The 144179-nt window shown below is 40.3% G+C and overlaps 4 protein-coding genes across 4 annotated transcripts; all 4 read right to left on the bottom strand.

Annotated features, from left to right (window-relative positions):
• Positions 1-12164: 12164 nt before the first annotated feature.
• On the bottom strand, positions 12165-15223 carry LOC137914319 (histamine N-methyltransferase-like). Its single transcript, XM_068757924.1, has 7 exons — positions 15178-15223; positions 14788-14928; positions 14276-14328; positions 13708-13815; positions 12919-13049; positions 12733-12826; positions 12165-12582 (listed from the first exon to the last, which is right to left on the bottom strand). The coding sequence occupies exons 2-7, from the start codon at positions 14913-14915 to the stop codon at positions 12230-12232; spliced, it is 867 nt and encodes a 288-aa protein (XP_068614025.1). The 5' UTR covers positions 14916-14928; positions 15178-15223; the 3' UTR covers positions 12165-12229.
• Positions 15224-17119: 1896 nt separating this feature from the next.
• Positions 17120-20686, bottom strand: LOC137914311 (histamine N-methyltransferase-like). The gene is made up of 6 exons (XM_068757915.1): positions 20553-20686; positions 19199-19251; positions 18146-18253; positions 17915-18045; positions 17648-17741; positions 17120-17481 (listed from the first exon to the last, which is right to left on the bottom strand). The coding sequence occupies exons 1-6, from the start codon at positions 20684-20686 to the stop codon at positions 17120-17122; spliced, it is 882 nt and encodes a 293-aa protein (XP_068614016.1).
• Positions 20687-36619: 15933 nt separating this feature from the next.
• On the bottom strand, positions 36620-39428 carry LOC137914313 (histamine N-methyltransferase-like). Its single transcript, XM_068757918.1, has 6 exons — positions 39295-39428; positions 37972-38024; positions 37754-37861; positions 37347-37477; positions 37080-37173; positions 36620-36969 (listed from the first exon to the last, which is right to left on the bottom strand). Exons 1-6 carry the CDS (start codon positions 39426-39428, stop codon positions 36620-36622), a joined length of 870 nt encoding a protein of 289 aa, XP_068614019.1.
• A 4329-nt stretch (positions 39429-43757) lies between these two features.
• thsd7ba (thrombospondin, type I, domain containing 7Ba) lies at positions 43758-140829 on the bottom strand. Its single transcript, XM_068757916.1, has 28 exons — positions 140665-140829; positions 116207-117069; positions 114297-114545; positions 113304-113473; positions 111098-111250; positions 106054-106254; positions 95331-95522; positions 94297-94528; positions 88324-88439; positions 87107-87239; positions 86571-86674; positions 78678-78869; positions 72944-73210; positions 72042-72220; positions 63022-63027; positions 61081-61214; positions 59930-60086; positions 55503-55647; positions 55098-55213; positions 54501-54618; positions 52807-52952; positions 51286-51454; positions 47711-47884; positions 46672-46767; positions 45569-45651; positions 44476-44671; positions 44149-44236; positions 43758-43839 (listed from the first exon to the last, which is right to left on the bottom strand). Exons 1-28 carry the CDS (start codon positions 140827-140829, stop codon positions 43758-43760), a joined length of 4926 nt encoding a protein of 1641 aa, XP_068614017.1.
• Positions 140830-144179: the final 3350 nt, after the last annotated feature.

Genomic DNA, 144179 nt, shown 5'->3' with positions numbered 1-144179 from the left:
CAATTAGTTTAGAAAAGTGTTCTCAACCCAAAAATGGGAATGTCTTTCTCAATCAGATATATGTTTTTAAAAACTTTCTTTCAGGTCACAAATATATACTATTTAATACTTCGCCATCTGACCACCTTTGCATCCGTTAGCATACTAACTTTATTAACTTTACATCTAAAATCATAACAATGATTACAACAATAAGACATTTCTGTGCGTAACATCCTTTAAAAAGGAGCCATTATCAAAAGCAGTAAAACAAATGTGACAGCCCAGAGAGCCCCCCCCCCCCCCCCCCCGGAACCCTCGTAAACTCCCCGCAGGAATGGTGTGATGAACGACTCAAGGCCAGCTCTGGCCCAGGGATGCTCCACTGAACCATGCTTTTGATCTATCTTCCGGCCTTCCCATATTAATGATGAGGTCACCGCGTTGAGGGTCACGGCATTGCTGATAAAAGCGCAAGGCCCGCTATTTGTTACGAGCCCAACCTGACTGATCATAACTCTTTTGATGAAAGGGGACATGATTTTATACTGGGTGCTGTCACACATAAGACGTGGCAGCTTTGCTCCTAATATAATGTCGTTTGAGGTTCACAGTGGATGAGCCCCATTATGGCCAATGTAAAAGAGGCTGTTGTCACTTATAGGACGATGATAATGGTCTTCCAGGGGCCGTTTGGGACGCCGGGCCAGCTCAAATAGCACATGGTGTACCTGGTGTAGGCGGGTGTCAGTTTGTATGGTTGTGATATTTGTTTAAGTTGTAAGCACAGAGATATTTGACTGATAGAACAGAAATGGATACTAAAATATATTCGCACTGTTTCAACTTTAATTCATGAGTTTATTCCTCCAGCAAGAGGGTGAGCATTTTGTTTCTGTTGGTTTGCCTGTCTGTCTCTTTGCATGATTATTGCAAATTGCTGTGAATACATTAGGATAGAGAGATATAATTATGGCCGAGAGACAAACAGCCGGTCATGTTAGCATTCATTCTTTAATTTAGAGTAACTGAGTTATTGACGTCTTTGGACTCTGGGACGAGACCGGCGTAGATACAGGGATATGGGAAGACACACACACAAGTTCTGGGATGGAAGCACACAACATTTTTTTTATTAACATTTATATCCTTCTTTCTTTCTTTTTAAAGTAGAAGCAGAAATGTTTGCTTTTTTTAAATGACACAATCTATCAGGAGACATTGAAGCACTTGGTTAAACTAAATGTTGTGCTGCGTTCCAGACCTCGTCCATCCTTCACCTCACTTCCTGTATCGATGATACAGTCGGCCAGGAATGCTGGTGTTACTTATTATGCTAATGAAAGGATGAATGCAGCGAGCGCTCTAATGGCTTGTTGTGAATGTCAGTACGGACAATAAATTAAGCTGTGGCACTGCAGCCAGACGGGCGCGCTTTGCAATCAAGTAAAAGTCATCCAGCAGGATCCTTGCAATTTGTACACATTACCTCATTGATATTCGGTATATCCGAATATCAACGTTACGGCGGGGTCTTGAGGAATGGCTAAACTCTTTGCTCCTTGCAAACGCACACCTTCCGTGGAGCTGCTTGGCGAGAGTCCATTATCAGCGGCGTACGCGTTTGTGCATGCAAGCTTTGGTAAATTCACACAACACGGTTGATTGAATCATCTGAGACAGTTTTAAAACGCTTCCTCCACTATGTTGTTAAAGTTTCTATTACTCCTAACATCCTTTCCACTTTCGAAAAACCCGAATATGAACTTTTGACGTGCCATAAAACATGTTCATGTCGACTTTAAACTCCACTGGAAGTTGCTTCTTCACCGCCTATGTGTATTTCCTTTCTTAATGCATAATCTGAACCCATATATTGAACCTTGTGTATTAGATTTAGCACAAAACACAACTTCTTCTCTCCCCCTGAGGGATCTGTTGAGGTTCACTGAAGGACTCTCAAAACATCAGGGCAATCACTGCCTGCGCTGAATGGCATTCTCTCCACACTCTCACTCCAGCAGCCGTGCTACGCTTCATTTGAGCCGACATCCGGCCGGAGAGTGATCTGAGAAGCCGGAGAAGTCTTCCCAGCCATTTTGTGGGCGTCTGAACGTCCCGCGTTCCTCTGTATTCATTAGCAGGCTGGTCACAGCGATGCGATGGAGCGCATCCTCTCAGGGGGCTGCAGGGACTGTCAGAGTGACGGAGACAGATCGCAGGCGGACCAGCGAAAGGACCTGCCATAGATTAACTCGTCTGCCAGCAGGGGGGGGGGGTACTCCGTGGTACCATTTGTTTTCAGCTCAATAGATAATTTTTCTAATTAACCTTTAAATGCATTGCAATGTGTCACATTTACAGTGACGACTGTTGAGCATCTTGAGAACTTTTCCTTTGGTCCTATCGGCAATGTCTTCCTAAATGTAGGAGACGTATTTAGTCTGCATGGGCTGTATGTCTTGGTCAATGTGTGTCAAGCTTCTATATATATAAACCTTTTTTATGTGCAAATTGCAATATGTCATCTTGGCGTTATCCCCAGGGGAAACAATGCAGTATTGATCTAGAGTACATGGGACTCATAGAGGTCACAAACTCTGATTGTATTTGTTATTGAGGAGAGTGAGAGCGATCGACAGTGGCAGTATATCTGTCAGTCCGCAGGCATCAGTGTAGCTTTGCTCATTAGATCATTAAAGGCCATCTGAAAACCTCACATGGAAATAAATTAGTGCGTCTGTCGCCATTATGTATACGTACACGCATTCTGATGCATATCTACAACACGAGTGTGGTTCATCAGCGTGCAAGCAATCCAATGCACCAAAAATGTGTTTATATGTCAAATGAACAGAACAGTTTGGGAGTTAGACTTATCTCTGAGTACAGCCGAGTGGACATTCAATGTCAAACCTCATATTTACCACCAAATGTTGCCCCTGGGGCAAGAGAATTTCTCTTCTGCAAATAAATCCAAAAGGGCTATCACAGGGAGATTTGCACAAGCCCAGAGTGGTTCTTGCTTTAGATTAAAAAAAAAGTGTAATTCCACAGACATCTGGTTCAAGAAAAGGAATTTAAGAGCTGCGTGGGTGCCAGCACCGATGCGACATCTTGGAATGGGCTATTGCTTTAAAATGGCTCCGGGCTGTGTACCCTTCCCTGTATTTGTGCCATATTATGAGCTTGTCTTGTGTCTGCTCTCCCCTCTTCCCAAAGTTTAAAACCTAATCTTCTTCTTGGCGCATGGCTGTTTTTTTGATAAGGAATCTAAACTGGGTCAAGGACTCGACGAGTAAAGTCACTGAGCGGTAATTAAAGCACTCGCCAACGCTACAGTTCAAACTGTCTCTGGTGTGAGCTTTGAGATAAAAATCCATTCAAGGATTCTGAGAGCCATTGTTTCCCTTTCCTCATGTGTAAAATCATGCTCTTGCTCTTTTTTTTCCGAGAGTCTGTAATTAAGAAAGCCAAGCTATTATCAAACCACTGAAGGGACTGGAGCGGCGCTGCCTGTTCACCTATTCATTCAAATACGTAGCAGGAGGCAATGTGATTTCTACACAACTGGGATTCTGTAATTTATCCTTGACAATTTCTCCCTGTCCAAAATAGAGAGTATAAAGACAGTTATATAGTGTTTAATTTTGTCTGATGTATTTCTTTTCTTTTCTTTTTTATTTTGCTAGTATATGACTTATAAATATATCAGGGGGAAGGCAAACAAACATTTTCATTTACAGCAACATAATAATCTTACATTTTGTTATTTGTTCATGTAAATCCGAAATATATAGTAAATCATAAAGGATTTATGGTGGCCAACAATTTAAATATTTCAAAAATACCCAACTGAATGGAATCACCCTGCTAAGGTAAAGAAAGCACTAAACAGAAGTGTGGATCTGGGGAACAACAATGGGTCAACCATTCCCTTGTGAAATTCATAATCCTGTCTGTAAGAAGACGATATTGGGCTGCTACCTCAATCTACATTTTGCCTGTGGTCTTTTTGTTTCTTTAGGAGAGCCTCCGGCTGAGCATTACAAGTTTTTAATCTGCCATTTCAGAGACTAAAGTCACCTTTCACTGTCCCTCGTTCGCTCTCTTTTTTTTTTTTTTCTTTCTCTTGCTGAGTTCCTCACTAAGCAACCTCACTATTTCACACACTATTAAAAGAAATCCGCTAATGCATGGGGGTAGGGTCCTTGACTTGTGGAACGGAAAATGATATCGTTTTCTGAATTCTCTTTTTAAAAAAAGACCCAAGGCATCTCGAGTAGCGTTTATGACCCTGAGATTAGACACTTTTTATGGCTTAATGTACTGCCTTGGGGTATTTCTGCCAGAAACTGATTTTCATATTGATGTGCGACGTTGAGCCTTCTCCCATCCACATATTGGCTCATGCATCACCTGGACACTGCAGCTGCCAAGCCTGGGTGACAGGAAGTGAAGCGGGCAATTCCTCTGTTAATAAATAAACAAGGGATACGCTGCGAGTACACATCATATTCCCACGGCTCCAGGCGTTCAGCTACGCACTGCACATTTCATTACCATTAACATTGCATGATGTTCAGTCTCAGGTTTTCCTTTCACAAAGCAGAGTTATGACATTTTTTTTTATGGATTACCATGCACAATAATCAACAATGCTAATGAGTAAGTGTATATATGCAGACATTCTGGGTTGTATTTATTTGTCCTGGCTTTAGGATAATCATAAAATGTAATTAAAAAACGACAACAACATCTGTATCTAGCATGTGTGCTAAAGTTGCCTGTGCATGGACAATATGTAGACACCAGCAAAGTAGATTGAAACCATTCAATATAAATCATGCGACTGGACTTTTCCCCTCTTGTCAGAGTGATTAAAAAAAAAAAAAACCAGAGCAGTCGTGGAATTACATGGAGCAGAGCTTTGCATGTATTACACAGGGGAAGACTAAGGAGAGATTATCCAAGGCCAGATGTGTCTTCTCTCCAAGAAAAAAAACAAGCAGTCCGCCAAAAAAGCAGGAACTTCCTACTGATGGCAAGCATCAAGCAGCGGGTCGCTCGATTGGAGCATCACGCCGGCTGTCTCTGAATATGCAAGATTTCAGGTTTAGGAATCGGCCGCACTTTGGTGTTGTTGACACCCCATCCGTCATGCTTAAACAAACATTTACCAAGTTCACGGATTGACAGTAATGCAGCTTTAGCCTCAGCCTGCTCTCAGGCAAAAAAAAAAAAGCCCTGCCTGTTTATCCATTTCCAAGAAGAAGAAGAAGAAAAGTGGAGTTTAAAGTTGCCTGTGAAAAAGACCCGTGAAACACAATTTGCAACAAGTAATACATTGTTCGGGATGAAAAGGCGTAGCCTCACTAAAACTAAATAGATAAATATCACTTTTTATACAAGATGTCCTTGCATCCAATTTTTTTTCTGGCTTAATTCTGAGATAAAATGTTCCTCGAGAAGCATTCCAAGGCAACGGCATCCTGTAGTTCATGAGCTATGACTCCAGAGCGCAGGAGCCAGCATGCTCCTCTCAGCGCAGATTGCATTTTATTGAACCAGGACTTGTCAGCATTTTTGGTGAGCTGGTAAAATATAATTGTGCCATCCTTTATAAAGCAGTGTTGGGGTGACAGCGCCCAGAGAAGCTTCATTACTCTGCTTTTTATTGGGGTGTGAAGAAGAAGAAGAGGGGACATTCTCCCGGTGATGAATAACATCTCTCTCTCGTGAAGTCAAGGTAAAACACACTCACAGCGTTCGCGTGCTCCACTGGATGTACATGGATCATTTGAAAGGAAATCAATTTAGCTGAAGAATTAGAGCTGGTTGCCATAATGGTTTTTATCCGACACTCGTCAATATCTGTATTGATTCGCTAGTATAGTATTGAACCTTGTGAAAAAATTAATAAATGCTTTGCAAACAAGTGCGTGAAAATGCATTGTATAATATCCATCATGATTGTCTTCACACTGCTACACAGTGAAGCCCAAATGAAGTGTGGTGAATGTTCTTGTAGTGCTACTGTCCTGGAATATTAAACATCATCTTTTATAATAGCATTACACATACACATACACATATATGTATATATTTCATGTGCTGTAAAAGCATCCACTTGTTTTATGAAACAGGAATTATCCTGCTGATTCCAGCCAATACAATAAAATAGCATTTGCGGCTTGTACTGATTCTCCAAAGTAGCTAGCGTTACACCTGGAACTGACCCAATGGCTATTAGAAGTGCGTTAACTCCAGAGTGACTCACAGCTCCTGAGAGAGATAGCAAACTCCCCCATTCACCTGCACCGTGAGTCCTCAGGTTAAGCAGCCATCTTTATTGTGAGGTGATCCTCAGCAGCGTTGTAAACACCTCCTTATTAATGGGACGCAGAGCTTGTTTGACAATCTAGCAGGACAGTTCATTAGAATGGGATTATCTGTGAACACCGGCAAAGCGAAATACAATGCGAGGGCCGAGGGATCGCGATGGTGAGTTATGAAGACAGAAGGGCCACTCCAGGGACCTGCACTTTAAATAGAGCGCCAACAATTCCGACTTCATTTCCTATGCACAATCAAGCCCACACCCATGAGAGGGAGCATATTTAAGATCCAAGGAATGGATGTGAACCAGAAATGGCATTTAATAAAAGTGAAAGACGAGATACTAGTTGATTAATGCGCCGAAGAATAATAAAGTCATCGCCGATCTTCAGGGAAATGTAAGGTCTAAATTCTCTTTTGTTCCTGACAGAGATTAAGTACAAATATCCTCACTGCTGGTATTAACTTGTGGCAGGACTGGTCCACGCCACGATTGGTTTTTAATTCAAGTCCTGTATTTGGTCACTAACGTAGCTGCAGGAGAGGCGCGGAGGCATCTTCAGTAATGACGGTGATAAAACACAGCAGATAGCATCTGCACGGTCTGACTGATAAGGACTTACGGTAAGAGGCTTCTGCTGACACGTCAGATTGCCACCATAGTTCTGTTTAATACTTTTAATTTGATCATTTCAGCATTTACTAAAGATTTCCACGCTTATCCGCTGCAACAAACACCATCACCAACTGCTAAATATTGACTTATTTATTTTCCTTTGCATCCCGGACTAATTAAATCCTTGTTGCGCAAGCGATTGACCAAATCGCCAAAGCAGTGATAAAATTACACACAAGATCAAATGAAATTGGTGTACAATTATACAAGGATTCAGTATTTTCTTTATTTTATTGCATTTTTATTTATCAGAAATAATAAAATTATATATACTGCATATATATGTATTTATTTATATTGGAGGAAGCTAAAATATATGATAGGTAAGAATAATCTAAAAGACCTGTTCTATTGCTGAAAACCAATATATCAATCAAACCTCAGTTTTCTCAGCATGAGGAAAACAACAACTGGCATTGTCTGATCCGCCCCCACAGCAGTCGGTGACGAGCAGATCCTCAAACGCTGCACCACGTGAGGGGAATTGGGGGTGTTTAGTGTGTAAACGTCACCCTCACTGTAATTAAGGAAGGATCTCGCCCTCAGGAACTCTCAGTGGACAAAGTGAACTGTCACTTTTAGAAAATGAGTAAATATGGGCTTAAAGAGCATGGCTTCGAGTCAGAATGAAGTTGTTTCTCAAAATTGTTATCGCCATTTGTCAGACACTCTGAAATTTCTTTAGAAGTAGCCTAGTTTTATTTTTATTTTTTTCCCGCTTGAGCTTTTCCTCTCGTCGGGTGAAGTTTCACAGCTGCAGCAGAAAAAAACAAAAGGCATAAACTTGGATATATAATTTATAAATCTACGAAATGTGCTCTCTTATCTGTAATTGATCAAAATTGGAACAGAAGGGGCCAATTAGTGGCTTTTTTTGGCCTGGTTTATCTCGCACTGCTCGTGCAATATGTGGCACGCAGAATAAATATGATGCCATTTCTTATCTGTGGCAATCCTCCATATTCGTACCCACAGGAACGGTCCGGAAAATCTGACTATGAGGGCCTCAAATTACTAGATTAATGAGACAGACAAAGGCAAACTTGATTGGAGCAGCACCCTTTCTGATTTGTGGATAATCTGCCAGGATTGATTGAAGCCTTTAGGAGAACTTCCACGCAGCACAATTCATGTAGAGACTCGGGTGAAAACATTTTCCTCAATGAGGAATCAATAAAGAAAAAATAAATCTGAGAATCATCAATCAAATTGTCTTATTCTGTTGGACTCCACCGTTTGCAGACAGCAGGTGAGAAGCAGGAAAGATTTTCCAGAATGAAATACAACGCAGGCATCAGCACTTTACAGGGCTGGGATCAGCGCTACAGTTCAAGGCCCGGACGCAGTCGCTGCCCATTAAAGAGCGTGATATATTTTAGGGTCACTGAATGTCCTGCACAGGTCTCAGCGAGGTCTGCACGCTGACATGACGGCTGACTGAAGATGGGGGGGGGGGGGGGGGGGGGGGGTCAGAATGCTTCTCCACACAGAGCGGACCACATTAAAGAGGTCAGACATCTGAAGAATCAATCTGACCAAACAGGGTTTTCTACTTAAAAATTTCAACTTTCCTTTTTTGTCATATTCAGGTCATCAATACTCGTAACATGCTGCAGTATTAATCATCGATTCTCATTCGCTGTGAATTTGCCAGTGTGCAAATGTTGTTTGTTTCATGACATTTCTTCCAGGTGAATTAGGGCAGCGTAAGCTTACCTGAAGTCGAGTATTATCTCTGTGCTAAACCTCCGCACTGACAGGCAAGGAGTCGACTTCATGCAAAGCCTTATCTCGCCAACCGCTCTCAGAAAGCCATACATCATAAACCAAACGCTTTATTCGGGCATGCAAACACCTGACATATTGCACATTCAATACACGTGGGGACAGCTTATTGTTACTGAATAATAAAATGAAGAATGTAGCATGTGATCTCAGCTCTATAAACATAATCACAGTAACAATAATTACACTTTTCAACATGGCCTCGTTGCACTCGAGACGAGGGAGCGAAGCCCGATGAGCGCCGCGGCGCCTGGAGGTTCGGCTCTGACAGCTGGCCACATGGACCGGAGGATTTTCTTTACCTCGATGCTTCGCCGCAACCGTGTCAGCAATTTTTGCAAAAGCTGCAATGTCTGATCTGTGCACAGTGCCAAAGAAGTGTTTATGGATTTAGGGTTTCATCCTCAGTCCACTGTTTTTTATGGCATTGCCTGCAGGATACATGCAGTAGGTGAGGTTTATATCGAAATGTACATCAAACACTCAAGAGAGATATACCGGTATATATATATCAAGCATTATTCCATTAACTACGGTGGAATAAAAATAAAAACAGTATGCAGCTAACAACGTAACACTATCCAGTTGTAAAGCACTTCTGAGTGTGATCAATCATCGCGGAAACAAGGCGATCTGAGAGCATTTATCCAGCAGAGAACTTCCTCTATGATAAGACACCAACTGGCATGCGAAGTAAATAGTTCTTGAAGAGCATTAGCGGCAAACAGTGTCTTGAGGTTGATTATCTCAGTGACTAATGCTCTGTCACTCTGTGGGATAGGAGGGGGGGCCCAGCGAGGACCCCCGGTAATGGAGCCCGAGCAGGTGCTGAAAGCCCACTGACATCAGCAGGGAGTGCACTGACAAGAATTTCTGATGAATTTCAATTACCGATCAATTAAAGCTAATGAGGTAAATGAGCAGCCAGAATCCATTTGCGCGATAGCTCGAGACAAGACCTTGGCGGTTTGACGTGACGTTGGGCATTTTCCACTGTTTGAAATGTTTCGCATTAGACCTCTAGGAGGATGCATTCCTCATTATATTTCACACATTACAGATTGTTTTAGGATGTCTGTTAAAAGTTGATGCTCTCCCGGCTGTCTTGTTATGTCCACATGTAAGATTAGTCCGCCCTCTGCTGGAGATGCCGCGCAAATGCATATGAAGAAGACAACTTGTATTTTGTTGCCACCTGCTGGCTCTGAGATGAAAAGCATCATGGGGAAACCAGTGTTTAAAGGAGTCTGTCTGTTTGTCTGTCTGTCTTTCTGTTGGCAACATAGGTCAAAAGGTTCTGGACGGCTCTTGATGAAATTTTCAGGAAATGTCTGGATGTTACCAGGAACAGATGATTCAATTGTGTTGAAGATCCAGAAGAGATCCTGGATTCTGGATTATTTTTTAACTTTTCATTAACATTGCAGTCAATGGAGCTTCATAATTTGTTCCACAATATCTCGGTTCATTATTGACCTTGTATTTATGACACAATCCTGTAGGCTGGGAACCTCTATCTTACACCCAATTGTATCCAGATCGGATCCGAATTGCAGATATTATCGAGATATATATATAAAGAAATGGGTATACACTTGCGTTTCCGCCGACTGTGCATTTAATATTAGAGAGGGAGATTTATAACAAGCGTCGTCATATAGCTGAGTCAATTCCACATCGGAGCATGCGACCAGATTTGCTTAATTACCATTAAGTTAAAATGTGCGCATTGAAATGATGTCTAAGGAGTTTATTGGGGACTGGAACTGGCATCCATCCACGCCTGCAGCATGACAGTCTCTATTTCCAGTGGGTCCAGAGGGCTTAGCATGTGGGACTTATATAAATCTACTAGCTTACACAGAGTAAGAGTTAAATAATTCTGGGGGACCCAAGGACAACATGGAGAGAACATTTAAAGCATCAGAGTCCCAGAGACTGAACACCAAAACCTTCTCATTTCATCATCTCACAACTTACTTTTATAAAAACCATTACTTCATATTTTTAATTATTTGCTCTATGAATATTTGGTCCGGTCTTGCGTACATACATCTTGTGCCCTGATTTCCTGCTTCGTGACAGACAGATGGCTTTAAATGAACATTTAATTAATCATTAAAATGCTGTAATCAAATGTGCTTCTCTGCCTGACCTCAAAATTCCATCAGTCGAGGTTCTGTCTTTATTTCCTGCTCCAGTACCAGCAGAGCGTGAACTCAAGAATGACACAACCTTTTATGTGGACTGTACAAACAGTCGACTACGTGCACATTCAGCAGATCCAGAGCAACATGAGCACTGATCTGAAGTGAATTTGTCTGACATTTGCTCGACGTGAAGCTCATTTTAGCCTCCTGCAGCTCCTGAGGGAAATACCTCGCTCTTCAGTAACCAAGGCAGCTGCTCCGCTGCGTTTACCAGCTGCTCAAGAACGCTGCCATTCGGTAATTATGAATGTAATGTATTTATAGAGCTAATTGCTACATCAGTATAGTCACAAAGTGTGGCCATAATATAGGAGACAAAGGAAAAGATTTTAAATATTGACACGATAATGAGAAAATGAAATAGAGATAAATACTTATAAGGTATTGTCTAGACACGTTTGTTTTCAGTTGCTTTTAAATTCTTTTTAAAATGCTATAACCAACCTTGTAATCAAGAAGAACATTGTCTCTATCCAGTGAGTGAAAAAAATCATGCCTGTACTCGTACTAATATCTGCACCACATGAGGTATGGCAGAGAAAGACGGTTGGGTCTGCCATCATAAAATACTCCACCAAATGACTCTGAGCAAATACTACAAATACTACAAACATTACCCAACCTCAGGGAGCAGAGCTCACCTCATGTACCTCATGCATGCAATCACAGCCATCCAGAATCATCAATGGATGGACAGCGAGTAGGCATCATTTCAGCTGCATCATCAAACACCATGTGTGGGACGAGAACAGAACAGGTTCTAATTGGTGCTCATTAGAGTTCCTCAGATCTAGATTTTGCACTCTTTGTATTCTGAACTGTTATCGCGTAGAACTTGTAACCGGCTGGTGCCAAAGATAGTAACAAAGGAACACCTTGTATTTTGACATCAAAAGATCAATTCTGACAATATTGCTATTTGTTGTAGATTGATTGATTGATTTGTTTTTGTTTTTTAGGTGTGCTCATCACCTTTAGGTGAAAATAGTTCGCTTCGGGGACTAAAAAGGATAAGTGAGAGTGCAGTCGTGCTTCAAAGAGCAGAACTTCTGCTTTTCTGTTGAACATGAACATTCTGAGGCATTGATTGTGCTGCAAAATGAATTCTTTTTATCGATCATTACATTACACAGCATCAATAAAAGGAGACAGACTACAGGTACTGAAACGTATAAAATGTGTCGCTCTGGGTTAAATGGTTGCATAAAAGAGAAATGAATTATTCTCTCAGAGCACAAAATCAAGCATGAACGATTATGCAGCTCATATTAGCCTTGAACATCACCCTGCCTCCCTTTTCAGTGCTACACTTAGCCTTGAGGAGGTCTAAGATGCCAGCTCTGGTCTCTGGGGTGGCAAACTGGGAGAAGTCTTCTTTGGCTGTCATGTAATTCAGAAGACGTTGTCCTGTCTCACTGGTCGGCTCGAAGCACTCGGTGATATCGAAGGTGTTGGGAACGTCGTGTTCCTCGTACTCGAGGCCCTGGCTCGTCAGGCACGCGGTGACCTCTGCTGACGAACGGTACTCTGAGATAGAGTCACCACAGAGCTCCTTGTTGTAGGTCTTCCAGAGGGTGTCCCAGCCATCATTAGCTGGGTGGGTGGGGGAAAAGAATATATTAAGAAAAACTATACTCTTGGTTATCTAATCATTATCAGTATTTATTTATTTTTTAATCGAGGACGTTGTTTTTCACAGAAAAAGGTAACATGCAGATTGTAACAATTCTTTGCTCACGCTACCTGTTTCAATAACGATCACAAGCATGCCATTGTCCTTCAGAAGGCTGTGGAAGAACTTGATGGAATTGGCGAGGTTATCCACGTAGTAGAGCATCTGTCAAGGAGCGAACAGCGGCGGCCCTTTAATTAGAACTTTGAAAAGATGCCCACAATGTGCAGTCGCTTGGGAAACAAAAAACTCTGTACCTGGATCATGTGTATGAAGTCAAATTTCCTGACATCCCCCTTTGCTTTGACTCGCTTCTCGTAGTCCTCACTGCTCATCGAATGCCAGTCAAATGGGATCTCCTTAAGGTTGGGGGTCTTTGCTATCAAAGCTGAGTGGGACACAAAATAAAAACAGTAGAGGAAATAACAGCACAGGGCACTATTATCCTAGAAAAAAACATCACGTAATGATTAAACATAAAATCAACAGCTCATTTGCTCAAAATCTGCACCACAAAACCCGGCGAGTTTCAAAGTTACGATCAAACACAAATGCAGACGGACAATAACAAACAGCCACTCATTGTATTCTTGGCATGAGCAGCGGCGGAAATGGAACCCATGAGAAGACACATTTTTGTCCCGTTGTTGAAATCTGATTGCAAATCAAATAATTTTAGTCCCCCCTCCCCCTTTTTTCTGCATAATTAGCATCTATTGTTCAGATGCATTGAATGCGATGCAAAAGAAGAGTGAGAGTTTACAAGGATGGAATATGTTATGATCCAATTCTGTGTATTTCTGCAGTCAGTGAAAACAAAGCAGCAGCTGAACACAGTACGAAATATAATTAACTTATGTCTGGCGCGAGTAAATGTGATTTCTCTGACACGTATTTATCTGTACTAACCTACTTTTCCATACAATTCTGACAATGATTTTGTTTCACAAAAGGTTCAGAAGAACAAATGATGGAAGCAAAAAAGAGAGACAGAGGAAGGAAAATCCAAAGCATTCCCACAGGCGGTGCTTTTGAACGTTCACTACCTTTGAAGTTGTCGGTAAGCTGAGATCTGCCCTCGACAATGTCAGCGGAGATCGGAACAGCGGGGAACGCAGACTGCAGCAGAGTGAGCATGTGGACGTCCACCTCCCCTGGAACAAACAGGCAGCCTCTGTGTGACGCTGCGTCAGCTTCAAAAGCAATGCCCCAAAATAAAGGCTTTGAGAGAATTTGAAACATTCAAATAAGTTCAAGTCAGCGACCTAAAAGTCTTCTCATTTTGGAAAAGAGCAATGAACTTTGACCTTAAAGACTGTGCAATACTTATCTAACCACTGTCCTCATTTGACCCACAGTATATTATTGACTTATCCCAGCAGCCATTGCGGTCTCGCACATCCAACCCTCCCTCCCTCCTGATATGAGCTTTCTCTTCACTGGGCTGTTACTGCTTTTTTGGTCCAGTTCTAAACTATGATCAGATCCCGGTAGAGTGGGTTCACCACTGGTCTTCAAACAAAGCCGGACCATTAAGCACGTGAATCGTTTTCATGCCACAGTTAGAAACCCGTGACGTATTTTTCGATAACCTGCCGTGACGTCGTCACTCACCTCCACCGCTTCCGACGCCGAGGACATCCAGGCTGCTTTTACCGGCTCCAATTCTGCATCAGCACAAGATGGGTGGAAAAACGTTCACACTAGAATGATGAAGAAAGCACTGCTCCACTCATATCTAATAATGATTTTGGTTTTAACTTATGTGTTATATGTACAATACAAGATATCCCTCCATTCTGCCACAATTTAAATCAAAAACCATGAGTGCAGACCGGTAACAAAACGGCTTTCTTTTATGTTCTGCTAAAGGAAATGGGAACAAATGAAAGTTTTCCCAATGGAAAGAAAATAATGTTTTGCCTTACTGTGGTTGTAACTCCAGGAATGTTCCCAATTAAAATAATCAGGCATTTAAATGAATAAATAAAAAAAACACCCCCTAACTTTTGACTGAGAATTCTTGTAAATTCTTGACTTATATTCACATCGTCTACTGGGTCGTGCAGTGAAATTATAATTTCATCTATTATGCAGCCCAGCCTTCGTAGGTTTTCCTCCTGTACCTTTTGAATAGTCCGGGCAGGACGTCCTGGACCCCCCCGACCACAGCTTCTTGCTCCCCTGAATGCTGAAGGTAGAACTCCAGAGTTTGGACAGCGCTGCTGTCAGACGTCTTTGCTTCTGTAGACATGGTTGATTCCTTCCTGCAACGCATGAAACACAGAAGTTTGAAAGTTAAAAAAAACTAACTTTATTAACATAACTCACAGGCCATTACGCAAAACATTCACATCTTCAGAGATCAAAATAGAAGGAACTCTAACAGTGAGGAATACAAAATCACTAATACAATTATATGTGCAAAAGGAAGGAAAGAATGAGAACGAAATAAAATAAACACAAAAATAACCACAAACACAAGAATATGTGCATGCAAATTAAAGTTAAGATACCTATTTATTTGTTACCTTGAAGACGTGGAGAGAAAGAGCCGTCATATGATTGTTGTCCCACGCTTTTATGTCCCTGTTAGTGTCCCCCTCCCGTCCCGGCTGCCGTCCCTCTCACGGGTTTGAATTGCGCAACTTTATTTATTCTGAAGCTTTTTCAAAAATTCTTCTTCTTGTTGTTCATCGGCGGCTGCCCACCTTTACGAAGGGCATTCAATGCCGCTCCCTCCTGAGCCGGGTATGGCTCAGTTAACACTAATGTAGCTGAGCTGTCCTTATTCAGTTTAAACTTATTCTAAATAAGTGTAAAATAAAAAGTCGGACCCAACTTCCGTTCTGTCACGTTCTTTATCCCCTCCACTGACAATACGGAACATTTACTTCGAAGCTATTTTACGACTCAACATGTTTAATAGTTCCACTTGCAATCACTACTACTTACATTTATCGAGCGTCCACTAAATGTTTATTAGACTACTATCCAATTGATCAAATTTAATGTTTTGTTTTCATTGTTTTGGCGGACTATCGGCAAGGTGTTGTAAATAACTTTTATTATTTGTGTACTTGAACGCCCCTCGCTCGCTGCACACTTCACACAGTGAATCCATTCATTGTCGATCTTCCTTTTATTGGCCAAACTATGTTATTTATCTTAAATGACGAAATACGGCTCTGATTGTTCATGTCTTTGAACCTCATCAAACTTAAGAATACACATGATACAGCAAACCACTAAAACGCTTTGCAGCAAGGCCAGGCATTTATTCTAAACAGATTTACAAAGATTTATATCAGCTTTGGTGCACAATAAAAAGGGATTTCACTGTCCAAACCAAAAACTGGCAAGACTAGTAAATCCCATGTCTTTAATACATTATGGAATATGAGGCTACATTAAAATAATAAGACACTCTATACCCCAGATAATATCTATGCAAACCAGTTCAGTTTATACTGTGCCATTCCTTTGTGAATTTCTATTTGTTTGGACTCCACTTTTTTACCTCATGTCATCTGCTATAGGCTCGAGTCCCCTGTGACACAACACAGTATAAACGGTTACAGATGCTCTACAGATACAAATACTGCCCTCAAGATGGTGCCGTTACTCCATATATCAGCATTTCTTATTGCCCGAGCACAAATATTAATACCAGTGGCTATTGTTGCCATGGTTACCTATTAATAAATAAATACCTATATGTATCTAATTGACATTTCCAGTCCTTAGAATACTATCTCAGTTAAAGCAAACCCAGTGCAGAACAATTTCACATTTAGGCCTATAGTAATTTCTCATATATTTTAGTCACGTACAAATGTTTTTATATCCCCTGTAAACAAGATTAAATGTTACAAATTCAAATATGATATTCGGCATGCTAAATAATGTTTTTTTTTGATCTGTGACACCTTTGCTGAAATGTAAGATGCAAAAAAAAATGAACAACAATGCAGTACCCAAATAATCAACCCCAGAATGAATAAAAAAAAACTAACAAAACCAAGATGATAGCTGAACATGAATACAGCCATGGTAAGTCTGTAAATAATACTAGCACAATCAATGATTTGTTTGTGTTTTGAAAACATGAAAATCAGACTGACGATGCGCTCTCCGCTTGCACACACACACACAAATACTGCATGCCAGGAAAAGCTGTTGTTCACAAACTTGTTCTTTTCATCTCACACCCTGTACATATGAAATATTTAACTTCACTGTAAAACCAACTTTACATTGACAGTAATTAACTGCTACTAGAAATCAAGGCACACGTTGTTGTTTTTAAACCCCTTCCATACATTTTGAAACAAAGAACTAGTTGCAGCTCTGTCTGTAAGTTACAGCACGTTTCCTGTAATTAAAGAAGTATACTGTAATAGTTTTACTAATTCATCCAAACTACAAACCACAATATTCTTTATTGGTCGTCTAATTTTAGGTGAGTCGATCTATTACTATCACTTCAATGTTGTTGTTGAACACAACTTTTCCATCGACCTCCGTGCTACACTCTGGCTGGTGAAGTAACTCCATGACCCCAGCCTTTAGCTCAGGGGGGGCCGTCTTACTGAAGTGCAGCACCTCAGTGAGAAAATCAAGCAGCAGCTCTCCCTTCTCGTCTCCCTCGGTGAAGCACTCTGTGATATCCATTTGAGACTGCAGCTCGTAGCTCTGATAGCTCACGCCCTTGGAGTCCAGCATGGATTTGATATGTCCAGTGGTCACATATTGATTGGTTCTTTTGTGACCGAGCTGGCCCATGTAGCTCTGCCACAGCTTTCTCCAACCACTCTTTCCTGAAATGGGTGACATTAAAGCAAGACTATGAGTCTGTATTTATCCAAAGGCTTTATGCTGTTGTGCATAAGTTCGATTTTTAACTTCATGATGGATCAGAAACTTATTTTATGTTAATGAGCATAAGGGGGGGGGGGGGATTTAAGATTAGATTTATTTTATTACCAGACACGAGACAGATGAGAAGCTTCCCATTCTTGTTGAGGAGACTCCTGAAGAAGCTGATTGTGGCTTCAGGATCCTTCACGTAATACAGCACCTGTCGATTTAATCAAAGATAATGAGCTGGCATGTCAAATTAAAGATGTGTTTTTATTAAGGCAAAGCTAGACAAATGTTCCAAATGGGATTAATTGCTGTCAAGCACCTTCAAAATAAACATGATCTAGACGCGTCACAAATATAGCCTGGGATTAGGATGGCAGCACCAACCTGGAACATGTGAATGAAGTCAGCCGTCTTCGTCATCTTTTTCTCTTTCCATTCGTCCTCAAATTCTTCAGAAGTCATCTCGTTCCAATTAAATGTGATATAATCTAAATCTGGAGTTTTTGCCACTAAAGCTGAAGCGACAGACACAAACACAGTGTGGAATGTAACCGCTGCAACAACAGCGTCTTTAATCAACAATGTTACCATGTTTAATATCAGAATCTCTTTTACCTTTGTATTGACGCAGCTGCCCAGGGTTGGGCTCCACCACCTCATTATCCACCGTAGCACCTGGGTGCTTCAGGTGCAGCTCAGACAGCATCTCAAGGTCGATCTCCCCTTCAGGCACCAAAGTAGTAACAAGAAGCTCATCATGGGGGCCACATGAAAGACACACAAACGTGCAACGACACACTCACACCTACGGACAATTTGGTGCGACCAATTCACCTACGCGGCATCTTTCTGGAGAACCCGGGGAGAACTCCACGCAGACACAGACACACAAACGCCGCTAAGAAAGGAATCGAACCTGGAAGCCTTCTTGATGCGAGGCAACCGTGCTACACACTGCGCCACTGTGCCGTATAACAGAACCAAATCAGCACAATTGAAAGAGGAATTACCATTAGTTAACTAGCATATCATCCCTGTTTGCTAGTTCAAATTGTGCAATAGGTGAGCAAGAAATAGCTCACATCACTTGCAGGAAATGCTATGTTACAAAAATGTCAAATAAAAAATTAAGCCAAAAACAGAAAGCTGCTACATATAATGTGTGCCTGTGGCAGCCATTTGAATCTTATTCAGCGACTGGCAATGGTCATTTTTAAGCAGGTTTTGTTTTTAGTGAAGCTGGCAAGTTACACAGACATGTCACTCTCTCTGAAGAGAATAAAAGCTGTTACCAGATTTAGTTACTCACTACTGTCATTTCCACCAGCAGACCCTGGACAGGTGAATGAGACCATTCATACTTAAACTGTAACACACCCCATTAGAAAAAAACATTCAAAAACTGAGGATAAAATCATACGTTATAAAATGTATAAAATAATCATAACTTAAAAAAGGACTGACAAAACCCATCAAAAATCATACTTAAAAAAATATTCTTAATAACAACCGTGCTATTATTAAAACCATCTTAAGAAAATCCATTTCGTAACCTGGAGTGAGTTAATATGGAACTTAGCAGGTGATAAATCTTTCTGATTCGTTTGATTATAAGCAGCTGAAACCAATCAGCACTGAATGTGTCTTATAAATACTGCATGTTCTTACCAGATCCACTTCCAACACCGATGACATTTAGATGGGACGCTCCATTACCAATGCTGAGACACAAAAAAACAAAAATGTTTTCATCTTCAGAACAATCAGAATCTGGAGATTCACAAGCTGCCAAATGTGTGTCGCATTTATGGAATGAGTGAAAGTGACAATTCTTCCTTAAACTCTTTAATCTGAGGCTGAGCGTTAGAGAAATGCAACAGTCATGTGCATGTCCTCATGTAAAACTTGTCTCTCCAGTTTACCTGCATGTATTATATTTAGCTTACCGGTAATATTCAATACAAAAAAAGAGAAGAAAAAATCACTCATTGCTGCCATTTGTGCTCCTGAACATCCAGAGGATTCAGCTGCTGATCCGCTGGATGTTCCAGTTAATGAAGATCCTTTTTATTTTGTGTCCCGGTTTGCTTTCTAATTTATAGAGGAATTTTCTGCCTGGGCCAGATTGTGCAAAGGTGAGTGTCAAAATATTTGTCACTACACTGTGAGTCAGTGTTTGTTGATTTCATAATTTGTTGACCGGAGAAGCTTGCTTGTCTAACACGACGACGCTGCTCCGTTTGTCCAACAATGGTGGAAGAGAGCCTTAACGACTCTCGATTGCATTCTATTCTACTGTATTCTGAAGTAACTTCCACTACAGATGTGTTGAAGCATCCAATCACATCTGTGAAGCTCACTGCTGAGGTCATTATTCTTTTTATACACCATTAGCATTTTTTTTTGTGTCTTTCGTAATACGCTTGTTCTTTTTATTCCACTATTTGGCTCAGGTGTGGGTCTGAAGCGTTATCCATGCAGTGGCTTTTACAAGGAGTCTACTAGTTAATCTTTAGGTTGACAACATATAACGTTATCTCCTGATTGAGGGCTTGATATTATTTGAGTGAACATAATATGTGCAACCTAGGAAACACAATAGACATTTAAACATTGGTAGTACTCGCGTATTCTTGCAATCAGCCGTACTTATCAGAATGATTGAGATACGTGTGTGTACAACTTGGGACATGCTGCTCTAGGCAGTACTAATAAATAACACGTGCCAGCCAAAGAACTGCTTAGCTCAGCACGATGGAAGCACGCAATCACTCGTCAAATATATGCTGTCAATTCTTTGCCTTTTGCCTTTAGTAGTAATGATGAGGACTTTGGTTTATGAGCGCTTTGTATACCGGTATATGGTTTAAATTTTTTATCTCCTCTGAATAGCACCAGATTGGCATTCATCTCCTTCATTCTTGCTGCATTTCTCCTCTTTCGTCTCGCACTGTTGGAGAACAACACTATTTCATTTGACTGGATGGATTTCGCCTGATGACGGGAACGTCGGCAGCTTTACCTCTGCAGGGTCGCTGGGAGCTCAGAGTGGATGAACTTCTGCATGCATTGATGCTCAGAGGAGCGCTGCAGAAAAAGCTCGAAGCTTTTCAGGTACCTGGCATCGTCACTAACCAGGCTCCTCAGTGACGTCATGGTTATGTATCTGATAAAAAATAAAAAAATAAAAAGGAAAGAAAGATTACTTTAACGGTAAAAATAAGTGTAACATAAAAAAAGCGAGTGCACGTGTGACTGTGCTTTTATTCATTTTATTCTCTATCGTGCACACACACACGCGCGCGCGCACTCACGCATATTATACAACAAATTAAAAGCGGTCTTAAACATGTTCGTTTATTATAAATAGCATTCTAATAGCTGCACTCGGTCTCTTCCGTCTAATTATTCTGTTGATGTAATGTCCCGTTACGTTCTGCGCTTCGCTGGAGCGTCCAGCCGATGCAGCTCATTATTATTTTTATACAATAATTACAAAGCGGCGCTTTTATTTAGACAACTGTTGCCAAACGCAACAGAAACAGCCCCCTGAGGACAAATATTCGACGTGATTAGAGCAGATTGGGGCGCGAAAACTAACAATTTAGCGCCACATTATATCCATAACGCAGAGATGAAGATGAACGCTTTGTTTTTTTTTACTTACTCGAAGGAGCAGCAGACGCCGGCAATTCCGCGAGATCTGCAGCCGGGAATAAACAAGCCTTCCCACAGCTTCCTATTAAGGAGGGCCATATATGGTAGGACGACAAATCCAGAAGGACAAATGATCTGACCAATGAGGAGAGCCCATTCTAAAGTTGCAGTAAGGCCCACGCATCAGGTGCGATTGGTTTGACTGAGGGAATATCAGGCTAATTGTATCAAACAATATAAATCAATCAATTATTATCAAGCCACAGTTGTTTTTGAAGTCTGATCATAGGCGGTTTTATTTTGGGGAGAACATTTTTAACTTCCTGAAGATAGAATGATGATGTTTCTATTCCAGAGACATGCTCTAATTAATATCGGATGTCATCGGTATTTATAAGTTGATAAGCATTAGCATTAGTCTTGAGGTTGATTATCTCAGTGACTAATGCTCTGTCACTCTATGGACTGAGAGCCCCCCCCCCTTATGAAGCCTGAGCAGGTGCTGAAAGCCCACTGACATCCGCAGGGAGTGCACTGACAAGACTGTCTGATGAATTTCAATTACTGATCGATTAAAGCTAATGAAGCAAATGAGCATCCAGAATACGTTTGCTGAATAGCTGAAGACCTCGGAGGTTTGACACCAGTCGATCGCCACCGTGTGATCACGCTGCTGTTAGGAATGAGGAGGGAAGCAAATGCAGCAAACAGGAAGAAAACAGCAGATGGAATGCAAATATATTTCGCACAATGTCGATATTTTTGATGGTTATTAAAAGTTGGTGTTTTCATTCTTTGTCATGTCAGATCAGTGCGAACATCTGCTGAACGGCTTATTACAGCAGCAGAACGTACCCTGGTTTGCTGCTCCGGCTTCGATCTCATTCCTACAACTACTTGCACGCCGCGATGTGTGAGTGTGATGAAATAAGTCCTTTGACGGGGCCCTACAGGTGAAGGGGTGGCTAGATTGCTACCATTAAATAGCCACAGAGGTATTTAACTCTAATCCTTAATGCAAATGTAACTTTTTCTTCTTACATTAAATAAAATGCAGTGCATTTGAAAGGCTAGCCACATAGCATACCAGCTCTTAAAATCCTGTTTCATGCTGTTGCTTTATCAAAAAGGTTCTTTGTTCGAATCCAATTCGAATGTTTAACTATTGCCCAATATCAGCTTTGTGAGCTTCAAATTTGTGTCCTTAAAAATAACACATGCACACAATAGCAAAACTCCTTTTAAGTGGTGAAGATGAAAATGCTTCGGTTCTCCTTGGGAGAACCGTCAATACTTTCTTCCAGGTTTATTCTATGAGGAAAAAAATACTGGTAAATGAATGAGGAGGTTAAAATATTCAGATAATAGTACAGACATTCAGTCAACATCTTTAATGATAACTATACTGGTAATTTAAAACTAGTACATTTAGTCTGTATCAGGGACAGTCAACAGAACAATTTAAAAACAATCATCCGAGCAGTGGATTCGGCTGTCGGGCATCTGTCGTCTGTTCACCCGAGACTCCGACTTCAGGTCGTCCTAAAACTTGCTGTCTATGTGGTCGATAACTGGCTGCCAGCAGTTGCTGTTGTCGACAGCATCGCCAAACCCTGGGGTTTCCCTCATTATCTGTTTATTGAACTGCTGGCATTCCTCTGGGGTCAGAGTGTCTGCTTTTGCGATAAGAGGAATGACGTTGACCTTGTCATGCAACCGTTTCATAAACTGAATGTTGAGCGGCTTTAGCCCGTGTCCGGACGGGACGATGAAATGCAGGCAGCAGCGCATTCGGCTGTCGGGCGGGCATCTGTAGTCTGTTCACCCGAGACTCCGACTTCAGGTCGTCCTCAAACTTGCTGTCTATGTGGTCGATAACTGGCTGCCAGCAGTTGCTGTTGTCGACAGCATCGCCAAACCCTGGGGTTTCCCTCATTATCTGTTTATTGAGCCCCCCTCAGCCAGGAGGACCTGAAGATGGTCTGGATGAACCGTGGATTGGATTAGAGACGGACGACGAGGACACTGAACACGTTGGTGAGTGGTTCTAGTCCCAAATACATACAACATAGTCTTGTTGACCTTTTATGCTGATATAAAATGTAACAATAATCAGTGTTGTAAACTTTAATTAATATTAAAACCCCATAAAGTCCCAAAAGGAGAGGAAATAAATTATTTGTTTTACTCATTCTGATCCAAAACCTAAAATGCCAATCACAAATGTTAGAGCCTCCATCCGCTAAAACCTGAAATGTATAATTGTCACACTGAAATCATCGTTATTGTCATGTCATGATTCCAGATCTAATATTGGGCTTCATTATAAATACACAATATTAAATGGGTTATCCTGGGGAAACTAGTTTAGGGTGCCAACAGTGTAAGAAATTAAATATCATGAAACAAGTAACGTTATTATCCCTGCTGTAAAAACAAGGGTTATTACAAAGTCCTAATTCATGAATAATTATTAAACTGTGTGTTTGTGTGTTTTACATTTGTTTGTTCATTTTGCTCAGAGCTTGACCTGCCAGATGGAGAAACCAACAAGTTCCAGCTGAAGGGTGCTCTCACCCTTCAGCTCACCCTGAACGCTGTCCTGAAGGACCCAAATACTGACTCGCTGATATCAAGAGCAAGAAAGCTCATCCACGCTGACAGCAAATCATCAGCAGCAAATAAAGTATTAAGTCTGAGATTGTAGCACGTTAGCAGCTATGCTGCGGACTGCTACGGTTGGTTGTTTAAAATTACTGAATAAATGTTTTATATGTTATCCTTTGTTGAGTTATAGTATTTTATTATATTTCAACCCTGCATCTGACAAATAACTGAAAGTATAAAAAACTAAAACTAAGAAAAACGAACAAATCCACTCTAAAAACTAACTAAAACTAACTGAATTAGAGAAAACAAATTCAAAACTAACTAAAACTAAACTATAATTAAAAATCCAAAACTATTATAACCCTGCCTTGTCGTGCGACCGTTTCATAAACTGAATGTCGAGCGGCTTTAGCCCGTGTCCGGACGGGACGATGAAATGCAGGCAGCAGCGCATTCGGCTGTCGGGCGGGCATCTGTAGTCTGTTCACCCGAGACTCCGACCTCAGGTCGTCCTCAAACTTGCTGTCTATGTGGTCGATAACTGGCTGGCAGCAGTTGCTGTTGTCGACAGCATCGCCAAACCCTGGGGTTTCCCTCATTATCTGTTTATTGAGCCCCCCTCAGCCAGGAGGACCTGGAGATGGTCTGGATGAACCGTGGATTGGATTAGAGACGGACGACGAGGACACTGAACACGTTGGTGAGTGGTTCTAGTCCCAAATACATACAACATAGTCTTGTTGACCTTTTATGCTGATATAAAATGTAACAATAATCAGTGTTGTAAACTTTAATTAATATTAAAACCCCATAAAGTCCCAAAAGGAGAGGAAATAAATTATTTGTTTTACTCATTCTGATCCAAAACCTAAAATGCCAATCACACATGTTAGAGCCTCCATCCGCTAAAACCTGAAATGTATAATTGTCACACTGAAATCATCGTTATTGTCATGTCATGATTTCAGATCTAATATTGGGCTTCATTATAAATATACAATATTAAATGGGTTATCCTGGGGAAACTAGTTTAGGGTGCCAACAGTGTAAGAAATTAAATATCATGAAACAAGTAACGTTATTATCCCTGCTGTAAAAACAAGGGTTATTACAAAGTCCTAATTCATGAATAATTATTAAACTGTGTGTTTGTGTGTTTTACATTTGTTTGTTCATTTTGCTCAGAGCTTGACCTGCCAGATGGAGAAACCAACAAGTTCCAGCTGAAGGGTGCTCTCACCCTTCAGCTCACCCTGAACGCTGTCCTGAAGGACCCAAATACTGACTCGCTGATATCAAGAGCAAGAAAGCTCATCCACGCTGACAGCAAATCATCAGCAGCAAATAAAGTATTAAGTCTGAGATTGTAGCACGTTAGCAGCCATGCTGCGGACTGCTACGGTTGGTTGTTTAAAATTACTGAATAAATGTAAATAAAAACTAACTAAAACTAACTGAATTAGAGAAAACAAATTCAAAACTAACTAAAACTAAACTATAATTAAAAATCCAAAACTATTATAACCCTGCCTTGTCGTGCGACCGTTTCATAAACTGAATGTCGAGCGGCTTTAGCCCGTGTCCGGACGGGACGATGAAATGCAGGCAGCAGCGCATTCGGCTGTCGGGCGGGCATCTGTAGTCTGTTCACCCGAGACTCCGACCTCAGGTCGTCCTCAAACTTGCTGTCTATGTGGTCGATAACTGGCTGCCAGCAGTGGCTGTTGTCGACAGCATCGCCAAACCCTGGGGTTTCCCTCATTATCTGTTTATTGAGCCCCCCTCAGCCAGGAGGACCTGGAGATGGTCTGGATGAACCGTGGATTGGATTAGAGACGGACGACGAGGACACTGAACACATTGGTGAGTGGTTCTAGTCCCAAATACATACAACATAGTCTTGTTGACCTTTTATGCTGATATAAAATGTAACAATAATCAGTGTTGTAAACTTTAATTAATATTAAAACCCCATAAAGTCCCAAAAGGAGAGGAAATAAATTATTTGTTTTACTCATTCTGATCCAAAACCTAAAATGCCAATCACAAATGTTAGAGCCTCCATCCGCTAAAACCTGAAATGTATAATTGTCACACTGAAATCATCGTTATTGTCATGTCATGATTTCAGATCTAATATTGGGCTACATTATAAATACACAATATTAAATGGGTTATCCTGGGGAAACTAGTTTAGGGTGCCAACAGTGTAAGAAATTAAATATCATGAAACAAGTAACGTTATTATCCCTGCTGTAAAAACAAGGGTTATTACAAAGTCCTAATTCATGAATAATTATTAAACTGTGTGTTTGTGTGTTTTACATTTGTTTGTTCATTTTGCTCAGAGCTTGACCTGCCAGATGGAGAAACCAACAAGTTCCAGCTGAAGGGTGCTCTCACCCTTCAGCTCACCCTGAACGCTGTCCTGAAGGACCCAAATACTGACTCGCTGATATCAAGAGCAAGAAAGCTCATCCACGCTGACAGCAAATCATCAGCAGCAAATAAAGTATTAAGTCTGAGATTGTAGCACGTTAGCAGCCATGCTGCGGACTGCTACGGTTGGTTGTTTAAAATTACTGAATAAATGTTTTATATGTTATCCTTTGTTGAGTTATAGTGTTTTATTATATTTCAACCCTGCATCTGACAAATAACTGAAAGTATAAAAAACTAAAACTAAGAAAAACGAACAAATCCAAACGAGGATGACGGCTGGGTTTACTTGAGAGATGAGGAAGCGTATCAAAAGCGTATCAGACATTTTGATGAGCCTGTTGGGTATCGTGGAGACAGGGATCTGACAAATACTGAGCCCATTGATTTCCTCTCTCTATTTTTACATAGTGAATTCTGGAGCCTCATCAACGAAACAAACAGATATGCCCCCCAGTTCTTAGAGAGGGAAGAACTCAAACCATCATCACACCCAGTGGCATCGTTAGGCCTATTTTAGGGGGGCTTCAGCCCCCCTAAAATATTCTTAAGCCCCCCTAAATAATTTTGGGTTTTGTAAAAATATATATATATATTTTTTTTTTGTTCAGTGACCAAAAAATGCGGACACATTCTATTAAAGCCGCCAGAATATATGTTTAAAAACATGTAACCTGTCATTATTTACTTACATCTGATCATGAATCAGTTTCCCCTCACATCATGACGAAAGGTAGAGAACCCGTTCCACCTATTCTCATAGAGAATGCTCGTATCACTGAAACTCCAGTCCACGTTTTCCCTGTGACTGCGCTAATTGTAGGACGTGAGTCCCTGCAGCATGTTTGAAGCTTTAGGAGATTTAGGGATCTGACAAATACTGAGCCCATTCATTTCCTCTCTCTATTTTTACATAGTGAATTCTGGAGCCTCATCAACGAAACAAACAGATATGCCCCCCAGTTCTTAGAGTGGGAAGAACTCAAACCATCATCACACCCCATCTATATCAATAAACAGATAACGAGGTGAACCCCAGGGTTTGGGTCAACACGCCCTAAACCAGCCACCCCCACATTTACACATGCATAGACAGCAAGTTTGAAGACGCTCTGAACTCGGAGTCTCGGGTGAACAGATGCCCGACACACCCTGACCCCAGAGGAATGCCAGCAGTTCAATAAACAGATAATGAGGTGAACCCCAGGGTTTGGGTCAACACGACCTAAACCAGCCACCCCCACCCCCACACACATGCATAGACAGCAAGTTTGAAGACGCCCTGAACTCGGAGTCTCGGGTGAACAGATGCCCGACAGCCGAATCCACTGCTGCCTGTACTCGCTCCCGTCCGGACACGGGCTGAAGCCGCTGGACATCGAGTTCATGAATCGGTTGCACGTGAAGGTCAACGTCATTCCACTCATCGCAAAGCAGACACCCTGACCCCAGAGGAATGCCAGCAGTTCAATAAACAGATAATGACGTGAACCCCAGGGTTTGGGTCAACAAGCCCTAAACCAGCCCCCCCCCCCCCACACACACACACACACATGCATAGACAGCAAGTTTGAAGACGCCCTGAACTCGGAGTCTCGGGTGAACAGATGCCCGACAGCCGAATCCACTGCTGCCTGTACTCGCTCCCGTCCGGACACGGGCTGAAGCCGCTGGACATCGAGTTCATGAATCGGTTGCACGTGAAGGTCAACGTCATTCCACTCATCGCAAAGCAGACACCCTGACCCCAGAGGAATGCCAGCAGTTCAATAAACAGATAATGACGTGAACCCCAGGGTTTGGGTCAACAAGCCCTAAACCAGCCACCCCCACCCCACACACACACACACACACATGCATAGACAGCAAGTTTGAAGACGCCCTGAACTCGGAGTCTCGGGTGAACAGATGCCCGACAGCCAAATCCACTGCTGGCTGTACTTCATCCCCCCTTCCGGACACGGGCTGAAGCCGCTGGACATCGAGTTCATGAATCGGTTGCACGTGAAGGTCAACGTCATTCCACTTATCGCAAAGCAGACACCCTGACCCCAGAGGAATGCCAGCAGTTCAATAAACAGATAATGAGGTGAACCCCAGGGTTTGGGTCAACACGACCTAAACCAGCCACCCCCACCCCCACACACATGCATAGACAGCAAGTTTGAAGACGCCCTGAACTCGGAGTCTCGGGTGAACAGATGCCCGACAGCCGAATCCACTGCTGCCTGTACTCGCTCCCGTCCGGATACGGGCTGAAGCCGCTGGACATCGAGTTCATGAATCGGTTGCACGTGAAGGTCAACGTCATTCCACTCATCGCAAAGCAGACACCCTGACCCCAGAGGAATGCCAGCAGTTCAATAAACAGATAATGAGGTGAACCCCAGGGTTTGGGTCAACAAGCCCTAAACCAGCCCCCCCCCCCCCCACACACACACACACACATGCATAGACAGCAAGTTTGAAGACGCCCTGAACTCGGAGTCTCGGGTGAACAGATGCCCGACAACCAAATCCACTGCTGGCTGTACTTCATCCCCCCTTCCGGACACGGGCTGAAGCCGCTGGACATCGAGTTCATGAATCGGTTGCACGTGAAGGTCAACGTCATTCCACTTATCGCAAAGCAGACACCCTGACCCCAGAGGAATGCCAGCAGTTCAATAAACAGATAATGAGGTGAACCCCAGGGTTTGGGTCAACACGCCCTAAACCAGCCACCCCCACCCCACACACATGCATAGACAGCAAGTTTGAAGACGCCCTGAACTCGGAGTCTCGGGTGAACAGATGCCCGACAGCCGAATCCACTGCTGGCTGTACTTCATCCCCCCTTCCGGACACGGGCTGAAGCCGCTGGACATCGAGTTTATGAATCGGTTGCACGTGAAGGTCAACGTCATTCCACTTATCGCAAAGCAGACACCCTGACCCCAGAGGAATGCCAGCAGTTCAATAAACAGATAATGAGGTGAACCCCAGGGTTTGGGTCAACACGCCCTAAACCAGCCACCCCCACATTTACACATGCATAGACAGCAAGTTTGAAGACGCCCTGAACTCGGAGTCTCGGGTGAACAGATGCCCGACAGCCGAATCCACTGCTGGCTGTACTTCATCCCCCCTTCCGGACACGGGCTGAAGCCGCTGGACATTGAATTTATGAAACAGTTGCACCCCCACATTTACACGCCCCACACCAACATGCCCTCGACCACCACACACACACACACACACACACATGCATAGACAGCAAGTTTGAAGACGCTCTGAACTCGGAGTCTCGGGTGAACAGATGCCCGACACACCCTGACCCCAGAGGAATGCCAGCAGTTCAATAAACAGATAATGAGGTGAACCCCAGGGTTTGGGTCAACACGCCCTAAACCAGCCACCCCCACATTTACACACCCCAGACTAGCCACCCCCACACACACACATGCATAGACAGCAAGTTTGAAGACGCCCTGAACTCGGAGTCTCGGGTGAACAGATGCCCGACAGCCGAATCCACTGCTGGCTGTACTTCATCCCCCCTTCCGGACACGGGCTGAAGCCGCTGGACATTCAATTTATGAAACAGTTGCACCCCCACATTTACACGCCCCAGACCAGCCACTCCCACAACAACATGCCCTCGACCACCACACACACACAGACACACATGCATAGACAGCAAGTTTGAAGACGCCCTGAACTCGGAGTCTCGGGTGAACAGATGCCCGACACACCCTGACCACAGAGGAATGCCAGCAGTTCAATAAACAGATAATGAGGTGAACCCCAGGGTTTGGGTCAACACGCCCTAAACCAGCCACCCCCACATTTACACATGCATAGACAGCAAGTTTGAAGACGCTCTGAACTCGGAGTCTCGGGTGAACAGATGCCCGACAGCCGAATCCACTGCTGGCTGTACTTCATCCCCCCTTCCGGACACGGGCTGAAGCCGCTGGACATTCAATTTATGAAACAGTTGCACCCCCACATTTACACGCCCCAGACCAGCCACTCCCACAACAACATGCCCTCGACCACCACACACACACAGACACACATGCATAGACAGCAAGTTTGAAGACGCCCTGAACTCGGAGTCTCGGGTGAACAGATGCCCGACACACCCTGACCCCAGAGGAATGCCAGCAGTTCAATAAACAGATAATGAGGTGAACCCCAGGGTTTGGGTCAACACGCCCTAAACCAGCCACCCCCACATTTACACATGCATAGACAGCAAGTTTGAAGACGCCCTGAACTCGGAGTCTCGGGTGAACAGATGCCCGACAGCCGAATCCACTGCTGGCTGTACTTCATCCCCCCTTCCGGACACGGGCTGAAGCCGCTGGACATTCAATTTATGAAACAGTTGCACCCCCACATTTACACGCCCCAGACCAGCCACTCCCACAACAACATGCCCTCGACCACCACACACACACAGACACACATGCATAGACAGCAAGTTTGAAGACGCCCTGAACTCGGAGTCTCGGGTGAACAGATGCCCGACACACCCTGACCACAGAGGAATGCCAGCAGTTCAATAAACAGATAATGAGGTGAACCCCAGGGTTTGGGTCAACACGCCCTAAACCAGCCACCCCCACATTTACACATGCATAGACAGCAAGTTTGAAGACGCTCTGAACTCGGAGTCTCGGGTGAACAGATGCCCGACAGCCGAATCCACTGCTGGCTGTACTTCATCCCCCCTTCCGGACACGGGCTGAAGCCGCTGGACATTCAATTTATGAAACAGTTGCACCCCCACATTTACACGCCCCAGACCAGCCACTCCCACAACAACATGCCCTCGACCACCACACACACACAGACACACATGCATAGACAGCAAGTTTGAAGACGCCCTGAACTCGGAGTCTCGGGTGAACAGATGCCCGACACACCCTGACCCCAGAGGAATGCCAGCAGTTCAATAAACAGATAATGAGGTGAACCCCAGGGTTTGGGTCAACACGCCCTAAACCAGCCACCCCCACATTTACACATGCATAGACAGCAAGTTTGAAGACGCCCTGAACTCGGAGTCTCGGGTGAACAGATGCCCGACAGCCGAATCCACTGCTGGCTGTACTTCATCCCCCCTTCCGGACACGGGCTGAAGCCGCTGGACATTCAATTTATGAAACAGTTGCACCCCCACATTTACACGCCCCACACCAACATGCCCTCGACCACCACACACACACACACACACACACATGCATAGACAGCAAGTTTGAAGACGCTCTGAACTCGGAGTCTCGGGTGAACAGATGCCCGACACACCCTGACCCCAGAGGAATGCCAGCAGTTCAATAAACAGATAATGAGGTGAACCCCAGGGTTTGGGTCAACACGCCCTAAACCAGCCACCCCCACATTTACACACCCCAGACTAGCCACCCCCACACACACACATGCATAGACAGCAAGTTTGAAGACGCTCTGAACTCGGAGTCTCGGGTGAACAGATGCCCGACACACCCTGACCCCAGAGGAATGTCAGCAGTTCAATAAACATGTTTAATAGTTCCACTTGCAATCACTACTACTTACATTTATTGAGCGTCCACTAACTTAACTATTGCCCAATATCAGCTTTGCGAGCCTCAAATTTGTGTCCTTAAAAATAACACATGCACACAATAGCAAAACTCCTTTTAAGTGGTGAAGATGAAAATGCTTCGGTTCTCACAAGGAGAACCGTCAACACTTTCTTCCAGTTTTATTCTATGAGGAAAAAATACTGGTAAATTAATGAGGTTATAATATTAAGCAAACTGTACAGAAATTCAGTCAACTTTTAAGAGCCATCTTTAATGAAAAATATACTGGTAATTTAAAACTAGTACATTTAGTCTGTATCGGGGACAGTCAACAGAACAATTTGAAAACAATCATCTACAAATGAAGCAAATTCTGGGCATAGTCAACAAGAGCCATTCTTCATATTGGCAGAGACTTCAGATGAATTGTCTTTTATGTATATATTTATATATATATATATGACAAATGCTGGTTTGCTGAAAATTCTGTGATGATGGTTTGAGTTCTTCCCTCTCTAAGAACTGGGGGGCATATCTGTTTGTTTCGTTGATGAGGCTCCAGAATTCACTATGTAAAAATAGAGAAAGGAAATCAATGGGCTCAGTATTTGTCAGATCCCTGTCTCCACGATACCCAACAGGCTCATCAAAATGTCTGATCCGGTTTTGATACGCTTCCTCATCTCTCAAGTAAACCCAGCCGTCGTCCTTATTATTTACGGGGGGACGGTGAGCGCCACCCCCGCCTGGATTTACGGGAAAACAGCGAGCACCTCGTCCGCCATTAGCGGAATATTTTCTTCCGCGTAACCCGCTATTTCCACCGCTGTTTCCATCCCCGCGACCGGTCGAAACGCTACCGTGAGCGTTTTTATTACCCCTGCCACACCCACGACGTCTCCTCCTGCCACCCTGGACACGGCGAAGCGAAGCCTCGGCCCCACGGTGCCCTGCTTCTGGGCTTTCACGGCGCACGGACGCGCTGCCGCAGCTCGGCTTCGACGCAGCGAACATTTCCGTCTCACTGGACGACTGAACATCTTCATCAGAGGTTGGATATTCCTCGTCTGAATCTGAATCAGCCGCTACTCGACGGAGTATTTCGTCAACGTTCTTCAGACAGCTTGACATGGTTCGTTTTTGTGCAATAATATAATCCGCTCTCTTTCTATCTCGCTATCTAGCTCTCTCCACCAAGCGCTCTCACCAACTGCTTGACCGGCAACGGTTTTCAATCTATTTATACTCCGAGGTTTTGAATAGTGACACACCCACAAATGTGTCTCAAATGTAAGTCTGTGTCTTGCTAGTGATGGGCATTCCGGCTCTTTTCAGAGAGCCGGTTCTTTTGGCTCCCAAGTGGCTCCTCAGATTTGTTGTTGTTGTTTTTGGCAAAATTAATTTAATACCAAATCATGTGCATTGTGTAACATTAGCTACTGATATAAAAGCATGCAATATATCAAATGTTGATTAAATGTCTTTATTTAAATCCTCTTTGCACTGCTAGCTACAAAAAAACATATAATATAATGTAAAATACAAAACCAAGCCAAACACACACCTCACAGAGAACAAGATCAACTAGAATAGGCGCTCGGGCCTAAATATCTGAATGTAAATCTCTAACAACACATCAAGAAAGCATAAATTAAAAAGTGCAAAATATAAAGCAGCATCAGGTCACAGTTCTACTGTTTTACTGAAGAATGGCATCAAAGAAAACCAAAACCATCAGGGCCCTGAATGCCACAGAAAGGAGGTGAGCCTGCCAGTGTACCTGTATGGAACCAGTCTGCTCTGTTTGCACTGTTTTTTTTAATCTCGTACAGTATTTAACACCTTTACAACAATGCTGCTTAAACGACACCTGAACTCTGCTCTGAATGAAGGGTCTGACGCCACTGATTGTCCAGGTACAGCAGCAAAATCAAATCAAATCTCCAGGATGGAGAAGGATTTCATCGACTGCTTCCCAGTAGAACAAACTGTATTATTAAATAACTGAGATCTTTTTGCATCAGAGTCAATTATTTAATGTTTAACATAAATAATGTCTCCCAAGAACATTTGTTAGAACTAGCACCCTTTAACTATTTTGCTTTAAAAGATTATCATAAACAATACCTTGTGTTTGTTTATGACAATCACAAGGTGTGATGTCATCTAGACCATTTTAAAATAATTAATATTATTTCCTTTATTTCCAGAGTGGGACAGTGATATGTCATCTATTCTTGTCCTGCTGCATCTTCTCACACCACAACCGACTGGAAGAAAAGGCCCCATGAAAATCAGCATTGGAGAAGCAACAGATCATCTGGTTAAATTTCAAAAGGTTTGTGAAATGCACTATTTAATTCAAAATACTGCAGTTGAAATTAATTATAATGTGATGTGTTTATTGTGTTTCAGCCATGTCAAAGCTTTGAGGATCATCTGATGACCACTAAAGGGGCCTCTCAGCCGTATCTTCTTGCCACAGGAATTTCAAAAGTGCAGGTTTTCACCTTTTTCATTGTCTTGGACAAAAAACTTGTACCATGTCAGTCATGTACATCCTTGGGGGCTTTTGATGAACTATTTAATCAATCAATCAAATCTTTATTACAGACACAATGGTCCAATAAAAGAAAACACACATTACATTTACAACATTTACAACTTTTACATAGTAAACACAGTAATCCTATAATAACATCAGGTACCAATGACTCCAAATCCCTGAGTGAAACTTCACAGCACTTAGGCATGGCTGAGTCAGTGTTGTGATGATGTCATTCCCTGAGTCATGCAGCCGACATATAAACCTGTATGACAGGTGCCTCAGCTGAGCATTAAGGGTGTTAACCCCGACACCACAGAACATTTCACTGGCACTTGACCATCTTGGTTTCCTGAGAAGTATCCGCATGCAGTCATTGTATGCCACCCTCAACTTCTGCATGCTGGCCTGTTTGTACTTGATCCACAAGGGGGCAGTATAGAGTGGCGTACAAAAGGCCCTGAATAGCGTGACTTTGACCGCCTCAGAGCAAAAACTAAATTCCTTCTTTAGCATGTTTGCCTGTGCATACAGCATCCGCCGCTGTCTATACATGTCATCATCATCTCCCAGCTGGTCATTGATGATGTGGCCCAGATATTTAGTTCTGCTGCAGACAGACAGCACTTGCCCTGACAGATAAAAATTTGGGAAGTCCAAACCCTTATCCTCTCTGGTTCTGCAGACCATGACGGCACTCTTCTGGCTATGGTATCAAACCTGATACCATAGCCAGTGCATATGTCCAGGAGCTGCTGGAACCCAGCACTGCTCGGTGACAATATGGCCAGGTCATCAGCATACATGAAGTGATTGATCAAGGTGTCACCAAGCACACATCCAGTGTTACAGTTGTTGAGCTGCACAGAAAGATCATGCATGTAGAAGTTAAAAAGTACCGGCGAAAGAAGCCCACCTTGGCAGATGGTTAGATTAATTGTTAGTCTGCACTGGCGGTGTAAAATCATTTTCTTTTTGTTTTTCTAATGTTACGTTGCATCAATTGTGTAATTTAATATTGGTTTTATTTTTATTTGTATTGTTAATTGTGGATGATTTATGTACGAAGGACTTTCAACGGAAACAAGCCCGCAAGGGCTTTTTTTTTTTTGAAATGCTCCTCTTAGACAGGATGTTTGACGTTATTTGTACTGTAATACATGCTACTGTGTGACTGTACTTGTACTCTAACATTCTATCTAATAAATATATTCATCATCATCACCAGTACAGAGGAGTTTCTAGCCTTATACATGTCAATCACTTCTTTCAGTCCATAGATACACATGTCAGTACCATGCTTGGTTTTAAACCCAAATTGATTATCCGTTGTGTTAAGAAACGGACTCAAGCGAATTAATAAGATTTTTTCTAAAACCTTAGAAATTACACTCGCAAGAGCAATCGGCCGGTAGTTATCCAGGCTCCCCACCTTGCCCGTCTTATCCTTAATCACTGGCACCAGGGTAACATGCAACATGGAGTCAGGCAGCAGCCCATGCGACAATAAGCCTGTAAAACATAAGGCGAGCAGGACAGAGACCCTCGGGCTTGCATACTTTAGGTGCTCTGCAGTGATGTTATCCGGACCATCAGCTTTGTTATCTGCCAGTTTTCCTATCGCTTCATGCACCTCAGTAGCTGTGACCCCCACCACCTCGCTGTCAGGGACGCTCCCTACCTGAAAGGGGACACTGTCAATACAGTTAAAGATAGCAGAGTAGTGCTGCCTCCACAGCTCAGCTATATTATCAGATCCAGTGACTCCCTCAACTGAACATGGCAGGGCCACACTTACCCGATTCAGGGACTTCACCTCCTTCCAGAACCCCGTCACATTACAGCTGAGAAGCTTCTCAGCCAAGGAGTCAGCCCTCATCAGTCGTTCCTGCCTGGTGATATAACGAATGGCCGATTTGCACCTGCCATGAGTCAGTTTTCTGTGGTCCAGAACTGGCCCCTGCGTTTAAATCTCATTTTGTCCTCAGTGTGAAGTATGATGATTCTCTATCCAGCCTGTACACATTTTTGCAGTTTTGGTCCCAATACTAGTACATTTAGTCTGTATCGGGGACAGTCAACAGAACAATTTGAAAACATTTATCTACAAATGAAGCAAATTCTGGGCATAGTCAACAAGAGCCATTCTTCATATTGGCAGAGACTTCAGATGAATTGTCTTTTATATATATATTTATATATATATATATGACAAATGCTGGTTTGCTGAAAATTCTATATCATTACAATGCTTTGATTTTTTTGTCTGATTTTAAGCGGCCTCTAAATAATTATCATTGCAGTCACGTCATTAAACATGACTCTGCCATCAATCTCCGTGCCATAATCTGGGTGACAAAGTAACTCCATGACCCCAGCCTTTAGCTCAGGGGGGGCTGTCTTACTGAAGTGCAGCACCTGAGTGAGAAAATCAAGAATCACCTCTCCCTTCTCGTCTCCCTCGGTGAAGCACTCTGTGATATCCATTTGAGACTGCAGCTCGTAGCTCTGATAGCTCACGCCCTCGGAGTCCAGTAAACGTTTGACGTCTCCACTACTCAGAAAGTGATGTTCCTTTTTGAAGTTGAGTCCAGTCAGGTAGGCCTGCCACACCTTTACCCAAGGACTTGCATCTGTAAAAAGATTTAGCTCAGGTGGGGCGATCTTAAGGCGCATTAAGGCAGTCGCGTCTCTCTCTTGCACACACACAAATACATTATTATTAGAATCATCCATCCATTACCAGACAATATACAGATGACAAGCTTCCCATTCTTGTTGAGGAGACTCCTGAAGAAGCTGATTGTGGCTTCAGGATCCTTCACGTAATAAAGCACCTGTCGATTTAATCAAAGATAATGAGCTGGCATGTCAAATTAAAGATGTGTTTTTAATAAGGCAAAGCTAGACAAATGTTCCAAATGGGATTAATTGCTGTCAAGCACCTTCAAAATAAACATGATCTAGATGAGTCACAAATATAGTCTGGGATTAGGATGGCAGCACCAACCTGGAACATGTGAATGAAGTCAACCGTCTTCGTCATCTTTTTCTCTTTCCATTCGTCCTCAATTTCTTCAGCATATTTTTTGTTCCAATTAAATTTGACGTAATCTAATCCTGGAGTTTTTGCCACCAAAGCTGAAGCGACAGACACAAACACAGTGTAGAGCACAAAAACAGGGAAACAACAGGGAAAATATACACCAGAACCCAGCCATTATAATAATATTAAGGAGACACACATTTCAAATTAGTTTGTATATTAGTATATTATTAATTTATTTGTGTTCAAATCAAGGGCAATTTAAAAATCTATTCTCTGCAATGAAAATTAAAAATGTGCTTTGGGGGTCATATGCATATGTACAAAGTATAAATTTGTCCACGATAGGTGTGTATTTATTAAAACAATACCTTGGTACTTCTCTAGCTGCTCAGTGCTGGGTTCCACCACCTCTTGAGCCACCGTAGCGCTCGGGTGCATCAGATGTAGCTCAGAAAGGATCTCAAGGTCAACGATACCTTCAGACATTAACAAAGTGTTAAAAAGTAAAACATTTATTTTTAATTGTGATATAAGCACAAAATATAAACGCAACACTGAATGTGTCTTACAGACTGTGTGCACATACCAGTTCCACTTCCAACGCCAATCACATTCAGATGGGACTTTCCATTTCCAATGCTGAGGGAAGAACAAAAAAGGTTTTCAGAACAATCAAATCTGGAACTTGACATCTGATAGTTATTTGCATATTTTCAATTGTTTAATGTAACTGTTAGGCGAAGAACAGTCCCATCTGGTGGGCAGCGATGTTGTGCGCCCTGAAGGTATTGTGATGTCACTGGGTCAAGAGGTGGAGCTATGAAGGTGATAAATAAACGTGTTCTGGAAAGCGGAACGGGAGTTGGTTTTGAGCAGCGTGCCAGACCAGTCGGTCTTGACTGCGTGAGAGAAAAAGAATCCTTGACTCTGCCTGTTTCATTGATCTGAAGCATCTCCAACACAAAAGCGTTGCTTGTTGCTACAATATATTCTGCCACTCGCCTTATGATTTTTAAGAACACTATTACACTTTTTAGTTCACCTGTCAATCACATCTCTTCAGAATAGCGTCTGTTATACTTCTTAGTCACAGAGGCAGCAGTGAGTTGAGTTGAGCTCAGTCAGGAAATTCACGTTTGAATAGTTTATTACAAGATACAGTATTTTTATTTTGACATCGGCGCGCCAACCTCACATATGCTTCCACAGGGAAATGATGAGCACATTTCTTCTCTCAGTTTGTCTTTGGCCTCATCAAGACTATATGAGTTTAATGGATCTCTCTCACCTGCTTTCAAGTTTTGCCACTCCTTGTAATCATCCAGACAAGGAGGTAAATAAATGTAACCTGTTCAATGTTCAATTTCACAGTCTTAAAAGCCAGGAGCAGGAGGCAGTAAATGGAAATGAATCGCAGCTTATTTGACGGCATCTTTGCTGGTGCTGTTTTTGCCAAACCTGAGAACTGATGGCAGCATCAGTGACGTTACTGCGTGAGGAAGGCAATTAATTGAGGGTCAATTATTAAAGATCCCAGGTCTTTCTTTTCTTTAATTACTGTTTAAATGTAATATAATAATGGGACTGATGAACTATTAAGAAGGACCCTGTCGCTGCTTCTGTTTTTGTACTTAAATTAAATACTTCAGATATTAATTTTCCCTAGCCTCTGCTCATCCAACATTTGATTTCTTTTCCTTTCTGGAGTTGCTTGTTTGTACCATGCAGCAGGCCAAGTAAGTTGGTGCATCCTGGTTAGTGGAGACATCAAAGGGACTGAACACACTGAATCTCTCATTTAAATGGGATACATTGAGCCTTTTTGCCCTGGACTCCAGACTTCAGCATGCCCTGTCCCAGTGTTATGGTTATATGGTTCATTGTAAAGTGAAAAGGATGATTACCTTGCCAGTTTAGTGCTCGTAGCTCATTGTGGATGAATTCCTTCACAGACCGGAACTGAGAGGAGCGCTCGAGGAAAATGCTGTGGCCTCTTAAGTACTTGCTATAATCACTAATCAAACTCTTCAGTTGAGATGTCATGGCTTGACGTCTGGAAAATAATGCAAACATTTTCCTCAGCAGCAAAATAAATCAGAACTATAATCTGCAAAATTTATTTTCTTGTATATTACTTTTTTTAGCCTAAATATTGATTTTGCTGAAGTTCCACTTTCACCGAATTACATTTGAGACTTATTTTGAATCCAATCCTTGCATAATTAGCCACAAAGTCCTTTATAGGCGACAGGAAAATAAAATACTAAACTGTAGTGCAAGTGGTCTGGTGAACCCTTGCATAGTGATTTTGATTTGACTCAATATTTAGTTGCTATTAAGCTGGGCTTTAAACTCAAAACTGCAGTTAGCTTATTCTTAATTGAACACAATTCAGACAATACTGTATAGCTATAACATATAAAGCCTTTGAACACCATGTACATATATATGGCTAAAAATAGTAGCTTAGCCACGCGAGACATACAAGAATAAGGACCGTGAACTTCATTAAATCACCCCGACCGGTCCGCGAAAATATTTCACGGCATGAAACCGGTCCGTGGCAGGAAAGAAGTTGGGGACCGCTGCCTTACAGGAAAGCACAATACTAATGACAAATAGAAAAAAATAATGTCAAAGTGACAGTCGAATATTATTGTATCAAAAATAAAAAGTTTAAATTATAAAATATTTATAATTATCAATTGGCAAACTAAAAACAAGCGGTCAGTGTTTGTTTGCAATAAAATTAAGTTGAAATGTATTAAATATTTTATAAAGGCAAATATGCTGTCCTCACCCTGAAGTGCAAATGTTCTGTGTGTCGACAGATGAAGCAAAGGCAGAAAACTGAGGCGGCAATGTGACAAAGTCCAAAGACCAAGCAAATAAAAGACAGATGCATTTTAAACAAGCACAAAAGAAGTCTATTAAAGTCTAGTAAAACTGTACGGTCTAACTTACAGTACAAAAGCTTCAAAAGCTTCACTTACAACTAAAATAATCAGAATGGCTCCCTGGCCTCTGTTGGTTACTTTTGGGAAGGCAGCTCCTGTACTGTGCAAGGCCCTAAAATCACACTGAAATGTATTAAACATGTTTTTTATGACGGACAAGAAATAAAAGAGACTAATAAAAGTTGGGCAGCCACCACTTTCTCTAGAGCTTCTGATTGGCCTGTAGCAGTTAACTGTTTGTGCACACATACGTGTACTGTGCACATACGGTGGCACATAATGAACAAAGAGTTGGGGAAAATAAGAAGGGAGAAGCTAATAAAAACTGAACACGTTACGGTTCAACGCGGCTTGAACTCTGAGCCATTTATTTATAGCATAAAGTGTTATTAGTTTATATGAGCTCGTGCTATCTTATGTTCCTCAATTTATTGTTCATAAATGTCACCTTACATGGGCCTAAATGTGCACCAACACTCTTATAATAAAGCTGTGCACGACAAGGTCACAGTCGATGAGGCAGCAGTTGCACACATAGCGCTGTGAGTGTTTTGTACTTACACAACGGTGCTCTGAACCAAATGATAACTTCACGTTTGCCCGGGTAAATTTAGCATGTAGAACATTTTGCTAATCAATCAACAGAAAACACAGTTGAGGTTAATGAGAACTTCATTAGTGTAATTTGAGCGTTGTGTGGCACTACGCTCAACGCCACAGTGCTGGACTCCATGGTCTTTATACCATCAACTCCATAAGCAACATCAGGATAGTCTCATTGCGCTACTATCTATCTATTTTGTTGAAAGGATATAGAATCAGTTCTTTAATAACTTTTTTTTCATTTTCTAAAATGTTACACAACTTTAAAAGTTTAAAAGTTAATACAAGCAGAAATTAAAATATTCATGATCTTGCTCGGCTGTGGCTCAACAAAGCATGCCGCGTTTTACCGGGATGATACAGTTCAGCTGGCTGTATTAGATGAATCCTCATTAAAAACAGGCACTGCCATTGTTAAACTAATCACATATCTTCACTGAGACCTGGACATTCTGCAGAGCTATTAAAATGAAGTGAATTAGACACGACAAGATCAGGTTTCATCTTCGCCACTGATCGGATGACCATGACAAAAACACTCAAATTCAACCCCCTCTTAAACCAAAGCGACAGCCTTAAATAAACGAATTAAACACCCTTTCCCTCACAACAAGCACACGACCGGGGATCAGATTGGGAATCTGAGTGAGGGCAGGATGCTTATTTTCTGGGCTCTCCCTTAGAGGCTTATCAGAAACTGTAATTTGTCAAGACCTGAGAGTTGTTGAGGAGAATAAAATCACTGAAGTAAACGACCGCTCTCCAAAGTGTTTCACATGGTTGCAGCAATACAATGTACAACAACGAGAAGCGATTGTAATGTTCTATTTTCACATGGTTCCACAATTTATTTGCATTTCTGTCCAACTCTCCATGTACACACCATAGTAACACAAATAGCATGATTCTGCAAATAATGAGTGAACGTACTTCAAGATTTTCTCAGACCCAAACCAAATGAAATTCTTTAATCAAGTTCCTTTTTTTTTTTTTCTTTTTTTTTTTACAATCAGAATGTGTCCAGATAATCGGCAATTAGAAATGATCAGCATTTCCACATTAACCTAACATTTACCACATGACTCGTTGTTGGCCATTTTTTTAGAAACACTGCCAAAAAGAAACTACTCTAAAATATTTGGCAACTTGTAAAACAGAATCTGCGCAAGGCCACTTGGAGCATTTTCAGCCAAAATGGGTTAAGCATGCCTACATACAATCAGCTGTTATAATACAGTTGTTACTAGATGTAACAGCTATATTTACAACTATCAAGATTATAGATTTACTGGTAAAATACATTCAGCAGGAGGTCAAATACCACAAGACCAAAATCTTCAGTTTGAGGAGGCAGAAAAAGAAACAGCATAAACTCTGCTCAGTGTCAAAATCAACTGAAGTATGAGGAACCAAATTCTCCACTGGGTTGTAGGAATAATGCACCGAAGGTTACATGTCTGAATGACACAGAATGTGTTTATGGTCCATTAAGATGCTTTTGGGATGATCTTCTATCTCTACAAATCATGAATTTAAAATTTCCAAACAGAATAAAAGACATTTATTAGGTACATGAGGTAGAGACCAGAAATAAAAGATGGTTCACTCCATTAATATACCAATATTTGGTATCTACAACAGAAACTGAAAAAATAAATATATATTTATATATATAATTCTGTGACAGTACTGTTCTCCCAGTAGAATATGTCTACTGGGAATTTATTGTGTTGGAGTAAAAAAGATAATGATGCATAATTTCCCTGTGGCCAAAAGTGAAGCATATTTATTCCAGTAGATAATTCTTCTTTTCAACATTTGTTTTGGTGATCAGTATTTTTTTTTCTTTTGCATGTAAAATGTGTATACATGAGGTATGACCTTTATCATGCTGGTATTTGATTATTTGTTTTACAGTCTGTCATTCCTGAAGCGGTCCGCCATGTTTTATTACAAATTCCACAATTTTAGTTTTTAATTTTATTTTAATCCATGGAGTCTTATTACTGATTAAAATTAAATCACTGCATGGTTGTTTTGTTAAACTCAAGACAAGCCTGCTTTTGGTTTCCACATATACACAACATATGGCATCATTAACAGGACACAATCTGACGGCAACAACTTGAATTACAATTAAAGCACTAGAAAAGTAATTTTGAAAAAAAAAGGGAAAAAAGAAGTGATTTAGCACTAACGTAGTGCATAGAGCATGTTATTCTCGAAAATTCAAAAAAGGCTGTTTTCCCCAAGGGGCTTTTGACATTTGCTTTTGCAAACATCCAGCACTGATGAGACAAATGTTCTGCTGTTCCATCTTCTTCCATCATGAGTGGCTGCTGAATCAAGATGTTTTGTCTCTCGCACCATAAGCATGAGACGAATGCCCAGCTGGTCCCCTCTAATTACAATGAGTCAAAAATCATCCTCTGTGGATCCACTTAGTCTTTCTCTCGCAGGATTCTTGTGGACTGAAACCAATGCCTTGCCTGTATTCACTTTGATAGTGTTTTAAAAAAAAACAAAAGCAGAGGTTCAGTTATTTCCTCTTACAAGAGACCTTTCATCCCTTTCATCTGCACCACGTTCGACTTTAATTCCTCTTCTTCAGGGGGAGGACTGATCCTGGGATCCATTGCCCCTCAGCAGCACATCACGAAAGAGCGTCACTATTTGTCTTTTGCATTTTGTAAAATACAGAACTTGGTCTCCCAGCTCGGACTGGCCAACAATCAGTGGAATAGATGAACGTGCTCGCCAACAATCTGAAGTCTATCCAAGGCCAATGGTGTCCTTGTGCGGTATAGCCTGGTTACATATCCATGTCACCATCGTAGGCTAAGGTCAAGGGCTTCTGTGGAGGGGCGGACGTCTTTGTGGTTTTGGATGAATTACTAAAGAAGGAAAAAAAAAAAAGCAGACAAGAAGGAGAAGCTGACAGCGTGTCTGAGTAGCACAGAGCGGCTCGTCTTGATTTTAGTCTTTACAAAGAATCCAATTATCTGATAGCAGGAGCACATAGCACGGGAAATGTTGCAAGGAGTGTAACTCACACTTGACAAGGTTCATTTTGCGGAAAGCGGACGGTTGGGGATTTGCTTTTGCTTCTGAGTGTTCTCATCTACAATGTGTGCGATCTGAAATAAATTGCAAAGTGCATGGTGGAGAAACTTGTAAGAAAGCAAAAAAAAAAAAGTACGTACCAGACCAGGAATGATAATGCAATAACGAAGAGTATAAAGATGAATCCAACGGCAGTCACAGCATAGACCCACAGCTTGACTCTTCCATCTGCGTGATTGAAAGCTGTTTTAGTACAAAGGCTTCGATGTAGCATGCTACAAACTCTATATGGCATTCTCGTAGAATAAAAGTGTCGGTTAATTCTCTTTATAAAAAAAATACCACAGAGGGGCAACAATAGTTTCGAGCACTTGGTTTTGTTTAGCATGTGAATAAAAAACACATCGACCTGCAACGGGTTCTCGAGCTGCAAGGTCGAGCTGTAAAGCTGGCTTCTATTTAATTACCTGGGCCAACAGGTCGTAGGGTCCACTCTGTGAAGAGGTCCTGAGCCTGGGATGGGCCTGGCTTTAATCTTCCAGAGATGGTTTTCACATCGGCTTTCTTGTTGGTGTCCACCCCCGGGGTTTTAGTGCAGTAGTCCAAGAAGCCGTGCGTGGTCATCACTTCGGTGTAACCCTTCTCACACCCACATACGCCACTCTGTGTGGGGAGGAACAAGGGCAGAAGTACATCACTTACAGTCAAGGCGAGACAACAGCGATCGTTACTTTCCCATTGATACATCACAGTGCTGACAAAACATTCTGCCATGTAAAGGGCTGACTCAGCTTTATTCCACCCCTTTCAACAGACCTTCCGTTAATAATTCAGGTTGATTTATCCTAACCCTGACATTAAATGCTTCTCCCCAGGACGGATATTACACTGATTCTTCCCAGGAACTTCATTGGCATTAAGCACTGGAAATGTTTCCTGCAGCATTTGTCAAGTAGAGGAAAATAATAGTACAAATATATAGGATATATATCCATTGTGCTCCAGTAAGACAATATAAATGTAATGCAAAATAAAATGTGTGAGTGCTTACAGCTTTATCTCTTGTCCTCATGGTGTGAACTTCCTCCAGATTCATCTACAAAAACTTGTTACAGGATGCAAACTATTCAAGTCAGTTTATTCATCATCCTATAGCTCATGTGACTAAAGCAGCAAGTCAGCTGGGATGATAAAATTATCTTGTACAGGGATTTCTAAATAATGCCTGAGGCTAAAAAAACATTTCTTACAGGTATCTTTGAAACATTGCTTTGACTTTTAGGTGCAGTTACTCAGTGGATACTCAGAGGGGCAGTCACATCAAGCACAAACAATGTTTCTTTTGTCATTTTCATGAGCACTCCTGTGAAGTTTCCCTCAATTTGAGTCCACATCCACTGACATTAACCTGATTATCCCTTATTGGTAATCACAAATGCCATCTGTTAAAATCAGGGTAACGTTTTATCCATGACCTGGGAGCAATTGAAAATAGAAAAAAAAATGTACTTTTAGAATTCCAGAGATCAGAGCTACCTCATCAAAGTACAAGGATCTTACCGGTGTGCAGTGTGAGAAGGGTTTGGCGCACGGAGGATGGCAGTGTCTGACCGTGGTTGGCCTTTTCTGTGGGAAACAACCCCCTGGAGGGAAAACAACCAGCGGTTATTTCTGTTTCTTTACATATTGATCACTAAATTAATGTACTGTCACACCTGATTAATGGGCTCAGTTGCCTATCACAGCCCTCGATCAACCTGTGAGCATTTCAACATGGAAAATTGCATGTCAGAAAATCAAGGAGCAATGCCTCTGGGTCTAGCCCTCTCTGTGGAGAGAGGTTATTAGTTCTGGGCTCACATTTGCCACTTTCCTAAAGTCATAAGATCAGATATTCCTCCGATTTACAGCATATCAAACATGCCTAACGCTTTCATTCCCACATCGCCACCACCTTTGTTCTTTTTTTTCCCCTATCCCTGCTTTACTTCCCACAAATACAAATGTGTGATTATATTTATATGGATAGAAAACCTCCCAGCTCAGAGTCTGGCCTATCGATTGCTTTTGTTAAGAGGCAGAGGAGGAATCAATATGGGCTGCACCGAGAATGGGCAGATCAAATAAGATATTAAATTTAACTGGGACACTGTGCTGAAATCATTTGTTGTGTTTGCACGTTGACACATCTGCAATGCACTCAAGTGAGAAAGTCCACACTGTAGCCATCTTGCACAATCGTGAGATGATGTCTGTGTTTTAGTTTTTTTTTTCTGCACAGGGTAAAGTAACCAATCGTATCTCTTGTAGGACATAACCCACACAAAGAGAGCTAATATTGTGAGCCGGACTGCCGAAGACATCGCATTCGTTTCTTTGGGTTCACACCTCTGACTCGTTTCCCCCGTTTCTTTCAATTATCTCCTGAGCCAACAAGCCATTCTAAATGAGTCTGCAAAATTACCTGTGATACAGCTTTCTCCAGGTTCTCCAAATTTGTTTTGGAGCAATCAAATAATCTGACGTGACTCTTTGCTTTTTTTTTTACGCTCATTCGATTCATCGCAAGAGAACAAAGACTGAACCGGAGCAGCTGTCACCTTTAAGCCAGACAGACACAGACATTCCTGTTGGTAGCACAGCGTGCGTCGACAGCCGCTCACCTGTGACATTGACACCGTCTGAGCGTTGGCACCACACTGCTCTCTTGTTGTTGCTCCATCCTCCTGTCCTCCATTGGTAGGTGTGACATATTCCTCCTGTATCAATGACAGAAATGCTCAGTTGTTGTTTGCTTTGAGAGCTCAGCAATGCTGCCAAGGGCGTTATTATAATCAGACATTATGTCTGTGGTGGAAAGGAAATATTGTCTTTGTGTATTTACGGCCTATTTGGAGATCATCCAGTGTTTTAAAGGGCATAACTTTAAACAGCAGGAAAGAAGAAGCAATTAAGGTTCTTCTGTGTACTTTGCGGCTCTTGTTATTCAGGTGAATTTAACACCAGTTATGACCTATTTTAGTTGTTCTCCAGAGGTTGAGATTCTCATCAGGCTGTCGTGATTCATAATTGCAATCCAGAGTGTTTCCACTGCACGCTTGCATCACAGCCGAGTGTGGTAAAAGGTGTGAACGCCTTACAGCACTCAGCTACAAGAGGTCAGCAAGCGCAATTCTTTTTGTCTCAGGACACGTCACCTCTTAAACCTTCTTAACGGGTCCTTTTGGAGCCAGTAGAAGCCAGCTGCTATTTCAACGCTGAGATATTTTCAACCTGTCAAATGTGTTATTATATCACTTATTTCCATTTTAGCAGGTTGAGGTTTACTTTGTGTGTCTGCTGTTTGGTGATGAGTCGGCACTTAAACTGAAAACAGGATTGTTATGAAAAAAAAAAAAGATCAGTTTCATCTAAAAAAAGTTTGCAAATTAACTTATCCTGCTTGTAACTAATCTAAAACAATTTTGTGGGAAAAAAAGATCATAAAATGGTATTATTATTATTATTAAACACTGGTATACTATTAAATACAGATTTATAATCCTAATATCGCTATTTTAAGAGATTTATCCCATGGTAGTGTGTAATATGCATTCATTTATATTTTATACCACCGGTTTGACATAGGTTCTTAAATCAGCTAGTGTTACGACCACTCTTGCTGCCATCAATGAAAAAGAGCATTCATGGTTTCTTTCCCACCTTTGCAGGGCTGGGACTCAAACACCTGACGTGGGCAGCTTCCCTGGTTCTCCATGACCTGGATAATCACAGCTCTCGAGCGAGCTTGCCGTCCGGTGGCTTCAAAGCTTCGCCCCTCCAGGCAGGTCAGCTGACAAGAGCTCCAAGATGACCACACAGTCAAATGGCAGTCTCCTGGGGACAAATAACGAAACAGTGCTATTAGGTGCAACTCGATCGATAAGTGTCTTCTTTCCAGATAGTTCAGACTGGTTTATATTCAGCCTTTGAATGTTATTTTGCAGCTCATTTTATTGGCTCCCCTGCAAGCTCCGAGAGCATTTTAAAAGACACCGAAAGCAACTTCAGCACACATGAGTGGCTGATAACACACCGAACGCGCAACAAATTACTCAGACAGCCCAGTGGGTATTCAGAAGTAATAGACCAACCAGACGTATAAATTATACAATACAAGCACAAAATCAACTGTAAAGGTAACACCCAGAACTGAGGCCGGTCTCCTAGGAGTAGCAAATCTAATTTGGGACATGTTTTAGTGGATAAAGGCCAGCTGGTGTCTTCTCTACGTCTGCAAATAACACATCAAAACCTTCACTGAAGGTTAAGCATTAATATCCTGTGTGGAATCCTCGATAGAGACAGCTTTCAGCGATAATATCAGCTCCTCAGCTGGTACAGTGCTACCCTGGAGGTTCGTGACTGACTTTGGATTGACACATCTCATTATCTTTCATCTTTATTCAGGTCCAATCAATCAGCCCCCCATGCTGCTACGGTTGTGGAAACACGCAAACAATAAACCTCATTCAGTAGTTGGTAAAACCTATACACGCCTGTGCATCACATCCCTCCCGGCACCAATGCCGTGCCCCGCCCCCTTCAGCACCGCCATGAGCGCAAACAAATGCACACAATCGCTCTGGCCAAGCTCCTCAGATCCAGAGCCAAGACTCACAGCTAGGGCAAGCTGAGTGATGAATCAAGGCACGGATCAGAGGGAAGTCGGAGCCTGATGAGTGCTGCCTCCGCATAGGAAAAGAGAACAATGCCAAAGGAGATCACAGCGGCCCTTTTATCAGATAATGATGATCATACGCTTCTTTTGAAAAATGACAAAATGAATCTGATACATAGATGATGTTGCTTGGAAGTGAGCCTTTGGCTTTTCATGCTGAAAACTTGTAATGAATCTTTAAAATGCTTTAGGTCACAGCTGGACAGAAGCTCTCTTTTTCAGGCCGATAATGTATTTAATATTTTTAAATATCATCTAATCAATGAATGCTGTCATTTGTTTTTGTTTTTTGTGAATAATCACAATCTTTTCCAGAATGATCACAGTTAAAATAAATTGTGCTATTGGCACTATATTATTAATTAATGATGCAGAGGGTGGCGCTTTTGCTTCACAGCAAGAAGGCTCTGGGTTTGACTCCTTTCTTGTGCGGAGTTTGTTTGCTCTCCCCGTTTTTCTCTGCGTGGGTTCTCTCCGGGTTCTCCGGTTTCCTCCTGCCTCCAAAAGACATGCAACTTCGGTGAATTGATCAGTCCAAATTGTCCGAAGGTGCTCAGTGTTTACTTGGGTGGTTGTCTGTGTGGGGTGTGTGTTATTGCTGTCAACAGAGAACAGCCTGCTTACACGCGGTAACACCATTGAAACAAGAGAAAGAAGCTTGGCTCGATCTCCGTCCAGATGCCCATCACCCGTAGCGGATAAGACTTTACAGTTGTTTCTCATTACAGTAGCATTACAGTAATTAGCACCTCGTTTACATGCTAATTACTAACTGGTGAAGGTGTTCTAATATATATCTGAGATTCAACTCGACTATTGCCTCCATGAGAGAAAGACATCCAAAATAGAAGCGGAATTAAACACAGTATTGCTGTTGCATGATGGGATAAATTGAGACTACCAACAGGTAGTTTGAAAGATGGGCTTATCATAGGCTTAAAATGCAAATTCCGTAAGCCGATTTGCCTAATTACCTAAGTCTTAGGCAATGCCTATTGATCATGGGCGATTATTCTATGAGGCTAAATATGACATTGCTTTGTCCTTTGGAGAATGTTTCACTATCCTTTTTTTTCCTCACCTGTGTTTTGTTTTCATTTTTTTCTGCGGTTAATAATGGGCTCCAACACATCTCCTGCTGTGTTCATGACAGTGGGCAACGTTTCAGTTTAGGCTGAATAAGGGACCTCAAACACTAATGGCTCAGGTGTTGTGCACTTCAATCAGGGAAAGAGCAGCAGGAGGAGAATGATTCAAAATATGCCTACCTGTCTGTCCGTCTGTCTGTCTGTCTGCCTGCCTGCACAGGGACTTTTCTTTTTCTATTTCTATTCAGGGACTTTTCTAGTCCCTGTGCAGAACAATTATTTTTCATTATTATTATTATTAGTTACAGGGAGGTGGTCAAGGTGGATCGTCCACTCAATGGCCATGCCCAGACTCCAGGGTTCAATTTATGTCTCTGGTTCAAAAGTGCAACAAAAGTGCTTTGGTTTGGATTAGGCGTTAAAATATATATATATATATATATATATATATATATATAAAATTATATTAAAAAATCCTGTTGATTAAATGTTTCGGCACCTTTCCTGTTCTTTATCACTGTGGTACTTCATTATGTGAGTGTACAATATCAACTGCAGAATTAAGTTAACTCTCAAATTAAATATTTTTGCAGAATATAAAATACTCGTGTGTCCCATGCTAGCAAGCAGTTAACCCCCTTCAACTCAGAGGAGATTAGCATGTCTGCAGGCTGGAGGTCATTTTACACATCTAAAATAAAGTTGTGTCAAACTGTGATGAGGTTCATGACTTCAGGAGGTTCTTTCTCTGAAAGAGGGAGAGCTCATTATTTTCAAGTACCCCTAACGTGAGTCCGTGGATGAAACCACATCTTGTACTTGCTCGCTCACATCAATAAACAATACCTATAACTAAAGCGGCTCTCCTTTAAAACTAATTTCATTCCATTGTATTATTGATCTTGGATAAATCACTACTTGTGGCCCACAAGGGCTCACCATTCACATGTCGTGTAGCAGTTTATTGTGTGGCTATTATAAGCAGATTTCTTTCTTTCAGCAGTGTGATCACTGTGGTTAATTATTCCCGTTCACACCGGATGCTTCTTTGCACACCCTTTCGGTGTTAATAATAGAGTGTAAGAAATCAATAATGTTTCTTAGAAATCGATTGATAAATTGCTGTTTATTGTAGTTGCCCATGCTTTGCAGCTCTTAGAATATGATAATGGATGTGCCATCAAGACCTCATAATGCACAGCTAATGGTGTCATTAGTTATCCTATGATTTATATTGACTTCAAAAATTGTTTAGCATCTGAAAATTTCAATAGACTTAGAAGAGCAGACAGTTTATTCGCCGATCCCAGCAAATACCTTTGTATTCAAATTACTGATTAGAAATCAAGAGAACCGCTTTGAATAATTATTTTATTCTCAATCTAGAATTAGTTGTATTAATTAGAAAAACATAATGTTTGTAATAATTCAAAACAACCCAGTAAAAGTTGTCTACAGTGCAGTTTTACCTGGGCAGGGCACAAAGCAGGGCTGCTTCATCTCTTGTTGGATCATCCTCTTCAATTTGTCTCCACAAAGCTTGTCGTCCACTGGCTGAGGAGGCGACTCAGGCCAGTCTCCCCAATGGACAACGCATGACAGGCTCCGTCTCTGAAGGCCGTCGCCACACTCTGCACCCTGCACACACACACAACACACACAGGCACATTTGTGTACATGGCCAGAATACTTCATGTTTGTAACATGTCACTATAATATTGATTTAAGAGGATCTGGGTTGTGTTTTGACATGAATTTGACCATATATGCATTATAAACAGGGGATTATGATGAATCAACTACAGGCGTTACGAAAGAAAACAGTGATGCCAAGTGTAACAGTATTTTCTATAAACCTTGAGGGAGGATATGATATGAATAGAACACACGTTTATTTTGGATTTTGACACACAATCTGAGCCCAAAGAGGCACCAATCCAGGTTTCCACAAAAGAGAATCGAGGCATAATTAAACAATTTGAAAGCATCATTCTTCATCAAGCATTTGCAAAACTATTATTTTAATTCCCATGTGTTTTTTATCAATGTTAATGTGTTGGCGTGTTAATGCAACATGAATGTCACAGAATTGGTGTGAATCCACTGGTGAGAAAGTATATTACATCACCTACAGATTACAAAAGTCATTTCTTCCTGCATCCATTGGTTTTATCAACAGCTTGTTATGACCAGCTTCTATTCCACTTGTGCACTTTTTATCTTTTGATTGTGTGATGACTGAGTTGCGGTGTGTCTCTGCTGGCTGTGCAACGAATTGCCCCTCACGGGGATAATAACGTTTTCTGATTCTGATTCTACATGAAGCACATGTACAAACAAAATGGGGACCCACTTATAAAAGATGCTCTTCATAGAACTACTAGTGGTCAAAAACTCCACTTGATATGCAAATCCATCACCATTATTACATTAGGATTTATTACAAAATTTAGAGTTATGATAAATGATCTATTATCATTAGTTTTTGCTGTGCTGGGATTTTGCCGAGTAAGCCCCAGCCAATAACAACAGGGTTAAATTTCTGACTCTCTCTCTCGCCTCTTCTCTGTTCATATCATGGATGTGTAAAAAGCTGCAGGTATGCATTTTTGATGAATTATTACAAAGTTGCACAACTGATTTACATTTAATTCGTGCTTTAGCATGCCATTGCTGTTAAACAATCACAATGTATTTTCTTCTCCGATTTACAGCTTGGTTGTCACTATTGCTGCTTCCTCGCTCCGTTTACCATCAAGCTTGCACGCCTCCCCGGCACTATTAGCAACAGCTAATAGTGCCGGGGAGGGGATGGTCAGTCCTCAATTAAATGACCTAATCATTGTGAAAATGGAAAAATAATTTTATCTCCACCCCATCATTCAGATTTGCTCCAAAAATGCTGGGCTCTTCCATGGCCCATGATTCACTAATGAAAGAAAAGGCCAACAGAGTGCCACAATTCACACAAGCAATAATATAGGTAATACCTCTACTGTGCACGGAGACCAGTCACTCAGCAGCCAAGTGTAACAAGGCCTGATGGGACATGGCTTGATCTGGGCGAGCTGGTTGAGACAAGGCCGACCCTCTTCATGAGCCTCTTGCAGGATCCGGCGGGTGCGAACGGACTGACCTGCAAAGGATCAAAGACAATGCATACGTAAGAACAGACGCATGTATGTACAAATGTCAATGCAATTAGGTCTGCTCTGTACAGATCAGATGAGAATCTACATTTCTAGAACTATAATTATCAAGATGAAGTGCATCTCTGCACAGTCATGGATAATATTAGAACATTTGCATGAATAGAGAATAAATGAAAATGTGGCATTCATACCCCTTGACGGTGCAAGACATGGGGGGAAAATGCATCAATGCACAAACATAAAGGTCCATAAAATAAGAGTTAATAAAATGAATGACAGAAATGAAAGATGATCATCCTATTGGGAGTGAGAAGAGGCTGCGCCTTCTCTTCAGCCTGTGAAATATTTCCCTCGTGACAAAGAGGAATTAGCGTGACTGAACCATACATCTGTGTCACTGTGCCACTTTATGCTCACATCTAACAGTTTCCTACACTAAGTGCTTTGTTCAAGTGAGTCATTAATCATGTGTGAAAGAAAAAGTTTTGTAAATGGGAACAATAAAAATAGCTGCCTATAGAGCAGCCCTGCATGGCAAAGCAGTAACGGCTACCGTGTTGCATCCTGCGAGACTCAAGCAAATCCATAGAATCCGTCAGATATCCAGTCAAGGCAGAACTTGCATGTACTTGTGTTACGATGGTGGAGATGTATGGGGAAAACTGCGTTCTGCTCCACCGACCGTCTCACAAATCAAACCCAAAAGCATCAACAATCCTGTGAAATCCTGACAAAACAAGATACCCACACTGCACATCCATCACCGAAGCAGAAGACTGTTCTTCTTCGTCTACGAGAGGGAAGTGAGTGAAAGGCAGAAAAGGAGCCACAGTTAAAAAGCCAGAAAGCCCAGTGTAAGTGTGAGTTTATCAGAATAAGGTTGTTAACTAGGCGGAGACGGACGTCGAGTGACAAATTTAAATTACCGGTAATGAATTTAAGAATAAACTGTTTAGTCTCTAATTAACGGAATAAGAGGTGTCCCTTCTGGGATATTGACTTTTGGAGGCCGGAGAAACAATGCATGCATCTAGGTCAAATCATCAACTTTGCAAGTGGCGTTTATGACATGGCTTTCTCAACGTGATGCCGAGCGGTTGGTAATTACCGGTTGCTTATTTGAGGAAGCTGTATATTTTAGTGAGGAACACTGAATAATTTCTGACATCCAGAAAGGTCAGCTGCATAAAATCTAGGTTGAGCCAACTTGAAATACAACATTGTATGACAAAGTTGATGGTATTTATAAAAAAAAATCGGGCTAGATAAAGAATGATAATTAAGTGGGAATATTAATAAATAACCGGGGGGAAACACACACACACACACACGCGCCGTTCACCACATAATGAGGCTTTGGATTCCTTATACTAGTAAATATTAATGCATTTAAATGTATTCATGCACAATTCGACATTTTGGTGAATGCCTGAGTCGACGGTATAATGAGGCACTCGCGGTGGACTTTGTGTCTGTTCATCCGAGCGGTGTTCCCATTGGTTTCAGTCGCGTTTGTTTGCTTTAATGCTTACCTTGGCTGCCGCAGGTATGCGAGCATTCTGCCCACGGTGACCAATCAGAGAGTATGCAGCTCACGGGACAGTCGACCACGCAGCTCTCTGACAGGCTCCACTTGTTTATCAGGCCAAACTGCAGAGAGCAAGAGCAGAGCTGTGAAGAGGGCTGCTGAATTATTTCCACCAAAGAGATAAAGAGAGCGCCTTCATTTTCAAGGTATGGGCCGCAGTTCATCTCCGGACAGGAGGAATTAAATATTAACTCTATTTCAGATGATATTGGGCCACATTTTATGTCGGGGAATCATATTATCAATGTGCATTAAGCAGATGGAGCAACATCCCTTCACGTTTGTCTTGACAAGATGTAACATTGGTGAAAGTTTTAGTCTCGTAATACAGTTATCTTGTAAAATGCAAACTTTACTCCGAAGATATGATGTTTTCTCATATTATTTTCACTTTTATCACGATATCTTTTGTACCGACCCTCAGTATGACTTAATAGTCCTTCGTTTACTATATATTTCCCTGGACAAAGAGAACCATTGCTAAAGAATAAATGCACGGACCTGCCATTGTGGAAACAAGTCCAGATCACACAATGAATACCTGCTTGCACTTTTGTGATTCCACAATCTTGCCATCGCTGCGAACGCAGTCCAAGAGACGCAAACGTGATCCCCGACCACATATGGCATTTTCACTCAGCTGACATGTACTCCAGTCTGCAATACACACACACACACACACACACACACACACACGCAGTTATGCAGCAACATATGTTATTTTCAGACCAGCTTGTATTTCAGTTATAGCCAGCAAGTCGATGTTTTTTTTTTAGACCACAGGGAATCTTTGCCAAGCACACACACACTTTCCTTCACATTCATTCATCTTAATAAATTGCACTGGAATTACAACTCTGTCTATAGTGTGAGCCACCGGGAGCTGCCCAGTCTTAACGCCTCATCATGTAACTTCAGGCTTGCTGTGCTGATCTGATCATCCTACCTGAAAGTCTGTGCTGGTAGGTAAAGCAGGTGCTGCTGACAATGCAGGGCTCCGACTGGAACAGTTCTGGACATGCTGGGCTTCCCGAGGCTGGGAGTCGGAGCACATGTCTACTCCTGTTCCTCGCTGTTAATTGGTCACACTGCTGCACAACAATAAGAAAAGACTGACCAGCATGTCATCGTCAAGCATGAAGGCTGTGTCAGACATAAGGGAGGATGGGATGTAGACAGCTGGCATCAAGGCATCTTTAAGCAGAAGAAAGATATTAAAGGCCATGCTTATTACCTACTGGTTAACATATTCTGATTGAAGTGTCATCAGTGGTAATGTTGTAACTTTCTGGAACATAAAATGTGGATTTATCACAACATAATGAAGATTTGAACACGTGTGAGTGGAGCCGCTGCCAACATTAGCTCAGGTTATTCATCCAATAACTTCAGATCCAGACATAGGATGACTTCAAACCCTCTGCGTAATAGTGACTAGGAGAAAAACTAGGTCTACAAAATGACTAGTATTTTCTTTCAACAATTCATTGGCTTTCTATGAAGCTTCCCTCTCTTATTGCTTCTGAAAAGAAGAAAAATAAACACACATAGATGCAGGACATCTCTGAATATATAATGGCATTGAGAAAACACTTTCCGTGGCGAAGAATAGGTGGTTTCTGCGTGACGATGAGAACAGCCTGAGCATAACAGTAAAAGCAAATTTACATCTTTTATATCCGCTCACCAAAGGCATCGAGAATAACTGGGACACATGTTTGAGTAGAACTATTTGACATATATAAATTAAGTACGGCATCCTGCGTGCTATAAATACTGTGTTGTCAGAAAGAATGTCCATCTCATCCTGTAAAGTGGGTTAACTGGGAGAAGTTGAATTTAAAACAGTATTGACTCACACTGGAAGCAGTTGCATGTGTGGGATAATAATTGTCAGGAGACTTATGAGAACTGTAAGAGTAGGATTAGCAATTATCTACCCGGGGACAGTGGTAGCAGGAGCAAATCACTTAAGCCACCCTCATTAATGAAGACAGGTGCGAAGGATGTGGGGAAAAAACGTGCGGAGAAACCGTCAGCTGTGTTTCTGAGGAAGAAGAAAGATTCTACCCGTAAAGGTCGTCACACTGAGCTGCAACTGTGTCTGCTCCTGATGCATCGAGTCTTGCACCTCAATCACCTTCGCCTCCTAATGAGAGAGTTCTGCACATTGCTCCTGAAGATACTGCAGCCATTGCACCCAGAATGCTTGATTATGAACTGCAACCGAGCTGCTCGTGCCCATTTGTATGCTGTATTAGAAAATAAGTCTCTACAATCTGAAGGCTAAATTGTTCTTTTGGTTGTTCACACCATTTAGAGTCATGTTAAAGATACCTGCACGTATGGATGTATGGGTGTAAAAATATTAATTTGCATCTACCATAGGTTGCTATAAATGTTAAACCACTAAGTATGAAATACAAATAGCTTTGGCTCTAATACACAAATTGCCTCACAGTTACACGTTCCCTGCGATGCAGATACCATACTGACTGGGGATTCTTTACTAGTGCCGTTCGTTATCTACAAGTAGAATCGATGCTGCATTCCTGACCTGAGTTAAAATAAGCATGTGTGCATAGACTAACAGAAAACCTGAAGAGTTCTCACACAGCATAAAAGAAGATATTGTCAGAGGGTGTGCTTAATGAATAGAATGAGAAGTTAGCAATGCTCCACCCCTACAATTCAGAGCAATAATAAATGAGTACCAGTACCAGTAACAGTTTTCTTGTTTGTCTTCTGCTCCTTTCTTTCTAAATCTTCTGGAGGGAACAATTATCTATTTCTACAGGGGAGTTACAGAGTCGCCTCTGACTTCAAAGTGTTGATTCTCATCCCTGACCATCTCACATCCAACTAAAATTCACCCCATGCTGCTGGCAGAAACAAGCTTTGAATTGATAGGTTGCTGAAAATGAACACCATTTGGCAAAGGGTGTTTATTCTTAGAAAACAATTCATATTATTTGTTACCCTGAAATCGGCAAGTAACCGGAAAATTGGTAGCTAAGATAGAATATACGTGGGGAAAAAAAAATCAATTTAACACAAAGGTGGCTAAAAGTTCTTAAAATAAATGGGCCTCATATAACCTGCGTCGGTTTGTTAACAAGGAAAAATCATTATAAATAGGGTTGCAAGATTAACTGTATGCAAAAATCGACTAAGTGAAGTTGCCTCATTGCAGGAGATTAAATACAGCTAAATTGAACCAGTCAACACATATTGAACACCCCAAGAGATGACGCATAACGCAAGGAGAACAGAAACAATCATGTAATACAAAAAAAAAAATGAATCAATGAGTTAAAAACAACAACATTGATGTGTGCATTAGTCCAACTGTATAGACCCTACAACCTACTTTAGGCTACTATTTAAAATAGCCACTGTCAAAGACATGATGAAGTTCATGAAGCAACCCAGTTTGCATGTCTGAACGCTGCCTTTGTTGTAGCAGCTCATACGGAGAGAGCAGGATGTGGGACGGCTCACGGGGGAGTCTCTCTACCCGCCTAAGTGGTATTCAAAGAGAACTGATGCTAATGCATTTTGGTATCAAATAATTCCATGGCAGGTTGAGATGTGCTGGTCATCAAACTATGCCAACATCCACATCCTGATTACATCACTATTTTCTGTTTGACTCCAAACAGACATAATGTTATTAGACAGTGCGAGGGCCACAAAACCCCTGCATGCGTTTATTAAATGAAGATGTTGAAATAGACAGTTTAAATGGATTTGATGCTTTGTAATGAGGAGCAAACAAATCCAGGTGATTCTCACTTGACGACGGAGTTACGTTCCGAAGGCCATTTATACTGTACATATGCACGTACTCACTCACAACTCCGCAGCCATTGCATTATTTGTCACTAAACACAAATGTCCGAAAGCTCGTCATAACTCCGAATTGTCGTTAAACGAGTTCAACGATCTACTGTGCTACATGTGGTAACTATTTCAGGGTTGAATTAACTGTTGAAAAAAAATACTATAAAGGTAATTGAAAAACATTGAGGCTAATTGCATAATATCTGTATTGTGTTTTCTCAGCCTTGTTCTCGCTCTAGTTCCGTGTTTCAGTCCAATGAACTGCTGTGTTTGACAGAAAACCTATAACACGGACCCAGTCATGTGTGACCTGCAGCCTGCGGCCACCAAAAAGTGGCACAGGTTACATATAGTACTTCAGGTTATGGGCTAACCTTTATGGGAAATGGAATCACACTGCTAATAACTGTATTTAGGTAATGTTATAAGAAGGTGCAAGGCCAAACTAATGTTTGCGGGGGGGAAAAGAGACTGGAAAATACAGGAAATGAGAGAAAGTCAAAATTAACAGTTGAGAGAAAGACATCATGTTACAAAATAAAGGCAGTACAAACTAAAGGGAATGAAAACAGTAAAAGATAACAAAATAAAATGATACCCCGACAACACTAAATAAAGGCAATAAAATAAAGGAATATTACAATAAAAGACAGCATCCCAAAAGGCAACTAAAATCAATTAGGCTGTAGAACAGAATGATCAAAGACGAATAAACAGCCTGCCATTACATAAATGCAGTTCTGTAAAGATGTGTTTTGAAAGAGGCTACTGAATACGTGAGCCTTATAGTCTGGGATTCCAAAGCTGAGGCACCCAAACCGCGAAAGCCAGGTCACCTTAAGAACCCCACCCAGAGATATAAGGTTGGGCGCTGGCTCGTAAAGCCTAATTAGTTCTGTTATGCCACACGGAGGCAGATCTAGCCTTGCTTTAAAAGTGACCAGTAAGATCTCAAAAAGAGGGTGATGACATGGTGATGTCATCTGTCAAAGCCAGTAGAAGCCCAACAGCGGAAGGTGGAAGGAGTGATTTCGGATTTGGTTTTGCTTGACGTTAGTTTTGTGGTTACAGGAAAACTGGGTGGATATAGAGCTACAGATTAGATTATTAGATTTGTTTTTATTATTACTTCTTTTTTATTCCCTGAAGATGTAATTTTGTGTATTTCTGGGAAGTCTATAGAGACGTCGCAGAGCTAGTTATCATTTACACCAAATCTATTTCATCAGAAAATAAATTGAAGCTGGTTAGAGTAAAATAAGTAATTTAGGCAGTCAGTAAACTTTCAATGTATATGACATAAATGTGACTTGACATGCAGGAAAGGGAGACAAGAGAGAGACACTTATAAAAACCATTATAACAACAAATGTCAGAACAAACAAAAGTCAAACAAGCTCCCTCTTCTGTCTACAGTGGCTTTATTTAAAAAAAATAATTTATAAATGACACATTATTTTAGGCATATTTCTCGGGAACACACAACTTGTCATCCAACTAAGAAAAAGTTGTTCGATCAATGCTTCTTACCAGAGGGCAGCTGCTCCATGGTCCCCAGGCTGTTGTCACACAGTCGTTGGGGCACGCGAGGAAGCAAACCTGGGCTGTGGGTGGCATTTCCTCCTGATCACATAGACCGTCTTCCACACTGCTGGTTCCCCCACTTGTTGCTCCCTTCTTCACACATCTGCCAGAGCAGTATATGTAGGTGTATAACAAGTCTCAGGGGGGAACTTCTAAGTCTGACTTAAAATAGATAACACAATTTTTCACAGGTAGCTCATTTCTCTCGCAGAGTCTCTAAGCTTTGTCCCAGGCGTTCTTTAAACATTAGGCTGCACACAATGGAAACATGGGTTATAAACGAGTATTTACTGGACAGAAATGAGAGCACTGGGGTGTGTGCTCAAGTTAAAGACAGCTAATGGAACTTCTGGGTCTGAGAAGTTCTGCCAAGGTGAAGCGCTTTAAAACTGCATTTTCTCCCCTGGCCAGCAGGGGGTGGCTCTATTGTTTGCAATAGCGATGTGATGGCGTACAAATAGGTACCTACTCTCTAATATCCATCCAATTACCTTGTTAAACCATTTCCTAGTTACTTCATTGTTCGTATTATAGCCTCATTATTAATAAATTACACAGGGTATGCATTAAGGTGTGATATAAAAGGTATTATCAAATCTTTAGTTTTAGGAAAGAGTTCCGTTTCAGCAAATATTTGTTAAGTCTTTCATCTGAAAACTTATGTACACATTTTTAAAATGTAGAAAATAACTTTTTTAACTAATCTTTTACAGTGGCCTTCTGCAAGCTTGACAGATTTTATTTCAATGGCTGTGATTTGGACCTAAAGGTAGGCTTAGACCAAATTAGATGATTTTAGCTTTTGACAGTGCCCCCAGTGCCCCCCCCCCCTCCCATTTCTGATGGTGCAGGGAAAAAGTCAGCATGTCACTTCTCTCCTCTGGCTAGTTTAAGTACTAAAAAGGCACTGCCAAAAAATCAATGAAAATGGAAAGCTCATCGTGGAGCCGAGGTTTGGTTTGACTGTTTATTTCCACTGGCATTGGCAGTGCCAGGAGTAGTGTCAGCGCCAGCTAGAGGACTATGTCCAATCTACTTGCCCAGTGTGTGCTGCTGTGCTGGGCGAGCAGCCTGCCAAGTCAAACAGGCTCACTGACCTGATCTTGCGACTTTGGACTCCCTCCCCACAGGCTGGCAGGTCATCCACGGTGTTGATGGTGCACATGGACCAGGGCTCAATCCTCCACATGTATTGGCTGCATTCACTGTGGCACCGCACAGCCTCGTACACCTGTACATGTAAATGTGCACACGCACACACACACACACACACACACACACCAGAGACACAAAACACAGAAGGAAAAAAGGAAACACATGAAGGAAGCAGTCGAGTGAGGTACCTGAAAAATATAGATATTTACATCCTTCGCGTGAGGAGGAGGTGGATACACTTGTAGAGAATATAGACGCTCATTTTTCTTAGTACAGCACTGAATGTCGGGTCAAATCCTTGGAGCTTTTATGTTGAAGGATTATTTTATAGACTACAGAGCTTCATTGTGATTTTTAGATTCTCTTGACTTTTTATGTCAAAAGACCGTTTTTATGACAAGTTTCGTGCTTAAGAACACAACACCGGCTCACATTGACTTCTTTTCCCCGTTTCCTTTTGAACTTCAAATACGGAGTTAAGAATGTATTGCTTTGTATATTGCACATTGCTTCCCTGGGATGTTTTGAAGTCTGCACAACACCCAATTAATGGAAGATATTTGTGCTGCGCTGTCAGTGATGCTGAAGTCTAATAACTGGATTATATTTCATTTATTTACCTTTTCTGCTTTCAGACTATGACATAAATCATAAAGTAAAATATCGGATTGCCAGGTAGACTTTTTACCAAAGAGACCAACACTAATGGATGAAAGCGTAAGACTGTTGCAAAGGGCGATGGATTATCATTCTTTACATTAAAAACACATGAATGCATGATATGGTGAGGACAGCATGAGGCGCGTAAACCGGCGATGACATGGCAGTAGGCACTTGCGCTGAGGATGTAATTGGGTGGAGGTTGAGCTTATTCCCTTCTGTGTATAACCAAGGGAGCAGCCAGTGCAATGCTCCTGTAAACACATGTTCCCTCTCAATCTATGTAACAGTCTGCCTCAGTAAAAGGTATACTCCAGAGGACACTTTGTGGGAAAAGCTATGACAAGCAGTAATGGGTGTTTATGTGCGTGTGTGTGTCTGTGCACAGACTAGTGAGCAGGAATGAATCTGGAGTATTCCCTCCCCTACGAGCCACACAGATGCCCATTACACACCCTCATCATCTTCCATCTGTCTCTGCAGATGCCCCTGCTGGGTAAACTGGCAACTGATATGCGCCCACTTTCTCCATTACAACTTTAAATACCCAATTCTAGCTCAACAGTTAATTTTTTATCACCAGACAAAGACTTTATAGTCGCCTGCTGCAGTATACCACGGTGTATTTATTCTACATTCTTTCACTAACTCGATTTGTTCTGTGAGACATTTTGTCACCTTTCCACATCAGGTGTCGGATGAATATTTTAACACTTGTTGCGACATGGAGAAGAAAAATATTGGAGTTGCTCCCAGGTATATGATCTTATGTCAGTCACGTTTACAAGGCTCTGTCATCCTGGAGGAAAGAGGGATCGAGCAGCAGTTCGAATCACCCACAGGCCAGATTCTCTCCCGATCTTGTTATGACAATTGTGGAGTCAAATATATATTATTTAGATGAGCAGCAAGGGAATAATTATTTCCCAACTTGAGCATATTCTGTATTTTTCTTTTTTTTACAGAAAATTTACTTTTCTCCTAATGCTATTTCGAAAATGTCAGTCTGAGTCCCTTCAGGAAAAAAAAGCAGATGGAATATGGTCCAAATGCACTTCACATAATTACGTCCACCAATGTAGCACTCCCTCCAATTACACGATTGTTCTTTCTTTCTCTCGACCGGAAGGGTCACGGGAGTATATGTGAATTGGACAGATCTGGCATGCATTTTGTCTTCATTAGCTAAAGCAGAGTATATGTACAGAATGAACAACACTGACCTGAGCCTGCGTGGATGTCCATATTAGCAGTGCATGACAAGCCAGAAGTTGGGCAGGGGAGAGAAGAACAATGATACGATCATTAGTTTAAATTTTCCCTGTAGTAACATAAATGTATGGGGTTTTTTTTTTGTCTTGTATTTAATTTTCATCTTCATTCTGCTCTCTGTTCCATTGATGGCGTAAAGGATGATTAAGTACTTCAACATCTACAGTGGATCTAGCAGTGCTGGATCTTTTGCCAAAAATGAAATGATTCATACTGCTGAGAGAATTTCAAAGCACTGCGGTTGGTTGTGCAATGGCAAGACCTGCAGCTGAAGGCGACTCTGAGACATGAATTTATCTGTGTTGGTGGTGAGACGGAAGTTGGCGTAAATGAGCATATGCTCAGAAAGCTTTCTCGTCCTCCGTATATCGAAACAAGGTTACGAAAAATAACTGCTGTCAAAACAAAAGCAGTAAGGCTGCGCCAATGTATTTTTCACAGAACAAATAAAGTCACCTGACCCAAGACGGCACAGACATAGATAATTCTGAAGTAGATTTTTACTGGCCTCACATGATGCACGTGTGAGTTAAATGCTGTTTGTGTCATGACGTGACAAATGGTCAAAGCAAGAACATGTTTCCATGGTTATTCCACAAATCCTCCTGGAAGCCCAGACAGTCTCTTTTTCCATCTTCATTCCTTTGTGAATGTGAACAGAAAACGCTAAGAATCAGGTTGACCGATTCATTTTTTTAAGAGGCAATTATTCATGGGCAGTAAATTTACAACAGTATGATTTTTGAGGGGGGGTAAACTGCAGTTGATTTTCCATGTGCATGGCTTTGCAAGTAAGGTAAATGCTTGTTGAGCGCTCTCATTTATGGTTTGAGATATTGGATATTGCTTCATCCTACGCCGGGGAAATGAAACGCACATCTGCAAAAACTTAAACCCCATGCAGACAGACATTCGTAAATGCAGACTGCAACTGTCTGAGTAAATTATCCATAACATTCAATCCTCTATTACAGAAAATGACGCGCAAGAGGACACGTGAGTGCCGACTAACCCTCCCACAGGGGTACCACTGGATTCTAAAAAGAGGAATACAACTCAATGTGTGGCAAGAATATATAAACTCTTCTATTAATGTCAGTAGGCACATGGATTAGCTGACGTACAACTGCTCTGCTGAGAAACAGGAAATAAAAATAAATAAATCCAGCAAAATAAAAATAAAAAATGGAAATAGCATTCTAATTCTGAAAGATGGAATTCCATAACATTAAAAAAAAACATTTTGCAAACTAAAGCAACAAGAGATCTTTAATCATAACAGGTATTACAGGAACAACAACACACGGCCTCAAGTGAGATATGGCTTCTAATTTAAACTCTTACTGCTAAAGACTTAAATGACCCAAAGGCCTTACAGGATATTCCCCCTGGACCCAACAATGTCGGCTACACCACAGGGCAAAGGCATGAATCTGCATAATTAAACTAATTATGGACCATTAAGCTTGATTTCCAGCTCTGAAAAAATCTCAATTTCTCATTTAGTTTGTCATCCATTAAAACCACACAGCTTGACAAGACATGAAATTATTAGCATACATTTAGCCAGCACTTAACTACACCAGTTTTTAATAAGCAATGGTCAAAGATCTTTTTTCATAGATATGCAAAATCAGGGTTAGAGCTAATCTAGTTTTAGAGCCGAGTCTCTCTTTCGTAGGTCAAATCCAGAAACCAAAGAGCTTGCACCTCTGCCAGCATAATGTTCATTAAAACAGGAATATTCAGAAAACATTCCAGGTTGTATCAAAACTGAATCATGCAACATTTTTTTGTCAGCATGTCTATGAAAGAGGAAATATGTGAGCATGTGGGGGTGCACAAAGTGTGTGTTCAATTTTGTATCATCTTGAGGGGATCATCAATCACTGCACTCATCGCCATAGTGACAGTTGCTTTACTTGAATCTCCTTCATGGAAAATTAAGCACCTAATTCCTTGTCCCTGGAAACCTCCTCCGAGCAGTTGGATTAATGTATTCATCATAAAATATTTCCTTAATATTGCATATAGATGTATTTTTATTCGAGATATAACTTCTTACTTTTGCCACGTGTATGAAAGACTGCTACATATTGGTGGAATTGGTGGATGTTTCATCTCTGTACCCCTCTCTGCTCCTGCACTTTCACACAGTTCAACAACACATTTTACCCATATTTGGATTATAATCTGGATTTGTTCCATATTTAGATTTAATTGTGCCCAGCGGTGGAATATCATTATCATTTTTTTGTTTCTAAATCTAATTATTACCATTACATTTAATGAAATTGACAAAAATATAAATTCTTCCTTTGTCCAAAATTGATCGGTAGATAAAATGTCATCACAATTCATTGTCAATTTCTTTTTAGAAAAAACAATCCAACAAACCAGATGATCTCATGCAACTCTCATTGGTATAACTAAAGTGAGTGATGCATGTAAGCAACTTGTACTTCAATGGAAATAAAAACATTTAATTATTAAGTCTAATAACACCTTGATTCATTTGGCATGTCTTCTTAAAACATTTTTTATTCTGCTATCTCTATCGGTTTCGTGTTGGTTTTATTTCATCTTTGAGTTGTTCTCCAACAGCCATTCGTACAAGTACAAAGTTAACTTTATCATTTAAAATAGATGTTATTTCACTGACACTATACTATCAAAATACTTACAAGTCAAATTAACAGAAATAAATAACAGGATTTTATGGAATTAATTGAGAGGGAAAAAAGGAGCGCTTTCTTTGGAATTACCTTACAGGCTCACAGCAATTATGCAACAGCTGTGTCTCTAAAATACTCCTTCCAATTGTGAAAGGATGAGCATATTTAATATTCAGTCCGTAAATTACAATACACTTAGTTTTTTCTATAAAGTAATTACAAGACATAAGCTGTGACTAACCTTTGTATATGAAGTAAATGCTAAGAGCCATTTGAGCAGCCAGAGGCATTAAACCACTAATACTGCACTAATACAGCGCCCTTTGACCTCTCGCGATGCTTTACGCAAACACATTCACATACAGTGAAACGCACCACTTGCTCTTCATGAGCACTAATCATTTATGCAGTCCCTCAAACACCCCCCAGACTCCATAGAGTACCTAACTTTTGGGGCTGTTGATAGATAAAATAGTAACACATGCCTTAGCACCGCTCTACATTAATTACACCTTATTTGCCTTCAGCGATATTTCATTCTAATGGACAGAAATGAATTAAGCACATGGCTGCATTCTGGTAAAACAAATAGTTTCCTTCGTTTCTTTTTCATGACATCTGCGATTCTTCCATTCATTGGGCCTGCTCTGGGCTGTTGTAGCTTTTTTTCAGAAGAAGAACAGCAAACAGATAGATGAAAGAGACATATAAAGATTGGCATTTTAAGAAATTTGCCACAGAACGAGGATGAATCCTAAGTTCTTGAGAAAGTCAACTTCTCCCAGGCTGTAAGCTATTATTTGGATTTTATTTTGCAAACTTGTTGACAGGAAGAATTAATACAGCATGAATTCACGTAAAAATCTTGATGAATGAAAAAATGGGTTTAAGTTAAGGTGAAAAAAATGAAGCACAGTAAAAGCTAAAAAAGTCAAAAGTTACTGATTAAAGAATTTTATCAAATTTTTTCACTCTATAAACACAAAATGTCTTTGGATAAGTGGTAGCGGTTAATATTGTGGAAAAGCAACTGTAGTATGTACAGTTTGCAGCAAATACTGACAATACTTAATGAGCTAGATTACAAATCCTTGGATGATATGGTTGCTGTATGAATCAGGCATAATCAGTGGGTTTATAGGCACACTCCAAAAAATGAACAAGGATAAGGTGCCTGTTTTTATATAGCGGTACTCGAGAAGGAGCATCCTTGCTAAAAACACTCCTGGTCAGTGGGTGGAAGGCAGAAGGCACATGACAGATTCCTTGGTCATCAATCTTTCACCCTGTTTTACTTGTGGGAAACAAAGTGTCCCAGGACATAGTCAACCTCCTTCATTAGTTTGGCTATTTTGGTCCATATTCAAGATACCAATGCCTCAGCGTAGGAGATAATGGCTAAGCCAGGTTTGTATGTGAAATCTGATGCCTTGCTGTGAAAAATAGCTCCTTTGCATTATCGTTGAGTTGGAGGCAGTTAATAAATAGTGATATGCTATCACTATAGGAAATAGTGATTACAGACCTGAAGCAAAAAACAACTATAGATACAGAGTCACCCTTAATATTCAAGGGCGAAAGACAGGAAGCGGCAAGCCGCTCGGAAGTTACCATGTTTGCCCCATCATGTGATGTGCTCTGTCCAGTGAGCAGTACAGACCCACCTGACTTGCTGCATGATGCTTATATGCATCAACTTTGTAGCAGAAGATTCAAGAAATTATTTTCATTACAACCTCAAGAGTTTTTGGCTTGGAGCATACAAAATAGGCTCCATGAAAACCAGCATTGATAAACAGCAGATGGCCATGAGCTCATGGAGTGTCTCTCCAAGTCCAGCAGCTAATCCTGAGACGTTTAACTATAGCTCTGCTGCTCGGGGGGTAATTTATGATCTATATGAACAGCAGTGCAAGCTGCTTCATAACTCTAACCCATCATGCTGATATAAAATTTGTAGAGCCAATCTGGATGTGACGACCTTAAGTTCACCGCACTTGCCTGAAAGTTAAACAAAGGGCCTCTTTATCATAGGCCTAAAGCTAATACACCCATATTAACCTCTGTCTTAAACTAAAAGACAAAAAGAAGATCATGAGGCAACAATGGCAGAAACGACAGCTTTGAATAATGCTAATTCTTTTAAATAAAATGCCGATTTAAGCAGGTGAAATACACAGCTGCTATCAATATAATGAAGTATGGCTGCATGGCATCGCCCAGAAGCAGCTCTGTGGGAGAGGCTATCAAACCCTTCAATAAATGATTGCCGATAATCAACCATTCATCAGCGTCCTATTCTGTTCTTTAAGGCAGGCAGAGCAGCAAATCTCAACGTAATGAGGATAACAAGCAGCATCACCCTTATAGCTCATACTGCCATTTGCTAAGAAACCAAACACCCAGCTCAACTGAGCCAAGACATCCAAAGGTAGCAGGCATGCACTAAGTGTTGAGTCTGGACACTCAGTGTTGACACCGGTGATGTTCACAGTCAATAAAGCCATTTATGAGACAAGCAGTGATCCCAGGTCTCAAACAGCAAAACATGAACCTTTGCCTCGAAGTGGGTGTTTATCGGCTGCCGTGATTATTACATGGGTCATTGCTTGGAGTTGCTGGACGCTGCCCTTAGCAGTGGATAAGGAGGAACACATTATTATTGACAGGCTTGCACGCCGGCAGTCGGCATGCAAGCCTCCTCATCACAAGCTAATTAAAGCATCGGCAGCAGCGTCGAGCAAAGTGCAAATGTGACAGCTCCTGTAGACTGCATGACGTGTGTTCCATATGCATTTTGAATAATGGTATGTGCAAAGTACTCACCGTTAGAGTGCTTTTTTTTACAGTTCCTTCAAACTAAACTCGAATTTCCAACATGGAATTTGTGCACAAAAAAATCTGTGTTGAAGAATCCAGTCTTCTACAAAGAATGCCCCCCCCCCCACCCCCCCCAAGTACAGCATCGGAAAGAAATGGGGGGAGGGGGGGGTATCATTGATTTGGTTCTTTTATCTGGATCCGCTCCAAAATTGAATGCTTTCCTTCATGGATCATGTTGCACGCTGCACACAGTTTTATGTTAATCTGTGAAGTAGTGTCTTTGTGGCTTACTGACAAAAAGTCAAACAAGATATTGAACAAAGAAACAAAAAAAACAAAAAAACTGAATCTATTATGAAAATGTAATGAGTTTGTCAATAATTAATGTGAAATGAGATTTCCACCAGTATTTGTTCAAGAAAGGAGCTTAACTATTAGCTACTGATCATTATTAGTTAACTGCGTTCTATTGAGCTCTGCTATGGCTATCTGTTAAGAGGACTAATCACTCGAAAAATATAGTCTTGAATTACATCACATTTTCATCTCATCTCAATCTTGTGAAATATCATCTCATCTGGAATAACAATAAAATACAGAGACAGAAAACCATCGTTTTTGTCATATTTCCTATCTGATGTAGAGTTGGACCAAGACGTAGAACTCAGAGCATGTACTCTGTTCCGTCTCTTGATTATATAACAGCAGGATCCAGTATGCTGAGGGTGGAAATATATATATATATAACTCCAAACTGCTGATTAGCCCAAAGCAATCCCAATAAGCAAAATGAACAGGCTGGTGTGTAAAAAGGACTTATCTGCCAAATTCAACACAGACATTCAGTCTTCAATAGAATTATAGTGCATGTCTTCCTGCCATTGAGATGTGAGTGGGGCATGCAGAACCTTAAGCAGGGTTAAAGTGGGATTTGGCACATGAATAAGCTTCATATTCTGGTCCAGTGACAAGCAAACCTTAATGGAATCAATTCATGTTTTATCCCTAACCAGAACGAAAAAATAATAATAATAATGAGATTACAAGAATCAAATTATCTTCAAAAATGGAAAGCAACTGTGTTGAACGTTATACCAGCATGTATACCTGATTTCTCCGAAGCAGCAAATATGTGTGTGAGTTTTAATATAATTAAAATGTGTCTTGTAATTACAGACCGAGTGTGCATCTCCAGGAGCTCTACTTTGATATCTTTTAACTTTCTCTAAGGGTCCCTTGGGGAATTTTGCTTACGTAAATGGGCTCCAAATAGCAGTGCTGTGAAATAAATTGTGAAGCACCATTTTATTATCATTTAGACTGCACCCATCAATATACTGCACAAGTTTGATCCCTTATGCTTCAAACTTCAGGAAGAAAATGATGCATTTTATCTTCTCTCGATGAACTTGTCCCTCCTGATTGACACATTTCTCACAGTCTCACAACTGGCACATCATTGTCCGTTATTTTCCCCCTTGCTTCTTACCGGGGTCATGAGATCCATCAGCAAGATACTGCATGACTTACTCGTTTTGATGACACTTGCTATTGATCACGTTTCCAATGCAGAAAGCCTTACAGACCATCTAATTAGTAACAGCAGCAGGTTGCTTTAAACGCCGACGCAGCCTGTTTAACTGTATGTTAAAATGTGTTGATTTTTCCTTGGTATTTTCATGGTGACAGCATCTATTTCCTTCCAGTATCTCCCCATCGTTCTTGATCACTCAACCATGTGATGAGCAGGTGATGCTCTGTAAATTTCATCGGTGTCAAGGTAGTCACTCCCCGGTCATTGCTCCAGGGGACACATCTGCTGGAAGGGGCAAGGATACACTTTTGCTACAGAGCGTTTCAAAGTAGTAGAAAAAGAGGAGGACGTCCATTCGGGATGTGACAGCATTTTCCACATTCATTTATTTGCGTGGGTTGCTGCAACATTAAACATTTTCCATTTTTACAGCACAAACACATGCATTTCCTACAAAATTACTTTAGTTGAGTGGTCTATTAATCTCTATATAAATGAATGAATTATTGCAGAATTTAGCATTTTCTTTATTTCCTTTCTGTGAGGAGTTTGCAGGTTTTCCCCGTGTCTGCGTGGGTTCTCCGGCTTCCTCCCGCCACCAAAAACATGCAAATTAGGTGAATTGGTTACGCTAAATTTTCCATAGGTGTGAGTGTGTGCGTGAATGATTATCTGTCTATGTGTGGCCCTGCTCGCATAGGCTCCAGTAGATCCCACTACCCGGATTTCCAATGAAGCGGTTAAGAAAATGAATGAATGAATAAATCTCCCCTTACTTCATGGCAATTGTTTTACTAAAATTGGAGGTGTTCCTCAGAAAGGCAGCGATACACATTCTCCAGAAACGTCACGCACATAAATGCACGGTGGTTGGTGCAAGTCCGAATTTTGACAGGGTTATGGCCTTGATTGAAGTATAATACCGTCCACACCTCCAGCAGATGTACTTCACTTAAACTGGCCAATTTGATCATGTTATTGAGGTTATTACAGGGCAAAACTACAGGGGCCATATAGACTGTGTTAGTGGGTACTTAACCATCTGTACACAAATCTCCACTCGAACAGAGTGGAATATTTTTCACGCAGTGATGCCTCCTGTTCCTACTGACCTCTACAAACTGAAGTGTCCTTTCAAGCCCATTCAAGCATACAGACAGCATTCATAAAACGCTTCCCCTCTTTAAACCACAACCCCATGAGAAATATGCGGCCACAAAATATTCAGGGCTATGGCTTAAACATGACTGTGGAGTATGAAAAGCTCCCATCTGTCCACTCTGCCCCCCTGCGCCCAGCACCTTTTGTTATTTAACAGTGCCCTGGTTTCATGCCAAGAAAAAGCCATGTCTTGCAGGGCAAATTATTTCGTCTGAGCGAAGACACCGGAAAATCAACAGGTCACCCAGGAGTCCCATTGGCTGATGCTTAATAAAGGTTGTCATTGAAATGTGAGCTGAATATAAAAAAGGTGCAGTATGTATTTATACAGCTTTGGGCTACATAGCTACATTTATATATATATAAACGCAAAATGGAGAGGTGTACAAAAATGAAAATGCCAACATACAGCATTCCAAGGTCACATGAATAAAACTGTATAGCGCATATGTGGACATCATATTTAGTAACACAGGAACTTTACATTTAACAAAGCCTCCATATGACACGTATTGTGCAAAGAATGAATGCACTCTATATATGAAATGCTGCTATATTTAAGCAATGGAAGCAATTCAGCTGAGAAGAAGTGGCTTGAGAGAAATGTAGATAATGATGAAAATGATGATGATGTCACAGCTAAAATGTCTTATTCTATAATCCACAAACTATACACGAGCAACTGGATTTTGTTTGGACAAACAGTCACATTCCATAATTTGTTTCCATCTTGTGCTGTACAGAACTATGGCTATACAAGTACTGCTGTTCGCCTTACCTGGTTTTTTAAATCCAGCTGAGGGCATGGGCGTCCTCCGTTGAAAGCTTTCTCCCTCAGCCATTTGGACCTGATCTTTAACCCACTGCCACAGGATGCGCTGCAGGCTGACCAGGCTGACCAGTCACTGAGCTTACAGTCTAGGGGGCATGCAACGTGGCAAATTTCAACCACGTAACCTAAAATGTAATTATTGGGAGAAAGAGAGAGGCCTGATTCAGACTTGGTCACATTAATAATGCCAGGCTGACCCTGCCCTGGACAGTGCTTTGTCAGACTTGGGCCCTGCACACCACTAACACCAAGAGCTAATAATCTGACTAATAAGTGTCTCATTCCTACATTGCACCAACAAGGGCAAAGTAAAACTTGGTTTGCACACTGCATCATGCTTGTCGTTTAATTACCATCCCCGAATGGCTGAAAACCTAGTTCAACCATCTTTTACCCAAAATTATGCAGAAAATGGGTTAAAGTCCCATGAAGCATGAAAACAAGTGCAACGTAATGCAATGCAAATATTTTGTACTTCTGATCATTCTGTCCAGTTCACTTATGGCCAAGAAAACTTGCGTGCATTTAATTCGAAAATGTATATGATTATCTTTCATCTGATGACTCGTAAAAATAAAGATACAGTTCCGATCACCTGAGTTGCTACTCACACCTGAACCCGATTGCTCATTGATAGCTTTAGTATTTTATGTTTTAGTTTGGCAGTGAAACAATTGACCAATCAGATCTAAATAGAGGGGATTGACAATGTAGCATGTCTCACTGCATGGCTAGAATCCTCTATCCATAAAAAGGTAGTGACAGAAAATAGCAACAAGGGTGCATAGGATTAATCTTTTGTGCATGTAAAGGCCCAGCAGGTTAAATTAGTATAGATGCTTTCCTACCTGACTCTGTACAGAGTGTGGGGTCAACCAGGTGTCCCTGGTGGTCATTGCAGGCGACAGCTCTATAACGTAGACCGTGACCACACTCTTTTATTTCCCGGTGGCTTGTCCAGCCCTTCAGCGACCCTGGAGCTGAGGGATTAGGGAGGATGCAAGATGACCAGTTTCCATAGGGCTGGGACAAAAACTCATCACAGGGACAAGCCTCAATCTCCTCCATTGGATACAAGTCTGCATTCAGGCATCGCTCCTTCTTTTTGCTGCGACCTAAGCAGGATATGGGGAGAGAACAAAAATATTGAACATGTTCTATGCACACACCAGAACAGAGCACCAGGTGAATGAAACTTAATTGCCAGTAGCAGCTATTACTAGCTTTTCCTTTTGTGTAAAATGTGAATGCTCAGGCCAGAGGTTACATACAAAAAGAAGATTAAGAGCTGATTCCACCCTTTAATTTTTAAGCAATTAAACTGAGTCATGATTTCACTCAGAAAAGGCCATTAAACACCAATCGTTCACTTTTAGATTTCGCTTATGAAAGCAAGCAATCATAAATGTGTTTACCATTTTCTACATGTGGTTCCATCAGAGTAAGTCAAATGGAATAACCCACAGTAAAATGTCTGGTTACGACCTGCAACTTTTGCTAAGGATGAAACCGGTTTACTTAATGGATCATCTTGCTCTGTTCTTCCCTATCATTTCCTTCATAGGAAATTAATATAAATTAAAAGCCAATCTGTTCTCTAAAGTGCTCCAGGAAGTCCTCTTCTATGTAATGCACAGATAACACATGAACGCACCCCAGAGAATGATTAGTGATCATTGAAAGCATATTAAACTTTAATCTTTCCTCAATTTTTAATCCTCGGGGGACTTGTACATAATTCATATCATCACTACAAGTTTATGTTGTGAAATTTAGACTTCAGTTATTATTTTATACAGAAAAAACTCATTCTGAATGCATAATACAAGCAAGGTTACCATTGTATTCGACTGAAAGGCATATTCTTGACTCTTGCATGGCATTTTAATGCAAATGCCCATATCCAGGCATCGCACATCATGCACAGACATTGTGTGCTACCGTGCAGAAGGAGTACTAATATTGCTGCAGTTGTTCTCTCACTCGAGATAAGAAAGACAAGTTCCTTAAAATATATCATGCCTTTTTGTCTCTTGATGAACATTTAGTCCTCGCTTTCTTTTCCATCTTTGATTTCTCACCAGCACACATTTCTTTCCATGTATTATTAATTCTCGACGACACGCAGGCAGTTTGTGATTCAAAGCGTTTGAAGCAGTGGAGAAATATTAGACAATGGAAAGCTGCCCATCTGCTCAGAGACTGTTCTCTCAGCTGAGGACGTTTGTCTCAGAGGTGGTGTCACGATTAAATGCGTAAATTCTCAGTTTGGTGAACCCACTTTCCCTCAGGCTGCCTCATCTCTTGTTATATCACTAATAATGTCCATATATTTCCCACAATTCATAATTGTTAACGGATTTACTAACAAAACAAGATGGAATATCCCTTCTATCTTACAATAAACATGTTTTGAGGGTATCAATGTGATGGCTGAGGCTTCTTGAATGTCTTCTGAAATGTTTCTGTGAAACCAAACATAGTAATAATATCAAATTGAACCATCCACATTTATTGATTAAAAAAGATAATATGGAGCCTAGGCATGTTTCGATAGTTTTCCTTTCAAACTGCAAATTCGATATATATTTCCTTTAAAAAAACACAATCGCGCTGAAGAGCTCAATTAAATTATCCATTAAGACCATAAGAACTAAGCACAAAGTACATTAGCCCTGTCCATTACAATTGATAACTATTAATAAACCAGCATGAACAGGAACGTAACTTAGCAGCTGAGATGCAAGTGTTCCTCTCAGGCGCTGTCACTATTAATATCTGGACCAGTAACAGATGCTACCCGTCAAGCCATCCGACTGCTCAAGAAGAAGCTTCAATGATTGCTTGCCTGCTTTGCATCATTCCATGGTAATACATTATATGCTATAGTGTTCATTTCTGAACAGTCATAAATACGCCACTTTCTCCCATCGCATTACAAAAAACAAGTAGTGCATGTAATAGAGGGAGACAATTCGAGCTTAAACAACAGGCTAGAATGGAGTTTGGAAGATTTTGATTCATGTCACTATTTGTAAAGCTATTGTTCAAACTTTTCAGTTGTTAAACTTTTTGAGTAGTTGGAAATGTATTTCTACAGAGCGACTGTCTGCTGATGACCAGTGATAATCCGGTAGGTTTCACCAATGGGGGGTTAAATGAAGGTGAACTCAGTCAACTTCAAGCATAAACTGTAAAACAAATTCTCTCCCAGTGGTCTGACATGACCAAGCAAGCCTCTCAGTTGATATTTTATTGTTGATATTTATTGTTGATATTTTACCAAACTTGTTGTTTGGTAATAAATAAATAAATAATGCAGCAGGGGCAATCAACACTTTGACAAGCAAGTAAAATTCTACTAAAGCATTTTCGAACTTCAAAAACGTTGCACACAGTCAACATACACACCAAGACCAAACCAAAGGTCTGTACTGTAATTTGGCTAATCCTGCTGCACTTGTGTTCCTAGCTGTTTCATGGATCCGGGGTGTATGCGACGTCCTGTGCGGCCATCGAGGGGCCCCATCTGTTTCTGAAGTGGGCCTGATTGCAAACACTCCCTTCACAGAGTGCGAACGCACTGTCACCGCACCATAATCGTACAACAATCTGTTCAATCTACGCCACTGCTGGTGTTTGATTGAGGAGGCACCAGTGCGACATTACTTTCCTTTGACAACTGCATTACAAGCACCACAGCAAAGTGTGCCTTACACACCTTATTGTATCATTATCTAGTTGAATTATTCATAATTTAACATTTGCTGTGGCATACTCCATCAGCAGCCACAAGACTGAAGTGTTCGAGTATACCTTCATGTTCAATCAATGATTGATGCATTTATAAACAGGCTGAGCTGATTTATAATTTAATATTTGTTACCAGACTACAAACTAGCACAAGAGTCGTTTTCTGACTGAATGGTGTTATCATGGGCTCTGTTTCTTTGCAATGCCTCTGACTCACACCTCTGATTGGCTTGGCCAATTTTCCGCCTGATTGTCTGAACCTGGTATTCGCTAACCGACATAACCCCTAAACGCTCAGAGGCAGAGCAGGGTGCACAGTGGACATCACATTGTTTGGTTCTTAGAATTTTTTGTGAATCTTTACCAAATTCCTACTAAGACAATATTCATATAAAATGTAAATATATAATGAACATTACTATAAAATATGAAATATTGATGCATTTAATTAATTGACATAAAGTTACCAAACCACAACCTTTATTAGGGAATGTAAGAACAGACAACCGAAATTGAAAGATAAATAAACAGAGGAAATAATAATAATAAAGGAAAAGAGCAACAGTAATATCTAATCCATTAAAGCAACTTGACCAGAAGGCTGACCCAAAATGATTTTTTTTTTAAGTGTACTAACAAGCTTAGTCTGACAAATAAAGCCAGTCAAAGCAATTTTCAACGGCTGAGTAACAAATCTGGAGTGGAGATAAACCATTTATCTGCAGTCACATACACACGGACTCTGCTCTATGATCGCTGACGGGAATAATTCAGAAGTCAATGTATGAACCTGCTGCTTGAGAAGGAACCTAAGTACGTCTCAGATCTGCCAATAAAGAAACATGTCGGCATCACTTTACAGATTTATTTTCTTTCCACCTGGGTTAAAATCATTGTTTTTCCGAAAAGAGGAAGATTTTGATTATAAAGGCATCAGTGTAGTTTTGTATTATTTCAATTAAGCATTATCTGATTAATATGATTTCACTATAATTAAAGTAAACAAACTGAAACAGCACTTCATCAGCGCCGTCAGAAGTGATGTTTTAATTGCAACAGTAAGAAATTATGATTCAGTGTTACTTTCAAGATGCTAACAATTTGACAAGGTCTGTAACATATCACAGCAGCATTTTGCACATCTTATTAAGGAGAGAGAGGGAGTAGGGGCGCCCTCTCTCATTCATCCTGCAGCGTGACGGACCTGAACGGCCCTTGCTTGTGAGACGGGAGATGTTGTAGTTCGATTTATTTCAGTTGTCTATATTAAATTAACGATTGCCACTGATCATCGACATGGTGCCGTCACTGGAAAAAAACCCACAGACACGGCAGCAAGAGAGTTTCACTGCTTCATAATAGTCATTAATTGCCCCCTTCGGCTGGCAAGCCTGCACATCCAGTAAAAACCTCCCTGACTACAGAGGAGTCACATGTCTAATTTAAACTGGTTTAGCATTGAGCAACAAGCCAGGGAACATAGCTATAAAATATATGTCACCAGACCAACACGCTGCCTGCACTACAAAAGAAGGAAAAGGGCTCGAATGCATATATCGCAGAATAATGTTTTTTTAACGTCTATAATATATGAGCTGGGTAACTTCATTTTGCACACGTGATTAAAAGGTAAATTCTAAAGAAAAGAGAAAAGAAAGCTGGCAGGCACTGGCCCATTAAAGACTTTCTAACTTGGCTTGCAGTTCTTGGCAAAAGGCAAGAGTAGAAAGACAACTCCCATTTGGTTAAATACGTGGAACGTCTTCAAGCTTTTCCTACGAGCATACGTCCAAGTTGACTTTATTCAACGGAGATATCTACCATGACCTGGATGACCGAGGATCTTCACAGACAGTCTCTCTCTCTAAATTCTCCAGAACTCCAATAGTAACACACAAGAAAGTGTAATACACCCAGGACTCAACCTAGGTGTTGACTGATAGTTCCTACAGTGTAACAATAACAGGACAGCTGTTTTTATACTGGAATATTCACTGCAATCTGATCTATTCCAATCTATTACCTTGCCGGATTTCAGTTTATGAAAATTTTTCTTCCAGGAAATGCAAGCTTGTTAGACCTATATTGCAGTTTAAATATGCAAAATGTACACTTGGAAAGTATGACTTTAGCATTGATATTAGCATGGCTGTGTTTTCTAAGCAGAAGGTAAGCCACCAACATCCTTAACTGCATTTCAAAGCATGGAAAAGTTTGGATTTACTTTCAATGTACATGTCAGTGAATTTTAGGTTTGTAATAACGCTTGTATAAAACTGTTCTAATATAAATTGGTTTTGACTAGTGTGGCTCTGTGAAAACAAGAACACACTATTCCTGCATAAAGCCCACACTAAACTAGGGCTGATTCCATCTGTTGGATTCTAAGAGCATTATAAAAGGATATATGGTATATTTACTACAAACCCCTCCAGCACTGGATCAAATATTTATAAAGACAAATAGAATCCAGCCCAGTCTGCAGCCACAGCATGTTGCACAGACTTTTGCCATGTGCAATGAAATAAGGGATTACAAGATGGGGAGACATTATTTAAGGGACAGTAGAAAGTTTCAGAAGCAGTGAGAGCGTGAGGAAATAGGTTTGTCTAGATCCTGTTGTATAATTCACGGTCAAAAGTGCAATTTACTACATTAATATTTATCAATATACAAACAGACCCAAAACTGAAAAAAACATCAATAGCATTAATTGCAATTTGCTAATTGCTTTGAGAATTGAGATTTCCAAATCACTGTGCCTTTGCTTGAGCTGGGCATTTTCCCAGAGGCAGAGATAAAGGGAAGGGCTTGTCGTCTGCCGTTTACCTGTGAGTGATCGTTTTCGACTGCGAGGGGTGCCACATCCAGAGCAGTCAGAGAACTTGGACCATGCAGTTATAGAGCAGTCATCCTTGCAAGGCACCCGGCACTGTCTGATCTGCGGGGGCAAGGGGCCAGCCCTCAGCAGGCACTCTGTCATATTGGCTGCCTCTCCGCTCTCTTCAACACAACTGATTCCTGCAAACACAGCCCAGAGTGCAACATGAACAATTACATGAACAATGCACATAAGACAGATTGTACGTCATGCAGTAAAGTCATTCAGCAGTAGTATTTTAATTTTTTCCAATTTTCTCCGAGCAATATTTTCACATTCATCCACATGAGTTCTTGTCACGCAGCAGTGGATCAGAGGCTTGGGACTTGGTTTAGAAAGTGGAATGTCACCGGTTCAAGTCCTGACCCAGAAAAAATATGGAGCGTGGACTGGTGGTTGGAGAGGGGGCAGACTACCTCCAGGGCACTAATTCAATCTTCAATAACAACACCTACAAAAGACTTGGGGAAGTAATGATAAATTTAACAAAAAAAAGGGGCACTGCTAATAACACATTAACCTGAATGGTGAATACAATCAGAGCGTTTGTAGCTAATCAGTGATGAATAAACATTATGAACAAGAACTACAAACATGTAATTGGTTACTGATCCACTGCAGTGGAACCTTTAAAAATGAAAAATAAAAATATTGTACTGGAGTTAGATCATCAAATAACATGAGAAAATACAGCCTTAAATGTATTTAAGTAAAAAAAATAACGATACTTATTACTGATTTCAACACAAGAGAAATAAACCCCCCACAACATAACCAGACATACAACATAGCATTTTACTGTGAAAGCTCGCCATCAGAGCGTTAAGTTGTTGCTCTGATTTTTTGTAAAATAAGAAACAAATAAAAAAAAATAAACATGTTACGTGGGGGAGACACTTCCTAAAAATAACTATTGTAATTTTCTTGAAACCAAAGCTTTGCTCTGCAGAAAAGATGATTTGATTTCGGAGCATATCGCTGCATACATTTTCATACTAATGACGGTTCCTTCGACACAACTGTAATTTCTTTACTCTGAGTTATGTAGTTTCTGAAGACATTTGTGTGAAACTTAAACTCTGCTGTGCAGCAGAGTTTGTATTAAGAAAAAACATCAATACTGTGTTTCGTTATGAAATAATCTATAAAGCATTATAGTCTGTTTCATAGTTTTAGACACAGTTATTCTTCTTATTTTGTGTCTCATCATTTGATAAATTGCACTGCTTGGTCTAATAAATGGCTCATCCTTGAAGTCGAGTACACAAAATATCCAAATTTCCATCTCTGGAAGGATATTTAGCCAGTTTGACTTTAACAAAGCATAAAGCAATAAATCATTTTGCTATAGATTGGGCTGGCCACTACATTATTTTAGGGGGGGATTACATTTGATTTGTACCACTTTTGCAGACCGTGAATAGCGAACCAAATATTGTGAATCAAGTTGCACACAGCCAGCACGGCCCTTTGCATGGGGGTTCCAGGGAATAATCATTCTGTGGGTGTAGAGCTCTGGAAGAAGCAGCATAAACAAGACAACCCAGAAAATAGTTACAAAACCAATCTGAGTGAACTAAAATAGTTGTATAGAAATGAAAAGGAAAGGAAAACAAATGTGTCACTGCTAATGCAGGATGAGAAGGGTGGAGGTTTTTTGTTTTTTTTTGTCAGGTGCCACAATTTGAACAGGATTGGTTCATTTTAACTGGAGCTTTCTTGAACATAAAAATAGACATTACAGGAAAAATGCAATCCCGTCCACTGGCCACTCATGTAATCATTGAAGGAAATGTTGCCTCCCCCTAAAGCCTCAATGTCATTGAGGATTCGCTTATATATACAAACACACCTTTAATCGATTTCATCGATTTCTATTTGACTTTTAAATTCTGCCCGCTGACAAAACTGCTCAGTTTCCACATTTCTACAGCGAATGTTGCCGGCTGATGTTTTGCTCACAGCTATAAAAAGGTCTTTTTTTTTCTGCCACATGCTTGTTTTTGTTCAAAACTGACGATATCTAGATGGACCTTCAACAGTGAATAGAATTTTCCCTTTTTGAAAAACACCAGTAAAATAAACAACAACAAATCATTAACAGCCTCTACAATATTGGCCTAATTAGAAACACGGTGGGAATAATTCCACATCCCTGCTGACAAGTAGTTCTGCCCATTTAAGTCCAATAGTCCTCTCTTTTATCAAACCTACTCCACCAGTTACAACCACATTCTGTCATCCGGTTTCTTTTTATTAGCAGAGCCTCACTACGCAAGTACTGGCATTATGATTGTGACATTAGAATTCCTGCCTCCGGTTGCCCAAGCCCATTTGTGTGGCCTTTCACATCACGGTCTCTCGAAAGTTTTGTCACGTATCGTTGCCACCGACTGGGATTGTCTTTAATTATACAGTTACTTAGGAAGGTGAACTTTTATGAGAGCCAGTTGAAAGGGAGAGCTTTGAAAAGGATTATCGCACGTTAGACTTTTAAATAGCAATTGGTCGCTTTTATCAATTTGTACATTTTTATTTTTTATCATCACGTTTAAAACGTGGTTTTTCATCCACACAAAGCGGCTCCCATCGGTTATAATATTTGTGCTAATTCACCTGCAATACATTCATACTGGGTTCTGTTTTCGACCCTTCACAGTGAGGGGGGGGCAACACATCCTGCTGGTTGGCAGAATTTGGACTCATGTGAAAGTATTGGCTCTTTAAATACTACATATTTACCTGTGCTAAAACTGAGCTGTTTCTCATGGGGGAAACGAGCTGCCTTAAACCACCATGTTGACAATTCCACTGTTCCCCTGTTCCCTCAGTTCAAGATTTTGGGTGACATCTTTCATAGTACAGTATGAAGGCCATCCTAACCGCACCGTCACCGTTCACACTCTGATCATGTCCTGATTTGATCATTTTAACTCCATCCTGTCTGGTCTCCCTCCATAAAATACAAATACAAAGGCTGTGTTTCTACCAGACCCCCTTACAGACAGCGTATTGCTCCACTGGCGTCCATTCCGGCACTGATTTCATGATACTGCTTCCTTCTTTTAAGACTCTAAACAATCTGGCATATCTGTGACTCTGATTTCCTTCCCCTCTTTACACCCTCTCACCAACTGAGAGCCTCCTCCGCTATCAACCTCACTGTATACCTATACCTTTCTGAACCACCATAATGCTGACAACCTTCAGCCCTGTTGACACTTACCCCTGAAACTCCATTATAGGAGCGATCGATAATAATAACTCTCTACATACATTTATATCTGGAATGGGTGCAAACAAAGGCAATGGAAAGACATGGGGAACCAATGCACACGTGCACTAATCTCAAAAAAATGGAGCAATGGTGATCCGAACGTGTTCCCATATACTTCTTCTCATCCTTATCTGCTTATAATCATGTGTACCTACACTCACACATTGACTGTGAGATTCAACCCAATTAACACGCGTCACACCCTCACATTTCACGTGTTTTCTTTGTTCATATCAAACTTCTCCTTTTGTGTTTTTGTTTATTCAGCTGAATCACAGCCTATTTATGGATAGTCAGTGAACTCAGTGATCTGCACATATGCCAAACAAAAGCAACAAATAATTGTGATGTGCACTCTGGTGGAGCAGATGCCTTTCAAATAGTTCTGGCAGCTAATATTTACAGATGTCTGTAAACAGCACGCAGTGCAGTATGCTGTGGTTGTGATGTCAGCGCATCAGACTAACTGTGTGGACAAAAAGTGGGTCTGATATATATACAGACACACAAACATATATTATCAATAACTAGTAATACACAAATTATTGCATTATCCAGTATAATTTCTTCTAAGATTTGTGAACTTCAAGTTCTTCACTTTAAACACCAAATTCTCCAATATTTGGCAGATAAGTAAAGGAAGCTAATAATATAAAGCTTATCCACCAAATACAACAATGTCACACTAGATTGTTGACTGCGCTTAGATGCAGCCGGTTAATCATCAAAATATTTCTGATGCTGCACACAAGTCAATGTGATATTCAGACTTTCAGCATCTCTCGCTTTGGGAGTGTTCGTCAATGCGTATCTAGTAGGCATTTTTAAGTTGTCGCATCTGACACAAATGAGTCATTGTTGTCTAATTTATTCATAAGTACAGAATATAACATACTATTGCAATGGAGTTTAAAAAAATGTGCACGTGTCAAAATGCTTTCCAGTCCCATATGTGCTGAAGACCATCCAGACTAGAGGGGCTCAGCTGCTACTTAACTGCTGAGAGCCAGCAAGCTTTAGAGGAGCCAGCTGGGGGGGGGGGGGGGGGGCACAGCCAAACCTTGTGGAGAAATTAACATTTGCAATCACGTTGGCTTCTGCCCTAATCCAGCGCTGTTTACCAGTGAAAGAAGACATCATCATGTCCCAGTGAATCCTATTCTATAACATAGAAGCAGGCTTTCACCTTCTACTCTATATTTCTTTGTAACCCAAGTCACAGCAGTGAAAAGCGGGTGTTGACTAGCCTGACATCATGATGCTGCACAATCTGCATCTTCATTCTGCAAAAAATGTTCTACCACTTTCAATACCTCGATTAGAAATGGAAAATAGCCTACTGCTGAATATTGTGAGTATATGTAGATGGCCCTGAACCATTTTAAAGGTTCTTGATATATTTGCATATCCCCCAGTATAACTTCCTGTAATTAGACTAAACAAAACTGCTGCCACTCTCACAGGTAAAATATTTATGCATAAAAAAATATGTATTTATCTCAGTCTATAAATACAGACTTGATTTCCTTCGTCGTGATAATCGATCCATGTGGCAGCACATCACAATAATGGTCAACCATCATGTTTTTGACATCTGAGTGCCTCGGGCTGGTCATGGGAAAAGGCACATCTAAAATGTGGAAAATAATTTTTCATGCCCCTGAATATCTGCCTACAGGAATATACTAAACATTCAGGAACATTGATCTCACTCTCACATTGTTTCAAGGCAGTACATCAAACTAGGGTCACTGCAGCAGATCAAAGCTAAAATAGTCAGGAACCATTTGTATCCTTATCGTCTTCACTGGGTCAAGACCTGCCTGCTATTCTGACTCGCAGGTCAAAGCTAACTTTTAATGGTATCTGGCATTTTGGAGAAGAGACAATGTGCAGTTTCTACTGTGAGAGGCAGATTGGAGACAACGTGCAGGACGCGCAGCTTTCTTAGCATTTTGAATAGAATGCCTGAATGTGGTAGTGAGGTTATGGTACAAGCAGGCGACACAAAAAGAACATATTTGATTATGATGGTGGAAATCTAAAAACAAGATATGCTAACAAGATCCTGAGGGCCATCGTCCTGCTTTTCATCCATCATCACAGCACGCCACAGCACAGCCTGATATCATGGACCCATATTGCAAGGGCCTGCACACACACCTACTTGAAACAGAAACAATTCCCATTTATTGCATGGCCCTTTTATCAACACACACATCGCACACTGCGCTTGACATGGTGTAGCACGATGTGAATAGCATTTTCCAGTTCCTGCCAATATCCAGCTCTATTTCACAAAGCCTCGAAGATAAGTGAGCCAAGTCAACCGCTAATGCTAATTTTAGCCATTTATTGATTGACCATTTATTGTGACCTGTCCAAAGCTCACTCATCCAATCATCTTGCCAGGTAGATTCATTTTCTTGTAAAAGGACAAGTTGTGACTAAGAAGAGCTGCAAATTGGTGCTTAAACTTTGTGTACGAATCAACAGTATTGTATGTATTTTTTTTGGTCTTTAATATGTTCTTATTAAAAGTTTTAATGCCCATTGCTATTGTTCTATTTTGCTCTAATTGTGCCTCAAATTTGACATTTACATGCCATTTGCACTGAAATGTTAACTCACCCAGTGACTGAAAGGAATCCCTGAATACATTCTTGCTACCAAAAATCTATATTTAAACCTTGTGCATCAACTGACAGCAAATTCCAGGCTAATACTTAAGATATGAAATGTCACAGGTATTTAACAGTCATTTTCTAATCATCATTCACAGAGGAAGCGTTGAAGGTCAATGAAGGTTGCTCTTAAACTGAGAGTACTACAGACACTTCCTCAGTCCTCACGAAAAAGTCATAGAAAGTCACTTGAGAAATGTCAGTCATAATTATACTGCCAGGAAAAAGTGTGCAAACCAGTGAAAACATCACTTGAATCCTGTAAAAAAATTAGAAGATACCATTTTTAGGTGTTTTAGGGACATTTGTTTTCCTCTAAATCACATGCGTCAAACTCAAGGCCTGGGGGCCAAATGTGCCCCCCCTACATATTTTTTTGTGGCCCCCATATGTCGCCAGCTACATATGGGCTCACGATCAGCACTGGACAGCTCCTTAGGTAGTCGGCAATATACGGACCTGTCCAGTGCCGATCCTGAAAGTGACGTCTTTTCCGTGGCATTGACTCGGGGAATGTTCTTTATCTTGCCCACTTCGGTTGATTTGCGCATGTCCATGACAAGACAAGGTGGTGGCTTTTTGGTTTTGCATCAATTATCTTTGTTCCTGCGTGATGATTGCATTTGAATGGAACGTTTCCACATGATTAGATGTGTTAATTTATTCCCATCACAAACTTTGGTTCATACTTATGATTTTTCTCATTTACAGTATGGCTTTATCTCTAACAGTTTTTAAGCTATAACCTTTAAAAAAAGTGATATAAAAACTGAATCTTTTATTTTAATTACTGTGGTGGCTAAAAAGTTTAATAAAAAAAACAATTGCTATTTAACAGCATGTTAAGGAGTAGTTACATTTATTTTACATTAAATGACATTACGTGTAGTTAAATGTTTTACTGTGTTAGGGTTTACATTTGGCCTTTGGAGGGCAAACATAATGCTAATGTGGCCCTTGGAGAAAATGAGTTTGACACCCGTTCTCTAAATGAATCTGAAATCATCCATTGCTTCTTAGCAATGTGGCTGAAATCGCTTTGAGGACTCCACTCTCAGATCAACTCAGAAAGACAGTATGCAGGAATCCACATAATCTAGAAGCATGCTACGAATGGTAATCATTTATGGTTGACACTCACTGGGACACAGTACAAAACCCAAGATATACTGTAACCGTTGTTTCATCAAAGAGGTAATTCTGCTGTGCAGGCATGCTGACAATAATCAGTATCACATTATAATAAGACAAAATGAGAATATGCTTACAATGAAATAAACACAGCTGGAGTGTAGAATGACACCCCAATGGAAACAATAGTAAAAGAAGATAAAACTTTCAACGTACAACATGATTTTGATAAATAACAGATTAAAACCTAGCAATACAAGCGAGTATATCCAGAACACATTCAGCAGTACAGTTGCTCAAATAAAGCTTAAAGCAACTAACTGCAGTATATTTACTCTTAACTGCTTTAGTGTAGCCTGAACATTAAATTTTATTTGTGATATGATTTGTGAAGCAATAATTATGAAAATGTTCATTATGGATGCGAGTTTGAAGCTGTGGAAACACTTTCATTTATGCATTCAGGGGGAATTTTTGTTTTACAGTTTTGATTTTATTATGTTACATTATTAAAGATTGTATACTGTTTTCGTTCACCTTTCAGAAACAGAAAAGGTTCATCTTGTTATTCGTGTTAGACAAATTTAGTTTTCTACCACTTTCTTGATCAAGGAGCCATTCTGAGTCTGCTCGGTAGGTCTCATTAGGTAAGGATAAAAAATAAATGGAAGAGGAAAGCTTAAGGTGTCAGGTGGTGGCAGCTGACATGTGTACAGCATTAAATATGTCAAAAGAAAGAAAACACTTGCCTCTTGTTTCTACCCCATTCCCACACTGCTCCCCTGGTCCAGATAATCCACGTCGCACAGAATCAGGAACCAGAATACAGATGTGCCACTTGTGTGTCCTCCACCTACAACACAGTTTATAGTTAAATCTTCATTTGCACAGCAGACAATATATATAAATGTGTGTGCGGGTGTTTTTTCTTTGTTTTGTAATTGCCGATCTTGACCAAAGGCAAAATCCAATGTGCAGCCGTTATTTATGCAAGAAAAGGGATTTGGGTAATCTTCAGATTCACAGCACATACGATTTATACATTATTCAAAGTATATAATATATATATATATATATATATATATATATATTTTGGTTAGTTTAGTGAACAAAGTTGGGAAGAAAAAGCTTTTACAGCAGAAGTTATTCTCCTTTAATAAGCCTTAATAATTAAGCGATTGTAAGCAATTCAAAACTATTTCCTTCACAGGCTGTGCTAATGTACTGTAGATGAACAAGGATTATGTATCCTGGGAAGAAGACAGTGTAATAATTGATGTCTTACCTATACACTGGACATACAGGAAGCGTTTCACACTCTCTTTCTTCATACAGCGTGTCAGGACACTCTTGACCTCCATTTGAGGACCGCTGAATGATGATCCTATACCGAGACTGTGTGACAGCAGTCGTATTATCTGTTGAACATGAAGCACAACCATCAGAAGAAAGCAGCACTAAGTAAACACAGTTTGTTGCACAGTGTCATTTCCTATATGTCTGCTGTGTCAACGTTCATCCAAGTGAAAGCAGTTTGCCCTTGAAGCTGTGGCGTCTTCCACTTCGCTGCAGACTGCCTTTGGACTCACAACACTGCAACGGTTTCATTTGGCTCCTGCTCCAAGGCTCATTACACAACACTAATTACTGAACATTGAAAATGCTGCAATTAAGAAAGTGATTGCATCATCAGTGGACCCAATGGACTAGAGCATATTTACAGACATGAGATGCCTGCTCAATTCTTTTTAAAACAATTACATACTTTTTGATTTCCAAGATACTTACAGTACACACATTGAAACCCATTAAATGCCCCATCTTCATCGTGATGTGTCAGCTGAATGTTACGGACGGTTAACACTCTCATTTACACTTAAACGTCATCATTGAATACACCAGAGACACCAAGGGAGAGAGCACATTTGGTTGGCAACATTTTAAAGCTAGAGTCCCTGGTGGCAATGTTATCCCTTATGAGGTTTTTCTCTCATATTCCTCATGTCTTGATATTTTAACTGTAAGCTGTACTATCTTTTGGATATAGATTTACATATGCCAAATTAAAAGTATAGCTTTTTTTAAATTTCATGTAATGCCATAATATAATGTAGTAAAGGTAAGGTAAGGTAAGGTTACTTTATTTGTACCCGAAGGTAGAATTGGTTTACAGCAGTTACACTTCAACTGTAGTCTGCTGCTGGTTGCAGCGTGCGCATCCGCCCGGGCAATGTGGGTGAAGTGTCTTGTTTCCATGAGAGAGACACTCACAACAATATCGTGATTTATTTTTCTCAAGTTTTAATTGTCACGTTTTTATTTCACCACGCCACGGAGTCAATTCATGGTTATTGCTGTGTAATTCTATTAAATATTGCCATTGATATTTAGTACCACCACTCAAGCATAGTTAGTCAGTAAACTTGAATTATCACATTTGACATACAGTATTTGTGCCTTTAGAAGAATATTTCATGGAAAGTTCACATTCTTAAGAGCTACCTGGTATGCAAGTTGAAGGGCAAGCTGTCCATTCACTGAAGGGTGTCACAATGCAGTCGTTCTTGCAAGGAAGCAAACAGGGCTGAACTGTTTCTGGACGAGCAAGATCTGAACACCTAAAACAGAGACAAACCATGGTCTGAAATTCTCTTCAACCCGAGGGCGACGAATGATACATTTCCACTGTCTTGCTGGTAACAGAAGAGTGCAGTGAAACAGCTGGCCTGTCCTTGACATCACACATCTCCCGACAGGAAAAACAACAATGACAACATCAACAAAAATAAATATTATATGCCCGCTTGCCTGCAAGCTCAAACAAAATGTGGACAAATGTCAAAAATTCCAGATTTGTCACACATTGTGTTTCATTGTGGGGTAAAAAAAATATATAGTCATATTACAATAAAAGAGAGACACTCCCAGTATTCATGCGCAAAAGGTTCTTGTATGTCATCTATCATGAGAAAAGGGATGTCTTAGAGTCGGCTGTGCAGAGCCAAAATAATTAATCAGAGCATTTTACCCTTTTTTAATCATCCAACAACCTACTTTTCATCATTAATAAGATGAAAATTAAGTTAGGTTTAAATTATCTGAGAAAATGACAACACACTACCACGCCATTACCGTAAGAAAGACGAGGCGAGAGCCTAAACGCTGAGGGCATTAAATGTGTGATGTGACGAAAGATACATTTGCACTGTCTGTCGTCACATTTATTGAATAAAGATATGCAGCATGAATTTCAGGTTTCAACCAAAACCAGTAAAAAGGGAAATGCAACATATGCATATGTAAATATATGTAAGTATTATCAAAAAACAGAGGCTTTACAAATATATACATTAAATATAACAACGAAAAACAAAAATACGTGCCGTACAAAACACTTGCTGTACAGCTGAAAGATAGTGGCACGAACTAAAAGATGAAGATGGAAATTGAGAGTTTAAGATATTTAAGATGTTATTTTCATTTGGACTCAGCAGAATCAACAAGAATTGGAATGGTCGCGGAACAGTGTGGGTAGGATGGTTTGGATGGTTTGGAGACAAATTGAGGGAGACAAAATTGAGATGGTTTGGAAGAGGGAATGAGGAATATATATTGAGAGAAGGATGATTAGGATGGAGCTGCCAGGCAAGAGAAGAAGAAGGCCAAAGAGGAGGTTTATGGAAGTGGTGTTGGAGGACATGCAGGCGACAGAGAAAGGTTGAAATGGAAATTAATGATCTGCTGTGGTGACCCCTAACCGGAACAATCACAGACCTACAGAAACAAGCAAACAACACATAACCACCTCACACATCTATTCCAACGCTTGTTAGTGGAGGTAATAAATGAAAAGAGACAATAAGTGAATTACAACTATGTAGAGGAATAGTTTAATATGTATGCATTTGAATATAGCTGCTAACACAAATTCCTCATGTTAAAATATGTATTTAACAAACTGATTAGCGGAAACATCACAGTATGGGATGTTCATTATTTAATTTAGCCTGAATCTCATCAGCTTCTCTTCAGCTGCTCTTGTTGGAGCCACTAATGTCATTGCACACCTTGTTAGGACAGACATAGACCTTTAAATAAGCATGAAATAAATCCTAATTTGATTGCATATGCAGTAAACAACTGATAATTGTCGTGCTGGTCATTCTCAATCTGTAAAGTTTGCAAATTAGCATGTTCCTTTGTGTGAAAATATTTTGCATGCTTTATTCTTTTCCCCCCAAAAAGGGAGGCAGTTCAGCAATTGATGGAAGACTCGTGTTTGCCCTCAAATAAAATAACAACAATTCCAGGCCTTATGCTTCTTGAACATCTAACGAGGTAAATACATTTCTTTCTTTTTCTAATCCAGCATGTTAGCATTAGGTATAAATTTCAATCCACATTAAATTTGCTGTTATATAACATTAAAGAGTTACATAAAAATAATGTTGCAATTTTTTCAGTCTTTATAGTAATACAGTACACAAAAACGGTGAGCCCCTTTTTTGTTTGCTATGGTGATAGCTCAACAGATGAGGTGAGAGAGGAAGCTCCTTGGAATATGATGTTTGCAGATGACATTGTGATCTGCAGTGAGAGCAGGTAGAGGATAATTTAGAGAAGTGGAGGTCTGCTTTAGAAAAGAGAGGAATGAAGGTGAGCAGGAGTAAAACAGATTATATGTGTGTAAATGAGAAGGTCCTACAAGGAACAGTGAGGTTACAAGGGATAGACATAAAGAAGGTAGAGGACTTCAAGTACCGAGGGTCAACAGAGCAGAGTGATGGAGAGAATGTGGAAAGGAAGTGAAGAATCATGTGCGGACAGGCTGGAACGGGTGGAGGAAAATATCAGGTGTGCTCTGTGATAGGAGAGTGTCAGCGAGGATGGAGGGAAAGGTCTACAAGACATTGGTGAGGCCAGCCATGATGGACGGCTTAGAGACAGTGGCTCTGAGGAAAAGACAGGAGGCGGAGCTAGTGGTGGAGATGAAGATGCTGAGGTTCTCCTTTGGAGTTGGTTGGATAGGATTAGAAATGAGAGAAAAAGTTGGACAGTGAAGGTTAGACGTTTTGGAGATAAGATGGGAGAGGTCGGCGGTTTGATTCCCGGCTCCGGCGCATGTGTCCGTTGTCACCCACATTGCCTGTGTGAATGTTGTGAGCGAGTGAATGTTGGTGGTGGTCAGGAGGGCCGATGGTGCAAATTGGCAGCCTCGCTCCTGTCAGTCTTACCACCACCAGGTATGGTGTAAATGAATGTGAAGCGTCTTTGAGTGCCTAGAACAGCGCTATATAAAAATCAAGCATTATTATTATTATTATAAGATCAGCGAGACCAGACTTCGATGGTTTGGACAAGTCCAGAGGAGAGACAGGGACTATATCGGTAGAAGGATGCTGAGGATTGGACTGCCTGGGAACAGGGCCAGAGGTCGACCCAGGAGAAGATACATGGACGTAGTGGGGGAGGACATGAGAGAGGACGATGCAAAGGACAGGGTGAAGTTGGGTGATTTGCTGTGGCGACCCCTCACAGGACAATCTGAAAGTACAGCAGTAGATAGTAGTATACTTAAAATGGATTACAACCACCACTTAAATGTAGGAGCAGCTTATTTAAAATAACAACTAGGTGGGTGCATGTATCTTGTAACAATGTACAAAACAGTTGCAGACTGTTGTTGTTATCAAGGAGACTGAATGTTCCAATAATAAATCAATCAAAGTCCACCGCACAGCTACTAATTAAACCTGCAAAAAGTGAGGCTATACAAATTGTTTACCAATGAATCATTCCTGCCACACCAAGGACACAATTATCAGGTCTTAAAGAGCACTTCACAGAGTTTTACCAATTTCTTTGTTTTAAAATAGAAAATAATCCTGTTTTTTCTCTCTGCTACACATCTTTTAGAACACATTTATAATGCACCCTTTGGCTGCGTTGCATTTTGTTTGTTGTACAACCTTGAAGTGGTGCAGATTAATGCAGCTAAGTAAAATCTAATAAGTCTGCACTTTGATGTCTTTATCAACAAGAAGACAAACCCCTTCCTTAACACACACATGAATGGCCATGCACACACATAATTTTAACACTTTTTAAATAGCGAGTGGCTTCCTTTGCTAAATAAGCTGATCCAGGTCTCAGTAGAGACCCAGCATGGGGCCACATTCCAGCAACTGCAGAAAGCCAGCACAAACAGGAATGAGATCAAAGTATGCCAAAGGATAAGGATTCATAAAACCCATCCTCCCCTTGCTTGATCCCCTCTCTCTCCCTTCTTTGCAGTGATGGATGCTAGAGGGCATGGCAACGCAACAGAGCAGCTAGGTGAAAACTGCCTACTTTGCCCAGAATGAAGGGATCAGGCTCACAGTCTAGGCCACGGTGTTCAGCTGTAATATGGTTAGAAACATTAATTGTCTTTCACATGTTGGTGATTATCTCTTCAAAATACAGCTACTGTAATTAAATGAACCTTACACTGGTGTATTTATCTGCTGTTACAACCCTCAGAATAAAGTTGATACCAACATCAATAAAATCTGCCATTAATTTTCCCTACAGAAGAAAAAAATCAGTATTTGTAAATTTCAAAATAAAATAAAATAAATTACCACACATGAAAGTGTCATATATTTTATTCAATTTAGTGTGTTGTTGTTCTGTCACAATTTACGAATGTATGTATTTGTATAAGTATAAACTTACGCTTATATTACTTGGAAGGAACACACTTGGTATTTTTGCAGACTTTCTGACTGAAGATTTCTACTATTTAATATAAAAATATTAAATACAGTCCCTGTAGGGGTATTGAGCAATCTTATTTACAGTTCTTATTACAGTGTGTTAAAATAAATAATCCCCCACATAATACACAATACACATATTTTGCACTCTTATTGACATTTATTTTGTTTATGAATAAATAATGTATCTTCTTAAGTGATGAAAGTAACTGTAAATTCAATTTGCAATTTTTCTTGAGGGCTCTGTACTGACACCAGGAAAAACCTAGTGACCTTTCATTGAGCCAATGTCTGTCTAGGAGACAGAGGTCTGTTTTCCCGGCTGCACATGTGGACTCTTGTGGATGTTTTCTGAGTTAAATGACCTTTCTCAAGTAGCTTAGCAACAAAAACTTTCAGGTATCTGCCAATCAGATGGTGGCAGTTAAGAAAAAACAAAGGAATATCTTATAGATTAAACATGTCTTTTGGTAAAATGAGTTAAAGCTAAGGAAATAGCTTTAACTATTAGTAAAGGATATATGTTACTTATAATATAATAATCTATGCCATTCTGGAAAGACAGTCAAACCCTGACTATGTCTTTGCCAGTGTTGAGAGACAGTAAGTTGTTATTGATGGTTTTGCCACTGCTACATATGAATAGCAAAGAAGGGATTTAATTTACAGGATACAGCACCGGAAAGATCTGCTGGTGGATCACGGGTGGCAGCGTTCCTTAAAGCCTCTGTGTTGGGAGATAGGACATCCATATGGAAAAAAAACCCTCTCCATAATCCATTTTATGGCACTGTCAATAATGTATTGAGGTAAAGAAGGGTAAACTTCTTGAATTATTTACAAATCTATCTTCCTACTGTGTGTTATAACATCATTACAGTGACAGCACATAAGCGCTGCGCAGCGTTTGGCGTCGCATTGCTGGAACGGCAGTCGATAATGGAGGAGCATAAGCAAAATGAATTTCAAGCTTATACAGAGGAAGATCCTCGGCACCGGCAGAATGCACAAAAGAAGAGCTCAATTTACAAAACCCTGGAGATGTATTTTCACAATGCTTCAAGTCCTTTGGGTCATTTGTCACTAAGTAAAAGCATACACTCTGTGTTTTAAAATGAGATCCTGTTGGAATCTTAAAACATTAAGTTTGTTTTTTTGTGAGAGAAACACGATCACCTCTGAATTCCTCTGCATATTTTACAACACTCTTTCTTCTTCAGCACCATAATTTTCTGTTTTGTTTCTCTTGGGAACTATTTTGCCCTTCCGGTGTCTAGAACTAAGCATAGCGGGAATGTCAGAGAGTTATAAAACAGTAAAAAAAAATGATGCTTCAAAGCGCCTTTCACTTATTAGCATAATGACTCAAGAGTCGACATTTTGTGGCATGAGATACAATTCTTCCCATTAAACATTTAGAATAGGTAAAAAACCATTTATTCTATTTATGATCAAATGCTTTGTTACACAGACTTTGGAGAAACACCTTCCCAAACTAAATATGGTAGATGTGGTTTTACCGTATATTAATAAACAAAATGACTCAAAGCTTTCGCCTTTGGGTACCATTGAGAAAAATAATTTCATTGCCATATGAAAAGAGCTGTCAAGGGGAAAAAAAACGAATATGTATAATACTGATATTGAGTAATTTTTATATTGTCTAATTATAAATTGGAAATACCATAATTAAGATAACCCTGGTCAGAGCACCTACCTTTTATTGATGACGGGGCCTGTATTCATCTTGGTGCAGATCACTTTGCGGATCTGAAATCCCGTTGCACAGGGGGCGGTCCCGTTCAAGAAGCTGGATCCACTGAGATCCATTAAGGCATCCTCGATGCACGGACCCCAGGCTGAGGCTTCCCAGTAGAGGACCATACATGAGTGGTCATTACAGACTCTCCATTCCTCCAGGGCTGCCGCAGCTGGACACTGCTTACCTTCTGGCGTGCAACACACAGGAAGCAACAGAGGGAAAGACAGCCTTTTGATGTGTTTGAGTGAGCACTAGTCCAGCAAAACAAGGCTGTTTTGCAGGGTGCATGTTATTTGCACAAATGTAAACTCAATTTGACCTTCAGTACTAGCTGCAGTTTGTTGCTGGAAGTCATGATACTGTTCCTGCCCATGCACCGGCTGCTTTGCAGAAGCACAAGCGTTTGTTGAAGTTAGCAGAATGGAATTTAAATTTGTTGTCATTGCAAAGGAAAAGTCACAATGAGGTCACAGTCAATGAATTAAGAGCAAAACACAGCCCACTGCCATGCCGTGACAATCAATATTGGCCCATAGAGCCTGAATCCTGGCTGTCATATATCCGGGCGTTATTTGTATTCATACATTATGTTATTTTCTACATGTAACCTCCATGGCATGATGCCACAGTCCAAACTGGAGACCGCTCAAGCCTGACAGAGATATTAACACACTTTTATTCTAAAGGAGGGGAAAACAACATCATGAATTAATCTGTGGTATTTAATGTCGGTAATGAGGTGATGGATCTAAAATTAATATGCAATATTACTAATATTATGTGACTTTTGATGGACATAAATAGAAGCATCGGGAGGAAAATCTCAATTGTAAAGTCCAGTAAAATTTACATTTGTAAAAACGAGAGTATTTGTTAATATAAAATTAAAGACTGTTGCCATCTTTCAGAATGTCTCTTCTTTCATAGATATCAAGACAAAAAAAAGGTCATTAACATAGAGTGAAAAGTCAGAGAGAACCCTGCCTTACCTTTCCCTGGGAGGGCGAGCACTGCTCGAGTTCGGCTCTGCCGGCCTTCTGCACTCTTGGTGGCACAGCTGTGTGAGCAGGTTGACCAGGAAGACCAAGAACCGACCACACAGTCTGCTGAACAGGCCACCTCGCAGGTTACTTCTGTGGGGGGAGCAATGCCTTCACAGAGCGCTCCAGCCACATCTTTTTCTGAGAATGACAATTTTGGATACAGAAACTGAAAATGAGACAACAGCTGACGGATTGAAAATAACTAAGTCCTCATTCGACACCAACCGGATATTTAGGCTGACAGTCTTTGCACTACAATGGTTCGAGTGACCCAATTTTTCTCCCATGTGGCACAGATCTACTAAGAATTACGAATGTGTAAGAAAGACATAAGAATGTGGAATCAAAGCTCAGAATCAAGCATCTATCATATGTGGAATAAATCAGATATGAATCAGTTCTGTGCATCATCTAATTGAACAGACTGGATTTTCCCTGTCAATGCATGTCATACATTATTGAAAATGCATGTGCACAGACTGCAATAAGGGCGGTCCTCTTTCTTCCTTGCCTTAAAATTCAACCAATATTTTTACATCTCTGATAATGTTTTAGAGAGCAGTAGTTATAGTAAAGGATAATTAGAATTGAGTATCTAGACCCGTAGTATAATGACAGCATTACACAACCTTGTGCAACAAAAATTGGGGCTGCATACAAATCCCAACCCATAGGAAAAATGCATGACATTTCAGGGGTATCTAAGAACTGCAGATGAAGTCTAACATTATACTAGGAACGCCAAGCAGCTCATTCCCCTCCTAATTGGATTTACACATGGTGATCTGGATCATCATTAAAAGTTTCTAAATTGTTCTTGGTATCTTTATACACCAATCATGAAAAGTAAAAGTGAATCGGAGTTGATGCGTATTTTTAACAGATTTTTGGATCTGTAAATGGGGTTTTCAATGTTAAAATGTAATATTTTGTACTGACTCCATTCTGGATCAGATCCCAATGTAATTTAGTGGTAAGATAGAGGTCCCCATCCTACATGAGTGTGTCAAATTCCATCGGTCAATAACGAACCGAGATATTGAGGAACAAATTTTGAAGCTCCATTGACTGCAATGTTAACGGAAATTTCAAAGTAATCCATAATCCACGATCGCTTCACTCCATAATCCACATAATCCATAATCACCACAATTTTATCATCCTTTAACATTCCCAACAGATTTCCCGAAAATGTCATCAAAATTCGTGTTCATGTGCATGAAGACAGATTGCCAATGATGCACATCCACAAACAGCCTCCAGAAAGAGAGCAGCTTCATATTCCGATCACATTGGAAGAAAGAGTAAAAGCATTTCTGACTTTTCCTTCAAGGATAGCGAGGGAGGAGAGCAGCATGACCCTGTTCAGCTGTCCTCATAGATCATGATTGGATCAAAACGCTGGTGCATGTTAATGTCAGGTGCAAACTAGATGCAATCTGAGTAGGAACACATTTCTGGAGGAGATATTTAAAAGAACTCTGTGGTTCTCAGAATGTGTAGAATAATGATGTTTTTTATAATGATGTTCAATAAAAAAAGAATTTAATTTAATACATTCTCAAAGGTAGTCAAATGCAAAATGTTTTTGATACTTTGGGGGAAGCAAAGATTCTTAATGAAAAATTCATTGAATTTTGCAGGCATCCTTAGTTGTCCTTCCTTCGTAGTTGCTGCTCAACACAAATATAATTTCATTTTGTCATCCCATTGTTTTTCTCAGCCTGTCGTCTTGCAGTCAAGTAATGAAATATTCATCAGAGCTCTCAGTTAACTCTTCTTTTATAAGAGAAATAGATAATCTCTTCTTTTTACTGTTCTTTCATTCTAATGACTCTTTAACCATGTGATTAAACAAATTAAAATAAACAGTCTCATGAATGTTAATTTCTGTATAACACCCTTATTAAAACCTCTTTTTTATTTCATGTTGGAGTTGATAGAGGCCCATGCTTTTTTCTGGGTCTCTTTGTCCATGAAATAGTTAACAGGGATGCAACACTCATTTCTAAACAGTGCCAGCGGCAGCCAGAGGCTTGTTCTTTTTGGATATACGCTTATGGACAGTATCATTAAGTTGCTCGAACTCTCCATCATTCACTCCATCGCGGAATATGGCTGTTGTACACCAACAACTCCGGGGCAGGTTTGCCATCAATTTGTCTTTTTGTTTTCTTTTCAAGCAGATATCCTCAATGCAGGGGAGGCGAGTAGAGAGAGCAAATGTAGACATCGCCTCATCAGACAGATGTGAAAGACTCCCTTGGGAAGTTTGAAAACCTTCAGTCCATAAAATGAACGCATCAGGGATCTCCTGCCATCAAAGTGCATACAGCCGTGTGGCACAGGCGAGGCGCTCAGCTGCTGGAATAGCAATGGATACGGCGTGGTGTTAGCAGCATAAGATGAAAAGCCAGCCATCCCCAAGCATTTTGCACTGATACTTTTCCATGCTCAGTATTGAAAACACTCCTGCCATATGGGACATGTGAATTATATATTGCATGGTTAATGATGAGAGTATAGTACAATGATTTATTTTATTTTAAGTTAATCACCTTTGGGAAACAAGGAATATTCTTTTTAATTATCTCCAGATTTGCATTTTTCATTTAAATTATTTAGTTTGAAGAACCCTTAGTTGTCTATATAAAATCAACTCTTTCCTGAATTTGGTTGTTGTTGGTGTTTTATTGCTACTATAGTTCATATGAGGTCTTTAGTAGCAATAAAACACCAACAACAACCAAATTCAGGAAAGAGTTGATTTTATATAGACAACTGAAAAGGTCCTGCATTGTAGGTTTATGAACAAGGATGTTCAAATTATCTCAAAAATGCTTAGTTCATATGAGGTCTTAGCATTTTTGAGATAATTTGAACATTCTTGTTGGCATTAAAATTGTTGTATTGTATAAAATATGATCATTTTTGTTCATGCATTTCTTTAATCTTTACAAAAGTCCATTGTTTTTTTGTGTAGGAAGCATTAATATTGAACATAATTGTTTTGAACCGGTGGGGCAACTGCACACGGTGGGAAATACATTGTCTTTGTGTGCCGTGTCTTCCGCCCAAGTAATTATTGCTTCAGGCGTCTGTACTTCATAGAAATGTGCATAAAAGGAAATGTTATGCGTTGCTTTTTCTGTGAGGCGACCTCTGTGACCCATATGCAGAGAGACAGACAATGATATCGTTATATAGCGCCTGTGTAAATGCTGGAGAAAAGAGACCAATTTTGTCCTTGTAATGCAAACCTGCTCAGTAATATACAGTAAGCTAAAGCTTATAAACTTTACATTGATATAAAAACTTAGGTATATCTAAAGTTAAGGATACATTATTTACTTTGTTTAGCTTCGCAGGAATGCCCCGAGTGCAACAATTACAGTAGATGCTGAAAAGGTCCTACATCGTAGGTTTGTGAACTTTCTTTCTTTCCTTATAAAGTATTGTGGTTTTGATTGTATAAATAGCACAACCAGTGTAGGAAGTGGAGCCTAATTAGATTACATTTATACACAGTATGGAAATCAGTCATGTTCCAACAGTTCTGCTGAAAATCACAAAGGACTGAGGAACATTTTAGCAGACAAAAAAACAAGAAAACACTCTGACAGCTTTGCCAGTCTTGAAATGCTATGATGGCATGATGGTCACACACATGTGCGTGTGTGTGTGTGTGTGTGTGAGACTGCATGATGGGGTTTCTGTAAATAGATGCTTGCCCTGGGGGTACGCTTGCATTATTAAAAAAGGGCTCTGTTGTTGAAGCTTTTACACAGACATAATATCCCAGCCTGCTGAATACAATTTTAAAGTTTTTTTTTTTTTCTATTCTCCTCAATTAATCCTCTTCATTGCAATTATTCAAGTAGCTAAAACTAAACTGCGAGTAAAAAAAATAATCGCATCAACTATGTTCAGGCTGCATTTAAGACAAAGCTGGCAGGCAAGCACAACAATATTAGAGCTCACTGTGAATATCAAAAATGGGCTCAGGCAAACCAACCGCGATCAATAAATAATGTTCTTGATGCATCAAATTATTATGGCAATCACACAGGGCTGCTTTACAGAGTTCATCACCACCTGAATGTTTATAAATGTAGCAGAAACAGTTCAGACCAGCAGCCATAATGCTGATTTATCATTTTCTGGTTTGGGAAGTTTTGCCCGCATGCATCTCAAAGGGGTTAAAGATGTCAGGTCTCCTCAGTCACATGTCCTCCTGGTGTGTTGTGTCGTTGTTCGATGGGTCAGAAAAGGAAGCTGACGAGTGTAGAGCGAATGGTTGCTGTGCAGTTCGTGGGAGAGGATGGAACGCGAGATCTACAAAGTTAAAGGGTTTAAAAACTAAAGGCTTTGGTCTCTGCATGAATGCTGCATGATTTAACAGGAGGAGGATTTTTTAATTGGACAGAACAACCCTAATCTGTCGCCACAGGATCTGCCTGACTGACTACGCAGTTGGATCAACAAAAATAACAATAAAAAAAAACGTACAGTCTTATTCTCAGAACTCTGCATGGAAAGCAAAGCTGAATCTCACACTATCAAGGTTGTTTCTTCATAAACTCGAATTATTTTTGGAAAAGAAAAAATATTCATATTAATAAATAATTTTAATGGTAAAATTGGTAATTTAAAAGTTTGTTTGGACATTCACATTAATGCGGCTCATGGTAATCCTTGAACATTGAATATAAAATACTCAGTCAGACCCATTACCTAAAAATGGTTCACCTGATGACAAAACACCCAAACAATAAAATAAGAGAAACCAAGCAACCACTACACAAAGACATGGCATAACACAAGAGACAGCTGTTCAGACCAGGACTCAGCAGACCGCCAACACACAAGGACAAATAACAAGTCTGTAAGATGACAAGAAAGACATTTTGGACAGAGAGAGAACATGGTTTAAGAGGAGTGTAAAAGAAGATGTGTGTTTCAAACGGCCAGCTCCAAAGCGAGGTGGGGGTCTACTCTACGCCACAATTACATTTCGCCAACATTCACACTTTCAAGTTAAACTGATAATGCAAATGACGCGCACTGTAATTCCCCATCACACAAACACTTGTGTCTTCAAAGACTGTGAAAGCCTATAATAACAGTGCTTTTGACTCAACTGTTGAGGCTCGATCCTAATGACTGTCTTTGTGTTAGGAGTTTAAGTATCTGCACTCCCCACCAGTCACTTGAAAGTGAAGGAGCCTCATGGATGGGAAGTGAAATGTGTCCAAACCCTAAAAAGAAGTCCAGTCTCTTCGGATCCATCCTTCACGGAATAACAGCATGTTGCAATATCAAGTTGTAAAATCTAAAATTTCCACAATTAATAGATTAATAGCAATCTACAATAAATTATTAATAATAATTAAAGGCAATACTATCAAATGCAAAGAAAAAAGAATAAAGTGATGTGAGATTCAGATACAACTCCCTGTGGTAGTGGACATATCAAACGTTCAGACAGACTCATTAACTGAGGGCCAGAAATGTCAAATGGTTACGCAACGACTATGTGCTAAATGAACACCAGTGCTATCACCCATTATTGCACTCACATTATATGAGTAAAAAGTCATAAGTAGTACATTAAAACCAAAATGTATTACATTTATTACAATGAAATGTCATGGATATCTTTAGAAATCTTATATTATGGGTTGTATTTAATCTGAAAGACGAAAAGGGACCAAATGAGCTCATCATACTACAACCTAACACAAATCTGAATAGAGAAACCCAAAGCAAATAGTGAAAAAAAGAAAAAGGAAAAAACATCATTAGCGGGGCAACACGTGTGCAGAGTTTAGGAATGATAATGAAACTGGATCAACAGATTATGGAAATGTACTGCAAATACTGAGAAACAACAGCCTGCCCTGGGACATGCTACCATTTGTTACTCGTGCACTTGAGCAATGTTAAGGAGGGAACCACGCTGCTCAGCTTATGACGCATTTGTTTGCTTAAGTTGCAGTGGTGAGATCAGACAGCTGCCATTGCTGGTAGCAAAATAATGTTATACTCAGGAGGATAAGGTAAATATAGGTAAAGTTCATGTGTGTCCAGAGTGATACATTGATATATTTGTGCATTATGCATTTATGCAAGGGGAAATTCATCTGGGTGATCTGCCTCTCGAAGTCATAAAATGTCCTGGGCTGGTCTATTCCATTATTCCATACATAAATCCTTTCAGAAATGACCTTGTGTTGTCTTTAATCAATACAGCTTGGCATTTATGTTATAGTGAGGGTTTCCGTATTGCTTGAACAGAAAAAGGCTCGAAGAAGTGGTATCATAATACATCAAAATGCCCGAAATACAAAAAATATTCATCTTATTCAGAAAAAGCAATGTAAGTTATTGTTACTACCATTATATGAAAAACACATTTACAATTGGCTGAATTTTCTTTGACTCTATGGAGCCCATTTATGTTGATCGGCATAGGAAGTTCTGAGAGTGTTCTATCGCTCCATGGGAATTCTCTGGTGTGATTTTGAATAGAAAATAGATTTCATTCTGTACTTGGCTGGTCTGTACATGTCCTCTATTGGAAATGTGTAGCATTTACAAAGACAATGAAGACGAGGCTGTGGCGCAACTGAGTTTCTATTTAAAACTCGAATGGTAGGCACTTAGCAGGCATTTAGGAGCGCTTTAAATAAAAGATGAAAATAAAGTTATTAGCTTGAACTTTTTTCCCCCCGATAATGCTTTGTAAAACATTGTATTTAACATCTTGGACACTGTTTTGTTGGATTTGTGATAAAATAAAATAAAATTCCCAGCACTCCATTGTATAAACTTCACACCTTTCATGAAGGCTCAATCTTAATTCCCTGCTGTCATTGTTTGGGGCTGTCAGTTGAGACACCAGCTGTTCTCATCAGCCGGTTATAAAGATCCAACAGCACAGCGATAAACCTTTATTGTTAGTCTATCATCTTGCTACTGTCGATTTCATTCGTGTCGTTGTTATGTGCCCCCCTCCCAATAAACCGCCTTCACAAACTCACCAACTTCATCACTCACCATCAGCCTGATAAGTGTCAGCAGCCGTCAACCGCCACCAGCAACTGGATCGTTATTTCCCTGAAGATTCTACAGTCAGTCTGATTAGCAAAAATAATTAGCTTTTTTATTGAACTTAACAAAAAATAAGACATAAAAATATAAAATGTAAAGTTTTAAGTGTAATTTATCAATGATATTGGAATCATTTTTTAAAATATTACAGTAGAAAAGCCCTCAGAGAGCGCAGACCTCCGCCGAGCAGCTCATTCCCTTATAATTAGATTGATTTAGAGAGGCACATCATCAAAAAGTTCTAGATCATTATTGGTATCTTTATACACCAACCATGAAAAGTAAAACTGAATCAGAGTTGATGCGGATTTTTAACAGATTTTTGAATCCGTAAATGGGGTTTTCAATTATAAAATGTAATTTAACGTCATTCTGGATCTGATCCAGATGTAATTCGATGGTAACATAGTGGCCCCCGCCCTACATGACTGTGTCAAATTCCAGACACATTAATCAATAATCAACCGATATAGAGGAACACATTTTGAAGCTCCATTGACTGTGATGTTAACGAAAATTTCAAATTTATCCATAATCCAGGATCTATTCTGGATTATCACCAAAATGTAAGTATCTGTTCCTGGAAACATTCCCAACTTTTAATGAAAATGTCATCAAGATCCGTCCAGAACCTTTTGAGTTATATTACTGTATAATTGATGTTTTTTTTGGATATACTTTCTTAATTTTGCAAGGCTGGATCACTGGATCAAACTCAGACACAATATTTGATATGTATTATGCCTGCAGTGGAGGATGGCTTAATCGAGCTATATATACCTTTTGATTTGGCACTAAGGAGACACCCCTAATGGTCCACAATACCCACGAGCAACTTTAAAGAGAAGTTGATGTCAACGGTGTCGATTTATAAGACCAATGCACAGGCAACATTAAATGTATTGAGGCTGTTGTAGCACTTCCTGTATGAAGGCAACACCACCTGTAAAAATATAACCAGGGCTTATTCAATATGATTAGAAGGCAAGCTACTACTATTGAGCGATGCCTCCACAAATCCATACATGCTTCCTGTTTTTGACAGCATCATATTTTTAAGTTATATAATCTTTATTACCGGTACTCATTTTAACTTCTCATCAACCCCTCCTGTTCGTATGCTTGAGAAAAAACCGAATATTATCGTAACAATAACTACGCGTATCAAAATGTCCAGCCTAATCATTTACCCGCCAGCACCTCCACACTCCCTCTCTCCACAGATCGAGCTGAAAAATACTGCAAGGTAATATTGGAAACTCATCAGCAGAATCACACCAAAGCAATTCAGAGATGACGCAGATAACATGAGTGACAATTCACCTTCAGGCCTGGATTTAGCTTAATCTGATTGAAGCTCCTGTGAAATGTGAAAATTGAATTGAAATAGTCTATAACTGCTTCACACGTGTCTGACCGCGGAGGGAATGGCGCCCCTTCCAGCTGACATTCAGGCGAGAGGGTTACACCTCCAACAGGTCATCAGCTCATCACATTTCATTACAGCCGAAACGTGCAGCTCACCAATTCACGTGGGGGGGGGGGGGGGGGGGGGGGGCATGGAAACTCAAAGGTCAGAGATTAAATCAACAACCTTCTTGCATTGAGAGAGCGCAGCGCTAACCAACTGGACACTTCCTGCTTGTAAATTCTGGCATTTATATTCGCAAGTCCTGAAACACTTTAGCGACTCATGAATTAATACGTAGAACAATCGAAAGAAGCATCAAAGTTAAGAACACCCGTGCACTTTTTGTGAACATGAAAGCCTTTCATGCTTCTAAAGCAGTGTGACAAAGGTAGAAATATGTAGCTATATCGTCAAAGATTCATATGCTATATTCTTTTTGGTCTTTTTATATTATGGAGAATTAATAAATTATATATTTTCTTTTCTCAAAACAGCTCTTTCACAGATGAAAATAAAAAACCCGCCAGACTGACTGATCTGAATGAATTCAGACTTGTCCGCATTAAATAGAAGACACAGACAAAGACACACACAAAACGTGTCTCTCATCTTTACTTCTGGCTCAGAAGGACAATTTGCATGTGGTGAGTCTGAAAGTGCAGACATGCTGGCAATTAGCGGCTGCTTTTTTCCAAGGTCTACAAAAATATAAATGCCACGCATAAAAGAAATGTCACTAAATGCATATTCCGTCTTGAGGAAAAACTGGCCACTGGAAAGAGATATTATTGAGATGTCTGCATAAAACAAAGAGTCATATTAAAAACATATTGCAACTTATACTGTCCACAACATCTTCTATCCTTCATCAACATTCACGTCATCAAACAGACTTATTTACTCGCTTTATCGGAAGTAATTGCATCCAAAATCTCGAATATGTAATAGAAAAAGGCTTCATGTCACGAGTTATGATGACAGTTTGACGTTTTCTAATTTGGCTGTTCAAAAAATGTTCAGCAAGTATCTTAAATGGAATCACGTCGTGTCTTTATTTGCTCTTCGATCAAGTCCTATCACCCAGGAAACCGTAACTCTCGGTGTTAAACACAGTGACGATGCTTTCCTGATCTAGCTATCCCTGCTGTGTCAGGCTACAGCAAGAACATCTCTCTATTGGACTTTACATTACTGAACAACTTGACCCGAACACCGAATGAAATACTGTGTGGCAATAATGAGTCTGATGCTCCAATTAAGAGAGGAACAGTGAACAACTTGTCAAAATTCACCGGCAATAAATCTGCTGTGGATAATTTCACAATACTTTTTTTTCCCTCTAACCTAACAAAGCTCAAATTCTTAGTTGTCCTGTCACCAGTCATTAGATTCTCTTGCTGGCTAATAGATTTGGACCCGCCACTGTCTTCCTGATAAACACACACACATGATTTATTGTGATGGAATAACAAGGCACACGAAAAGTACGCAATTAGGTTTAAAATCCATGCAGATGAGCAATTAATGCCTGATAGGAGGCTGTGATTCTTGATTCTAATCAGGCCAATGTTGTCTGCGCACATAAACTCCGTGATGGACCCTCATGAATTACGCATGCTTCGTTAACTCGGATATTCTGATCACCCAATGTGAAGAAATGGCTCATCACAGACTTCACATTATACCTGATGGTTCATACGTCACAATATTATTGATAACATTTCGTTTTTAGCCCACAGTGCTGATGGCTCTCCTATGAACGTAATGATTTTTTACAGCCACACGTAGATAGAGTTGGATTGATTTGAAATCCTAAAGTCAATATTAATACTGAAATACATGCAGTCAAACCAAAACAGAGTTAAAAATGTTAAGCTTGTCCTCTTAGCTGTGATTTTGCATTGGTAGCTACATTGCTTTAAGGACTGGAAAAAGAGGACAACTGCAAACCTGTCTGCCCAAATGTCACAAGAAATGATGACACCAATCGGTTTAGGTTTTAGAATGTGTCAAAAATATTGCTGTGATGATTTTGAATGGAAGAAACGCCTCTGGGTGTATTAGCTGGATAACAATCCATGATGCAAATACAGATTTCTAATTTTGCACAAACTGATTATTTACGTCGCCAATTCAGAAGATTACCTTCAGCGCTGACGCAGCTCACATTCTGGGCCGCAGTTCCAGGACCACACAGGCCGGTAGTGGGGGTACATCGTAATTCTGGTTGGATCTGCCACGTGTAGCACGCAGGATCTTCACAAGGGAGGAACTCCACCAGATGAGGGCAGACCTCCTGGGGACTGCTGGACTCCCACAACGGCTCTCTCCTCCGGTGTCTGAAACCTAATAGAGAATAATAAGTGCAATATTTTATGCTGTTTCATTCTAACTCATCATTCAGTTAATGATACAATTATTACAATCTTCAGATGCAGACTTCACTGGTCATTTTCTCTGAAATCCACTACTTAGATCTTACATCATCTGCACTCTCAAAAGCAACACCTCTCAACATCACCAAAAACCATGAGAGTGGAACAATAACAACAAATGCGAGTTTGAAATAAGGCAAAGGAGTCTGTGTTTATTATCTTATTGTTTACAACAACAACAAAATATGTTATAATTTTGTTGAATTTCTCCACAGTAACTTTAGGAAATAAAATGATGCTTCATACCCATGCAAGTATGTTTTAGAATAGAAAGCCTTTATTTTCATGGCATAGTAGCTACACAATGAGATTAGGAGTGCAGCTCCGTCTGGTGTCTAAAATCAACATAAAATACAAATGATAACGGAACATTCAAGTACTTGCAGGATAATTTAAAGTTTAAAGTGAACAGTGCATGCAGAGAGATTGACTAGTATTTAGCATATGTTAATAGTATACATTTGTTATTGCATGTTACACATTCAGACATTTTGAAGTGAATTAAAAGTTCTGTTATTCATGAGATAGCGCTGAATGACATTATTTGTAATGGCGGGATTAGAAGAGCAACATTTATTAGATTCAGCTTTGAATAAGAGGAGCTGTAAATAATATGATCTCACACTATGCTCTCCACACAAAGTATTAAGTATGGGATTGTAAATTACTGCAATGTTCAAAGAATTTCAAATTGCATTTGGTTAATCTATATGAAACTGCCTTTAAGTTTCAATAAACCAAAAGCAAACATTTGCTATTGTTGACTTGTGACCCTCTCATTTGTATAACTTTAAATAGATTCAAGCAAATGGCCAATACATTTTGCTTATCCACCAGAGTGCTGGGAACTTCATTAACCTTTCAAGTAATACAACATGTGATGTGAAAAATGTCGAGAACTGCCTTTGAAAAGTCATTTCTGTCTTGTGCTTCATATTCAAAAGAAACACATTCTGTAAAGACGGAAGAATTTCTGGAGCTGTACAGGAGAAAGTGAAGGAAATAATGAGGCCTCTGACACATCAGTGGTGAAAGACAGTGATTCAGGTGACATTACAGTGACAATGGACTTGACTCCTCTCCAATTAGTGTGTGTCATTTTTTATCCTGCTGCGGGTATATTTAGTGTTTCCGATGATGGTCATTTGCTGTGTTTGTAACAACGGCTCACAAAACACAACAAGAAATTAAACAGCGAGTTAATAAATACAAAAACATGACAAAATATATCAAATTCACAACAGCAAACTAGGAAACACAACCACAAAGCGGAAAAACACAACACAAGTTAGGTGCACGCGATCAACAAAGACAGCTATTATTTGGACTGTTGCAACAAAGACAGCGTAATCAAAAAATGGCAACATGAGCTGTACTTATTTTTTGGCCAAATGTTGCTGGAAATTTTCAGGAATGTAATAAAACGTTTTATTTATTTATCACTTATTATACATCACATTTATTTCCTAAAAAATATTTCCAATGTGACTGTCCAATCAGCAATGATCTTTGTCGATTTAGTATTTATTTTATGAATTAATTTAACAGGGACAATAGACATTACGTAACAAATACTACGGTGGCCCTGAAGTGCAAATCACTACAACAAAATAGAAGCACTACAACAAATTGAAAAGCACAATAACAAACAATAAAAAATGTATTTAGATTTAGATAACTGTAACCAGATATTCATCTAAATGGCATGAGATTCTCAATATAGTCGGCGAAACGTGACCATTAACAGCCAGGAATACTAATTGAAAGCAGACAATAGGTGAAATATGTGAATAATTACATTCTGTTGCATTGATGGACTCTGATCTGTGACCCTGAATTGAACTCTTGTAAAACAAGCACATTAGCATTATGTAATTTGCTTTTAAGCTCTACCACTTGTCTTCCACTTAACCTTTTTAAGACCCATCTATTCTAAACAAGAAGTAAGAGCAATAATTAACCGTAGAACTCTCAAGAATACAGTATTCTCCATGAAATGGCTTTGAATTTTTGGTTCCCCGGATTACAACATCATTCTACTTTTCAATTGCTATCAATTAAATAACATGTATGCAATATTGTTGAACATTTTTTTTTAAATTCAGTACTATCTTGTTGATATGCTTAATAATTTAAAGAAAAAATAGAGCAGGGAGATGTGAAAGGGGAATTCACATTTAATAAAAATATATATATTTAATACATTTTTATATATGATTCTGAGTATGTTCAATGAGTCAACTGGCCCATAGCTCTTATCCGTCTCTCAAAGCTGGATTGCTCATGAAATATTTCTTCTTACTTGACACATCGTCCTCTAATCTACAGTCTCTATCGACTTCTGGGCTCCTCCAATTCCCCGATGACATAGAAGAATGTCCTGGTAGATGAAAAACAACAGCATCATGAAGCTTTTTCTCAGCTCCTGGCACCTCATCCAGCCAACACCCGAGCTGCAGCGGCAATTTTCTTGGAGCCATCCTCATTTCGCCACAGCACTGAAACTGTGGCAGGAAGGTACCGCAGTCTTTCCTTGCACAGGTGGACGTGTCTAACCCCATGATACCCACTCAACAAATTACATCCCCTGACCGACTGCGGGTGCCAGGCACCAGTTCAGTCGTCTGATCTGTGGTGCTGCCAGAGAGTGCTATCCGAGAGCAAAGCGACCGTGGTAGCAGTATTGCCTAAAGCATTGACTGCTTCTCACATTCAAGCCACAAAAAAATATTTGGCATGTGCTTGCCCCCATTGATATTAATAATTGAGAGATTCCGTGGTCGTACCAGGTTCATTTCAGGGAAAGCAATGGCTATCGAGGGATTTTTGGCCCGTTGTCATTCAGAAATACACCATTCGTCAAAACTGTGACTTTGAGTGAGGCTATTAACACAGTTTCATCACATAACCACTTGTGCGCTGTTCATTTCCCAAAATAACTGCACAATGCGAAGGGACTCAATAGCATGAAACAATCTGAAAGCGCATAAAGCTATTGTGAGGCAATTTAAAGTTGTAATTTTCCAGACAACAAAGCTGGAGCGGAATAAGCATCCTGACTAGTTTTGCTCTTTTGATGCTATGATCCCACGGGCCTGTTGGGTAGAGATGGCTCACCGTTCATTCTGATACGAAACATAAAGGCTAAGTGTAGATGCAGCAAGGAGAAAGAATTTCTTTACATCCCACGGCCCACGGGCAAAAGACTCGGATCATGACAATGTCTACGACTTCATTGCTTTCCAGCAAACAAAGCTTGCCGCAAAGCGTGGCTCTTTATGAACCCCCATCGCAAGAAAAAAAGAAAAAAGAAAAACAACCTGCTGCACCCCACCCTTTGGAATATATTAACAGCTCCGTCTGTGAGAGGAGTTGGCTCGTCCTGTTGAGATGCTCGTTGGAGATTGTGGGTACTGACCGGAACAATCCACACTTCATTCGCTCCCCGGGGGGCTTTCATGCCCATTTACTCACGGCAGGGGCGAGGTCACGCTGCCCTTTTAGCGCAGCGCTAACACACTGCATGCAGCGCACACTAAACACACACACACACACACATACAGCCCCTACGAGCTGTCAGATATGACACACGTTCACCTGTGAGAATAGATGAGAACGTTTAGACAGCATGAGAATGCTGAATGCTTCTATGCACACACGCAGACAGGAAGCCCCTCACTGATGCTCCTTTAACCCCCCCCCCCAGAAAGTGAAATCTGAACTACGAGTGTGCATTTTTTGTATGCTGTAGTTTTTCTATATGGTGTCTTCGTCGAGATCGCACCATCTCTAAGCCAGTAGCTTATCAACAAACAACTTACATCTTGAGCATTGACTGCTCTGACAACATTACTCTATTGCACTCATTCTCATTCCCTCACTCGCCCTCCATCATACATCAGCAGCTCCGTCCCCCTCTTCAGTGTCTACGTTGCGATAGTCCGTTTAGACATGCAACACATGGTGCTTCGCTAAATTGAAAACATGCAAATGACAAAGGAGGTTAATGCAAAGTCCCTTGTTGCCCACGTCGATTGTACTCAGTCATAGTTGCAGCGGTTGTAAATGTGCTACATGGCTCTAAGCAATAAAACCCAACAGCTAATTGTTTTTTGGTTGAGTGCTCATTATTAAACGAAAGCTCCATCTGTGTAATTATAAGCATCACTTTTAAAACATATCAGCTGGTTAGTCCACTAACTGTAACTCTTTTTGGAGGGGTTGGGTGTGTCCATCTCTCGCTAACAGAAAGGCAGTTGAAAATGTACATGTCCACATCACTTAAAATAATACTCTGACCTACGTTTTTGTTGGATTCTTGTCATTTTGTCAAATGGGCAATCATGTTATTATCCACTTTGCATATACAGCTGGCGATAACCAGCGCTAAATGGGGCGAGCAGCTAGATTTTTATGTTAACATCAGGAGCTTTGCTATGCTTGTATTTTTAGTAGTCCTCTGCATGATGCTTCAGACAGCCACGTCTTTTGAAAGATGGGATGATGCTTAATTATGTGGCAGCAATGCACAATTGTCATATTTCATCTCCCACAGTGAGATGCACTTTCCTGACTTCAACCACAAATTGGACTGCATGACAACCATAGATTGCACACATTTGCATAATACTTAAAACAATTGAAAGTTACAAGACTATAGTTACAATATATTGGCATTGAAGGAAAAGGGCTGCGCACATTGAAATGTTTCATCTTGGGCTTTAAGTTCATATTTTAAGATGCTGTGAACGTACCTTTCTTCCCTTGTGGTTCTTTGCAATCATATATGCAGGTACCCCAGGATGACCACAGGGAGAGCAAGCAGTGGTGCTGGCAAGGGACGGTGCAGTGCTGGACGGCAGAGGGGGGCTCACCGGAGCACAGCCCAGAATTCACCGGCCTGGACACTGAAGAAGATCGAAGAGTGTATGAGTTTGAAAGCCGAATGCAAAGTGAAATTTGTGCTCAGTTTTATGAAAACAGTGAATAACTTATCGAAGCCTCAGTTACAAGAAAATAATAGATTTAGTTTAGGTCTTTGTCTTTTTACTTCTTGATACAGCAGCGTCACCGTAGCAACAAGCTGAATAGATTTAGCATCACTACAAAGTAAAAAATAAGTATTTTATAGTTGTTTATATTCTTTGCACATAATTGATAACCTATATTTTTGAGCATGGGGGTGATCATCATTAAATATGTTTGAAACATTCTAAATTTGACTCTTTAAAAATAAGATCTACATATATAAATGCATAATGCATATATGCATACATGTATACTGTATAAACATCATGGCTTGTAAATGCAGCTGACCTTATATGTTGCATAAGACTGTTACTTAAGTAATACAGTCCAAGGTGAATTTATTGCCACTTGTATGATCTCCACACCATGACATTGTTGTGATGCATTATCTGTCTTGAAATCCTAAAATTCAAAATTGACTGACTTTATCATCTCATATTATGCCACATGTTTATTACAGCTTGTTAAATCCACGTGATCAGGACATCGCATTATTAAATAACAATAATTCACCGGGTCGAGGGATGAGCAGGCTCTGCTTCACATTCAGTGTCCTTGCAAGTCCTCATTTAACAAAGGCATATTTTATTTGTCCTCTAAAAAATCCAATTTCTCCTCGATTCCAAGAGGAGTGCCGTGATTCTTGTACAGCATGCAGCCTGGGTGTTAGCTAGTTTGTCCACCCCCACATTAAAGTGATTGAGGTGGTTATAATTCCCACACTAACATACACGTTGGCTGTAATAATAAGCATCATTGTGTACTTTGTATTATTAATGTGTTATTATGCTGGCAGAATAGAGGAATTTCCGGCTACTGTATCTAGTGGAATTTTCCACAATGTCTCAGCTCAGGAATGTCATGAAATCCTGAGTCAAGTAATTTGCTGCTGACGACGACCAAATCCCTCCAGGCAGCTGTTGGTCCTCTTTCGCCTGATGTGCACAAGCAGTTGCTTTGTTTGGAGCATAAAAACCATGGAACCAGGGTCAGAATTTAATAATAATTATCAGTCTTATTAATTTTGTTTAATAGGGATATATGCTGCTGTGCATTCCAGGAAGGGCATTTTTACAAGAAATAAATGAAAGACATTAAAATAAATCACTGTAAGATCAAACGTAAATTGTTATTTCTCTATAATAGATATATGATACATTAGAAAACAGGATTTAAAGGCATAACCGGTAATGTCTATTGCTCAGCATAGCTGAGCACAGCATAGCTACAGATTTACAGTAAAAACATGGTGTCTCTTCAGGTTCCCTGACAACCTCTCAGTGATGTCATGTCTCCAGGAAATGAATTCTCTATCATTCAAACACAATGTGAATGTTGTTACATTTGGGTACAGAGGTACAATGAGTTTAAATATGAAATGGACTCAGGCTGTGTGTTTTATGTTGTTTCCACTTTGTGTTCCGATTCATTTATTTTTACTATACAAACAAGAGAGTAGAATCAATCTTTTCATCTCTCGGGGCAACGCAAAAATTTCAAAACGCGTGAGAAGAGAAGATGAGAAAGAGATGGGATGCATGCATTGTAAAATACATACCTGAAGGACATCAACACAGTTTTTGTCCATTAAAGATGGGGGGGGGAGGATTCTGTATGATTTCAGCAAGCATTAAAGAAAAAAGAAAGTCTTTCAAATAAAAAAAGAAAGAAAAAAGGCCATGAAACCTTTGAGAAAAATGAGCTATTTCCCATGCAGAGCAGTGGGTCCCTGCCGTTTAAAGTCAGGGAAATGCACTCTAAATGAAATGATAATGCATATTGTCTCCTTGCTTTGAACACACTTTTTTTTTCTCCTGCTGATGTTTCTTTCAGAATTTAAACCTTGCGGCTCTTGTTAGAACACACCACCAAGTTTATTTGGAATACATTCATGTTATATGGCTCAACTGTGATGTAGGTGGATACACTTACCCTCTTTTCTGTGATGTGGGATGGAGTCATCTGGGACTTGAACACAGTAGGTCGTCCTGGTCTGGACCCCCCCTCCGCACAAAATGCTGATGTTAGCTCGCCGGCGGTCCTGCTGGCTCAGTAAAGGGAAGATGCGACATTCTCCCCAATCAGTGGTTCTCCACACGTAACTGAAAAAGCAGACGGCACACACTGTAGGCTCAAAAAGCAAACAAGTAAATGGAAATTAATCGCTGCTGGAGTTACTGTTTGATATGTCCCCAGGAGAATACAGGAGTCATATTTGCCTACGTGTGGAAACAACGTGGCAATTTATACATTGATTAATTGAAAAGAGCTCAGTATCGACAAACACACGGGAGGAATTTCAAAAGCCACAAAAAAGGAAAAGACAAATTACAAAGAGCTGTCTGAGGTTAGATCCGCTCCCACCGTGTGTCAGGAGGAGGGAGGAATGATTATTTTGAATTCTAAACAAATGTTTGGTCTAAACTATGAAAAATGCATCAGTGCATGAAGCCTTATTATTGGAGGAGTTTACCAGAACAACAGCCTCTGGTGATCTATCAGATGCTTAATTTTTGTAATGAGTTTTCCCTAATCATGGAAATATTCTGCTCTGAGGCACGCCATGTAGCAAATCAAACAAACTACCAGCAGTGTAAATACTTTTCTACTTATACTTTGTTTAGTGAATGTAAATAAACTATTTTTTTTCCAACTCAACAATATGTGTTATTTGTCATTTATAACACATAATAATAAATGTCAAAACATGCAGTAATTCAATAGTCAAGTCACAGATATTTTCAAGCTTTGTCTAACAATGATTAATCAGGTGAAGAAGCTCAGGGAGTCCATGTGAAAAATGAATAATTAGTTTTTTTTTAGACTTTTCTGTTTAATAATTTGAATCAGGAGATTATATGTGCACAGAGCTCTTGTTTTTGAGGACTGTGAGCTCAAAATGAGATCCTTACTCCTCGGAGCTACCTGGGACAGTTTGGGAGTAAATCTCCTATGATGTTGCAAGCTTCTTTTTCCTCAAGGGCAGGACATCGTTTGCCCCCTCCGACTGGGATCTGTGTCATGATCCGTGACCGGAGGCGATAACCAGGCGACAGGTCGTTGGAACGACAAGTCTTAGAGCAGGGGCTCCATGATGACCAGTCGGATGTCTGACAGTCTTTGGGCATCCCACATGCCTGGAACATTAGGGGGGAGTTGTCCTTGGTGCAGAGACTGGAGGAAAAGAAGCAAAACAACACCTGAAGAACACATTCTGGAGTTGAGACCGAAAAAATAGAAAATCTGTATAACGCTATTCCAGCTTAGTTGCTAAGTGTCAGGTTTTGGGATTTACATTCATAGACAAGGTAAAAATGACATCAATAACAAGAAATAGATCCTTCACCGAGAACATTTATTTGTAGTTTGATTTTCTCATGGACAAATGTCAACTATAACTGTCAATATACAGTATATGAAATAATATAACGGGCCTCAGGCATGACGTACAGCCTTTACACTCTACTACATTCGACTGCTACAAAAGGCTGATCACTTAAACTCACTTAAGAGTATGGAACAATTGCATTAGTCAAGCAATTAAACCTCCCATTGTTCAATTTGGACAATTTAATTGGGTTATTAAGATGTGAGTGCAATGTTCTCTTAGAATTTTACTTTATAATCGGGTTGCAATTAGAACAAGAGAATGAGGCAGAACTCATGTGGGAAATCCATATTCAAAAATGTCTTAGTAAATATCATGCTAATTAGAAACTGTAGTGGAAATGATCCTTTCACACTGAAGCCATAACGATGTGGACCTCGTGTGTTGTTGGAGATAATGGCATGGGACTGTTAAACACAAGATATTCTCCTTTAAGGCCATTCATTTATATATTCATTCATCACAAAGCCAAACAATCTGGCATGATGCCACATTCAGCCACACTAGAGTTAAATCCATTGATTAACTTTTATTTCGTGCATGAAAAATAAATGAATTTCTTCCAGCACAGAGTTTGCAGTTTACATCCAACTGAAAACCTCTGGTCTCGCCCCCTTTATTTTCTTTTTCACAAACACAATTCCATGAGTAGATATAACAAAAGTTGTTTTTCTCTGGAAACAAAACTAAAATTTATACTTTTAGATTTCACTTTCTACTCTGAAGGGGTTCACATATCTCCCATGGCTGGCCTTGATTAAAAGAGTCAACTAATGGTGTGACTTTACACCAGGCAGACTGTAATGTGACATTCTGTCAATATTATATACGAGCTTTAAAAAAAAAAGAAAAAGAAATCTCCTACAAAATGAGATACTGATTATCTCTGGATGTGTGTATAATTTCGCATTTTGTACGAGTGCAAATCCATCCTTATCAAATCAAATACCAGGATTATCTTAAACAGCAGGTGATGGGGTGGTAGCAGCACTTGACATTTACCTCACAAAATGCTTCACCAATATATGACTGTTCTGAAGGAACAGTCATATAGACATAATCTAGTTACAATTGAATAAATAACCACCATTGTTAAAAGCATTTGGTTTCCATGAGTGCAACTTGCCATGAAACAAATGCCCCACCGGAACCATGAGGGCCCTGGCCCTTGATCACTTTGCTGTCATGTGACTGAATGATACGAGTGTATTGCGGAGGAAACATGGAAACAAGCAGCTCCGTTAGGACTATTTCAGCCACCTTCAGTGACAGAACTCTTTTACACCTTCCCACATACGCGCCGTCAGTGGTAGAAGAGACTGATGTAAGACAGATCCAGTTACCTGACGAGGTTTGTGAACCACCGCTGTTTACACAGAGAAGCCAACTTGCTTCAAGTCATTTTTTTTAAAGATGCAACACATTGCAGCATTTGTGATTGGCTTACCTGAGCATTGCATTCTTGCCATCGCTCCGTGTGCAGCGCACTTGTCTCGTCTGGTATCCCACCTCCAGTTCCCATGCCGTGGGATACTCGTTTTGTGTATGAGGCCGGTGCTGGTGGCCGTGGTGCTGGTGATAGGAGTAGTGCCCAGAGGCCAATGTGTGCATTGTGACTGTGTTGTTGTCACTGGCGCTGGTGCCGATGTCCACTGTGGTCCTACCATTCAGAAGGGTATCTTTGTGATGGGGTAATCGGCATTGACTCCAGGCCCCTACTTTAAGGCTGTACTGGTACTCACCCTCCCCAACAGGGCAGTCGACAGCATTAGGACAAGTCCTGGTTTCTGTCAGGTTGGGGCAGTTTGCACCTCCGTACATGGGTGTAGCAAGGACATGTCGAGTCCGATGCTGCAGGCCAGTGCCGCAGGTTTTGCTGCAGCTTGACCAAGAGGTGAAATCTGATACTACACAGTCCTGGGGGCAGGGGATGAGGCATGCCTGCTCCACAGGTGGCTTCTGGGAAAAAAACTCGCATATCCGTGAGGATACCGTTGTGCGGTTTGAAGTGCGCGCACAGTGTACCTTCCGCCTCTGGATGCCATGTTGCGCTGTAATGCACTCAGCTGTCCTCAGTGTGAGTTCATTGGCAAAGAATGGGACAAGAACACAGCCCCCCCATTCAGACACCTCCCACTGAAAGAGATTCTGGTGCCAGTTGCAGACCTTAAAGCAGTGCCGCTGACTTTCTGGCTTGTCCATGTGCTGGCAATGGGTATGATGGGAAGTCCAGCCTTCCATGTGGACGCACCATAATGTCCTTTTCTGAATCCCATCTGAGCCACACTCCTCCCCAATGCAGTGGCCCCACTGTCCTGCAACCAACACAAGACAAGCAGAGAGGGCCTTTTCATTCAAATCTGAATACAAACAATATATAATTTAAATTGGAGCATGCAAACTGTACGGGTATTTACTTAATCCAATATTGCTTTATTCATGAGCAAATGAAGAAAAGGACATAAAGTAATAAAGCCAGGCCGATGTGAATTGAGAATTAAAATAAGAACTTTTTTATTAATTTACAAAAGACACAGGTGTGATATGTTATCGCTAGACAGGAGAGCAACAATATAGGAATATGGCTTAGAAGCATTTTTGTTGTTGTTTTTAATTTAAATAATTACTTAACATTTTATTGCAGGATGATGAAACTCGTATTTTAGTGTGTCGGTTCTTTATTAGTCATTCTATGCACATATTTTATTCATATTCCACAAGTGGATTTCCTTAACTAAGAATCCTCCCTTCTAATTACTTATTGACAGGAGGTTTATGTTGTGCATGAATCATAATCTTAATAAGCTTTGTTCACGATGGGTTTCATAATATGTAAGTACCACCAGAATAGTCATTCTATACTAAGTTTTCTTCACAGTTTTGAATCTTTGAGTTCTACTTTTTAAAATGGGGACCCATGGTGGCACAGTGGGTTGCGCTGTTTCCTCACAGCAACAGTGTCTGCCGTGGGTTCTCTCCGGGTTCTCCGGCTTCCTCCCACCCCCACCAAAACATGGGACTGGGGTGAATTGGGCACAATAACTTGTCTGTATATGTGTGAGTGTGTGTGTGTGTGAATGATTGTCTGTCTATGTGTGGCCCTGCAATGAGCTGGCGGCTTGTCCAGGGTGTGCCCCGCCTCTCACCCATAGACTGCTGGGATAAGCTCCAGCAATATATTGTATAAACTCTCAGCAAAATGAATGGAGGAATCTCCTGTACTTTGAATACAGTATGAATACTTATTCATCAACAGATTAATACTTTTTAAAAATGACGTTTGTCATCTCGCTGTAGTTTGACTTTCTGCTTGAGGTATCCTCATGTGCATTACCCTTTATGCTTGGAATAAAGAATGTTTCATACATTCTAACAGGAAAAATTCAAAGCCAGAGACAAACACAATCTTCTTTTGAAATGTGAAAGCTTCAGAAACCGCTAACAACAAAGACAAGCAGGAGGAAAAAGTGCTTGATTATACTAAATCGCACAAGGTTGAGACATTTGCTTCAGTCAGTGGCTGTGCTGTTTCTGTGGTGATTAACAGTCTAATTGAAAGGTTGGTTCATCATTCATGTGCTTCAACAACACATATTCTAAAATCTAAAATACAATGTTAAATATTCTGAAATCTAATGACATTAGACTGTATTAATACAGTAGGCACAAAAGAATGAGAACATTGTGATGAATCATGTTGTTAATAAAAGGTCCATGCTGGTTTTTTAAATAACTGTAATGTGTTCTGCACTCACAAAAGTGCAAAATCCCCCTTTTTTACTCCTAAAATGGAACATTTCACACAGAGTTAAGTTGGAAAAGACACCCGACTTTGTTTTCCTGTATTCACTGTCATATTTGAGTGATGATGTGGTCGATCCCTGCTGTTTATAACAAAAACTCACTTCTCAGTCATTGCCGGCGACATAAATGTATGTCAAAAGACAAAAAAATAAAATAACAGCAATCTTCCCACTCAGAAAAACCAGTGAAAGGTATAATGCTTCTGTGGTGGAAGAGAAAAATGCTGATAACTTTTTCATTGTGAAATCTTGCATGCACATCCAATTGTAGCTTAAAATGAAATACTTAGAAGAATTCTAGCTGACCACGGCCTCTGTTTTGCTAAAGAATGAAGCTACAAACTTTTCACAGCCACCTTCAAGTTTCAGATAAACAGGAAGAGAATTTAGATTTCAGTTGATCCATGAAAAGAAAACCTGAATGTTTAATTCACATGTGAAAAGGAATGCGTCAAACTGGAATGATATGAATAGAGGGTAGAGTTATTAGCACACACACACATTCCATCTCACACACACACACTCGTTGGATTTAATTTCAATATGCCATTAAATCCTCATCAGAGTAGAACAGGATAATGCGATCCATGTTGTTTATGTCTGGAGAATGCCTGTGCTGCGGTTATTAAATGGGTAAATTAATTTTGCCGTTTGTGATCTATTAAAAAAATTAACAAGAAAAAACAATTGATTTGTGTGTCCTGTTATTTTGGTTCTTTTGTTATCCTTTTTTAAAAGGAATAGACATGATCAGACAAAGAGAAAAAGGAAATCAATTTTCTGATATGATGTTCTTATCTATGTCTGTCACGTTCAGTTCCCATCAAGTTATTTTGCCACATGATATGGAAAGGATAATTTGATTCATTTGTTTCTAATTGGAATCAAATTGATGTAATAATGAGATCCTACTGCTTTGTAAATTGCTTTCGAATGACAACTCATTGAAATTGTTTTATGCCGTTTAGCGCCCAGAGAGAGCCACTGTTAACACTTTGCTCTCTGCACAACCATTGATTTGTCAGTGCTACTTTGCAGCTGTTGCTTTCTGCTTAAAGGGGGGATATTTCAAAATGAATGAATTATTTCACAGCTCATCGAAGCACATCATTGAGTTTATTCACATTGGATTTGCAATGTTAATGAGGACTTACAGTGTGACTAACGGCATTATGTTTATATGATCTTTTTTTTGTCAAATGAACGTGCTCACAATAAAAGAAAATGGACCAAAAAAAAAGCACAATTATGTGATATTTCTTTAGCTTCATTCAAACAGAATTCTTTTTAGGCCGAAAATAAGATGATGGTTTAGAAATGTTGTAAGAACAAACAAAAGTGATGCAGTAAAAAGAATATGTCAAACTATTGTACAACACAACATGAAATACGTCGTAGCTGTCTGAGCGCATGCAAGCATGTCTGTCATGGGCGTTACAGATAGACTGTTGCAGCAATTATTTCAGATCCAAACGGATGTTTACAAGATAAGACATCTTTTATCGCAAGACATGAGAACAAGAGGCAAGACCAATCTGGATCACATCGATCAGCACATAATAATATGACCTATATGTGATTTAAACTGAGCCATTTAACCTGCAGTTTTTCAGCGCTGCCATCACTGGGAGTGATTATTATTATTATTATTATTTATTTCAATTACCCATGATTAATAATTTCGACTTGCAATGGTATTCAAATGGTCAAGTGCGTACTCTCTGATGATGTACTTTCCCTTCTATGATCTGCAGCATCTCAGGCAGCAGTACGACACTTACAGCTGCAGAGCTTCAGGTGGAAAGAGCTCTATTGAGAGGTTAAAAATCAGACACACACTTAAGGACAGAGAGAAATCCACATTTTTAAATGAAGCTTTATAAACAGTAGTTCAATTATAAATAAAGCTGGCTAATTCTTCTCATTCCAATCATTATGTGCGATGAAAATGAGCTGCGGAAAATATGAGGCCAATTGAAAACACTTAAAATGAATAAAACCAAGCTAAAGGGGATTTTGGGTATGTAACATTTTTAGTGCCAGCATCTGCATAATGTGTCTCATTCATGGATTTTAAAATGTGATCTTTAACAAAACATAACTGCAGATTTATTCAGTGAGCGCCTGAACATTTTGATTCGTCACTTGATTCTGTTCAATTGGTGGCATGCTGAAGTAACGTGTGTCACTTTCATTTGACGATCTGAGCCCGACTCGAGCTCATGTGAACCACCAGACTATTTGTTTACAACTTCAAGGACACTTGAAGTGCTTTGAACGGGAGAGACATGCCGCTCTTCTGTCAGAGGAGAGGGGAAAGCTATGCAGAATCGCTCACAGCTGTGAAAATGTTCCGTCAACGTTCTGCTATATGAAAACATTTCTATCAGACACTTACTGTAAGGCGTGCGGCAAATCTGATTCAAAAAATGTCATTATAGCCCTGCTTTTAACATCCCTATTCTGTAAAGTGATTAAAGGGCTGTCATAAATTCAAGCAAAGCTGACGGAACCAAAAAATAAAATCTGAAAAGACATTAAAAGACCTCCACGAAAAAAATAAGGAACACGAGCAGGGATTCACGGCCCAGACCTTCGGCGTTGAGACGGAGTGCTCCTGTAGTCACTGATGGCACTCCTTCTGATAACCACTCTTTCAGCGACATGACCACCTTTATTCAATAGTGCTGTTTTCACACTGTGCCAGGACACGTGTGTGTGTGATTTATGGAAGCCTGATTGGGAGTGATTCGACTGCCAGGGGAGCCAGCTAACACAAGCACTAGTTCATCTCCAAAGCTCTGAATAATCACTCTCTCGATCTGTCAGCATCAGCATCTGTCAGCCCCTCAGGAGGAACCAGTCACCAACAGCTCCTTCCTTGCTGCCGCACTTAGTCGCCTTGCTTACACCTCCAGGGGGCTCCAGTCCCCTCAGGGGCCTCTGCTATATTTACTATTCCATTTGTGTCCCGGTATAATAATAAAAAAAATAAAAAAAAGACTTGGTGCAAGGCTGAGTAGACTTCACTACAATGGAAGAAAAGACAGAAATTAAATTTCGCTGCTGTAGCGTGACTGAATACTCTTCAGTTGAACCCTTTAAGTTGGACAAATGATAGCAAAGCAGTGCGACAGCAGCAAGCAACACAACAAAAGCTACATTCAGGATGCAGCAAAATGAGACAGAGATGAAGAAGATGCAAACAGCAGAGCGGCAAACTGTCACTAGAGCAGCAGGGCTCCTTCCAGAGGACACTGCCCTCACAGCTTCAGTAATGTTAAATGTTCTCTTTCTGGGTTGCCTTTAATTACATTTCTAAAATGCATCCTGCATGTGCGAAAATCAGTGAAAGATTTCTTGATGCTGACCTTTCCGAGTTCATGCCACTATTTCAGGGCTGTTAATGCACAATGTTTACCGGCATGGCTTTAACCTTTAAGACAAACACAGCTGGATTTAGCTCAGCTCGAAGATGCTTCCAAATGAAAGGCTGACATTTCTGGCCATGCACGCTGTGCATCAAATGAGTCAAAAAGACAATGTAAAATTGTTTTGAACATTTATTGATGGCATTGCTGTTTATCTCTATAATCCTGGATGCTTAACTCACCTTGAGTTGCACAAAAACATTGATTTTAACCTCTATTTTTGCTCAGACATGAACTAGAAGATCAGCGCCACACTCTGTGCAAAATGATTCAACTGGTGATTCACTGAACTCACACAAACAGGCAGCCCTTAATATATATTTATCTCTGCACTGCAGGTTTTTGGTGAATTTTCCCTACAAACATCTGCCGAGTTTACTCAGCATCCTTCGTCAGTGTCACCGCCTGAGCAGAGTTTGACTGTTTGGATGCATGCATGTTTTGTTGCAACATTTTTTAATTAAATGATACCTGCATCACTGAGCCTCATTATATATCCTTTTACCACACTTCCATCCCTTGTAATTTATGAGCAGTGAGATGCATCATCAACTACAACATTTGAATGTGCAGAAATTCATCAGATTTTTATCAGGCAAGTCGATCCATCTCCAGAAGGAAAATGTAAAATGTGATCAAAATGAGTTGAAAATTACCAAAGGTTAATTTATGAGCAAATCAAATGACACAAAACACTTCACACGAGCTGCTATTGTGACAAGTCTGACCTTACTGCTAAAATCTAAATCATACATTTGCATAAATGTGGATGCTTTATAGTGTTTGTGTTTTGGCTTGATATTGAGGTACTTATTGTAGCTTGTATTATCCTGAGGCAAAGCATCAAATGCAACAACAATATTCCACAGTAATGAATTATGGACCCAGGGCTCCAAAACTATACACATAGCCCCAATAGGCTTTTGATATAATTTAGCTTTCAGCCCTACATCATGATCGTCACACCTACTTGAATGTCTATTTGCTGACTGAATGGCCAGCAGTACAAACAAGACAAAGCTAACACATGTCCCCATTGAGGGATGTAATCCCTATTTGGGACAATCAGTGAATAACCAAAAAATAAGCAGTGTAATGCATACCCCTCTTAGGCAACACAATGCAATTACACAATATCAAAGTGTTGCAATGAGAATGTATTCCTTTCATTTATGAAAATATGGTGGCACTGATCCTTTTTTTTTTTCTTCTTCTTTTTTTCCCTACTGATCCAATATCGCGAGTCCCATTTCACCAGGAGTGTTGATACAAATAGTGACACTCACATATTATACTCTAAAAACTCTAAAATGGATTTATCTCAACTCAATACTGTCGTAAATCTTGGATGGTCACTTTCAAACCAGCATGAAGACTTTTAAACAAATAACCAGTCATCATTAGTCAGTATTAGTATGATTAATTTAGGCAGTTATCGTAGTGCGATACAAGGACAGTGTTTAAATTGTGCAGCAGTCAGAAAACATTATGAGGTGGACCCAGAAGAAACAACAGAGGCCATGAGGAAGGACCAACATATCTGATGAAATCAATTTCTCTTTTCAGACAGAGCAAAAACAAAACAAAAAAAACACACTTGATAAAATAAAAAAAGGACTTACAACTGAATTTGAACTTTAATATTGACAATTTAAGTGGGCTCCTTGAGCATTTTGACTTGAAAATACTTGTTAGCGTCAACCGAGTCAAAATAATTATTGCTGCTATTTAATTTATATATTTTTATTATTTCTTTGTCAGTAATTTATTGTAAACAAATGTATTCATCTGTTTCAGAAATCAAAAACACATTAAACCCATGGGTCTCTGAAGACATGACTGAGTATCTTTATGTTTCTGTGCTCTGCTGGCTGTCTGTGTTGTACATTTTCTGTTTCTCTTACTTTTTATGTTTTATGCAAGAACTTTATGTTTTATGCAAAGTAACTATATTAACATGTGTAGTTAAACTGATATAATGTGGGGGCCATGCTCTGAAACATTCCCAGCTGCAGTGAAACCTCTGCTCAATGATAGCTGGAAAATGGTTCATGTATTTAAATGACATACAAGAACAGACGAAAAATATGCCTGCCTTCCTCTCTGCCTGTTCTGCTGATCTTTTTTTCTGAGTCACATTCGTCTTTCTTTCCTTTCTCTATAACTACCCACAGCAGTGGGCTGTTTCAAATGGGTGCTGTTATTATAGCGCAGGTTCCTTTCAGTTAAGTCACGAAGAGGTGGGTGGATTCTCTTCTTAAACCTGGGCTTCTAAGCCAATATGGACTTTCTAGATTTGGTGAATGAGTTAGTTTTACTGGAAATTTCACAGTTATTTTTGCAGTTTCGATAACACTTTACTTTCAGATCAAATTCCTGATATTTGGGGACACTAAAGGTGGTTGACCGGGTCATCCTATGATTGAGAGGTTGGTGGTTCGAATCCCGGCTCCCGCACAATAACTGTATTTGTGTCCTTAGGGAAGACACATCACCCACATTGCCTGTGTGAATGTAGTGAGCGAGTGAATGTCGGTGGTGGTCAGGAGGGCCGATGGCCTCGCTTCTGTCAGTCTGCCCCAGGGCAGCTGTGGCGACAATAGTAGTTTACCATCAAGAAGTATGGAGATAATGAATATTGCACAATGTAAAGCATATTTGTGTCTCGAAAAGTGCTATTTAAAACCAATGCATTATTATTATTATAAATCATGTCAGATTGCCTTGTTGCTTCCATTCTGCAAATGTGTGGTAAATAAATTAGTTGGCTAGTGGTTTTCCATTAAGTGCAATGTCATGTCAGCACAGCACAACTGAGTACTGTTTTTTCTATTTTCTTTTTTGACAATGTATCCCATTGCAGTGACATTTCCTTTTGTTTTTCTCAACAGTGATCATGACATGTCCCACTGTCTTGTTAAATCTGCTCAGCGACAAGATGAGGCCAGGACTTCTTCCTGAAATCAATGTCCGGCTCTTCTATTATCTTGCCTTGGGAGACCAACCAGTTCATCTTGAAAGCAGATATTGTATTTCTTCTAAGATCTCGTTTATACATATAGATCTCACTTTTGATTTTAAGGTGGAAAACCCTACCGGGGGTTTTGTCTGAGAATCAGTGTGTTTACACTTATAAATGCCACGGCACTTTATTTGCTATCACTTTAAGACATTAAGTACTAAGGCAGGGGCCAGCCAGAGGTGCGCTTTACCGGTGATCGGAATCTTTTTCCATGTAATTGCCTGTCTCATGTGGTCTCCTCCGGTCTCTGCACCAGCTTGTGTAGAGGTGACAAGTAATTGGATAGGATGTCATTCACTCCTCTGTCTCACTGTCTTCTGTTGACCAGGGATTTCTCTTGTTTGAGCACAGGAGCAGAACTAATGGCCGTATCTACAGGCAGAACCTAAGGATAGACCCTAGTGGTTTGATAATGCAGGTGACAAGGGTCATAACAGGACTGAAATAAACTGAGATTTGTTGTCGTTGGAAATGCACCACAGTTTGTCTATCTTATTATTATTATCCTCCAATAAAAAGGGCAGACTCAGTTTTGCATTTCTGGGAAAGATTTTTCGCACTGAACACTAACAAAACAACAAATGAAATCTGCTTCTGTTTAGGATCGTTTAATATTTATTCAAGCAACGTATTTAATCTGCGAATGACAATTGCCGGTGAGGCAGTCTGGATGGGATAGAAAAGAGGGAAAAACTGGCTACTTGGGAAATAGCTACAGGGGAGGGGTGCCATCTGACTGTACAGAGGGCTATAAAGCAATACTCCTGTAACTGTTGGAGGGGAGCACTGACAAGGTTTCATGGTTGACTATCTGCTCAAACTTCATTTGAGCAGTGATTGCTGATGCACCCCAGAGGTTTTCCTTGAACTGCTCTCAAGCTGAGAAGCAATTCCTGAAGTCCTGCTCTATTTCCACTCAAGTATGAGGTGACAGCATTTCAAACTGAGGCCGGCAGGCTTCATCTCCCAGAACAACGTAAACTAAGCTCTTCCAGCAAGTGCTCATATCCAAACAAAAAAACATATTTTGTAACACGGCCCTGTTCATTTCTGATAAATCCAATAGCCCACATTAAAAATAATCTAGTTTGGTAGAACGTATTTGATGCAGCGATTCTCAATCTCTCCCTCTTCCTGTCAATGCCAGTGCTGCTCTGCTGCACGCAGCCTCCACTTGAATCCTCTGGTTCAGGGTTGTTCAAGACGTTTGCTCATCACGCCCCAATATTTTTATGAAAACATCTGTGGGTATTGGGAGTGAGGTCAGAACCTAGATGCCAAGCCCAAACTATGTTGTGCTGCTATAATACATTTCAACATAACATTTCAAATTGGACTTGGGCTGAGGGATCCACTGTCAAACACCAAGACTGAGCTGTTCTTGACCTTCTCCTCCTCACTTTTTTTTAACAATTTCTACACCATATTCCCTACAAATAGAATTTAACTTTCACAGATAAATGTAAAATACAGACAAACCTAGCACTTAAATAAATGGTATATAGTTTATATTGCTTACATTGGTATAGATTATTACGCTAAAATAAACTGATTTTTTTTTTTTCCCCTTTGTGTTTTGCTTGAGTTGTTCACACAATGGCAACCAATGTAAGTGAAAATTCACCGTTTGGAATCCAACATGTCTGCTGAATCTGTTCTCTCATCAACCTCCTTGACACCTGCGTCAAATCATCTTACAAATCAACAATTGTAATAAACTGGCTCACTAGCGAACCTTCAATAACTAGAACCGGTTTTGTGTTCTTCATAGCAGAGCAGTACTTGTAATTGTGCCCTTTTGTCTGGTAAGTGTGTGCCCTGTCCATATGGAGTGAAATTATTTTTCCTGTCATTTTGCTTGATTTTTAATTTTAACAACAATCTGAACATTGATTTTAACCAGCCAACAGCTCCAATAGCATCAGTGTCAATCGAATGAAACAGGAAAACACTGCTATTATTTAGCCTGCAGAGGCTAAACGGTTAACCCAACCTCCATCTGTCATTTGTTTTTTCCTTGCCCTTCAGTTATTAGATGCTCTCACATTTTACAGCTATCTGTGGGAGGTCACAGAAAGACTGGATACAATTACATTTACTGGTATCTTTCTAATTGATCTGCAAATTCGATCTCTACGTGGCTTCTTCGGTTCCGAAGCCTCTTGGACAACAGGCAAAATGTCTTCAAGTCCAGGTGACTTTATTCAACACAGCTTCTGCCATGACCTAATTCCACCATTTCAGCAGAGAATGAGGTACATAGAGGGGACATAACCATTCCTGACGCCAAAGTCAGCAGAACCTCAGTGCTGATCTACATCTTAAATAGTGAAAGTACAATACAGAAGTAGAACAATATGCTTTCAAATGCCCGATTGCAGACTCTAAATATACTGTGTAAGGTTATTTTATTGCTGCTGAACATTGATGCTCACTTGATCCCCCTCAGCCAAAATACACAATCCAGCCTGTTTTTTTTATCGGGATCTAAACAAAGCCATCGGCCATCGTGAAGTCACAGTAGTTCTTATCACTGAGTGCATTAGCGATGTGCAGACACTTCAGAAGCCATTCCTCTGGGAGATTTATTGAAAAGGACAGAAAACTAATGGATAGTTTGGGAGTTCTGATAGTCGGAGGTGTATGTTCCTTTATCTGCCATAGATAAAACAGGAGACAGCAATGGCCCCACGAATAAACCAAAGTCGATTTTAGTGCAAGAATTTATAAATGATAACAATTAATTGATTATTTTAGGCTGGCGTGTGGGTCACACCACACACACCATCGATCCGGCGTTTCAGTCCTGAGTGAGACGAGCCTATCGAGACAACAAATCTTCTTAATAGCAGATTATAATACTTATTGTCCTCAAATTTCACATGAATATTCATGACCAGAGGAGGACGTATCTGGTGATTAATGGGGATTTTTCCCTGTACAGATGAAGGTAATATAAGTCTGGTCGGTCAGTGTAGCTGAAGCCTGGCCTGTTTTTGGTAGGGAGGCTAAGGTGTATTATACGTTTTCACTCTGCTGTAGAAACCATTACAGGTGACAGTAGCAGGTGACAGAGAGTGTGAGCGCGGTTCAGCTAAGTATAGCGTCAAGGCTGGAGAGTGTGTTGATTGTAACAGGTGTTTTGTGTTGTACTGATTTCACTGCCATTTCACAGCAGCAGTCTGCCAGACCTTAAAGGAACGCAGCGAATTGAAAACGAGCTAAGATGCTAGCGAGGACCTAAAGTTGTGCTTACGTTGAAATTAAGTTTTGCTTTTAATAAAGACTGTTTACAGATTTCACCATCAAGCTTCCCACCTGAGAGAAGTCACTGCAGCCGCAGGGAGAATTGTCAAAGCAATGTTTCTTTCAGCCTAAACTGTAATTGGAGCTCATTTAACCCTGCCATTCTGGCCATGTCAGCACAAAAAACCACAGTCATTTCTGCATTGGCTGTACAGCTAAGCCATAACTAACTTGGAACCTCCATTTTTATCCAGCATACACAGGCTCTACACACACACCTAATGAAAGCAGTGTCAGTAGCAGAACAGCAGCTTTAAACCTCCACAGGATACATTTAAGTAGACTGGTGCTGGAAAGAGGTCAATTTCCAAAGGACAATTCATCATCACTGTCACACACAGAAAATGTAGGAGATCAAATTGAAATGTAAGTTCCTTCAAGGTGCAGCCACACTATTCAACATATGTTTGGGTTAAATGTTTCCCTTTGTGTACCATCTCTGCTTCACTTCTTGCTTTTATTGTCTTTCCCACTTTCGTGACTGTTGATTAGTTTCACCCGGAAGCCTTCCCTCCCATGTGTATTCAGTGGTTCTGCTCCCACCTTAGTTCATGCCATACTTTTGTGTGTCAAGCATCTCATCCTTTCCCTTTCTGCCTCGGTGATCTGCATTTGGGTCCAGTTTCAATGGATTCCATTTGTTTGTGCTCAAGTGCAGTCAGACACGCGATGGGGACAACATTTCTCATCAACTAGCATGAAATTAGTTCTATGCTCATATAGCCTTAAAACAATATTGCTCATCCATTTACTCATTCCAAAAAATGCATATGGCAATGGGGTGTGCATGTCATCCACATACTAACTATGTGAACTGAGGCAGCTGTCTTTTCCAACTCTGTTACAGATGTGATGCTTCTCAAATATATAATCTCCACGGCTGATGTAACATTTTCTCCCTTTCATGTAAGTTTCAGACCAGTTTAATACCAATCATCTTTTCAAGTCAATTGATTAGAATATCATGGTCAATCCTGTCAAAAGCTGCACATAGTTCTAAATTGCTCTCATTGGTCTATGCTTACTTTTCATAAAGAACATGCTAAAACTTATATTTTTTACTTCGAGCACAGAATTTCCACTGCACAAATTTGTATTAGCTGTACATACTATGAAGTGAAACTAAATTGGAGCCACTCCTGATTTATTCAATTTGTGCGTGCGTCTCACACTTAATTGTGTTGGATCTTCAAACAAAGTTCTGTTTGAAGATCCACTGGAGTGTGAATGGGTGAATGTGAGGCCTCATGTAAAGAGCTTTGAGCGCTGCAAAGCGCTATATAAGTGCAGTCCATTTACCATTTACAGACAATCCAAATAAAACAACAGAGGAGCTCCTCTATTCATGGGAGAGTGGAACGACACACCTTGATGTCAAAGCTGATGAGACGAAGATTGAATTGAAGACAGCGGTTCTCTTGGGGATAACGACGTTGCTCAGACACCTCTAAGCCAACCCGAACACTAACCCTTCATTTGCATACAGCTCAAACACCTGATTAGCCCAGACACTCCTTCGGAAAAAGGTGAAAACAACTATAGTGTCTGAACATAGGGGTGCAAGTCGGTTGAAACTGTCTGTGCTGTCGGAATATAGAGGCGTCTGAACATAGAGGAGACCCCATTCTTTTGCACTGCCACCCTTTTGAATGCTCTTATACAACAAGAAACTAGAAAACGACAATCCGAGATCAGAGATTGCAGACCCTCGCCTCCAAAAGACTATTCGATCTTGTGAGACAGTAAACAGGGCTTCCGGATCAGAGGGGCCAAACCTGCTCTAGCTTGCTGCTCCGGAACGTACTACAAGACACCTTCAGGGACTCTTTTTCCCATCATACCATTCATGTCCCTCCCTCTTAAAGTGGCAGTTTACAGCACAGGCACGGTTCCAGATGTAAAAATAATTCTAGAATCTGGATCCAGATCCGGATCAACGCCATTCTCGGGGAGGACCGAGCCACGGACAGAACCTTGCTTGTGTAAAGATTTCAAGTCGATTGGGTTACTAGTTTTTGAGTTATGCGCTCGGACAGACAAACAAACAAACAAACAGACAGACAAACGCACCCAATTGCAATACCCTCGCCTCCGCTTCGGCGAGGGTAAAAAGGGCATTCAAAAAAGGTGGCAGTGCAATATTGTATAAAACTGTTGCTGATTCAAGGCTAGGATAACTTACTGAATTTGTGAGAAACATTAATTCTGCTCTTTACCAGGAAATTCTGAAGGAAAATATCAGAATGCCATCATAAAACCAAATTCAAAACCGAATGACTCAATGGAAAAAAACAAACAAACATTTTAATGTGGTAAAGTCAAAGCCTAGACCTGGACCCATTGAGATGCTGTTGCAGGATCAGACTTATAAACCTTGCACTAAAGCAGTCCTACAAAGAGGAATGTGCCACAGTCAGCCATGTCACAAACAATCTCCAGTCATTAGAAGCATCTAGTTGAGATGTGAGTCGTGTGTTTAATTTGGCTGATTTATCATTTCCGTAAAACATTTTTTTTTGTTTTGCCTTTGCTAAGCTCAAAGCAATAAACATCAATATTGATGGAAAAATACGGTTTCCCCGTTTCCCTATTGTTCCGGCGTGTGTCTCCAGAGTGTGGCTGGAAGGCCTGCTGATTCAGTGTGTTCCTGCTGCCTCCTCTCTATTGCCTGCTGCCAATCACCTAATCAGATCCACCTGGTCTCCACAGTACTTAAACCCTGGCTCTTCACCCAGTATTCATCGAATTGCCCATTGTACACTGTGAAAATGACATAGACTTCTGCTCCAGTTTGATAGTGATTCTCGTATGCGCTATGCAGACTGTTTGATCTGGACCCTCATCTTTTCTGCCTCAGGTCCATTCCTCTACCTTCTGTTCCAGTTGCTGAATTCCTTTCCCTTCTCCTTGAGTTGGTTTTAGAAGATTTTTTTAACCTGGCTGTGCTTGGTCTCTGCCCAATATGTGCTGCTTCCCCATTTTGAATTCAGTTGTTGTCCTCAAAACATTATTCTGCAAAATGTTTTCTTTATCATCATACCAAAAAATAAATGAATACAACAAGATTAAAAAAAATGTGATTCAGTTAGAAAGGTGTCTTCCTGTAAGCACCTATATTCTCGTACAACATCTGAGATGCAGAGAAATGCAGAGCTCATCCTATTAAATCCACAGTAAAAGAAGATCAAACATGTCTCTACGGGTCCCTATTAAAAGGTCTCTCCTCATAAATAAGTACTGGGCATTAGGAGTGCGAAAACGGTGCATAGAAATATCTTTTATTAATGATGCATTGTGTTTATTGCACACTGATGCTGTATTTGACCTTTACAGTAAACCCTGAACATTTCAGATCTAGCTTAGATTGTTTGCTAAAGGAACTAATATCTGAGACTTTACGGGATCAAAGAAGTGTCTCTGTTTTAGATCGCTTTAAGTCTGAGAAATTAAAAATAATGTTTCCTTGAATATTCTTTAATTTAATATTTCTTGACTGATAAGAATGAGTAACAGCCCCAAAATTATGTTGGTGCGTTTTTTTTGTTACATTGCATTGGCACTGTTCAATTTTTTCCATTTCATGTGCAAAAACGAGAGCTGAAATAAACTACCCACAATCAGTGGCAAGTCGAATCCATGATAAATCATATTTATATTATCTATTGATCGTTTTCCATGCTGATGTGATAGGACCTCATCTGTAATTGGAACGGTGGGTTCTTGTTCGACAACTGTTGTAAATGACTGCTTAAAATGACGTTGCAAGTCGCATAACAAATGTCAGATTCTATTTGCAGTGCTTTAAACATCCTCCCCACCAGAGACAGCGGTGCACTAGCTCAGATTAGGTATTAGACGGATGTACAGCCGAAGCAACATTTGACTTTCTGCATGAACTAGCTTATCGGGCCTCGCTTCACTTGTGATGTGTAGCTTCTTTAGATATTTTGACTTTGTCACTAAGTTGCTAATGCCATTCTGTGGCACAGGCCTCACGCTGCCAAATCAGATAGTCTGAGAGCATGATCCCTGATCAAGGAAAGCCCCCGAAGCATCCCCACAGCAAAACCCAAAAGCACCCTTTTCCCATCGTTGTCTGTTTATCATTACCAGTGTTCTCTCCCCGAGTTTCATCTGATTGAAATTCAACATTGTGAGTGCCTCATTTAAATTTCTATGAACTGCACTCCCATTTGAGTTCCACAAGTTCAACAATGCACCTGCAGGTTTGTGAAATTCAATACTTTTTTTGTCAAGAGAGTCCATTGTTTGAAGACTGAGGATGTGTAGTCTTGAACTAAAATCCCTTTTGCTGGAACAAATATTTATAAAACAGTTTGTACTTTCTCTCTCTCCAGACATTAAGAAGAAAGATGAGCGATGGGGCATTATTTAACCTAAACTGCAAGTTCTGTGGTTGATGCATGTATTTTTTCTTATTCATCTATCGCCTTTACTTTGGTGAGTTTTGAAGGTATTGGTTTGCGAGACTTGTTCCTCTCTCAGTCATTATGGAATTAGAACACAGTTAGCTTGTGTAATGTAATGTGACCTGCAAGGCAGATGAGGGGCTAAAGGCGAGGTGACTGCAATCGTCTTGTCTTCAAGGAGCTGGATGGATGGATTCAGTGAAGTGAAGTGAATTCATCTGGAAACTTGCCAAATAGTGGGAATAAATATGAAAACAGCCTTTCGATGCTTTTAATATTGATTCATTCTAAGGAAAGCATAAGTGTTGTTCCATTTTACTGATACATTCAGTATCAAGATGGTGTTTCCCCCCCCCCCTCCAATTTCCTCTTTATATTTTCAAAACACTCAATCCATGGAGGATTATGATTCATCCAAAATGAATTAGCTGTTGCAAATCAGTCACAGCGCTGCTTTGCAAAGTCATTCAGACAGCCCCGCACATCTGCTTCTTGAAACATCCTTTATATGCATTGTCATCCTGATATTTATGTTACATCATCATAAACATATTAATTTATATGCATATATTCTGCATAGGCATCCGAATTATGCCTCCACTTTAATCCCGCCCTCACAGCCTCCCTGCTCTTTTCTGCTCGTTTCTTGTGTACCCTCAATTCTGACAAGTCTGTTTCAGGATAGCAATTGATCAAAGACTGAAATGAAACAAGCGCTCTCAATAGATAGAGCTCTGAAATCCGGAAGTGCCCCATATGGGAATTCTTTCTCAGGTAGGAATACAATCAATTGGTTTCCCTTTACTGTTTCTCCAGTTTGTTCCCCACTGGGTCAAAGACACAGTAAACAAAGTCGACTCTTTTAACAGGTCTCTGTAGACGCTGCTCTTCTAAAGTAGAAAACATTGTTAGTATTTGTGGGGGGGGGGGGGGGGGTTATCTTGGAGTGCATCAGTAAGAAGTCTCTGTCCTCTGCTATTCTGAGATATTTTAAGTCAAGTGAGGAAACATTGATTCCAGGAAGCACATCATTAATTATCAAACAAAAGAGTATGTAGTCACAGACAAGCAATGGAAGCAACCTGGAGAGCAGCTTGTCAAAGGAAACCATTATGGAGGAAATGCGGCACAAAATAGATGAGTTTTTTTTTTTTTTTTAGCTGTCAGGTTTTTATCTCTCGTGGCATATTTATAGTGAGTCAGTCAAACCTTCAGACTGTTCTCGTAAAGCTGAGTAGCAGTTATTTACAACTTTACTAGCAACAGGCATTTCACATTTTGACAAAGCACCATTGTATCGGACGGATTGCAATGTAGCTTCCTCGCCATGGAGTGTATTTGTAGAACATATTAACAGCCTTGATCAAAACAAGAGGCAGAATGAGTAAAGCATTGTGACACTAAGGTTTTATTTGGCTGAGCAGCAGACCATATCAGGTTCTCTATCTGTTCATTTCATGGAGTGACAAATCAATGTATGATTTTGACCTTCACGAAAGCATTTTATAACGTGGAAATCTGGAGGTCATTCACATCTGCGTCAAATCAAAATCCCAAGCTTCTGGTAAAGGGTGTACTCCTGTCCTTTGTTGCTGCTTTCAGAAGTTCTCTGATTTGGAGAACCTTCTCTCAACACTCTTACCATATTAATATTAAATAGCTGTTTTCGAATCACATTACGGTATTGGGACTTTGGAGGTCATGAATCATTTGGAGGAGTTTTTTTGTTTTCACTGAAGCTTAAATCCAATTAGCAATGACTAGGCCTGCTAGATCGTGATGGCTTTGATATTTGCAGCCAGTTACACCACAACCATATGGTCAGTGCTGCACACACAGGCAGACGCCGCCAGCATCTGAACTACTCTCTTCAGTAAAAGTGAACTATTTCAAAGGGTGTCCCGACATAAATCACAGGAGAATGTATTAAGGAGACTATTCAGTTCACAGAAGACTTGATCGAGCACAAATTAGCAGAGATGCCTTTTGTATATTTCAATATTGGTATTAATTGAAGCTCGAGAAGCCATTCAATAATGAGATAAGCTTTTATCTCTGATTGCCATCATTTTTAACAATAGCACTCCAGGCTGATTATTTCCAGTAGCCACAGGAGTTCTTTATAATTACTTTCATTCCTGGTTCCATCTTCATGTCTGTAATGGGGAAAAAAAAGAAAAAATGCCTGCATCTGAGCAGGTTTGTAACATTTTGAAGATCGGCGGGGTGGAGTCCCCACATGCTGCCTGGTGGTGATATCGAACAGAAGTGCTGCGATGAAAACTAACTTCGATGTGATGATATTCCCATCGGATTAATGGTCTGACTGAGAATCTCTTGCCTTGTGGCTCCCATGAGATTAGCCGTCAGCCTTTATGACTACCTTGATCAGTTCCCTGGAGGAAGGCCCAAGTTCAAAATGAAATCTCAGCTGTGTAATCAATGTAAGGCGCTTTCCGAGGAGATTCGTCAAGGTTGCTTTGATGGCTCGGGATGCGGTTTAGCTTTTATAAATGTGATGCTGATCAAATTCTGATTAAAACAAAGCAGAGCATCTGTTTGTCATTCACTTTATTGTACATTTTTCAATCAACAGGATGCCCAAGGCACTTTTTAGAGTGAATGAGGGATTGGAGTTTTAATAAAATGCATGAGTTGTATAATATCTTAAAGGAGTGGCTTCTCTCTGCCTCAGATCAATAGTCAACTTTGAAATATTTTCACCTTGATCTTAATCTGCCTGCCTTGGTGTGCTAGATTCAGACTGCCCAAGAGAGATATGTGTGGAGGCGAATAACAAGCCATATTTCTTTATTTCAAATTTTAATGAGATGGCATTTGTGCACATTTGCAGTGATTTACTGGATTGCAATGCCCCGTTGCATAATTTATACTGTTAGGCGAGAACAAGGGAAACATCCTGAAAGCTTTACAGTATTTACACAAAGCAGAGGGGGGAAATTAAATCAAATGTGTGTCACGTCAAATGGTGGCATGAGAAATAAGTTTCATGAAGTACTTTTTAGTAGTCTTGCATTCATGTTGGAGTTCTTGGTTTTAGGTCAAAATTCTTAAGATAATCCACACTGATGCCCGTGATAGGATGAAGATCTTTGCTTGATCCTGATTGGCCAAATCTGTGTCATCACTGTGGCAACTTTAATTCTTTTCTGTCTTTGATGAAAGAAATCATTCATGATAATTCTATTCTCATCATTTTATCGAGATGCTGATTAAATGAAGGGAATCTTCTGATTGCAGTCCTAAAAATACATGAATGTCCATGCATGGAGATAATGAAACCCGATGCTAATATCGCTCTGTTAATTTCGAAGTTAAAATCATACATTATATTGTCCCAGCAGGGATTTCCAGACTTCCCTCGCCCCAGACACCTTCTCCAGCTCACCCAGTGGGATCACAAGGCTTTCTCAGGCCAGCCAAGACACATAGTCTCTCTAGCGTGTCCTAGTTATTCCCCGAGGCCTCCGCCCGGTGGGACATGCCCGAAACACCTCCGCAGGGAGGCGTCCAGGAGGCATCCGATTTAGACGCCCCAGCCACCTCAGCTGACTCCTCTCGGTGTAGAGGAGCAGTGGCTCTTCTCCTCGCTCCTCCCTGGTGACTGAGCTCCTCAACCTTTCTCTGAGGGTGCGTCCAGCCACCCTGCGGAGGAACCTAATTTCAACCCTTTGTATCCGGGATCTTGTCCTTTCGGTCATAACCAAAAGTGAATGACCATAGGTGAGAGTAGGAATGTAGATTGACCATTAAATTGAGAGCTTTGCCTTTTGGCTCAGCTTTACATTGTGAAGTTACTTTCCCTTTTAAGTGTTCCTAACATGGTATACTCTGACACCCTTGAAGACGTCGTGAAGCTTGGAGAGCAGTGTGACAGCAAAAGTTGTCTTTCCTGTGTAAGTCTTTATTCTAACCTTTGAGGCTTCCTGTGAAGCAGAAGTATCATCGTTTTGACAGGGATACACAATCTGTCGACAACCCATGTCCTACGAGACAACTCACACGGCAGAAACCATTGTTCCTTTTTTTGCGATAAACAAAAGAGTGGGGATTCCGGAAAGTTAACAAACTTTGTCTTTCTACAGTGAACTACAATCAAAAACGGCATATCAGTTGTAAATCTGTTGTACAGTCAACACCAGTAAAATGTTATGGGGCTTAGCAAATGTTGTGCATTTTCTGTTCATCACGATCTATCTTCAAACTTGACTAACTCTTCATATAATTGCAAATCATTCCTACAGCTACCATATCCTTTAGCCTCTCTCTCTCGCTCTCTCCCTGGCTCAGCTGCCATTCCCATATTGTGAAGTACTGCTCATCAATCCCTCAGTGAGCGACTTCATATCAGTATGTTGTGATTTTTCATAAAATAATGTAATGTTCAATTCTGTCATTTTTTTTTTTTTTTATTTGTTTCTCACAAGATTGATATAAGACATAAAATGTTTGGGACAACAGAGCATTTGGATTGTGCTTAGTCGGGTGGAAAACTTTAATTTCCCCCTTTTTACATTTCAAAGTGAGACTGGCATTTTCAGAAAAGTTATTTTGGAACATCCTTCTTCGTCTGAACTGAAGACCAAAATAGTGAGGAAAAAAACATTATTGTAAATAAAGTCAGATTTACTTTGCTCTTTTCCCCCCAATAGGATATTTCCATAACAAAGCTCCACGCCTGGCTCCTCATACAGCGTACGAGTATTGAGACAAAAATAAACATCATTTATAACTTACAATGATTTCAACTCAAATGATAAAGCTGTTCATCGTTGACTCATGCAAACAGTAAAGAAAATGTGTGTGTTCATTTAAATGCTTGGGCATGCCAGACACATTTATCAACCGGCTGTGGTAGCACATGCGAACACAGTCTCTAATTGCATATCATAACTTGTGTTCTGTTCAGTATGTCACTTGTTATTTACAGCTGATCGGTTGTTTGAAGTGTGTCTATGCCAAGTGCACGGGATTTAAATACGTTTGTGTTACTCTGTGTCGGTTGCCACAATTCTCATATAATCAAACCTCCTGGTCACTTCTGTGCAAAACAATCACTCGGCATAGTTCTCGAGAGGAAGGAACCTATTGGATAAGGAGAGCTCTTGATTTTAATCCAGCACCGCTGTCGGGATGCTTTTCTTCCACAACAGATCTATAATCGGCAACGCGATATTGATTAGAACGGCAATAGTTGTTCAGTTTTTGTTACAAAAGGAATCTCGTATGAATGTTTAACGAGATACTGTTCACAAGTTAGCCTCATGCTAAGTAGATAAAAATTCATTTCACTAATGTAATGCCATTTGATTAAATGTGAATTGTGTTCTAATCTCTCCCAGCTCACTGCCTTGCCGCCTTCGAGCTGGGTTTTTCCAGACACACCAGAAGCTCGCTGCAGCACTCATGTGTGATTTAGGCTTCAATGGTGCAACAGTGTAGTGAAATTGCAAATAAATTTACCCCGACTCTGAAAGGAAATGTTAATGTTGCCAGAATGCATCCTCCGAGTTTGCATGTTCTTCATCACAGGGGCCCCCCATGAAAGACCAGGGTCTGGGGGTGCAGCCCTGCAAGCCCCATGAATAATACAGCAGTTCCTGAGGTCCCGCTCATTAAGGTAAGCCTTTATTGATTTCTCATTGTCTGAAAAATCATTGCCTGTCAGCTGATTCTTAATGGGTCAAAGTTCCCACCTAATTTAGATGATACTTTGACGCTTGATTATTCAGTCATCCGGAGAACCCTACATTATTCAGTAACAAAACATAGAAAAATAAATATTAAATAAATCTTTATTATTTATTGAGTTACAAAAAAAAAAACTTGGATGAGAATACAGTCTCATCTGGGATGAGCTCTGGAACATATCTTAGGCTCGGCTGTAAAAACTAAAATAAAGAACTTTTGATCGGTAAGACAGTTTACGGAGAAAACTTAAGACACGCGTCAAAGACGAGTCAGGAGACACAAGCAAGCGCGGGACGAGCACGGTGTCTTTTTGTCCCATTTAAATTCAAGCTGTTATTGAAGTCAAAGCAAATCCAATTTAAACTCTCTATGTTGGGGGGATATCAGTAACTTAAAGCTGACAGGGCTGCATTTGATTGGTGGAAATTCACAATCAACATGTTAAGAGCTGCAAACAGTATGCAGAGAGTATCACTCACCTCTGATTATATTATTGAATCTATCTCCTCAACAAAAAACTAATTATATGCAGCAAAACAGACAAATGTAGTGAAGTTAAACAAACACCCTTTGGCACTGATGCATTTTGGGATCCTGGCGGTTCCTGTTACGTTTCTTTTCCTCGCACAGAATTTGATTATCAGAAACAAAGATCATAAAGCCTTACAAGCTGGTATGGACTTATACTGGTGGTAAGTGTGCACGTCTTCGTTAGGAAGGCTTTTGTCTTTGAGTCACTTTAAAAAAAAGTTAAGCAGTTGTCACCATTATCTGCTAAGTTTCGCTCCTCCTCTCTCAAACACATGGACGAAGGTCAAGTTTCGACTCCAAGCGAAGCCGCAACTTTGGGAACTGGCTTAAACAAAAGATTTAGCCCACAATGCTGCTGCTGGCCTAGATAGACTCGCCGAACACACAATAGAATGGCTCTGCATAATTTAAAGCACATTTATGCCTTGGCAAGTCCAAAATTAAAGGACAGCTTGTCAGCCTCTTTTTAGATACATTTATGTCTGTGATGGACATGAGGAAGTTGAATCAATATTTAACTAAATGAATAGTATAACTGTTATAAGCATACTGGCGCTGCTGCAGAGACCCGTAGGAATATTTGCTTATCATAAGCTAAACTACACCAAATGCATCCTTACGCAAACCCGACATGTTTCATTGAAAACTGACTTCTCTTCAACTTGAGCTTCTTTTATGCTGATTTCACTTCAAAGAATTGTGATATTGATTGTTACAGTGCCCAAGCAGCCCCAGAAGCTAAATAGAGAACATATTCCGAGGTGAAACGTGTTATGTTTGAGATTTCCATTCTTGTTTCAAAAGTCATTTCCATTTCCAGTTAAGCAACAAGGCATAAGCCATCTAAGCTGCGCAAGGATGTCAAATCCTCGCACTTGGTGTTCCGGTTGCATCCCCTTTGAACGAATGTCCTTTCAAGTGAAATTAATCAATCTCTTTATCACTCTGGCTGTGTCATTACCCAACCACGGAGTGAGAAATGAAAGTGCTAATCACACAGCAAGTGGGGCTTTTGTGTGGGAGGGGCCCAGTTTTACTCCTCAAGCTGCTTTGGAAATGCAGTTTCAATTGAATTTGTAAAAATGAGTGCAAAATGAATCTGGAGCTCATCACCGATTCCCTTTTTAGAATCGCAGGGTATGACATGACCTTTCAATGCAGCTTTAAAAGATGATACACTCGCACATATGTGAGAATGTGTAAAACATAATATTATGTGTATCCCACAAATGATATTTGAGATATAAGGGTATGATGTATCAATATCATGCACTGTGCTGTTCAGTGAAACCACTTCAGGTGGACTTGACAGCTTCATGTTGTCCAGATCAAGCCAGAGGCCTTTACGCAGCCACGGTCACACTGTATCACCATGCACATAGAAGCTACACTTCTCTGTGCATGAATATGAATATATTTATTAGATAGAATGTTAGAGTACAAGTACAGTCACACAGTAGCATGTACTTCATGTACTCATTTGTGAAATAAAAGTAAATATATTTGCTAGAATAAAGAAGTTAAAGAGCAAATATGTCTAGTAGTGTATGACTGGGATCAAATGCGGTTGATCCAGAGAAAGATTTCAACTTGGTGGCTTCATCCGAAAAGCCCCCCCAAAAAAGGAGCAACACTTACCATATGCATAGCAAAGAAGAAGAAAAAGACACGCTACCTGTTTTCCATGAGAAGTGATGGTCCTTAGCAGAAACAATATCCGCATGGACTGACAAAGAACAGAGAGACAAGAGGAGGAAGAGGCCGAGGTAGTTCCCTGCTCGCCGTGTCCATGCAATGACCCTGAAGTCATCTTTCAGAGTCATAGTCCAGCCCATTGCTTCCTCTCTTACTCCTGCGGGAAGAACATGAACTTCATCAGTATCTCACTCACAGACCTCGGAAAAGAAGTGGGCTAGAGGAACCAGAGGAAGAGATTGCAATAGCTCTTTTTAAATGGGGAAAGTGCAGGAGGTCTCAGACGCTCCGAGGCGGCTGCACTGAAGAATATTCCAGTGAAACTTTCAGCCCAGAAACACGACAGTCAGTGTCACCTTCCGAAGTGCATAAGGCTATCTCACATGTGAATCATAGTTTCATTATTTTTAGTTCATATGTGCATGAGAACACACGTGATTCTCCTCCCACATGGAACAAATATAATTAATGAGAGGCTTGGGCATTGCAGCCTCCCATGAAAGTGGGAAGTGAAAAAAAAAATATTGAAGAAAAAGGATTTTAAGCCTGGAATAGTACATGGTATTAGTACCTTTTTACTACAGCTCATTTATGCTCATCTCCTGCTGCTTGCGATTCAGGTCCCAGTAGCGTTAGAGATTAATCCTGGATTCACTAATTGTGTTGTTCCAACAGCAGAATTAATGAATAAGGGACTGAATCTGTAACACCTGATGCTCCGAGACAATGACATTATGGTTGTCATGGTTATAATGATTGATTTTCCAAAAACAATTCTTGTTGTACTGTTGCCTTTGGATTTGTTGATCTTATTCTTATCATCCGGTAACGCACTTAATTATACAGCGTTTGTTTGTTTGTTTGTTGTCTCAGAAATCTAAAGGAATATTTGCTTCACATCAAAACTTGTAATTTTACCACCTGACAATTTAGTATAAACAAAAAAACAAACAAACCCTGAGCTGCAGAACAGAAACACGGAAAGTTAAGAAGCATATCACAATGATATGAAAGATACATTTTTAATCTGATTCATGTTTGCAGAACACTGCAACACAGTGGGTTTGCATTTACCTCAACTAAGTATCATACAGAGTATGTGATGGTAGATTAACAAACCAGCAGGCACATAACATTTAGGATTAGTTCAGCATGGCTTTCCTCTTAAAACGGTAGGTGCTTGTTAATATTGTGCTTGAATTAATTCAGGGAATTTTATTTCTTATTTTAGTTTTTTGTTGTTGCTGTTTAAACTGTGGAAGCATATATTTCTTTTGAAATAAGAAAGATTTGCCGGGTAAGGATGGCTTGACGCCCAGAAGTAATCTGTAAAATGGCCAATTTGAAATGTACTCTCCGCTTTTCCTCTGAGTTTGATTATTTCATAATCATCTAAAATATTTTCATCTCTTTACGTCAGAAGCTTTTAAACTTGAACATGAATCCCGTCTTTGGGAGTTCAACAGCTCTCATCAGTACTAATCTTTGACACACAATATCAAGACCGAGTTAATTGTTCTTTTGTTTAAAGATAAATCCACTTTATGGAATGTGTACATTTATTATCTATTACAGCTGCCTTTGTTTCACATCTTTTATGCCGAGGGGATTTCTTTTATTTGGATGAATGAGCACTCGGCTCAGCCATGTGCCAATTAGACGCCTCTGGTTCCTGATTACTAGCCAGCTTCTCCTGCTGCACTGGTCTGGAATCCATACCTGACTGCACTCAGATTACATCCTCCCTCCAGCCAGTTTAATTTGACTATTCTTGGGACAAATGGAACTTTCTATAGGCTGAGAGAATGTGTAACACCCTATTGAAAAAACATGGTTTAAAAAAATATATATATATATATATATATATATATATATATATGTATGTGTATACAAAACTACAACAAATAAAGATGAATCCCCATTTGTATTTTGAGGTCTTCGGCTCATCCAGCCTGTCTCTGCCAGTACAGAAGGAATATTTGCTATCCTGAAAATCTTTTTTAAAGGAAAAGCCCTGAAGCTGCTAAATATCTGGGTCAAAGAAATCACGCTCAGATTCTCAGTGGTCTCCGAAAACCTGACAAACTGCAGTGTGACTCAGAGGCTCTTGCGCATCCTATTAGATATCCCACAATCTGAAGGAATGCAATGTGCCTCTTTCTCTATAGTCTTTGATCAGCACTCACTCGCTGGATCCGCACAGCAAATACCCTGCAGCTCTCACAAGGGAACAGAACGGCGACACTCCGCAGCTTTCTCTTCACAGGTGGTCACAATAATTAATGTTTGATTTGGTCTTTTCAAATGAATGGCAAAAGCTAATTTGGTATGCCAAGGTTCTGACCAGTCTCCATGTGATCCCCAACATCTCTTTAATCAAGACAGTCAGTTCTGTCTGGAGCAGAAACGGAGGCATCGCAGTATGTTAACCAGAGATTCCACCCTCCTACTTAGATTTCCTCACAATCGTGTTACCAGCCAGCTCATTCTTCCCCTCATATTCCCCAGATTAAATTCCTGCCATTATCCTGTGCTCATCCTTGTGTTCTACATCCAGCGTATTCAGGTTAACACAGCCGCAAGTATTTTCTCCAGGCTGCGGTGTGTGTAATTGTTTTTAATTGGGCTTGGCAATGCAAAAGCAGAAATCTAGCCTCATCCAAACATTTTTTGGAGTCAGAAATGACTGCTTGGAATCGCAAAATGCACTGCGCATCACGTTTCTTTGTTTTCCTTTGATCACACATCATCGTTGTTTGTCTGTCACTGTATGGACAGATATTTGAGAACAATGCTGTCCATCCCATTTTATTCTTACTTTCCTTTGACACATTTCGCAACAGATTCAGTTCTGTGGCAGAGATGACTTTCCAATTTTGTTTGAGGAACAGGTCACATCTGTGAAATATAGTATACTATGTATCTAATGTCTCCCCCCACCCCCCCCCCCCCCCCAAAAAAAAAAAACTTGAACATCCTCTGACTTGTCATCACGAACAGTGTTGGGCACTATCAGACAAATTGTCACCCCAACTCTCACATCAGACTCCAATGATAAGTTCTCAAAAAGAGCAGCGTGCTCTATTTCTGCGTGTTTCTGCAATGAGTCTTATAAACTTCATGCTGGTTCCACTGCAGCAATGTAGCAAAGGGAGCGATAAAGTTTCACGCTTTAAAATTAAATATTGGATAATCCTTTTGCCTCTTTCCAACAAAATTATTTAAAACTTTGATTTTGTGTTTACTTGCTTTCACCTTCGTTTTGAGTTGAATTGTGTTTGGAGTTCTGACACAGTTCAGTTTCAGAAAGACAAAAATAGAGGATATCAGAAGCCGGTCCAATGCTTTTTTTTCCCACACCGCCACAAATACTCTGTATTTGGGAAAGCGTGATTCACAGGATTCATACCTGAGCAAGATGGCTTCCAGACATCTCTTTCGTTGATCTGGTTGGTTCAGCGGCAGATGCTCTTTAATCGTTTTTTTTTTC

Source organism: Brachionichthys hirsutus, unplaced genomic scaffold, assembly GCF_040956055.1.
Source record: "Brachionichthys hirsutus isolate HB-005 unplaced genomic scaffold, CSIRO-AGI_Bhir_v1 contig_1394, whole genome shotgun sequence".
Lineage (NCBI taxonomy): Eukaryota > Metazoa > Chordata > Actinopteri > Lophiiformes > Brachionichthyidae > Brachionichthys > Brachionichthys hirsutus.
This window is presented reverse-complemented; position numbering and strand designations above follow the sequence as displayed.

Coding starts and splice junctions, on each gene's coding strand:
- LOC137914319 (XM_068757924.1), bottom strand. CDS start 14,915: ATGTCTACAGAAGCAAAGACGTCTGACAGCAGCGCTGTCCAAACTCTG. Junction 14,329..14,787: donor CTGCCCGGACTATTCAAAAG/GTACAGGAGGAA, acceptor GTGCTGATGCAG/AATTGGAGCCGGTAAAAGCA. Junction 12,583..12,732: donor TGTGATCGTTATTGAAACAG/GTAGCGTGAGCA, acceptor CCACCCACCCAG/CTAATGATGGCTGGGACACC.
- LOC137914311 (XM_068757915.1), bottom strand. CDS start 20,686: ATGACGTCACTGAGGAGCCTGGTTAGTGACGATGCCAGGTACCTGAAA. Junction 19,252..20,552: donor CTCCCAGCGACCCTGCAGAG/GTAAAGCTGCCG, acceptor TTTGTGTCTCAG/CATTGGTAATGGAGCGTCCC. Junction 18,046..18,145: donor GCAGCTGCGTCAATACAAAG/GTAAAAGAGATT, acceptor CTGTCGCTTCAG/CTTTAGTGGCAAAAACTCCA.
- LOC137914313 (XM_068757918.1), bottom strand. CDS start 39,428: ATGACATCTCAACTGAAGAGTTTGATTAGTGATTATAGCAAGTACTTA. Junction 38,025..39,294: donor GAGCTACGAGCACTAAACTG/GCAAGGTAATCA, acceptor TTCTTCCCTCAG/CATTGGAAATGGAAAGTCCC. Junction 37,862..37,971: donor TGGCGTTGGAAGTGGAACTG/GTATGTGCACAC, acceptor TAATGTCTGAAG/GTATCGTTGACCTTGAGATC.
- thsd7ba (XM_068757916.1), bottom strand. CDS start 140,829: ATGGGCTGGACTATGACTCTGAAAGATGACTTCAGGGTCATTGCATGG. Junction 55,648..59,929: donor CATGGAGCAGCTGCCCTCTG/GTAAGAAGCATT, acceptor ATTGTTGTGCAG/CAGTGTGACCAATTAACAGC. Junction 43,840..44,148: donor GCATTATCATTCCTGGTCTG/GTACGTACTTTT, acceptor TTCCTTCTTTAG/TAATTCATCCAAAACCACAA.